General features: G+C 42.0%; 2 protein-coding genes across 4 annotated transcripts; one reads left to right on the forward strand and one right to left on the reverse strand.

Moving 5' to 3' along the window:
* Window positions 1–17093: 17093 nt before the first annotated feature.
* On the forward strand, window positions 17094–82396 carry B4GALT6 (beta-1,4-galactosyltransferase 6). 3 transcript variants are annotated; one of them, XM_082853676.1, is made up of 9 exons: window positions 17094–17236; window positions 35113–35229; window positions 42726–42839; window positions 60315–60439; window positions 67454–67570; window positions 74338–74525; window positions 77704–77826; window positions 78120–78221; window positions 78747–82396. In XM_082853676.1, exons 1-9 carry the CDS (start codon window positions 17122–17124, stop codon window positions 78892–78894), a joined length of 1149 nt encoding a protein of 382 aa, XP_082709802.1. In that variant the 5' UTR covers window positions 17094–17121; the 3' UTR covers window positions 78895–82396. The 3 variants fall into 3 exon arrangements, with proteins under 3 accessions (XP_082709802.1, XP_082709800.1, XP_082709801.1); XM_082853674.1 differs by lacking the exon at window positions 17094–17236 and adding an exon at window positions 25202–25389; XM_082853675.1 differs by lacking the exons at window positions 17094–17236; window positions 35113–35229 and adding an exon at window positions 25202–25389.
* A 7269-nt stretch (window positions 82397–89665) lies between these two features.
* Window positions 89666–95984, reverse strand: TTR (transthyretin; the record flags this gene model as incomplete). The annotated part of the gene is given in 6 exon segments (XM_082852629.1): window positions 89666–89773; window positions 91020–91025; window positions 91029–91084; window positions 91087–91154; window positions 94703–94833; window positions 95846–95984. Coding segments are annotated over 6 exon segments (438 nt in total). The 5' UTR covers window positions 95915–95984.
* Window positions 95985–132610: the final 36626 nt, after the last annotated feature.

The raw sequence follows: 132610 nt of genomic DNA on the forward strand, positions 1-132610 counted from the left end.
ATAATATCTTTTAACACACCCCGTTGTGTAAATACTTTTATTATCCTCATTAATTTGGTAGAGTTAAGAAGATAAGTCAGATTCAAATATGCTAAATCACATCTATTTTATAAGGCAGTAAAACAATCTGTTTTTTGGGGGTTTTTTGACTGTGTTGGGTCTTCGCTGCTGCACGCGGGCTTTCTCTAGTTGCAGCGAGTGGGGGCTACTCTTTGTTGCAGTGCGCAGGCTTCTTCTTGCAGTGGCTTCTTTTGCTGCAGAGCATGGGCTCTAGGTGCGGGCTTCAGTAGTCGTAGCGCGTGGGCTCAGTAGTTGTGGCGTCTGAGCTTAGTTGCTCTGCAGCATGTGGGATCTTCCTGGACCAGGGCTCAAACCCGTGTCCCCTGCATTGGCAAGCGGCTTCTTAACCACTGTGCCACCAGGGAAGCCCACAATCTGAGTCTGAGCAGGTCCGCTCTATTCTATATTCCCATCAATAAATTGAGAATAGCTATAGCCATAGAGTTTCATATTTATTACTTAGCTTTTGTCTTGTTTGACTGATTTTGCATTGTTGTATCTGTGATTTTTTTTAACAGAATTGCTTAAACAATGTCATTTATTTATTTATTCATTCATTCATTTATTTATTTATTTGCTGCACAGCACAGCATGCGGGATCTTAGTTCCCTGACCAGGGATGGAACCCGTGCTCCCTGCAGCAGAAGCCCAGAGTTTTAACCACTGGACCGCCAGAGAAGTCCCTATCTGTGATTTTTAAATGACAGGCCATGCCAAATTTTGGTGGGTAAACAGAATATTAATATAGAGTTATATCTATAAAGATTTAAGTTTGTATGCCTATGTACATTTCTCTAAATATCTCCTTCAAATTGTAAATTAATTACAAATCATGTGGCTCTTTTCACTTCGCCAAAACCCTGGGTCACTTAGCCCAGTTGATTATTTAATGTATTGTATAAATGAGGTCGATATGGATTGCTTGACTTTAACATGAACAAACTCTTCAATGACCACTGCCTGCATCCCTAAACCGATTGGTTAATTCACAAATATGTATTAGTGGTGAGAAGAGAGTAAAAGCCTACATAGAATGTTTTCTAAAGATGCAACCCATCCTCACTCTTAGAAAAACAAATCCAGATACCTCACTTTATCAGATTTTATATATTTGGGATAAGGCATGTCAAAAACTGTACTAAGGATGGATACAGGCCTTTTTTGATAAGAAAAAGCTCTCTTATGACCCTTTATAAAAGATCTTAGTTATGCTAACCCACTTCTATGATTCCCATGTATCTTAAAGACCACAGCGTTCTTCAGACTATTAATTAATTATAAAATTATTATTGATGATGACTATTATTTGTATTTGATGTTCTGATTTACCATTTACTGCAAAACTTGTAGGACTAGATTTTCACATTCAGTTTTTGTTGTCATTAATGTTGTTTTTATTGAAAATAGAGAAATCAAAGAAGGATTAAAGTCCCAGGCCTGGGTACATGATTTATGATGACAGAAAAGTTTGATGGTTAGTTGTCCTGAATCATAAAGCACTGATTCTCAACTCTCAGAATAGTATTTAAATCTCTTAACCCTGCTGATACGCAAAAAAGCCAGTGCAAATTAGTTGCTCAGAGCTTTACATATTTCTCCATATGGATTCTTAGACATTTGCGGAACATACCTGAGTAAGGTCTGTCCTCAAATACATTTATTTGGCTCTTGTCTAATTCTATTTATATAACACTGTTTCCCCAGGTGTCCTCAGAGCTCTAGCTATTTAGACTCCCTCTTTTCTTAATACTGGCGCGATCTCTGACCTCAAATATGGTGAAAATCAGCATTCCTCCTACACTGCTGAAGACTTTCTAGGGGCTTATGCTTTTCAAAGTCAGGGCTTATGCCTTTCAAAGTCAGGTTCTGTCCCAATTTGTGGTTTAGGATGAAATTTGTTTTTTATGTCTGTCCAACTGTAACTCTTCTTTACTCTCAGGCCTAACAGGAAGCAGGAAGCAGAGGTTCCCCTCCTTTAATCTCTCCCACCCACTCTATCCAGTAGCATAAGCACAAGTTTTTCTGAAGGATTGGGGTAACACAGAACTGCGTGTACAGAGCCTGTTCTTCAATTCTGCGTCGTCCTCGTCTTTTTTCTCCTCAAGGCTCAGCTACCCAGCCTTTTCTGGGCCCCTGTATCTCTCCTCAAATTCTTCACTCTTCCCACTTTCTACCCATTCCTGGGTTCCCTCGCCCTCTCCATTATTCTTAGTTTGTTATGAAAACAATTTTTTTCTTTAAATCATTTTTCTTTCTTTTTTCTTTTCCAACCCCCTTTTCTTCCGCCAGGGTGACCTACCAAGAGGCTTTGCTAAACAAGAGTTTTCTGCCTAAATTCTGCCACCAGCTAGTTTTTAAATAATTAAAAAAGAAAAAAAAATATACACACACACACATATAGTTACAAAAATTTCAACAATAAATCAATATAAAAATTTATAAATAAATTTATAAATTTATTTGTAAGTTTATAAAAATAAAAGAATAAATAAAAATTAAAAATAAAATACATAAAAATAAAATAAATAAAAAGAATGCAGAGAAAGTATGATTTCCTTTTATCCCATACTGCAAAGACCCCTATTCTTACATGATTCTCTTTTCCAAAGGCCCCTCATGGCAAATTTTTGGGTGCTTAAGTATGTGTATAACTCCACTTTTCAAAAAATAGAGCACTGTGTATCTTCCATTTTCTCCTCCAGATCTACTCTCTACTTTCGCTCCCTGATCAGAGCTCCGTAATGGATTTATCCTTGGACTCCCTCACTTCTGGCTTCAGGTTGGAAGATCTAAGTGGGAGAAGAGAGAGGTGGGCCTTGGCCTGGCTTCCTAAGGTCCCCCTGGTGTCTCTCTCCAACTACCCTCTCTTTCCAGTTCTGGTAACTGGGCCTTTCCTTCACCTCTTCAGGCCTATTGGTGGTTACTGTGCCTTGCAGTACTATCTCTAGAGGTTTCTCCACACCCCACCCAGAACTTATAAACAGTTTCCTTTGAAAACTCCTTAGATATTCAGTTTGAGTGTTGCCTCCTAGAATCCTAAAGATGTAAATGGGAGCACCAAATGCACAATTTTCTGGAGCTTTAGATGTCAAGCTGTATCAACACATATGAAACTTATCTTAGGCCTTTGCAAGCATAATTTTCAATTGTGCTGATTTGATTTATCTACCCAATCACTTACTGTTGGCAGTTAGGTTGTTTCCAGTCTCCCTATGTTTATAATGTTGCTGCAAACATATAGCCTTGTGTTTATATCTTTGCACATATGTACAAGTAGGACTGCAGGATAATTTTTTAACTTAGTAATTGCTCTACCAAAAACTATATGCATTTAAAACATTAATAAAATGCTGACAATTGCCCCTTTAGAGGTTTGTACAAGTTTATACTGCCACTGATAGTATCTTGCCAATACAGTTTATTCTTTGCCAAACCAGTAAGTGGAATATGGTATCTCATTGCCATTTTAATTCACATTTTTAAAATTTTGAGTAAAAGATAAAAACTTTCTATTTAAAACTATTTTTTGCCATGAGAACTTCCTTTCCCTATATCTCTTATTGATATGTAAGTGCTTTTTTTATACTAATAGAATTAATCCTTTGTTTCTTTTGTGCATTTCAAATATTTGTTTTCAGATTGTCCTTGATTTTTAACTTTGCTTACGGAACATTCCAATGAACAAAATTGAAATTTTGTTTAGCAACATTTCTCAATCATTTCTTTTAATGTCTTAGTTAGAAAGACCTTCCTCATTCTGTGACAATCAAAAATTCACCTTTTTTTCTTCTAGTATTTTTTACCATTTCACTTTTTATATTTAAAAAGTGAAATTTTTTAAAGTGGAAATTTTTAGTGTAAAACATTTTACACTAAAATGTTTTACACTAAAACATTTTAGTGTAAAAATGTTTAGTGTAAAACATTAACGGCTCTAGTTTCTTCCAGATATTAGCATTGTTCCTTCTCCATTTAATGACTAATCTTGTCCATTTTTCATGACTTGAAAAATGCTACTTTTATAGGTATTGAATTTCCACTTTCATTTGAGTCTAATTCCAAATTTCTATTTTGTTCCCTTGTTTTGTTAGCCTAAGTTATTAGTTGTAATAGTTTATGTTATGTTGTAATATAAATTATTCTTGAAATATCAGTTGATTAATAAAACAAAGGTTCATTTCTTGCTCAGACTTCATGTCAGTGTGGTTCGGTAGGTTCAGATAGGTGTGGGGTGGGACTTTGCTCCACATGGTGACTCAGAGATCAAGGCTGATGGATGCACCACCATCTTATGACACCAGAGATAATCTCTGGAGTCTAAAATATGATCAATTTTATAAATGTCCCATAAGCACTTGAAGCAAAACCATATTCTTTATTACAGAGTATGGAGTTTCATATATATACTTTAGTTAAACCTATATTATTAAGTATATCATTTTGTTCCTCTATATTTCTATTCAGGTCTACATGACTATCTTAGGCTTAGAAGAGCAAATTAAAGTATTTTTCTTCTCTTCAATTTTTCTTATTTCTTTAGTTTTGGCTGAATAATTTTTTTTCAATACTTTTTAATTGAAGTATCGTTGATTTACAATGTTGTGTTAACTTCTGCTGTACAGCAAAGTGATTCAGTAAAATAATTTTTTAAACATAACTTCTCTAAATTAAAAAAATTATTGAGTTTTATACATATTGTAAAGCACACACATATTATGTGTAGAGACTGATGATTCTTTTTTTTTTTTTTGCGGTACGCGGGCCTCTCACTGTTGTGGCCTCTCCTGTTGCGGAGCACAGGCTCTGGACGCGCAGGCTCAGCAGCCATGGCTCACGGGCCCAGCCGCTCCGCAGCATGTGGGATCTTCCCAGACCGGGGCATGAACCCGTGTCCCCTGCATCGGCAGGCGGACTCTCAACCACTGCGCCACCAGGGAAGCCCTTGTTTCCTTTTTATGCCTTGTTGTACTAGGTAGAACTTCCAGTATGATGCTGAAAATGTGTGGTGAGAGGGAACACCTTTGCCTTGTTCCTCATCTTAGTGGGAAAGCTTTGAGTTTCTCACCACTAAGTATGATGCAGATGTAGGTTTTTTTGTAGATAGTCTTTATGAAGTTGAGGAAGTTTTCCTCTATTCTTAGTTTACTATGAGGTTTTTTATTTTTTATCATTAATGGGTGTTGGATTTTGTCAAATGCTTTTTCTGTATCTATTGATATCATCAGTAATTTTTATTTTTTAGCCTGTTGATGTGATGGATTACATTAATTTGTTTTAAATATTGAACCAGCCTTGCATACCTGGGATAAATCCCTCTTGGTCATGGTGTATAATTCTCTTTAGACATTGTTGGATTTGATTTGCTAATACTTTGTTGAGGATTTTTGCATCTTTGTATGTGAAAGATATTGGTCTGTAATTTTCTTGTTTTGCAATGTCTTTGGTTTTGGTATTAGTATAATGCTGGCCTCATTGTACGAGTTAAGAAGTATGTCCTCTGCTTCTAACCCTTGGAAGAAATTGTACAAAATTGGTGTCATTTCTCCCTTGAAAGTTTGGTGGAATGCACCAGTGAACATATCTGGGCCTGGTGCTTTTTGTTTTGGAAGGTTATTAATTATTAATTCAATTTATTTAATAGGTATAAGCTTATTCAGATTGTCTATTTCTTCTTGTGTTTGTTTGGTAGCAAGTGTCTTTCAAGAAAATGATCCCTTTAATCTAGGTAATCAAATTTGTGGGCATAAAGTTATTCATAGTATTCTTTTATTATCCTTTTAATGTCCATGTCATTTCTGATATTAGTAATTTGTGTTAACATTTTTTAATGGTTACCTTATAATTTACCATACACATTTACAACTAATCCAAGTTCACTTTCAAATAACAATATACCACTTCACAGGTTGTGTGAGTACCTTACAATAATAAAATAATCCAATTTATCCCTCCTGTCCCTTGTATCATTGTTGTCATTCATTTCACTTATATATAAGCAATGTAACCAAATACATTGTTGCTATTATTATTTTGAACAAATTTTTATGTGTTAGATCAATTAAGGATAAGAAAAATAAAAGTTTTTATTTTACCTTTACTTATTCCTTCTTTGGTGCTCTTCCTTTCTTTACGTATGTATGGGTTTCTGACCTTTATTATTTTTCTTCTTTCTGAAGAACTCCTTTTAACATTTCTTGCAAGGTGGGTCTACTGGAAACTAATTCCCTCAATTTTTGTTTGTCTGAGAAAGTCTATTTATTCTTCACTTTGGAAAGATAATTTCACAGGGTAGAGAATTCTAAGTTGGTGTTTTTTTTTTTTTTCCAACATTTTAAACATATCACTCCGCTCTCTTCTTGCTTGCATGGTTTCTGAGCAGAAATCAAATGTGATTCTTAACTTTGTTCCTCTATAGGAAAGGTATTTTTTTCCTCTGGCTCCTTTCAGGATTTTTTTCTTTATCTTTGATTTTCTGTAGTTTGAAAGTGATATGCCTAGGTGTAGTTTTTTTTGGCATTTATCTTGCTTGGTGTTCTCTGAGCTTCCTGGATCTGTGGTTTGGTGTCTGACATTAATTTGGGAGATATTCTCAGTCATTATTGTTTCAAATATTTCTTCTTCTCCTTTCTCTTTTACTTTCCCTTCTGGTATTCTCATTATGTGTATGTTGTCCCACGGTCCTTGGATATTCTGTTTTTTTTTTCAGTCTTAGTTTTATTTGCTTTTCAGTTTGGGGGGTTTCTATTGACGTATCTTCAAGTCTAGAGATTCTTTCCTCAGCTGTGGCCATCCTACTAATAAGCCCATTAAAGGCATTCTTCATTTTTGTCAAAGTGTTTTTTATCTCTAGCATTTCCTTTTGCTTCTTTCTTAGGATTTCCATCTCTCTGCTGACATTGCCCATCTGTTCCTGCATGCCATCTACTTTATTCAATAGAGCCCTTAGCATATTAATCATAGTTGTTTTAAATCCTCTGTCTGATCATTCCAACATCCCTGCCATGTCTGGCTCTGACACTTGCTCTGTCTCTTCAAATTGTGTTTCTTACCTTTTAATATGCCTACGAATTTTTTCTTGATAGCTGGACATGATGTACTGCATAAAAGGAACTGCTATAAGTAGGTCTGTAGCAACGTGGTGGTGAGGTGTGGGGGAAGGAGGAGTGTTCTATAGTCCTATGATTAGCTCTCAGTCTTTTAGTGAGCCTGTGCCTCTGGGCTGTGAACTTCACAAGTGTTTCTCAGTTTTTTTTCCTCCCCCTTAGGTGGGACCAGATGACTAGAGCTGACTGGAGTTGGATAGTTCCTTTCCCCAGGTCAGTTAGGCTCTGATAATGCCCCAACCAGAGGCTCTGGTTAACTAGTTTCTCCTGAGGGCAGGCCTTGTTAAGAACAGAATGCTCTCCTGGAATCATGAGGAGATTTTCCTCTGATATTTATTATGAGAACATGTTTGAGCTCCTGGAGATGAAATTCACATAAGTGTGGGGTCCTCCATGACTGGGTCCCCTGAAGTTTTTAACTCTCAGACTTGTTCATACTGAGCCTCCAGCAATTTGTCAGTTATGGTTCAGGTTTTCCTACTCCAGCACTGATTCCCTTGGTGGTTTCTGTTCACCACTTTCTGCTCTGGGAAGCCGTGGCTGTTTCTCCAAACTTGGGGACAGCAGCTTGTCCTGTGTCTTCATCTCTCTTAAGGATCCAATAAGAGTTGTTGACTTTTTCAGTCTGTTCAATGTTTTACTTGTCTTTCGGACAGAGTAGCAATTTCTAAGCTCCTTATGTGGAAACCAGAAGTCCTGTCTCTGATATTTTTGTTTTGTTTTTCTTTCATATTGGTTTTGTGCATTTCCTTTTCAGTTTATTCATGGGTATTATTTACATATATTTGCTGCTGTTCTTGTGATCTTTTTGTTGTGGTTGTTTATTGTATAATCTCACAGGTTAATGTTTGTGCCAGGTAACTTTATCAAATTTTATCAATTTTGTAATATAATCAGGTAATTTATATCTTCCATTTGCTATGTATCTTATATTTTATTTTATATTAATTAATTAATTTTTTTGGCTGCACCACACGGCTTGCGAGATCTTAGTTCCCTGACCAGGGATTGAACCAGGGCCCTGGCAGTGAAAGTGCCAAGTCCTAACCACTGGATAGCCAAGGAATTCCCTATCTTTATATTTTAAAAGAAAGCATACGCTATATGTATAACAATGATTTATATATTGAATATTCTATTGTATTACCCTATTACTAGGGTTTTTCTCTATGCTCTGAGTGCCATCATATGTGCGACCCATGAGGTACCAGTGGAATACACTGCTACCAAACATAAACAGTGAGTAATGTCTTAGCCATCCTGAGATGAGTAATTCTATAATGTGTGTTGTTTTCTCTGCTCTAGCTTCTCCTGGGATTTATTTATTTTATAAATTTATTTATTTATTTATTTACTTTTGGCTGTGTTGGGTCTTCGTTGCTGTGTGCGGGCTTTCTCTAGTTGTGGCGAGTGGGGGCTACTCTTCATTGTGGTGCACAGGTTTCTCATTGTGGTGGCTTCTTTTGTTGCAGAGCACGGGCTCTAGGTGTGCAGGCTTCAGTAGTTGTGGCATGCGGGCTCAGTAGTTGTGGCTCATGGGCTTAGTTGCTCTGCGGCATGTGGGATCTTCCCGGACCAGGGCACGAACCCGTGTCCCCTGCATTGGCAGGCGGACTCTCAACCACTACGCCACCAGCGAAGCCCTGGCAGGTGGATTCTTAACCACTGCGCCACCAGGGAAGTCCATCCTGGGATTTATTTTGAGCTCTGGTAAATAATTCTGACACAAATTGACTTCCAAAGGTATGGTACCATAGCACTCTACCTACTACAAAGGAATAGGGTGAAGGACCAGGCACTAGGTTAGAATAAAAATTTTCTGTCAACTTGTGATGTTTTTAAGGAAATGCTTTAGGAAGCAGATGATAAAGAAGATTAGGAGGTTGGTAGAAATCTTTTGACATTTTAAAGGACATCCTAAACATTGTTAGAAGCTGAGATGATTGGGCAATTGCTTAAGTACAATGCTTAAAATACTTCTCCATAGGAACTATAGGACTCTGTATAATTAAGTCCAGTTAGAGCTCTAATTTCTAGGAATGTACCCCCATGCTGAACTATGTGTGTATATATATATTTTTGAGTGGCTCTTTATTAATCTCTCCTATTAGATCTAATGTGTTTTCCAGTTAATGCTCTTTATGGTAATCATAAACTTATAAATAACAATAATTTTTTATCACTTTCTTTCCACTATTTTTACCCTTTAATTTTATTTTCCACATGCACTGGCTAATTCCTTCCAATCCATATCTTTTTCATGATTCTAATGAGTATGATTCTACATTAATCATACCGATGCACTTTGCTTGAGATAGCTCTTTACAAAATAGAACATATCCTCAACACTATTTTATGAAGAGTTTCAACATCAGAAATTTTTTAATTGTACCAAATGCTTTTCCAGCCTCTACAGGAGATACTGTATGCCAATAAATTTATGAAAAATTGCTCAATCCCACTAGCCCTCAGGAAAGTGAAAATTAAAACCAAAATGAGACACCATTATATTCTACCTGAAATGCTAATATTAATAAGGTTGACTATACTAAGTGTTGGTGAGGTGAGCAGCTTGAACTCTCGCTGCTGATGAGGTTGTGAATTGGTATAATCATTTTGGGAAACTGTCTGCCATTATCTCTGAAATCTGATCATGCACATATAAAACTGAGAATTTTGACTACTAGGTATATAACCAAAATGAAATGCATAATAAGTTTATTTTATTCATAATTGAGTCAAACTGAAAAGCCATGTCCTTTAATAAATAATAAGATAGGTAAATAAATTGTCCTATATTTATACATTTACCTACTTAAAAAAAGACACTTGTTTTTTTTCTTTGACCTAATACGTTATGCTAATAATTTGCCTAATGTTGCCAGGTTCTTGCATTTCTGGGGCATTCCTTGCTGGTCATGGTGAATTGGTATTATTCATACTTTTCAGGCTGAAAATATTTTGGTTTCTTTCTTTCTTTTAGTTAGCTCTGAGGTATCTAAAGTTCTTATGTTTTCACATCTTGCTACAATAACTTACATCAAGCTTGTTACTATGAACTTGTGGATTTTAGCAAGTCAGGACCTTAGTATTCCAAAATTCCCTTTGCAGACACAGAAACACCGAAATCCTTTGTCAAATTTACCTGAAACCTATTTCTCACGTCAACATTTACCCATTTAAGCTCTGAAACCAGTATTTTTCCCAGAGTGATTTAGTCACAGACTGAGAAAATCCTATGAGACTTATGTTAAATATGAAAATAAATGGATAGAAAATGGCCTACCAATGTCCTTCACTAAAAGCTATTCTATGTCATAATTCAATTTCTTAAAATGCTGTTGTCTGCCACAGCTATAGGATTCTTAATGTGATAGAAGAACACTGTCATAGGATACTCCTTTCACCTACATATTTTATCCTCTACTTTTATGAGTCATTCACCTATGGAGATGGCTCTTTTGATAAAATGCTCTGGATGAGATAAGGTGAACTAACTTGTACTCATCGTTACACTAAACCCCAAAGAATATACATAATAGTGTAAAAGTTAAGACTGTGTTAATTAATTCATTCAATAATTATTTACTGCCCTGCTTTTGTACTAAGTTCTGGGAAACTACTATATATCATCAAAATAGAATCGTGTTCAGGAAATGACTTCTTAAAAAATCCAACGACTGAGGGTAGGCTATTTTGACTATAACAAGCAGATTCTTTTAACTGCATCAAGTAACAGGAGTTTTTTTCCCTTCTTTTTATTATGGATATGTGTATTAATAAGGAAGATCTCTCTCAGAGTTACCTAGGACTAACTGCTGTTTAGAATTCAAGGCTGCTCTAGGAATGTGGATATTTGTTTTGTCTGTTCAGTAGCCAAGTTTATGGGCCTTCCCTCTAGGGTTGACTGGTCCAGCTGGTGTGCACAACACCCGAGGTGCCTGTGTATCTGGGTTACATATGTGCAGAGACTTTGATTTCCCTCAGCTTTCAGGCAGGCTGGATACAGAGGAAGCCTCAAGCAAGTCGAGAGGCAGCCTCTATGTTTACCATGGAGAGAGCCTGAATAGCATCCTCTCCATGTAAGGCACAGGGCACTGCCTGGTATGTGAGTCAACTACTCTTTCAATCTCCTATCTCTCCTTTTTATTGTATTTTCCTCTACCTTCCAACTTCATAGTTTTCCGAACAGATTCTCATTCCATCGCCATTGGGCAGGCTTCTTTTTCCAGGGGGCAAGTCAGTGGCTAGTGCCTCGCAGCTCAGATTCCCTTGAAGGGGAAACTAGCAATCTGTTGAATATGCCTAGCATTAAGCTGAGCAAAAGAATGGATGAAGCAAACACAATCTATTCATTTTCTCATTAAACACAATCTATTCATTTTCTCATTTTGACTTAACAACTGATGACAAGCAAGAATGAAGACAGTTGGGTCCTAACTTCATGTACCATGTAGTACAATTTATTTGGTTCCTGATACAGATGTCTGAGACAAAATTGGTAGAGAAAGTTTGAAAAATGGATTGCATATATTTACTTCTGGAAATATTTAAAATATACACTAAATCAAATATTTGCCCTGATAGGCAAAGGAATTCGTGTGAAAATGAGAGCTGGTGCTGTTTGTGGAAAGGGCACTGAATGAAGCTGATAACATCTTGGCTCTCTCCTCAGCTCTGTTACTGATCACCATGTGACCTGAGGCCAGATATTGTACCTCACTGTGCTTTAGTTTCCTCATGCCCAAATGATATAATAATACTTGCCATACCTCCCCCAAAGGGATGTTATGAAACGATAGGAAAAGTGGTTTGAATACTTGAAAATGCTACAGGGCATTCTTAGGATGTGGAAGAATGATCTTGGATTCAGGATGAAAGGATTAAGGCAATTTAAGATGAGTATGAAATTTGGGTCAACTGCTGAACTGAGGATTGTTGGCACTACAGTGGTTTTCTTTTTCAAATTTAACTATAATAGAGTATTATTAAGTTCTGGATTATTTCATATATGTAAGATTATTAAAATCTAGCTTTAAGGTGATTATGTTTGATCTCAAATGTAAGAAATTTAAGATTTCTTTAATATAACTTAAATAAGAGATAGGGACTATTATTTTTCTCTCAGCAGAACTCTATATTTATGGTGGAAATCAGTGGGAAAATGGGCTTTATTTAAGTGAAGTTTCCGTACCACAACAATATTTTGGAATACATATTCCATTTTATGAATCATGCCAATGTCTAACTCATACAATCTATGTTCCAATTATGTAAGTAAAAAAATTCAACTGTCTAAGCACAATCTATCAGCCTAACAATTTTCTTTAACTGAAGCTCAGATGCTGAGACCATGTATTTAAAAATATAAAATTACTATATTTAATCAGTGATTATAATATGGAGGTCGGAGCCCTAAGCAATCATAAAACTGAGATCCACGTGCTCTTTCATTCTTTTTTCTCCAATTCACAAGAAAAACAAACTTACTGATTTTTATTTTACCAAGGTTACGAGCAAGTCCAAAACACTTAATGGATATTGTTTATCCTAGCCCAGACCAAGTAAAATGTCATCCATCTCATTAAACAAGTACATTTCTCTTTTTTGTGGTAATTACAATCTCAGTAATGTATTTTTTTGTTTGTTTGTTTGTTTGCGGTATGCGGGCCTCTCACTGTTGGGGCCTCTCCCGCTGCGGAGCACAGGCTCCGGACGCGCAGGCTCAGAGGCCATGGCTCACGGGCCCAGCCACTCCGCGGCATGTGGGATCTTCCCGGACCGGGGCACGAACCCGTGTCCCTTGCATCGGCAGGTGGTCTCTCAACCACTGCGCCACCAGGGAAGCCCAATGTATTTCTTTTTTAAAAATATTATTTATCTATCTATTTTTAAAATTTTTTGCTGCATTGGGTCTTTGTTGCTGCACGCGGGCTTTCTCTAGTTGCGGCGAGCGGGGGCTACTCTTCATTGCCGTGCGCGGGGCTTCTCATTGCAGTGGCTTCTCTTGTTGCAGAGCACGGGCTCTAGGCGCGTGGGTTTCAATAGTTGTGGCGCACGGGCTTAGATGCTCCGCGGCCTGTGGGATCTTCCTGGAACAGGGCTCAAACATGTGTCCCCTGTATTGGCAGGTGGATTCTTAACTACTGTGCCACCAGGGAAGATCCTCAATAATATATTTCTGATTAACATAAATAGAAAACCATTAGTTGTCACTTATTCAGTTTGATACCCAAATATTTAAGAGCACAGGGTCTCCAGTGGACAGAAAATAGCAAAAGGAATAGTTGGTGGTACTAAATGTAGAACAAAGCAGGTACGTGAAATTTACTGTATCTTGCTACTGTAAGTAGTATGTCTTATGATTTTATGTTTAAGGTCTCTTTGTTATAAAATGAAACTTAGTAGATTTTTGTAAGGTCACTCCTCTGCTGTGGGCCTTACCTGGCTCCTAAGGAAGTATCAGGTGATAATCTGGGCTTGAAAAGGTTTGGCTCTGAGTATTTCATTGACCTTTGCTTTACAAATGAACTGAGACCCTGAGGCATCCTTCAGACCATTAGAGACTGAAACTTCATGGCTGAATCAGTAGGAAATTTGGTTTTTAAATAGGAAGAGACCAGCATAACTTGTTAGCTGGCAGAGAGTAATCTAAAGGAGAGATTAAAAAAAAAAAATTAACAAATATTCAAATTGTGCTTACTAGGTACCAGGCTCTCCCAAGCTTTTTAGAAGAATTAACTCATTCAGTTTAATCCTCACAACAGCCCTAACAGGCACTATGGTTATCTTCTTTTTTTTTTTTTTTTTTTTTGCGGTACGCGGGCCTCTCACTGTTGTGGCTTCTCCCGTTGTGGAGCACAGGCTCCGGACGCGCAGGCTCAGCGGCCATGGCTCACGGGCCCAGCCGCTCCGCGGCATGTGGGATCCTCCCGGACCGGGGCACGAACTCGTGTCCCCTGCATCGGCAGGCGGACTCTCAACCACTGCGCCACCAGGGAAGCCCTGGTTATCTTCTTTAGCTGATGAGAAAGTGGAGGCACAGGGAGCTTTAAGTAACTTTTGAGGTCACTTGACCTGAGTAACTGGGATCCAACCGTAGGCTGCCTGGCACTAGAGGCCTGGCTACCTCCTTCTGTGGCTGGTGAACAACAATGCTAAAGGGTGCACCGACTAACCTGGTTTTCTGGTACTTGCTTAACTCCAGGGGAGAACTAATCATTTTTAAGAAGTACCATGTTAAGAGATACCAATGGCAGTCATCTATGCTAGCCAAGCACATCTGTACACAGACTTCATATTTCTTAAAATAAGATTAATCATCAATTTCTAAGATGTTAATACTTCCCACTTAGTTTCATAGTAAACTTTCTTTTCAAAAAGCCAATTTTTCCTTAGAAGAATTATCCATTGCCAAGACAGCACAGTGGTATTAGCATTATAAACAACAGTTGAACTGGTGCAAATAAAGAGAGATAAAAGTCAGCAGGGTCAGAGGGGGAAGTACTACAACTTTGCTTCCTCACCACTCATGGATTTCTTTCTCTTGCATACGTATTTTTTTACAAGTGAGTTTTATCTACATATTTTTTTACAAGTGAGTTTTATCTCTTATTTAATATGTTGCTCCATTTTGTATTTCAGATTTCCCTCAAGCATCTAAAAATGTTACAAAACAGTGTCATTTCCTTTCACATTAAATATCAAATTAGCCAGAGAAGTTCAGTAACTTGTAAGTACTCCAAAAAGCAAAATATTAAGAAATGAAGTTGAACTGGTGATTCCATCCAGTCAACTGTCTAAAGGGAGGTAAGGAAACATCTTAGGTGCCAGACATCATGTTTAGCATTTTACACAGTAACCCGGTTTAATCCCATAGACTTGAAAGCTGGTATCACACCCACCATTTGAAGGCTGAGAAGAGAGGCTTGCAGAGGGTAGTGGCTTGGCGTGAGTTTCAGTTAATAAAAGCCCTTGGTGGAATTATAAACTCAGGTGTTACAGGCTCCACAAAGCATAGTACTATCTCAGAGACGATGGAAGGCATGGGTCTCTTGCTAAGAAGGTACCATATTTGCTGGCAGTCAAGTGGTGTTCAATACTGCTGCATCTGTAAATAGCAAATAATGGCAGTAGGGGGCATCCAGCCACTTTCTACATGATTAGACTGCAAAAGAAACAACTACAAACACACGTTGGAAAAATGCGATATAGCTAAGGACCAGCTAGTAGGAAAAAGTAGCTTTTGAACAAAGGGTAGACCACGATCTAGGAGGTGCATTAAAGCAATTTGCCCATTGAAGCTGGTTGGTGCTGCAGCGCTCAAGGGCCTATTGGCTGCACAGAAGTCTTTTCCTCCCCGTCTGAACGGATACAGCTGAAGTAGGGCTATTCAGTGCTCACCTTCAGATGGGAAGGCAAGTCCTATTTTAAGAGATATACATAGATCCGTATCACATCCAGACAGTATGTTTCTATAGAAAGTGCGGGATGGGAGGTTCCATTAATCTAGTACTGGAAAACACCTTGCTCGCGGAGCGCGTATTTTGGGAGGAACGCACACTACACCACAGAAGCTTCCTCCTCGAGATAAAGACACAGCATCTTTCATTATCGATCCCCAGAGTGGAACGTATCCAAGGCTCAAGACGCGTCCCTCAGCCCCCTGCAGCACTGGGAGCGCCGGGGTCCCCGCGCGGGCGGGGACGGCGGTGACGCAGGAGGCGGTCGGGGCGCCGGTCCCGGCGCGGGGAGGAGGGGGCAGGTTGTTCGGCGCGGTGCGGCGCAGGCCAATCAGGAGGCGCGGTGTTTCGGACGAGGGGAGGGGAAGGGTGGGCGGGAGCCTCCAGGTTTCCTCAGGGCCGGCGCAGCGCCGCCTGCAGTTCCGAGCTAGCGCGTGGGGCCGCCGGGGGTCTCCGGTCCCGCCCGCGTGCCCGGTGTTCCTCCGCGGCACCCCCGCCCTCGCAGGCCCGCCTCTTCTGCGACTCAGACGCGGCTCCGACGGCGTCTGGCCTCCCCCTAGGAGCCTTCGGACTCCTAGGCTCTGCCGGCCGCGCGAGTCACCCCGCGGCTCTTCGCCTGGTGTCCGCGGGCCGTGCGGGGGCGGCGCCGGCGGGGGCGCCTCACCCCGGGCCGGCGGCGGTAATGCTGCTGCGGTTGCCGCCCTTGCGGCCGGGCGGACAGCTGGCGGAGGCAGGAGCCGGAACCGGAGCGCCCTCGCCGCGGGCCGGGACGCCGCCCTCGCCTGCGCTCGGCTCCCGCGGCCGCCGCGGGACGCCGGGGCCCGGCGCGGCATGAGGAGGAGGCTGCGCGCTGGCGAGCGCCCAGCTCCTCTGCCCCTAGGGCCCCCGCGGGCCCCGGCGCGTTGCGCGCGCCGGCTGCGGCCCCGGCGCCCACGCTAGCCCCGCGCAGGCACGAGACGCCGCGGCCCCGAGGAGGAGGCGGCGCAGGCCTGCCAAGCGCGGGCTGCCCGGACCCTGAGCGCAGGGGCTTCGCGACCTGGACCCCGGCGGGCGCGGGCAGCCGGAGCCGCGGGGGAGCCCGGCTTGCTGCAGTCGGCCGGCCCTCTCCGCAGGGGCGCCGCGGCGCGCAGCCCGCACCTCTCCCCACTTAAAGCCCCTCCTCCCGCCGCTACCTGGAGTATCGAGCGCGGGTCCTCGCCCTTTCACGGCCTCCTCGGGTTATTTGGTCCCCGGGGCTCCCTGCCCTGCGTCCCCTCCCCCCTTCCCGCGCGTCCTCCCACTCTTCCCCTCCCCCGGCTCTCCCGCCTCTCATTCATTCCGTCGGCTCCCTCCTCGCTCCTCCTTCCCGCTCTGGCCCCTCTATCCCAGATCCTCCCTGCGCGGACCCCGCTGCAGTCCTGTGGTTTTTAGCACATTCATGGAAGTTTAGGGCCTGGACGGTGCCCCCCAAGTCCGCCTTGAGAGCGCAGCCCGAGCTGCCGGCCAGGAAGAGGAAGATGTCTGTGCTCAGGCGGATGATGCGGGTCTCCAATCGCTCCCTCCTCGCCTTCATCTTCTTCTTCTCCCTCTCCTCGTCTTGCCTCTACTTCATCTATGTGGCTCCGGGCATCGGTAAGCACCGAGACACACCCTCACTTCCCACGGTCACAGTGAAGGAAACGCAGCATGTTACTTACGGGATTTGGAAGCTGTATAAACAGGGGCCCGGCAGAAAGCATTTTATTTGAAATGCGATTTCAGACCTGTCACATAAACTGCTTCGGGGCATGGCTTTGGCATGTGAGTTTTGTCAATGCACGTTTAAACAACTTAAAGACTGCGTTACGTGGACAGAGCAAAATAAGGTGTGATGGCCCGAGATGCCCTGGTCGCTTTCTTGAGTATTCGTGACAGCTTTATGCATTTAATATTAAGTTTTTAAGTTTAAACTTAGTAATCGTAATTTTATTCAAACACTCTCAGCTATATTAACTAGTTGTAAAAATACGATGGAGAAACCCACAGTAGGGAATGTGATTGAGTTTTCAAGAATGTACTGTTCTAGTGTTCTAGGTCGCTTTTTTAGAATGGGGTCAGTGAACATTTGTGCCACACTTCAGGAATTTTTAGGCGATGAGTTGTCTAGTAAAAACAATGCTCCAATTGTTCAGTGTGCTTGGGTCTGCTTTGCAAGGGTAGGTAGCCTCTGCTACCTGTTAGGATGAATTCTGAGATAAGATGATTAAATTAACAATTATGCAAGATAGTTTACAATTTGAACCTATTTACCATTTTTTCTTTTGGTTTCTAGTCCAAAATACACTTTTGTATAATCGGCTTGAATTAGCCTCTTTAGTAGACATCCTGGTTTCTCAGCCCCTCTGGTTGAAAAGGTGCCAGTGTGGCATTCTCATGACCGAAAAATCTGAACTTCATATGGATATTAGAACACTGTATTTCCAGAACTTTTCTGAGTTCTTCTGGGTTATTATGTATTTAATGTTAAATGAGTTAGTAACATTGTGCATCTCCTATCATTTTTTTTTTAGACATTAGTAGTTTTTTGAACCAGTACCATTTCTCCCCTGAGTGAGCTAAAAATGTATGTATGGCCTCTTACAGAGTGAAAACACCTGCAGAATTTTAAGATGGAATTATTATCAGGGCATTGTCTCACATGGTAGTAGATTATTTCAGTGGATTGCAGGGGGGAGGGAAGAAACAGACCTCACCAAACCTCATCAAGACTGTTGTGTTTCCTAAAAATTATGTGACTTGATTAAATTTTCAGGTTCAAGTAAAACGTATAAGCTCAGAATGATGCTTGAGAAGGCATAAATTGTCGAAACCTTGATATCCCGAAATAGAAGTTTGGGGTTAAAGTTTGAAAAAAATATGAATATTTCAACATATTATTTTCTTTTAATGCAGTTTTTTTCTTTATGCTAAATTGGATACATCTTGAAGCCTGTAGTAGAAATGACAGTGATAGCTCAGTGGCTTTGAGAGTAGTTAGCCAAAATATTCAGCAAGCTTTTTCTTAAAATTCTCTGCCATTTTGGAAGTCTTATCAATTAACTTCTCATTCTACAGCAATTTTTACTTTCTTATGTAGCTCTTTAAAGGTTGGACATCTTTGGGGGATGTTATTTTATGAGATATTTTAACTTTGAGAGATTCTGGAGAAGTTTTTTTTTGCACTTAGATAACAATTTTCTTACTTTCTTGGTATTTTGAGTAACATATTAAAATTACTCCAAAAGCTAACCAAAGGAAATCAGAATTCCAGCTTTCACTTGATAGCCATTTTTTGTTATTGCATTAATATATTATCTGTAGATTCTTAAAATTCAATTGATGTGAGGTAGTAATATATCTTTCTTATTTCTATACTTAATGTTTGCCATAGAACAATCACTGACATGGCATAAAAATTTTGGCAGTTGTCTTCTAGGCAATTAGGTTGACATGATTTAAACTACTCTGTTCTTTTGGGTCTTCTAATTTATAACTTTAAAAAATTGATTGAAGCCAGTAAGAAGAATGAAAACCAAAACTTGTGAAGTGTTAACAGTTTGTTAAACTGAATCTGTTTCTCAAACTAGCATTATTTAGCAGCAAAAAACCCTCCTTACTTTTAATTATTGAGAAGCAGTTTTCCAAAACTCAGATTTTTGCTTGAAAGCTTGAATTTTGTCATTGGTAACACATACTGTCAGTTTTTCTTGAGGCGTCAGGCTCATTTTGCTGTTTTTGGGGGAAATGTAGGTCAAATACAGAAGTCTAAATGAGCATAGTTTTTCAGTTGTACCTTTAAGTAAAAATGGTGTTCCGTGAAAAAAATGTGGCTAGTTCAGCTCACAATGCAATGATCTATTGCACAATTTGATTTTCAAGACAACCACAGTACTTTGGTATACGCAGAAATGCCTTATGCATACTTCTCGTTTCATCACAGATTTCTCTTTTCTTTTTTAAATTAATTTTTATTGGAGTATAGTCGATTTACAATGTTGTTTTACTTCTCAGTTATACGTATACATTTATCCACTCTTTTTTAGATTCTTTTCCCATATAGGTCATTACAGAGTATTGAGTAGAGTTCCCTGTGCTGTACAGTAGGCTCTTGTTATTTGTTTTATATATAGTAGTGTGTATGTGTCCATCCCAGTCTCCCAGTTTATCCCTCTCCCTGCTTCCCGCTTGGTAACCATAAGTTTTATTTTCTACCTCTGCATCACAGATTTCTTATTAATGAGACATACCCCAAACTAATTAGGTTCTTATAACTAGTTTACATTAGATATACATAGAATCTTTTTGAAATAATTCATATTTTAGCCTGGATTACATCTTGGGGCAGAATTTTCTTGTGACTAAAATACATGTTATGTAAGAGAGCATTTTTTAATTGATCTTAAATAAATGTTTCAAATCTCTTATGTTAAAAAATCCATGTTGATCCTATCCGCATCAACCTGTTTAGTAGACATCAATTGTATTTTCCTACGTTTTTTGCCCAGAGACCTATTTTTGTCGTGTGTCTTCCCCCAGGCAGTCAGTCCTGTCATTTTAGTTACTCTTATTAGTCTCCTTCCTCAGTGTTCTCCTCTCCCTCTCTTCCTTCTGAGAAGAGAGTACCACACAGTTGTAGGTAGCAGAATATGTTTAGTTTCCAATGTTTTCTCATGTGGCTCAACAACTTTTTGACTCTTTGGATTTTAATCTGCAATGAATTCCAGCAAACTCAAAGCTCATTATTTTAAGAATAATTTGAAACACTTTCCTTGAAATTTCTAATTCATGCAAGAAACACAGGAACTTTCTTTATATTAGGAACTTTAGTACTAATGGAAATTGGTCTGCAGACCACCCTCCACCCTGGAAATCCATGGACACATGGCTCTAGCCCACCCAGTAGAGGCTGGTGCCCTGAATTTTTTCTCATTCTCTTTCTACTTTTGTGCATGGTTGCAAAAAGGTGAGTGCAGTCTTCCCCTAAGGTCTTGCCTTGGCTGAATTGAAAATGGAGTTCCATTTAGTGTGAAACTGTTTTCAATATAACACAACATAGTCATTTACCTGCTATATTGTATCAAAGCAGTAGGTGAACTGACTTATAGATTCATTCAGCAAACACGAATAGAGCACCTCAGACAGGCTAGACATTGAGGAAAAAAGATGACCAAGACAGAGTTCCTTCCCTCATACAGTGAGATGAGCGCCGTGAAAGGGCTGCATCAGGTCCTCAGAAAGCATGCCGTGGGGAGTGAGGTCTGGTTAAGGATTTCCAGAGGAGGTGATGGATAGGATTTATCTGGACTGAGCAAAGGGACTCTAGTCAGAGGGAACAGCATGAGCAAAGGTAGGTTCGAGAAAATAGGAGTATTTCCATCTGGCTACCATCCAGGGCGTGGGTTGGTAGATGGGCCAGATTGGGAAGAGTCTCGGGTCTCCCCTGCCTAGCCTCGTGTTCTGGCACTTGGGGTCCCTGAACTTCCTGGCCGAGAGAAACTGGCCTTGGTTCACACAGCTTTATTAAAGCTGTCTGTGGTTAAGAAAGAAGTTGATGAGCCTTTAATCAGCGGGGCAGTATTGTGGGGGAGATTGCACAGCTCCCCTGGGGGTGTCAGACTTGCTTTCAGGCTGTCTTATTCTTTGCGTAGAGTTGGAGTCCGGTTGGGCCACTTTGGTGTGAATTCCTGTGGGCCCGTTGAGGAATCACCTGGCCATGTGCTTTGCTTTTTTGGGTCTCAAGGAGGTTGGTGCCCTGCTGGGTCAGGTGGAGCTGGGGATGGGTGGGCAGGGCATGGGGGTGTGTTGTGGGAGCGGGTGGCTTAGTAGGTCCTTGCTCAGAGTCCCCCCGACGTTCTGGCTGGGTTTCTCTCAGTTTGCTCAGAGAGTAGCTTGTTAGTTGCCTGTAGCTTTCTTATGGCAGCCCTTTAGCCTCCTGGCGGGGTGAGTCTGGTTGTGCACTTCTGAGCTGTTACAGTTTGCTTTGTGTTTCAAAGGTCCTTCTGGTTTCTTTCCTCACCAAGTTCTCTGGTCACCATGGCTCTTTTGGGGGATTCTTTTGGTTTGGACCACCGTGTTGGGTATTTCTTTTTTCTGGGCCTCTCTTACTGGTCAGGCTTCCTTCCCATGGTAATATTTTTGTCTTGTGAGTAGCAGGAAACATCAGAAGTTCTGAAAAGGGGGATGCTGGAATCCTTTGTTGTAGAGCAGTTCTTCTGCATGGAGTGTGGGTTACAGAGGGCAGAGCCAGTGGCTGGGAGACCAGGTGGGAAGTTTTTTCAGTAGCTCAGGTGATAGAAGATTCGAACCTGATCAAGGTTGTAGTTGGGCCAGGGCAGAGTGGAGAGGATGTGAATAGTGGGATTGAAGGAAAGGGAGAAGGTTGAAGACAATGCTTGTATTCTGGCTTAGACAACCAGGCTGTGGGTCGTAGGGACTATAGAAAGGCACGTGCCTTGAGGGGGCGATTTTGGTTTTAGAGATATAGAGCTGGGACGCTTATAGGATAGTCAGGAAGAACTTGTCAGTAGGTAGGCAGATGGACATAAGGGCTTAGAGCCCAGGAGAAATGTCTAACTGGAGAGAGATTTGGGTGTCTTCGGCATATAGGTGAATGATACATATCTATTTTTCCCCTGACACACCTGAGTTAATAAAACTAACTTGTGCAAGCAGGAGTGACTCACTAAGTTAGTTACTCTTAAATGTGGAATGATAGGGGTTAAATTGGAATATGAAGGAAGCCCAAGTGCAGTTTGAAGGGTTTCCCATGAGGCTCTTTTACCTTTTTCACTCCCCAGCCCTAAATGGGAAGCAGTGTGATTGACACTGTGGAAAGTTTAGATGGCTACCCAAGGACAGCTGGTGGAGGCTGAAGGCAAGGTAACGACAGATGAAATCCATCAGCCTAGGGCACGTGGAGAAATAGGAATAGGAAAATGAAGGAAGAGAGAGATCATGAAAGTGAAGACAGACCTTCGCAAAAATAAGTAAATAAATAAAAATGATGATCAGCAAAACAAGCATTGCAGGGGGATATATAGTTCAGTGGGGTAAAGTCTGGAAGGAGAATCATGGATTTGGTAAGTAGGAGCTCTGTGACAGCCACTGCAAGAGCTGTTTTTGTGGTGTCATAGGGCACCAGCCAGATTGCCTAGCCTTGGATTGGATTGCCTTGGGTTGGATTGTAAATCAGAGGTCAGATGAAAGTAGATCAAAGGAGCCTTATAAGATGGGAAGACCTGAGCTTATGTGGATGCTTGGGGAGTGAGGGCACGGTTTGAACATTTGAGGAAGGGAACAAATTACAACGTATGATCTAGGAAGACTTAATTCATTTACTTATTCATACATGTTTGTCTATGGTTCTGCACTGGGCAGAATCCACACGGTCGCTGCCTTCATAGAGCTCGTAGCCAGTGGGAAATTCGCATAGTTGCAGAGCAACTATTCTGGAAGAGAGTGTGGAGCGCAGTTTGCTATGGGGCACCGGATGGGTGGATGGGGGCACTAGACTAGGCGTCAGGGAGAAGAGGGAGGTTAAGCTGAGGCCAGAAGCTTAAGTTAGGTGATTAAAGGGTGGGCCTGGGGAGAAGTGCTTCAGGTAGGAATGGGATATTTGAAGGCTAAGAGATGAGAGAGAAATGGAAAGTTTTTTTAGAAAAGAAAAAGGGTAGGGGGCTAAAGAATAGAAATCAGAGAGGAGTGTGGGCCGAAGCCAGAGAGAGAAATACGGGTCCAGCCATAGAGGACCTTGTAAGCTGGGTTTGAGAACTTGGACTTCAGCCTGAGGACAATGTCAGACCACTGAGCTTAAATTTTAAGTAGGAGAGTGACATGATCAGGTTTGCATTTTAGAAGTACTTAGGCTGTACTGGTGTGGATGGATTAAAGTCAGCAATTCTGGAATCAGGGAGACCAGGTAGAGGGAGTGGGATCAAATATATGGGTAGATTAATTTTGGAGATGGGAGAGGAGATAAGACGTTCATGATAGCAAAAATTAGATGCATATGGAGAGGGAGATTGAGGACATGCATACCTAATAAGGTGGGTGACTGAGCTCTTAGAGTGAGTGGCTCTGTTTACGTGAACAAATGTTAGTATAAACTGTTTCCTAGACTAGGTTAAGAGATTTGGTTTCTACCTTGGCACATACTAGAGGCTTAGTGAAGGGTTGTTGAGTGACTGTTTCCGATTAAATCACTGCTTTTGGTGTGGCAGCTCCAGTTCGTTCTCTTCCCTGCCCACTCATCAATACCATTCTAGTGTTGGATGTTAGACACCTTGGAAGAACACGGAGGGGCTGTCAGGGGATGAGGAACAGTGGAGAAAATGCCAGGATTGGTCAGTGTATTACTTATCTATTAGTTTCTAACAAATTACCTCCAAATTGAGGGTCTTAAACCAACAAACATGTATTATCTCATCGTTTCAGTGGCCTGGAATCTGGACACGGTTTGGCTGGATGCCTCTGGTTCAAGGTATCTTACTCGGCTACAGCGTGTAGCTCAGGGCTGTGGTTGGAGGCTCCACTGGGGGAGGATCCGCTTCCAAGTTCACCCACATGCATCTGGGCAGGATTCTGTTCCCTGAGGGTTGTTGGACTGAGGACTTTGCTTCTTCGCAGGTTATCGGCTGGAGGCCTCACTCAGTTCCTTGCCCTGGCACCTCTCCATTGGGCAGCTCCCAGCCCCATTGCTTTCGCCATATTTTCTTTGTCAGAAAAGAGTCTCTAGGTCCAGAGCACACTCAAGGGGCAGGGGAACCTTCTCAGAGGCTGCTTACCGCCGTCAGGTTGCCATTCTTTTATTTTTATTATTTTATTCTCTGGTTGCCATTCTTGAGCGTATCTGTTAACTCAGCTATATTGTTTCAGCATGAGTGAATCTAAATCCTATGACCTTGTGGGAAATTAGGTATTTTTGAAGGGGATATTGATTGATTGAAATCTGACAATGCTAAATACCATTCTCCTTGTTACCATTTTATAAGTAAATTTGACGTCTATTAAACAACGTGGCAGAATGAGGTAGTGACGCATTTATTCTGCAGCAGTGTTTATCATTACTACTTTTTAATGTTTATTAAAGGTAAAAATAGCCGTGTCTGTGGATACCTTAAAAAGAGAAACGCCTAATCTAGGTTTGTCGTCTCTGTATTGGTAGGTATTCCAAATACTATTTGGAATTTTGTTGGGAACAGAATGCATTTTCTTCTCGGGGCAGTGTTACATGTGTAGAGGGTGAGTAATTTCCTTACCCATCTTGTGACCAGCCTGTTTATCACAGGATGTACTGCGAAGCTTCTCAGGACACATACGCTTGTGCGCATGGCGTTAGGCTCTGGTGGTTGCAGCTGTGGCTAAGCCTCTCCCCACCGGAGCCCCTCTGTCTGAGGGCCCCGGGCCATGGGAACTTTGGACACAGAGGCCTTGGCTCTGGAGCCAGAGCTGTGTGCAGAGAAGCCCCAGGAGCAAGATTCCAGAGATCTGCTATTGGAGCTCCACACCCCCTGCCCCATGCTAGGAGAATGGCCTTGTTGTAAAGGAAGAGAAGGAAAGGCCCCTAAAGATCACCACTTGCCCAGAGTCTCACGCGTTGTTGTTGGAAGAACTAAGTGGATGATTTTTGGAAAAGCTGAACTGTGCCCCTTGGGATTTCTGTGCCTGAGTTGCCCTGGAACATTGAAGATTTGGGGAACATATGACCTGTGTCTTCTTCAGCTTTAAGGAATACCCCACGGAGAAGAGAGGAGACTCTTCTGGATAGTGTGAGAGCAGTGAGCGTAATTACGGGGCAGGTTTTCTGCTCTTTGTAAAGAAGCCAAACCAGACCATTCTAACTGAGCTGTAAACAACAAAATAAGCGGCCTGCTAAGCGTTCCTTTCGTAACCTGTTCTCCAGCCTAGAGTAGATGACCACAGGTTAAGGCTGGAGAAGGTGCTTTGCTTGGGGGACCGGACAGGCTTCTCAGCCCCTTGCCCTCGTTTCCTCGGCGCTGTGTTCATCTCTGCAGCCCTCTCCCTCTTCCACCTGTGCCCACTTCTACCCACCTGCCTTTGTGACTCCTTTTCCCTTTCCAGCCTGCCCCTCATGTTTGTCTTAACCTGAGTGAAAATGTGGAGGTGATGAGAAGGAGGTACGTTGTGGAGAGATTTTTCTAGAACTTGGATTTCCTAGGTCCTATTTGGGAGTTCTGGAGAATGGAGAGCCCCTCCGGCTTTGTGTGTTTACAGTTTTCTCCTTCCGGTCCATTTTCCTGGCCGCCTTAGACCATGCTAGCTCTTGTCACCACTGCTTGGACAGCACTTTTTTTTTTACCAGTTTAATCAGAGCAGCCTGCCCCCAGCTCTTTCTCCCTTGTCTTCTCTTTTTTCTCCTTTTCCATCTGAATCTCTTTCTTTTTCTTTTTTTGATTCCCAGAGGCTCCGGTGATTGAATATTTATAAAGTCTTTTCTTTCCACTTCTGCCTGTTGTCAGGATGATAACAAAGAGAATAATATACGAGTAATATTGTGATTCGAGTTGAAGATTGGCTCCATTGAAGGTTAAAAGGTTTTCTGAGGATACCTACAATGCCATGGAAAATGGTTTACTCTAGTTATTACTAGGTATTTTTACTCATGTCTTGGGCCCACTGGAGAGTTTCAGGTAGCACCCCAATTTTATTTCTCTCTAGCACGTATATCCTATACTCGGCCGACTTAATTTGTTCTGTTTCATGGGCATACTTGTTTTCCGTCATGGCAGAACTTGACAGAGTTCAGTTTAAACCACAGCAAAAACCCTCCTCAGTTAAAATAGGAAAGATAGCTTAAAAAAGATAGCTTTGTCAGTTTTATTTTTGGCCATGTGGCACAGCAAAATGTTTAGGAAAACATAAATCTCAAATTTGTAATTAACTTTTTTTCTCCAGAGGCATAATAAGTATGACTTCCTGTTCGTATCTTTGTTTTCATGATTAATTTTCTCGAGTTAGTAAAAGTCTTTGGCTCTACGAGGTCTTTGTGTTGTATGTTCGTTAGGGATGAAACATAGATTCTTCGTTGTCTGAATGAATTGTTCGTAAATTAGAAAGCTGTATAAAAGAGGATGTATTTGGTTTAAGTTAAACTAATTATGAAAGCTTCTACTTTTTTGCTTGTTAACAAATGTTAATGATGTTTAGAGAATGGTTTTTCGATTTTCAAACATGAAGGTGCTTCAGCCTTACCTAAGGCAACCCAGGTCTTATCACCAGATATTCTGATTGTGATCCTGGTTGATTTTTAATTAATACTTCAGGTAATTCTGGACCCTGGGAACTTATTTCTTTTCTTTTTAAATTTATTTATTTTATTTTTGGCTGCATTGGGTCTTCATTGCTGCACGCGCGCTTTCTCTATTTGAAGTGAGCAGGGGCTACTCTTCCTTGCGGTGCACGGGCTTCTCGTTGCAGTGGCTTCTCTTGTTGTGGAGCACGGGCTCTAGGCACGTGGACTTCAGTAGTTGTGGCACATGGACTCAGTAGTTGTGGCTCGCAGGCTCTAGAGCACAGGCTCAGTAGTTGTGGTGCACGGGCTTAGTTGCTCCACAGCATGTGGGATCTTCCTGGACCAGGGCTCGAAGCTGTGTCCCCTGCATTGGCAGGCGAATTCTCAACCACTGCACCACCAGGGAAGCCCCTGGGAACTTATTTCTGACAAATACCCCAAATGGTTGGGGTAATTTAGTGCTAAATAGTTTTACTTTTTTGACTGGTTATCTCATATCATTTGATCTTTCATAGAACTGATCTTACCTGTTAAAAAACGGATTAATTTGTTTATAGCATCATGTTTTACTGGAGACAGAAATGGCTATCATGGTGAAGAATTTTTTTCCTCCAGAATGGAAATGGACAGAATGGAGAGACAGGTTGTTTAAGACAACCAGGATCATGTGTTTCTTTATCAGTCTGCACTGACTATGTGATTGAGTTATAGGTTGATCCTAAATTTGTTATTTAGTATTTTTAATTATTAGAAATATATACTGTAATTCACTTAACAAGGTCAGTAAAAGTTATTAAAGCATGTGGCATTACATGTTAGCCAATGGAAGTAATTTCAAAACAAAAAACTTATAAAAGTCTTTATAATATTTTCATAGCTAAGCAGCTCTATGAGGTTTGTTACTCTACCATGATATCTTAATTGAAATATTATCTTTCTTTAGTTTTAAATATTTGGAGCTTGCTAGTGTTAATAATTCTTTACTGAAATCATTTATATATATTGCCTTGTTGGTAATTAAGTTAATCGCTCAGATATTGTGACTTCTAATTATAGTACAATTTCCAGTTTGACTTGGAGGAAGAGAACTTGGACTTTATTTTCATTTGAATCAAGAGACCAGTGGTAGGGACTTACCTGGCAGTCCAGTGGGTAAGACTCTGCACTCCCAACGCAGGGGGCCTGTGTTCGATCCCCGGTCGGGGAGCTAGATCCTGAATGCCACAACTAAGAAGTCTGCATGCAGTGACTAAAAGATCCCGCGTGCTGCAGCTAAGCCCCGGCGCAGCCAAAAAAATAAAATAAAATAAATAAATAAAAATAAATCTTTGAAAAGAGACCAGTGGTAGAGAATGAGAAGATGCCTTGTTTTTAGATTTGAAAATATGCTCTAGCTTTGGAAATCTTTGAAATTCATTTCCCATGCTGTGTCCCCTTTCTCCTGCCTGTTATACTTACTTTCATGATTAAGTAAGTTGAAATTATGAAAGATATTTTAATTGTGAAAACACAGGGAAATTGGGGATGGTTGTAAAACATAGTTCAAATAGGTCTCCCTTTTATTTTTTCTCAAGATAGCGTTCTTAAGCGGGTAGAGGTTCATTTCGCATTCACTTTAAATGTCTTCTGAAATCATTCATTTTCAGCAGATTTATAATGTTTCCTGGATGTGTTTATTTATGGTTTCATCTTTTAATCGGTAGTTTCATTAGGTAAGTTTCCTTACTGATTAGATTAAAAATGTAATTGTCTGCATTTTTCCTTCCCTGATTCCCTCATTTCCTCCTGATTCTACTTTTCTCTAATGTGGTTTATAGCTCAACTCTTCAGGCTTCTGTCATGCTTTAAAGAGGCTATGTGTTTAAGTGAATAACAGTGAATTAACAAATGACAGTGCTGAGAGCTATCGTGTGTTAGATCATGTGTTCAGAGTCTATAGTTTTTGAATTTTCAGCTGAGTTTAAACTAGGCTGAACTGATGGTCTGGTTGTTGTAGAAGTAATTCCGATGTTTTAGGCAGTTTATTCTTTTTCAGGATTTTGGTTTTTACAGAGGAACCCCCATGGCTTCTTAGTTTCTGGTACTGCTTGGCAGTTGGTAGTTATTCAACAAATATTTATTGAATAAACACGTCTCTACCCTGAACGTCTTTAATAAGACTGTTGGAAAAGTCAAATTTTATTCAAAAATATTTAACTTTGATCAGTATTCAAACACAAGTAATACCCTCAAATAACTCAAAACTGTTGAAATGCAGAGTGGAAGTGGTAAAAGTACCTGTTGGAAGGAATTTTTTGTTAACTTTTGGTGTCTACATCAGCAAAGCTTGAGCTGTTGGCTAAGATCTGAAATAGATCTGTACTGTATGTGATCACTGTATTCATTATTGCTTGATAAAATGAGATTCTGACCACAGAATTATTTCATTCTGTTTATTAGTCAGCCTGTGACTTACTGGAAAGATAGGGAGGGGGATATTATAGGCTAGTAATTATTTGCTCTGCAGATTTTCTTGAGCCCATACCTGACTTTGAATTATTATCACCATGGTAAGATAGTGTTTAAATAGTGAGATCTGTTTAAATAGTGCTTTGACATAAAGGGAATCATTTGTTTTACAGCCTGGCACAGCCTGGAAGTCTGTTACTTTTTGTTTTTAACTCAAGCAATACTTTGGTCCTAGGCAAAGTATGAACTATATTTCACATGTCATGTGGCCTCATCCTGGGGTTTACAGCATTATTATTAGAGATAATATATTTAGCTTTTACAAACTTGCATGAGTAATGTCTGGAAACTTGTTGCACAAGGGGCTAGATGTGGAAAGAAGAAAACTTACAAGCATGTGAAATAGATTATTGTGAGTTCTTAGAAATTCAGAGAATACCTGATTCAGATATCTGTGGTTACTGTCAAGGGATGTCTACATGCAGTGTTTTGCCTTTTTCCATATTGTTTATTTCCTTACGTGTTCTGTGGATTATATGGGAAACCGTTTTCTCTCCTGTGACTTTGAAGTGCCCCTTCTGACTTCCTCCTCGCATTAGTTGAAATCTGTTTATCCCTCCTGTTGTCACTTCCCTCATAACTTTTTACGTTGAAGATTTTTCTTTTTCTTAGCCCCTCTCTCTCCTCTAGAAGAAGCCATTGCTTCTTCCAAATAGCTGCCCCTCAGGGTCATTCAGACCAGTGCTTGAATCTTGATTTTTAAAAATTCCAGCTGTGTAACTTCTGAGTTTGTTTTCTGATCTCATAATGGGGAAAGCTGTACCTGTATCCTGGGGTGGTGTATTCGTTTCCTAGGGCTGCCGTACACGTTACCACACTCTATTCCAGTTGGCCAGAAATTTGAAATCAAGGAGTTGGCAGGGCTGTGCACCCTCTGGAGGCTCTAGGGGAGAATCCTTCCTTGTCTCCAGCTTTGGGTGCCTGTTGGCATTCCTTGGCTTCCTAGGCTGGTGGCCAGGTCACTCCAATCTCTGCCTCCATCCTCACATTGCTTTCTTGTGTGTGTATGTGTGTGTGTGTAAAAACCTCCCTCTGCCTTTCTCTTGTATGTGCACTTGCCGTTGGATTTAGGGCTAACCCAGATAATCCAGGGTGATCTCCTCATCTCGAGATCCTTAACTTAATTACCTCTGCAAAGACTCCTTTTCCAAATAAGATAACATTGACAGGTTCTGGGAATTAGGATGTGCACACATCTTTGGGGGCCTCCATTCAACCTGTTACATAAGAATTAAGTGAAATGTAATTATATGTGTGTTTAAGTATATTTATATATGGCATTTAGCTCAGTGCCTGCCGAATGTAGTTACTCAATGTTAATTCCTTTCCCTTCCCTTCAGAAATCTGTGCTCTCGAACATTCTGCCCCCCTGGGATGCTTTCGGCGGTTATGCTCAATTCAGAGCGTTTCTGCTCCGCTTTGCCCCTGCTGGCGTCCTGTGGTGACCATCAGGTAGTCTGCTTCTCGTCTTCCATCTTTCCTTGCTTGACCATGCCTGGGTGTCCCCATGTCTGTGGTGTGCTCTCTCTCCCGACCCCAGTCTTTCTAACCTTCCACGTCTGGCACTTTCTCACCTTCATTAATGTTACTTCTCATCTTCACAATGAGCTCTAGTCCCCTCTTCTTTCTGTTTTTTCACCCCATTCGTCCATTTGGACCTTTACAACTTATTTTCCATTGCTGCCAACACTATTCAAGTTGGATCGCTTATCCCTGTATATCCTTTGCAGCTGTGCACCTCACAGCCTCTGCTTATACTGTCCTATCGACGGAAATGTGCTTCTCCCTCCTTCCTCTTACTTCTCTTAGTGCCTTCGCTTTAAAATTCATCTTTCCTCCTTCCACTCAGGCCACAGTCATGCTCAGGTCCCTCCTGTTACAAGAAAACTTCCCTTGACCTTGCTCTCACTTACCTGTTCTAAAACTGGACTGCTTCCACTTTATCCACTCAACTCCTTATTAGTTTCCTTTTGTTTCCATTATTTGGGTGAAACTGCTCTCTTGAAGGTTGACTGTGATCTAATAGCTTTTTTCAAGGCTAACTGGGATGGTGGTGAAGAGCTGGGTTGCTGGAGCTGAGGTGGGTGAATTCTAGCTCCACTACTTGCCAATAACTGTGTGACCTTGAGCAAGTCCCTTAACTCCATGCTTCAATTTCCTTATCTGTAAAATGGGAATATTAGTACCTAGCTTATAGGGTTGCTTGTAAGGGTTACATAGATTAGTTTATGTAAAGAACTTCTAAGGATGCCCAGTAGAGTATGCACTAGGTATTAGTTTTTTTTATTTTCTAAGCTATTGTGTTTTAGTCTTTCTTGTTAGCCTGTGTGGTGACATTTGACGTGGTTGACCGTTCCCTTTTCTTTTGTCCAGTGACTTCTTCACCATGTTCAAGCTCAGATTAATTCATCTCGGGGTCTTTTATCTTTGTGTCTCCTATTTGTGGTCTGAACTTCACCTTCTTATCTCCTTTCTAGATAATTTTTCCTGTGGTAATTCACCACCATGGTTCCTACTTTTACTTTTGTGTGAGTGTCTCCCCAAATTGTATTTGTACCTTGTCTTTCTTAGCTCCAGCACTGCGTTTATAGCTGCGTGTGAGAATGCCTAACCAACACAGTCTCCCTCACAGTCAGCTCTGTAGTTGACTTCTGGTTTTGTTAAAGGACCTGGAGATTGTGACGATTAGAAACATGGATGTCGGGATCAGAGGGATGTTGTATTTGAGTCCTTCAGTGCTCAGGAAGTCTTTCCAGATCACTGCAGACGGCACAGTCTCCTTGGCTTGAATACACAGCGTGCTTTCAATGAGCAAAGCTGCGTGTGGAAAGAGGTAGAGAGACACAGCTTTATGGCAAATGTACTCCTTAGTTTTATTAAGTTGAGAATGAGGCATGTTCATAAATCTTTCCACACAAACCCAGGGTAGGATGCCTAGAAGCTGTTGTAAACTGTTGATTTTTGAAAGTTTTTTTCCTTTAAGTTGTAGTTGTTCCCCCCTGGAAAACAGACTAGGTAAAGAAGTTAAATTTATGTCTCACAATGCAGAGGCAAATAGCAAATGAACTAAATTAGAGAACATGGCATCATTTTAATTAACCAGTGGTATTTTTTAGTGTGTTTCTGAGTTGTCTTGAGACCAAAGGGCAAGGATGGGAAAGATTTCCCTCTTTGTTTTCTGAAATGTAGTCTCTTGTAAGTTGGAATAGAAATTTTAGACCAGGATTTCCAGGCTTGCCAATAAGATATTATATTTTATAGTAATGATAATTAGCAGGCAAGTATAGTTATTTGAGTGTGGATTACTGGACTTTCATGATGTTTGGTAATCAGACAGTCTGGACCATTCAGTGCTGGTTTCTTGGGCTTTGAAACTCTGACACATGGCCTTGCTCCTGTTAACAATGCCTCTGTTTAAACACAGCTTCATTCCTTAATGGGTTTTGATCTTTAGGGATTAAACCCGTGAGGACTATTAACCTAAGGAATGTAACTCAGTTAGCTGTGAATGATTTAAAATAAACTAATAGATTTCCATTTGGAGAGCTTGGTGTCTCACTTTATTTCTTCTCCATCCATCTAATGAACGGTAAATGCAGTCTTTTGGTAAATGATTCACCTTTGTCACAGGTGCCATCAGTGATAAATTTTCGTAACGGTTTTGTTACCTGATATTTTGAAAGTTTTTAGGAAAATTTGACTTTGATTATCCTTTTCTGTACTGGATGTTTTCCTTGTTTCTTAAATTTGACTTGGTTTCAAGATTCAAACCATTTTCTTTATAAGAGTAGGTGTGTTAATTAAAAGTAAAAGCTACATAGTTTTTAAAAGTTCTGTTTCCAGGACAGACAGTGAGGCACATGTGTTCTCACCTAGCATATCCTTGCTTAGGCCAGTACTGTTTCTTCCAAGGCTGGGAATCAGTACTGGTCTTCACTTAATAACCCTTGGCTCAGTCCTGCTTCTCCATGACAGGTCTTTTTTTTTTTTTTCAGTTTGGTGCATAACAAATATTTAGGATATTTACACCACTGATAACAGATTGCGTGTATAACTTTAGGATTAAATGATCCGAGAGATTGTAAATCAATTGACATTCATTTTCTTTTCCTGCATCATTTCAGTTGAACTTGAGATCTTGGTTTAGGTAGAGCTGCTAATGTTACTTTGGCTTTTCTTGAACATTTTCCCACATTTTTGGTTGGCTGTTCTCTTTGTTTTCATTCTTCACTTTGTCTCGTTTGTCTTTTAAAGTCCATTAGAAAGCAAAAATGTAATAAAAACTTGTGGGGCTTGTAACCCTGGTATAATAAATTCAAGCCTAAACAAGTTAAATCTAATTATAGGACTGCTTTCTAGAGAGGATGTGGACAGTCTACTAAAAATGATTGAGGTAAAGCTTATGTGGAACCTGGATTTCTGTTTCTCTCTCCTTTATGGCTTGAAGGTGAGAGAAAGAGTGTTAATACACTCTGCTGCTCTACTCTCGTTATCTATTTTCTGTTCATTTGTACTTTGAGCAAGTTCAAATTTCAAAAAAATGGGAAAGGAGGTAGCAAACGTTTTGCTCATTTCTCTGTACCATGTCGAAGAAGCAGAACTGGGCCCAGAAAATGAGTCGGCACTTTTGATTTTTTCATTCAGCATTCAGTTTTCGAGAGTGTCATTACTGTGTTGGGAGACAGCTTACCTTAAAATTGAAAGAGCCATTAACCGAGCCTTGCAGTTTCGTGGTTTTGCCATGAAAGTGAGCTTCCTCCTCTTGTCTGAATGGAGTTCATGATTTTTAGCTTCATGCTTGGAGAAGTTAGAGTAGAAGGGGCTTTAGAGAAACCTAGTGCAGTACTGCCAGTTTTAGTTGAGGAAACTGAGATCCAGTGAGCTGCCCATGGTAGCAGAATCAGGACCAAAAAAGAAAAGGTCTTTTGACTTGACTTCTGTGCCTGTCTGAGGAGGCTTGCCATCTCAAAAGACAGGGATTTTTGTAATCTTTGTCAAATTACCAGTTTCTCCCGAAGGAGGAGATTAGAAATTATTTTTGAAGCACTTACTCTGGAGAATTAGATTAACAGCTTGAAATTGCCACATTGATTTTGATTTTATCTCCTTTTACAGTCCTGGTAGGTAGATTTGTGATTGAAAGGGGGTGTAAAAGTTCAAGTATTTAAGAAAAATTACAAAAAGTGATACTGATTCTAGATCATTCTACACTATGCCCCTCCAACGGCTTGAGAATTTGCAAGATCCACACCCATACTAGAGATATTGATTTATGATCTATTTATGATTCAAGATGGAATCCTCACCTTTGTGGAGTCTTTGGTTTGAGGGAATTAATATAGAATTAGAGAAAGTGAATTTTAGGAGTATATGGTTGAATACTTATAAAACAATGCCTCTTCGAAATTTCTAAGTATATTTTATAGTAGAAAATCATCTGTGGATAAAGGAATTACGATATTTCAGTTTGTTCATTTAGTCTCATTCTGTTTGATGGATGGATGTTACTACTTTAATTTTTTCATTTTGTTGTTTTTTTAAAAAGAGTTTGTTTTTGTAAGTTTTTGATAATGGGAAATAGTCATTTTATATTTCTCTTTTCCCTTTGGATGTACTAATTGAGTCAGTTTGGGTCTATTGGGCAGTTCCTCAATTCTGAATATTATTTTTAAAAATTTTTTAAAAGTTTATTGAGTCATGACATTCTCTCTTTTTTTTTTTTCCTTTATAGCCAACACATATCTCTTTATGGTACAAGCTCGAGGAATAATGTTGAGAGAGAATGTAAAAACAATAGGACATATGATCAGGCTGTACACAAATAAAAACACTACACTCAATGGTACAGGTAAGACTGCTTCCTGTTTAATTTTGCTTTGCTTCCACTTCTTACCCTTAGAGTCATAAATCAGTAAACCAAATCTCTTCAGCTCTGGTTCTGCCTCCAAGTACCTTCCTGTTAAAGATGAAGGTCTCCTACTAAGTGCACTGCGAGGGTCTTTCACTGCTTGAGTCGGGACTGTCATGTATTCTAGGATATATATAAGGGTATGATCACCAAGGTGATGAGGGTTTTGTATAAAGATACTTAAGTTAATTCTTGCAAACATAACTTAAAATATGAAAAACAGCTTGTACTTTTTCAGTTTGCCTACTGTGTTGAAAAGAAATTACCCACAAAGAGAGTAATTTATCTTAGCCATACTGCCATCTTCTTTATGCCCATTCTAATTCCTAAGATGCTTTCCCAGCTATGTCTAGAAAGTACTTGCTTTTAGTTATAGAAGAGTCTTAATAATTGTATGGCCTTTTTAGGGGCTAATGAGAGAAATCATATAAAATTGGAAATCAGTAGCTGCTCTTGTCTTTTTAAAATATAATCTGGAAGAAGAATCTCCATCAGAATCACATGAGGTTAAAACCTGTGTAATAGGCCAAACTAGTGATTTAATGATGTAAATAGATTCAACTGCTGTGGGAGGATGCTTGTGCTCTTCTCTGGCAGTGTTTCCACATTGTCTTCCTGAAGTAGAATTGGCTGTTATTTTAAAGGGTTCAGTGGCTGATGATCAGTTGTTGCATCCACTGTATTCTCATTTTAAACAGTTAAAGTGAAAGACTTATGTCAACAGTTCTTCATTCATTGTGCCACTGTAAATCACACACACATATCGCCACACCCTAATAGGAAGTCCCTATCTCCCAACCATAGGTATATTTTCTTAAAATGGGCGTTAAGATGGGTAATACTTTTAGACCCTTCTAAAAATTCAAGACTGTGACATTGATTCTTAATTTAATGTCACACATGCTTCTGCAAAATCTGTCCTAGTCATTTGCCTGATTTGTATTATGATGCCGCCAATCAAACACTCTTAATTTTCTTCTTCCTTTTAACTTTAAAGAAATTTCCTTTAGAAAGACTGTCTCATCTGAGCTGATATTTTAATAGTACGGTATAAGTCTCATGAACTGGTCTTCTGCATTAATTGGTCCTCTGAACAGTAGGTCAATTTTAGGAGAAGTTTAAACATTTTAAAAGCTTCGCTAAGACTTGTCCTGGTTGAATAAGTTGATGTGAAGGTATTCGCTAAAAGTTCATTCACCTGAAGTATTAAGCATCTTTAAGTTACTGTATTTGTATAAGTGAGTGCTAATAAAATCTGTGCCTAATCAGGTTATTTTCCTGGAGTATGAATAAGTTATATGCATGAATGTTGCATTTTTGATTAGGAGAACTGGTTACTTGGGCAAGACAACCCTGCCCTCAACCCCACTGCAGCATCCCACAGCTGAAAAAAAGGAAATCCTCTCTTCCCCTCACCAAGTCGTAGTTGCAGTGAAGACCGAACAACCAGTGCATCCTTTGATGAAAGTGTGCTTTTTATGAACCTTTGGAAAATTTTCACATGGTTCCTTTACTGATGGTGCAGCTCTTCTCAGGAGACCGTCAGTTATTGTATCAGTTAGGAATTAGGTTTGGTTGTAAGAGAAACCTGCCTGCAGTGGTTTAAACCCATGAGGCTTGTACAAAAGAAGTCTGGATGGAGGACTGTTTCTGTTGTGGAGAAAGTCTTCACACACTTTCCCACTTCTGCTCTGTCATGTAGCTTCACAGGCTAAGATGGCTGTGGGTCTCCAGTCTCTATGTTTGCCCTTGGGTCATTAGAAGGAGCGATGGAAGGGAGGGAAGAAGAAGAAATAGAGTGCCCCCTTTGTAAGGAGCCTTCCCGGAAGTCCCATGTAGTAGTTCCGCTTACGTCTCACTAGCCAGAACTTAGTTGTAAGGACACCTGGGAATGATAGTCTTTGAGCTGGGCTCCCTGCTGCCCTGAATGAAATTGGGGTTCTGTTACCAAGGAAGAAAGGGAAAATGGAGTTTGAATAGGCAACTGTGAGGTTCTGCCGTGTTCATTTATCTTGAGTAGTTAGTGTAGGTATGCTTAGCTAGATATTAGAGATACAAGATGAAGAAAAACATCCTCCTGAAACTGTGCCTTTAAACAGCATAGTCTTTCTTCCACGTTGTCACATTACCTTTTTTAGGGAAAATAATCTTGGAGCTTTAGAACTAGAAGGACCATTAGAGATCACCTACTTCAACCCCATTATTATACAGCTGGGAAAACTGAGGCCCCAGACGAAGTGATTGACCCACGGCTGCACAGCTAGTAACTAGTCAACCAGGACTAGAGCTTGTCTTTCAGACTTCTGATGTTCTCTGGTTTAGGGATCAGAAGACTCTGGATCTAGCACTTGTTCTTATGCCAACTAGCTATCGTATATTTAAAAGATTCAGCAAGCTCTTTATGCCCAGCTTTTTCATCTACGCTGTTTCATAGAACTATTAGAATAAAATGAAGATCTGGCATTTAGCATTCATTGTAAAAGGCAAATAGTACTATTCAAAAATAAAGGATTCCTACCAAAAGAAAAAAAAATCCTCCCTTTACATGAAGATCTCTAGGTTTCTGAGAGAGATGGAAATGTAAATAGCTACTTATAATGCAGTGATTTATTTCTGCACAGACTTGTACAGATGAAATCTGCCAAAAAGGAGATAATGGACACTAAGGTTTACAAAGAGCTAATTGAGCTCCAGGGGAGAGTTGATGAACATGTATTGACTCATTTAAAATTTATCACTTGGACTTCCCTGGCGGTCCAGTGGTTGAGACTCTGTACTTCCAGTGCAGATGGGTTCGATCCCTTGTCGGGGAACTAGGATCCCAGATGCCCCTCGGCATGGCCAATAAAAAAGAAAATTATCACTTAGATTAGATCTTAAAAATTCTCATCACAAGAAAAAAAACTCTAACCGTGTGAAGTGATGGATGTTAATTAGCCTTGTGGTAATCATTTCACAATATATACATGTATCAAATCATTATGTTGTACACCTTAAACTAACAGTGTTATATGCCAATGAAAATAGTTTGCAAAAAACATAATATTTAACACTTAGTGGCAAATTGTGATATTTCTAAGTACATTTGATTCCAAAAAGGAGTTTTTAACCCTGTGCCTGAACGTTCTGAAGCACCAAGTGTAAAGAGATGTATGTAAAATTTTTGTAAAGAAACCATGTTCTTTTATAATCAAATGGTGCCTTGCCTTGTAGCCCACGGAGTCAGTCAAATTAAGAAAACAAAATGTATTCAGTGAGCAGTTATCAAAACAGATGACAAGGGTCACGCAGTGTTAGAGCTGGTAGGTTTGTTAGAAATAACCCAGCACACTTCCTCATTTGGTGGATGCATGGTCAGAGGCCCACAGACATCGCCAGACTGACATGACAGGCTAGCAGTAAATAGACTGGAATGCTCACTGAGTTTCTGTTACCTGCTTTAAGCTGCCTTTTGCAGGGAAACCAAAGCCCTGGAGAGGTCTCCTTTGGTCTTGTTCTCCTAAGGTCCAGTGAGAGCTGAAGAGGGGACTTGTCCAGCAGTTTTCATTGTGTTTCCTTTTCGTTTGGTGTGGCTCTGGAAGGAAGAAGGCAGGGGCCAGGTCTCAGTGTGGTTTCATCCATTCATTAGATGAAATAATGTCTACATTTTACAGCAGTTGTGGTGGATCAGCCTTCAGTGCATTGTCATGCATCACCTTTTAAAACTCCTGATTTGGGGGCTTCCCTGGTGGTGCAGTGGTTGAGAGTCCGCCTGCTGATGCAGGGGACACGGGTTCGTGCCCCTGTCCGGGAAGATCCCACATGCCACGGAGCGGCTGGGCCCGTGAGCCATGGCCGCTGAGCCTGCGCGTCCGGAGCCTGTGCTCCGCAACGGGAGAGGCCACAACAGTGAGAGGCCCGCGTACTGAAAAAAAAAAAACAACAAAAAAAACCCTCCTGAGTTTGAAAGCAGTGGGTTATACTCCATGGGCCTCACCACTTTTGTAGGAATAACGATTTTGTGGGTTTATTACATCAGAGTCTCCAAAAGTTTAAATCATTGTTGGCTATATTATCAGTTGTGAAGTGTTTGTTTGCAGTAAGTTTCTACTATGTTGTAGGTCCTTTATTAGATGCTAGAAATCAAAGGCAATTTGATTTCAGTTAAAAGAAGTTTATAGACTAATGGCAAGGGGGTGGATAGCCTTACATACAAAATACTTTGGGATGACGTAACTACCACTGGACACAGTACTTAAGGGATACAGATGTTTTTATTAGTCTGGCAATAAGTTGAGATCCTTATGATCATTTGTAATGATGTAGCCAAGAATAACATGTTTAGCTCCAAAACTTCATATTTAAAGGACATGAATATACTGATACTGCATGTCTTTAAGGTTCTTTTTGTTTTTTTTTTTTAACATTAGTTCTTTGAAAACTGATGAAAGTGATCCATGGGTTCTTTTGTAAAAAAAAATTCAATCATTTTGGCATGAGAATAAAAAGTGAAACAGTCCTCCAGCCCTCCTGTTGCCATGAGACTCCCCGAAGGGAGCTGCTGTTAACAGTTTGTGTTGCAGAGATGTCTGGAGAGCTTAAAATCTCTGTGAGTTAGGTGTGGATTAATAGAGTCTATAAATTATGTGTGACTAAGAAAAGGGGCCCAAGCTTTAATGACAAGAATTAATAAATTATTTACAGTAAGAAAATACCCTTATTTAAATTTAACTACGTGACATTAAGAAATTAGGAATGCGTGAGTGTTAATGTTTATCTTCTTCAGGATTATATGAAAATGAGCACACACACTGCCTTTGGAACACATAAAGGCAGTGCACTCCCAGGGACAAGCTTATCTATCTTCTGTTTTCAGCTCCTACAAATGCATTGTGTAGAGTAGATGCTTGGCTAACATAGTGGGAGTCCCCATAAAAGCAGAACTTTTATTTTTTGTTACTATAACTTGAAATTTGATATATATCTAGATATATATTTTTAAAGGGATTTAAAAAAAAAGAATCAGAACTTTATTGGACTTCCTTACACTTATTTTATGTTTAGTATCTTTAAATCTTTCAGATACCTATGGGTGAGATATAGAGTATGGGCTCCTAGAGGGGTTTCCGTGGTGTTAGTCCGTCCCTGTGTGTCTTGGCGTACAAAACAGCTAATGTCCACTGAATCCCTCCCCCTCCTTTGTCTTAGAGGATTTTCCTTATCAAATGCTTTCCAGGGCTCCTCTGGAGAAAGGCATTGGGGAGGATTCTGTTACTGGGGCTTTCTCACTTCCTGGTGGAATAGGCCTTAGCCATTGTACCATCATTGGTCCCTATTTATCATGTTGGGGTTTTCTGGTAACACACTTACCTTAAAGCCTCCTTACTGATGCCTTTCCAAGTTCGTAAGGTGTTTCCACTTATTCATAAGGGGTTCCGCTCTGCAAGGCCCCTTCCAGAAGGTGGGCCTGAAGGTGGGGTGTGTCTCTTTGCTCCAAAGTGCCATCCTGGCTCCCAGGCTGCATCCCCATCTACGGTATATATTTTTTTTAAAGAATTTCTTCAGTTTACTTTATTATTTATTTATTTATTTGTCACACCACGTGGCTCGCAGGATCTTAGTTCCCCGACCAGGGACTGAACCCAGGCCCTTGGCAGTGAAAGTGTGGAGACCTAACCACTGGACTGCTAGGGAATTCCTGTCATCTACTGTATTCTGATGATGAGTGAATATTTATGTTAGGCCAAGCCATGGACGGGAGGTGTTTAGTTTTCTTTGACTCTTCTCACATGCTTCATATTCAATTTCCAGGATTCTGCGGTGAGAGGGTTTAGCTTTTACAGTCCAGTAAGGCTGTGATTTTGACCTTCAGCCTTTTGCTTGCTGGTCTCTGGCTGACAGGCCTCTCTTCTAAGTCATATGCCCGTTCTCCCCCTTTCTCACTCTGCATGCAGGCCAGTTCTGATAGGAATACCTCTGTTATCAGAGCAGATTACTGAAGACTGAAAGTCTTCACATTTTCCTAAAGTGTCTGCTAGAACTTCATTTCCTGTGGGTACAGGGTTTGTGATCCAGAAGACAGATGGTAGTTTAATCAGCGGTTTCCATTTCTCATCTCTTACTCACCACATGTTGGTCTCATTCTCTCAGACCAACTTCCTCTTACATAGCAGGAAGCTGGCAGGTCATGGTTCCCAGATTTGCATCTCAGAACTTTGTTCCAGAAAGGGACTGAAATGGGAGCTCCTTGGTTCCAAGTTTAAAATTCCCAAGGCTCTGACTGTTCCAGGTTGAGTCAGGGGCTCATTTCTAAAGCAGTCACTCCTAGCTGAAGTTCCTGAATATGCATATGGGCTAGGGATTGTTCTGGGCACTTTGTACACTTATCTTTCTGAAATCTGAAAACGACAGCATGAGGTAGGTGCAGATGAGAAACTCTGTTCTCTTGCTTTGTACCACAAAGCTAGTGCGTGTTGGGGCAGGATTTGAACTCAGCACTTGACTTTGGTGCTCTAAACCGTACCCTCGGTGTTCCATAATTTGCTGACTCTAAAGATAATGGACCTAATGTAATAACAGCTCCAGGGCTCTCTAGAAACTGCAGCCCACGGGTTGGGAATGACTAATTTAAGGACTTTAAATGGGCTGTATTACAAAAGTCAGTTGAGTGGGTAAATCGCAGTTTCTCAAGTGTGAGGCGATGAGAAAACATTACTCCCACCCTCTGCTCTGTGGATGTGGAAGCAGTGTGCTGTGGCTGTGTGGCTGTCCAGAACACCCTGGGCTGTTTGATACTGGAGAGGATCCCCTGGTGTACTTTCACTCCCTCTTTTTTTTTTAACATCTTTATTGGAGTATAATTGCTTTACAATGGTGTGTCAGTTTCTGCTTTATAACAAAGTGAATCAGTTATACATATACATATGTTCCCATATCTCTTCCCTCTTGCGTCTCCCTCCCTCCCATCCTCCCTATCCCACCCCTCTAGGTGGTCACAAAGCACCGAGCTGATCTCCCTGTGCTCTGCGGCTGCTTCCCACTAGCTATCTATTTTACGTTTGGTAGTGTATATATGTCCATGCCACTCTCTCACTTTGTCACTCCCTCTTTCGAAGTGGCTCAGCTGGGGGAAGGGTGGAAACACCTGTTCTCTTACAGTTGCAAATGGGCCTGCTCTGTGTGTACGCATGGATCGGGCCTTGTTGCTCCCCAGACTTGTCCCAGCTTCCCCCGGGGAAATCGTGCTGAGAGGTTCCGTCTGGCAGTGGTGAAGGGTGAATGGGAGAGTAGTCACGGCAGCTGTATTTTGCTTTTCTCTAGTTCTTTATAGATAATTGCTTTTACGTACTGCTGCAGATTGCAGATTGTAGTCTTTACACAGTGACGGTGACACATTTCATACTAGGAGCAAAGCAAAAGACAATTTTTGGGTTGTAACTTTTCTCTCTCTCTCTAAGATTATCCTGAAGGCAATAATTCAAGTGATTATCTTGTTCAAGCAACAACGTATCTTCCGGGAAACTTCACATATTCGCCATACCTCCCCTGCCCGGAAAAGCTGCCTTACATGCGTAAGTTTCATCTACTTTTGACTTAACTATTTGCTTGTATTATAATAAAATGAAATCGCATGGTTTGAGCATACCACCCTCAGGCCATTATTGGGGGTGCTCGTATTCATATCACGTAGCATGTTATTTGACTTTCTTTTGAGAGGGGTGCAAAGCAATTTTTTGGGAGGGGGAGGAGGATTGAAAAGCTAAAGAAGAAGCTTATGCCTTACCCAGAAGTAACCTCACCTCTGTTGTGAGTTTGATGTGTGTTCTTAAAATTATCCTTAAAATGATTTTAACACTATCTTTTACATAGATAGGAAATTAGAACGTTTCAAAGGTTTTAAGAAATTATATAAATGATTTTAAAATTACATTTCCTTCTGTAACTTGCTTTCTTAATTATTTTTTGAGAACTGTCCATGCTGATACATAGAGATCAGTTTATTTCCCTTCACTGTTCTATAGTGTATCTTTGAATAATTGAATACATGTACCACATTTCATTTACCTTTTTCTCTGCTGATGGAAATTTAGGTTGTTTCTACTATTTTGCTACCACAAAGCAGTGCTGTAAGGAACAACATCATACAGATTTCCCTGTGCATGTGTGCTTGAGGGTTCATGCCTAAAAGTGGAATTGCTAGGTAGGCTGGTGTGGTTGCACTCCACAGCCGCGGTACCAGTTTATATCCCCAGGGGCAAAGCGTGAATGCACCACTTTGATATTGATGGACTTTAAAAATTTTGCTATTCTTATAGATAAAACACTTTTTGCTATTATGACAAATCAAAAAAGGTATCTTGTTTCAATTCTTACTTTCTTCATTACTGGTGGGTTTGAGTGACTTTTCCTGTGTTTGTGAGTAGTTTTGAGTTTTCTCTCCTGTGACTCAGTTACCATTTTATCGGTTCCTTATTGGTTAATTAGATTTTTGTATTGATCAGTGGGAGTTCTTTATATATATTCCAGCAGTGACCTATTGTCTGCTATATGTGTTGCAATTGGCTTGTCTTTTCATTTTGTTTATGGAGTCTTTTATTTTATAGATGTTTAAAATTATGTTTCTAAGTGTATCAATCACATTATTTAAGGTTTTTGCTTGTTTTGGTCTTAAGAAAGCTTTCCTTATTACCCGAAAGCCATACGAATACTCTTTTATTTCCTTCCAATAATTTTACAATTTTGTTTTGAATTTTCGTGTATAATATGAGGTAGGGATCAAGATAACTGTATTTTAAACATTTTTTTCAAAATTATGAAGATAATACATTATCGTTTAAAAAAACCTCTATAATCAGTCAGAAGCCACATGGCTGTTATTTTGCAGCTTTTATTGTTTGTGTCTCCCTCCTCTGATTTTAAGCATACTTTGTACATATAAGTTAGTATCTTGATTTTTATGTAATTAAAATTCAAATAAACGTTATTTTGAATTGCTTATTTATCCACGTGTCTTAATGTCCTCAGTATCTAAGGTGTGTTTTTTATGTCTTTATGTTACTTTTCTTTATTGAGGAAGTTAGTCTTTGCCTGTCATGTTTGTAGGATTTTTTTCAGTATGTTGTTGATAGAGATATCTGTAATAAAAAGTATGATTCACCTTTTATTATCATCTAAGGCCATGGTTCTCACGCTTCAGGGTACATCGGAATCACTGGACAGCCCTATAAAACACACATTGCGGGGCCCACCTTCAGAGTTTCCAAGTCAGTAGATGTGGAGTGGGGTCTGAGAATTTTCATTTCTGACAGGTTCCCAGGTCATGCTGATGTTGGTGATCCTTGGGCCACAGACCCACTGATCTAGAATTGATCCTGGCTGCACCATAGCTTTCATAATTCTGGGACCCAACCCCTAAGTTTCTCATTTTATTAATTAGCTGCAGGGCCTGAGTATTTAAGAAAAAGTTCTCAGCTGATTCTAATATTGTTACCTCCTTGCTGTCCCGTAATAGAGAATGAAGCTATGGTTTTTGTGGCTATGTATTTGTCGTTACTTTGTCACTGCAGCCTTGGCTTTCTAAAAACGAATGTTTTTGTCTGTGTAGTACTGAGACCACTGGGTGTAATATTCTGTTGAAATATTGATTACAGTAATTTCATTTTCATAATTTGCATATTCAAGGATTTATAGTTTTAGGAAATCTTTCTGTTCTTGGTTTAGTTGCCATTTTCTTAATTAGTGCTTTCTGGGTACTAATTGAAGTCTGTTTCAGAGAGTCTGCCTGCCAGGCCTTGCCCTCCTCTCCCCTGGCCCCGTAACTCATAAATGCTCCTGTCACGTGCTTGAAAGATTGTGTCGCGGCTGTTCTCACTGCCTTTCGCTGACTGTCTTGGTGACCTGCTCCTCCCCTCTGCTCCCATCAGTCTTGCATTCTTCTGCAAGAGAGGATCACACCCGTTTGGCCAGCTACCTTTTCACAGAAGGCCTCCTCATGGCTCTGCTGGCTTTGGGTCCAGCACCAATTCCTTGTCCAATTAGCTGTGGCCAGCCTGATGGGATGATGGTTTAGTAGAAAATATGCCCTCATACAGATAACTCCTTGGGAAGGGGCCTGACACGAGCCATCCTGGAGAGCCCCCTCACTAGTCCTGTGACCACTGCAAAGTAGAGCCTCAGTTTGCCTATCTGTAAAATCTGGGATTATATGCCCACTTCACAGTGTTGTGAGGATAAAGAGAAGCACAGTGCTTGAAGCTTGGTAGACGTTAATTTGCTGTTCCCTTTCCTTTTCCTCATTTCTTTGAATGATGGAGCCAGATTTTACGATGATCAAGGGAGTGAGAAACCTAGGAGAAATGTGTGGAGTTAAGGCATTTTTTACTTAGCTACGCATCCTTAATTTGTTTTTAATTAACAGAATTGTTTCCCATTGATGAAAGAGAACAGCATAATAAAATACCTATGTATAAAAATCTTATTGTCATATCACACAAAATAATTGAATACCATACCTCCCCAAATAATAGTCAAGGAGAGTCTGTGTAAGAAGGTGATCTACTTAGATGAAAACCATTCAAGTATGTATGATACTGAATTCCTGTAATCACCAGAAGGGAAGTTAAGGCTTAAAGTTGTTGTTTGATTATCTAGCTGTAACTTGTTTTTGATTTTTGTTGGCACTGGATTACCATAAAGATGAAGTTTGAACTTCTCCAGTTGGAATTCACATAAAGTTGATTTCATGGATTTCAGCATTATTTCACAATCAATTACAGTGTAAAATCTATTTTAAATGTTATTTGTACAATATGAGTGAATACTTCTTTGTTATTGTTAGTATTTATAGGTTCTCCAGAGGGTGAATCCACTTTCAGTTTTATTTTATTTATGTGACACTCTCCGTGCTAACAATTCACTTTATCTAGAGCTGAAAAATAATAAGTGCTTAGCATGGATGTTTTGATTTTCTGGATGAGGTTAGAGATGGAAAATGTCAGTTGTGCACTTTGCATTAAAATGAAGATGGACTTACGTGTAGATTTCCTATCTTTTAATTCCTATTCAAATAGAGTGCATTTGTAATGACTTTTATATATTTTGTCCTTAGCATTTTTGGAGTAGTTGCCTTTGTGGTTTAACCCTGATAGTTTCTATAGTTGCTAGCCTTAGGAACATAACAGAAGCTACAAGGACTTTTTGAGATGAATTTATAAACTTCAGAGAAGCTCAGGTAATGCTTAATGTAACAAACCATCATGCCCACGTTTACTGTAGAAAAGAGTGATGGGGGCCACTGCAGAGGAACGGAGCAGTCGTGACCCGCCTGCAGCCGCCCCTGTGTTGTTCGCAGGGGCAGGCGGGGAGAAACACAGCTGAGTATGTGCCTGCCGGCTGGAGTGGGTTACACATTCGGAGGAAGGGTTGTTATGTGATGAAAGGGAGACAGCAGTTTCCTTCTGGAAGGAAAGAGAGACTTCAGAGAGAGGGGACATTGGAAGTGGGTCTTGCAGGATGGTTCAGCAGGTAGCTGAGGGGGCAGTGTCCGAGCACAGGAGGCCCTGTGTTCTGAGAATGGGGAGTGGTCCGCTGGGACCGGGGTGGGTGTGTGGGTGTGTAGTGGGATGTGTGCTGCATAGGGAGGTGAAGGGCCCTGTGTAAAGGACTGACCAGTCCGAGGGCTGCCTGTGTTCCATGAAGCTGTCGGCATCTGTGAGGTGGGCATCAGAGGGAACGGAGCCCCTGAGAGTGTGTGCAGAGGGTTGATTTACAGCCTGGTGTGTATCTCTCTAAGATAAGGGCACATGGTTTTCCAAGGGCCTAGGGACAAAATAGGGTAAAAACAGAAAACACTGCTTTTTTAAAAAAAATTAATTTATTTATTTTGGGCTGCATTGGGTCTTCGTTGCTGCGCACGGGCTTTCTCTAGTTGCGAGCGGGGGCTACTCTTCGTTGCGGTGCTCGTGCTTCTCATTGCGGTGACTTCTTTTGTTGTAGAGCACGGGCTCTAGGTACGCGAGCTTCAGTAGTTGTGGCACATGGGCTCAGTAGTTGTGGCTCGTGGGCTCTAGAGCGCAGGCTCAGTAGTTGTGGCACACAGGCTTAGTTGCTCCGCGGCACGTGGGATCTTCCCGGACCAGGGCTCGAACCCACGTCCCCTGCATTGGCAGGCGGATTCTTAACCGCTGCACCACCAGGGAAACCCCAGAAAACACTGCTTTAGGGAATGTAACCTTCATCTGCTTTAGGTAGGTACATGGTGTAACTAGGACGGTAGTTTGGAAAGATGATTCTGATGAGAAGTTGAAAATGGATGAGCATGGGGAAGTGCCGGGATCTGGAGGGGCCGTGAGGAGCTTCCTGCAAGGGCCCCAGAGGAACAACGGGCACATGCCGGGGCTGTGGCGCCGAAGAGACGTGGTGACCAGCTGAGGGATCAGGGCTGCTTTCCAGGTTTCTGTCTCGGTGGCCGTTAACTGAAACATATAATACGGGATAAACCTCACATTTGGAGAACGGGGAAGTGAATGAGTTCAGTGTTGGGCCTGTTCTGTTTAAAGCTCAGGAGAGTTCTTTTGGGGTCTGAATTTCTTCAGAGGGATCTGGGCTGGAGATGAGAGGAGGGGAGGTCCTACGAGTGGACCCCTGGAGAACATCCATGTCTGAGGGGCAAGGGGAGGTCAGCAAAGAAGGGACGGCAGCCAGGGACATAGGGGAGTCAGGGGACAGTGTTCCAGAGGACGGCAAGGAGAGGGCTCCACCTTGTCACATACCTCAGAGCAGGTAGAATGAGGGACTGTGAAAGGCCATTGAATTGGGCACGAAGAACACTCACGGAATCACAGTCGGCACAATTCCAGTGGGGCGGCAGCGTGAGAAGCAAGATACACTGTCCTGAGAAGTGACTCAGAAGTCTGTAAAAACTAGTTGGTTTAAAACAAGGACGTTTGGGACTTCCCTGGTTGTCCAGTGGTTAGGACTCCGCCTTCCACTGCAGGGGGCCCAGGTTCCATTCCTGGTCGGGGAACTAAGATCCCTGCAAGCTGCATGGCGTGGCCAAATAATAATTATAAATGAATAAAACAAAGAAGTTTGGTGGGAAAGGGAAGGAGACTGGGGGGAAGGAATCTATGGAGGAGGTGGGGTCAAGGGGACAACGTTTTAGGAAGAGATGGACTTAAGTGAACCTTAAGCGCTGCGGGCGTGGAGGGGAAGACTCTGGACAGATGGGGAGTGAAGGGAGGAGAAGGGAAGCATCCAGAGAGCCTGGATCTTGGAGAAAGTGACAGGACACAGAATGTGCTCAGGTTGAAGAACTGGCCTTGGAAAGTAGTAGGGGGACACCTCCTGCCCTGAGGCGGGAGTGACGTTCATTTGGAGGTGAGGGGGGGAAAGTAAAGGGGGTTCAGGCCTGTTGCTTCTGTGTTCCTAATAAAGCAGGGGAGGCCAAGAAGGATGAGGGGGATACGTGTGAAGGATACGTGTGAGGGGGTGGCCAAGAAGGATGGAGCAGCTTGTGAAGGAGGAGTAGATATTTTGAACGTTGTAGGGCATGCAAAGTGGAGTCAAGCAATCATAAAGGAAAAGGTGCTCACTAACCGGTTAGCCAAGAGAGCCCTCCCTACCCCGTGGGGGTCAAAATGTACAAAGAATATAACGCTTGTTTCTGCTGAAAGCTTACTATGTTTAAGGCAGTAAATTAGGTACTGTCACCTCAGTGGTGGGATTATGTGCTTACGTGATTTTCTTCAGTGGTATTTCTTGGGTGCAGAATTTGAGCATGGAAAATTGTTGATCAGGTGTGGCAGGTCAGGAAGGGAGGGAAAATAACAGTGTTTGTGAGTATATGGGTGTGTCTTAGTCTGTTCGGGCTGCTATAGCAAAAATACCATATACTGGGTGGCTTAAACAGCAAATATTTATTTCTCACAGTTCTGGTGGTTGGACGTCTAAGGTTAAGGTGTCAGCAGATTCGGTATTTGGTGAGGGCCTGATTCCTGCTTCATAGATGGCTGTCTTCTTGCTGTATCCTCACATGGTGGAAGGGGTGAGGGATCTCTCTGGGGTCTGTTTTATAATGGCACTAATGCCATTCATGAGGGCTTCATCCTCATGATGTAATCAGTCCCCAAAGGGCCCACCTCCTAAAACCATCACATTTGGGGTTAGGATTTCAAAATATGAATTTGGGGGGTGGGGAGAACAAACATGCAGTCCATTGCTGTGATTGGGTGAAACTCGTGGAGCTGGGTTTCTCTACGTGTGGTCCAGAGATGATCTACACCAGAAGCCATGGGGATGCTGGTTAAAAAAAACCTGGGTGGCCACAGAGGTCAGTTCAGAGGCTGAGCCACCAGAGCAAGGCCCAGACCACTCTGGGCAGCATCTCCTGTTGCCACTTGGCAGAGATCACAGCTCCAATCAGACGTGCCCAGAGGTGCCACTCCTGGGGTCCTTAATGCCAGAAGCTTCTGCCAGCACTTTTACTGAAAGACAGTTTTGCAGAGTGCCCACGTCCTCATGTTCACTTCTGTTTCAGAGTCACCTTCGGGTGCATCTTGTCACTTGACTGCTTCTCTTTGCTGGAGAGGTTGGGAGAGTGGAGAGGTAGCTTCTTCCTCTGGGAGGCAGGACTCAGTGGCGGGCAGTTCAGGCCCCTGAAATGTGTTCAGGTAAAGCTGGGTGTCCACAAACATGACCCACGCATGTCTACTGACACAGGGGCTTTGAGAATGGGCCCGGGACTTCCATTTTCAACAGGCAGGCCTGGTGATTCTTAGCCACTCCACCAAAATTAATCAGCTGCTTTATTAGGAGACCATAGAGACAGGAAAAATGTGGAGACAGCAGAGAGAAGCTGAAGCCAGAACTGACTGGCTTTCAACTCTGACACTGCCAGTCATTCTAGGTTACAGTGGTGCTCAGGGTATGAATGTGGAGCTGGGTGTTACATGCAGGATGTCCAGGGAGAGGAGGGCACCTCTCAGTGAATGTGGCTGCATATTGGAAGGTGGTTTGGCTGAAAGTCGTAAACTTCAAAGGAGGTAAATTTATGAAAGAAGGAAGTAATTAATTTTTGTGAGGTGTAGGTATAATCTGCAGATTATATACCTTCTTATATGCCTCACCCCCAAGATTGTGGACCTCGGGAAGTAAGCACTGAGCACAGTTTGAAAGGAAGAATAGTGTTTCACTTAAGATGAGGAGTGGAGGTGCTATTCTAGAAAAGACATTGAGATGCAGTGTATGGAAGCTTCTTGGCAACTGAATGGTTTGAGAAAACACATTGGAAAAGGCCAGAGCGGTGTGTGATATACCATATTTTCTTGACAAACCACATCATTAATTTTTTTTTTTTTTTTTTTTTGTGGTACGCGGGCCTCTCACTGTTGTGGCCTCTCCCGTTGTGGAGCACAGGCTCCGGACGTGCAGGCTCAGCGGCCGTGGCTCACGGGCCCAGCCGCTCAGCGGCATGTGGGATCTTCCTGGACCAGGGCACGAACCCATGTCCCCTGCATCGGCAGGTGGACGGACTCTCAACCACTGCACCACCAGGGAAGCCCCTGTGGGACATCTTTTGTACAAATGTCTTAAAGGCATATTTTAGCACCTGATGGAGCCAAGGTTTGGAAATGCAGGAAGGAAGGAAGCAGAGGGAGGTGAGACGGGATTCGACATGGCCAGCTCTGTCATTCCTGCTCATCTGTTCATGCACCCATTCGTTCATCCATCCATCCATTTATTCATTCACCCATCCTGTGTCGAGGCATTGCCCTTGTTATTGGAGATGTGTGACTAAAAAACCACTCTGTTTAGAATACTAGGATTTGGTCACTTCAAGAATAATTGAGTAAGAAGTTGTTTGTGTAGGTAGACGTTATACAATTGCAGAAGTTGAGAAGCCAAAGGAAAGCATTGGACGTGGGCAGTTTCTAGTGGTGGCTTCAAAGGCGGCTGTGTGTGACTGGGGGCAAGATGACTCATGGAACCTTTCAGCCTCTGAGCTGCCCTCGGTCAGCCGCCCAGAGGGTGGGGGAAGGGATGTGCCACCTTATCGTAAAAATCGTTTTCTGACTTTGGAAGAGAATTCACCTGAAGGGATATTTCTAGAGGAAATTCAGGGGTTTCTCTGACAACGCCATCGGGTCTTTGGGCAGTGCACACTGGGAACCCTGAGGGTAAAATACTGACAAGAGCCAGAGTATGCAGAATTAGGCTTTAGATACCAAAAAATACAGGTAGGCCCCAAACTGAGTGAAGTGGTCACTGAAACCTGTTGATTTATGGAGAAAACAGCTCTTTGGCTAGAGATGATATGCCTTACATTTTTTTCTTACATTTCAAGTAAAATTTAAATGCAGGTAATTCATATGTATTGAATATTTGCTATTTTAAGAATTATACTTTAATAGAAAAAATAATATCCTAAACCATGTCATGTGATATGTTGTAATCTACACAACCATAAACTTTTGATTGGGGCCTGTGCTGTTCCAAACGGATCCCAGGCCACTCAGGTCCCACTTCCCAAAGCAGGAGGCATCGCTGCACGTCTTGCCAGTTCATGCTGAATTGGCATTAGAGTGAATGTGCCGTGTAACCAGTGGTACAACCAAGTTATTCCCTCCCACACAACACAGAAGAGGTTGGCACTTAGGCTTTGTTGCGCAGCCTGAGAGGCAGCTCACCACTGACTGTCTTCTTCCACTTTCCTTCTCGGTAAGTGGCAGCCTCTCGTCTCTTAGGCGTCCAGTTTTCCTGCTCTTGCCTTTCTAACCCTGGTCCCACCTTCCAAAGGGTGAAAATCACTATTTACATTGTTTATATTTGTGTGCTGAATGATTGCACTGCTGGGTAAATAGATTTCAGCCAATAGATATGTTTTTCGACCTTTTAATTTCTAACTGGGGAGAGAGAGCGTGTGTCCCCACTGGAAAACCTCAGGTGCAGCACAGAGTGGAGGTGGGGATCTGTCCCTGGAGCTCACTGGGTCCTTCCTCTTCAGTTGCCCTTGAAATCTCAGCAGGTGAAGTAAAGGGGGCGGGTCTGGCTGATTGCTTACTTCTTTGAAAGTAAAGCGGGATGCCTTCTCTCCCGGCTTTAGAGCACTGGAATGCTTCCTTTTTTTTTTTTTCTTTTTTAAATTTTTATTTTATATTGGAGTATAGTCGATTTACAATGTTGTGTTAGTTTCAGGTGTACAGCAAAGTGATTCAGTTATAAATATACATATATCCATTATTTTTCAGATTCTTTTCCCATGTATGTTATTATAGAATATTGAGCAGAGTTCCCTGTGCTATACAGTGGGTCCTTGTTGATTTCCTATTTTATATATAGTAGTGTGTAAATGTTAATCCCAAACTTCTCATTTATCCTTTCCCCCACCTTTCCCCTTTGGTAACCATAAGTTTGTTTTCTAAGACTGTGTATCTGTTTCTGTTTTGTAAATAAGTTCATTTGTATCTTTTTCTTTTTTTGTTTAGATTTCACATATAAGTGATATCATATGATAGTTGTCTTTCTCTGTCTGACTTATTTCACTTAGTATGATAATCTCTAGGTCCATCCATGTTGCTGCAAATGGCATTATTTCATTCTTTTTTATGGCTGAGTAGTATTCCATTGTGTATAAATACCACATCTTCTTTATCCATTCCTCTATCAATGGGCAATAAGATTGTTTCCATGTCTTGGCTGTTGTAAATAGTACTGCAATAAACATTGGGGTGCATAAGTATCTTTTCTCTGGATACATGCCCAGGAGTGGGATTGCTGGATCATATGATAGCTCTATGTTTAGTTTTTTAAGGAACCTCCATACTGTCCTCCATAATGGTTGTTTACATTCCCACCAACAGTGTGGGAAGGTGAAACACTTTCTTGAGTGAAACCTGGAGGGGACACCTGGTAGGTAAAGGAGATGAGAGTAGCCTTAGTGGGTGCAGTAGGGAGGAAGGACTTGAGGTCCTGACCACAGGCTCTCGAGAGGTTCTTTCCACTGAGGGTAGTTTGGAAACTGTGTCACCACTAGCTCAAGGACTACCTCAAGGACTTGAGGTCCTGACCACAGGCTCTCGAGAGGTTTTTTCCACTGAGGGTAGTTTGGAAACTGTGTCACCACTAGCTCATTTTCTCCGTGCCTCTTCCTGGCCACTCTCTATGATATGCCCCTTTCCCTTCACTTTCTATGCACAGGAAATAAGTATTCTAATACCATGTGTTGACTAGCTAGCTGGAGCTGGTATATTAAATTAAGAATTTGCAGATTATGACCTGTTTGAATAAAGGGGCATGAGCCTGCCACACGTGGTTGGCAGGTAGCTCCCTCAGCATCTGAGCTCCCGCTTTGGGGAAGTGGAACCCACAGGGTTGTTTTGATGGAAGGTGCAGTTTCAATACACCCACACCAAGGAAGTAGAGTCATAAGCTTTCTTACTTAAGGATCCTGGGAGCTGCGGAGGAGGGTGCAAAGAGCTGGTGGGAAGGATAGTCTTCCGTCCCAGGAGATGAGAGCAGGGTACCAAGCACCTGTTTCTTATAAGGTGGTTGGGGCAGAGGTCACAAAGTTCTCTTGGCCTTAATTCTAAGCGGTTGTTTTTTGTTTGTTTGTTTGTTTTTTTGTGGTACGCGGGCCCCTCACTGCCGCAGCCCCTCCCACCGCGGAGCACAGGCTCCGGACGCGCAGCCATGGGCCCAGCCGCTCCGCAGCACATGGGATCCTCCCGGACCGGGGCACGAACCTGCACCCTCCGCATCGGCAGGCGGACCCCCAACCACTGCGCCACCAGGGAAGCCCCTAAGTGGTTGTTTTAAAAGGTGCCCCTGGAAAAGCAAAGTGGGAACTTACGGCGGGAATCCTAAACTCAAGCCCTTATCTAGATGTCCAGACACTGGATGTGAGCAGGGTTATCGCACTGTGAAATGCCTAGGCAGCAACTCAGAAAAACAAAAGTTGTTTTTCTCATCACAATTGATCCCGTGATGCCTCACCGTTAATCTTTAGGGAAGATCATAGGCACTCTCTGGACGGTGGAGATAGTAAAAGCCTCTGGCAGGGTTTTGATCTCCCAGCACACGAAACATTTGAGCAAAGCAAAAATGCCATCAGCAATATCACTAGACAAATGACAATTTGAAATCCTGTCTGTAACCACTCTCCCCCCATTAGTTGGGGTCTAGCCAAGAAGATAAATCAAAGCCCTTGGATAAGGTTAAGATAGGTATTTGATTTAAAACTTAGGTGACATTGTGGAATACTAGTACCACATCTCGGGCCATCTTTTGTAAATTTGTCTGAGTTTGTCCAGAGTTATTAATATACACACAGCAGGTGGTGCCCCTTACAGCACATACACCTCCTTCCTGGGCGGGTGAGTAATCCAGAGCTAAACGGTTACCCAAGCTGTCTGTGCTAAAGAGTCACACTGCTGCTGCTGCGCTAAGGCTGGCCTTTGGTCTAACAGCCCAGAGCGCTCGGCCGGCTTGGCTCCCAGGGTGGGGTTTGCTGTAATGACGTGTTGTTTTATGCTCAGTGCAGGGTCACCTTGAGGCGTCTCAGTCCTGTTGAGGGTAGTAGCAGACCTACTCCCAGTGTAATGGGGGTGAATGTGGCAGGCTTTGACATGAGGGGGCAGAGAGCTGAATTGGGGGTGTCTGTTCAGTGATGTGACTGTTCTCAGAGAGACTGAAGTGCCCTGGAGTGAGCAGACAGGACTCCGGGGTGCGGGGAGGTGGAGGGAAGGAGAAACGCGTGGAGAACCACGTGTGTGACGACACCGGGGCCCGGGACCCACAGTGGGCACAGGCTGCGGGATCAGGGAAGCCAGAGGAGTCAGGGTTCCCCCCCGGGTGGCAGAGCTGCAAGGCCCAAGATGGTGGGGATTATACTCCATGGGACCAGGTGTGGGTCCTGATCCTCCATGTATGTGGTCAGGGCATCCATACCCATGTCAGGAAAAGGTAGGGTTAAGGGGCCACCACTAAAAGATTTTTAAGAAAGGTTGTTCCAGTAGTGACTTCTGCTGTCCTACTTGCTGTGCCTTGTAATTTACAGGGTGCCCTTCATTTCTGTTCGGAGGGGTTCGGGGAAGCAACGTAATTTGGGCTCCAGTGTCAATGAGAGCATCCCAGTGGATAATTAGAGAAGTGAACAGGTGATTGTCCCCGAGAGGAGGGACAAGCTCGGGGAACTGCAGGGTCCCTAGGACAGGGGCCTTGGTGGCTGTCACTCTCACAGATCAGGGTGTGGGATCCTGGGTTCTGCTGCTGGGGCGGGAACATTCTGAGAGGTGACAGCATCATCCTTTGGGATGGGACCACAGTCTCCTGAGGAGCCGGCAGCACCTGAACAAAGGCTTCTAATTTGCGTTCAGCTGTCCCGAGATTAAGTCAGCAGGGACCCTGATCTCTGCAGCTGCCAGTGTGGAGAGCTTGTTGCTCATCTTGCGAGGGAGGCCGAGCTTCTTCCTTCTGTCTCTGGGCTCAGAGGCTTGGAGGGGTCTCTTTCTCTGTAAACAACGCTCGGAACCAGTTCCAAAGACCCCTAAGAGCCAATCAGTGCCCTTCTCCCTCTTCTTTTGAACGAATTTTTCTAAAAAACCTTGCATTTCTATCATGGTATAGTTAGGTGTCTCTGTTCCTCATTCACACTGGCCATCGTTGGATGTTTTGGTATGATGGATTGTAACAGGGAATGCCTGGGACAGAGGTCGCCTCTTCCCTAACTCCTCTGCTGCCACCTCCCATTCTAGGGGGTCCCAGTCAACTGCTGAGGGTCAGGGTCCACCTCCACCTCCAGCTGTGCAACATTAGCAGATGTATTGGGGCAAGCTCCAGGCCCCGAGAACGTAGTAACCTTCACGACTTGGTATGTAGATATGCCACTGTGCTCCATAACGCCCAAGCCATGGGGGTCTCACAGGCTTCTGGTAGTTTTTTAACATCCTCTGGGGACGTGGGAGGAGCTGGTACCAAGCACTTGGGGCCCCACTTTTAGCAGCATGTGATGCGCTTGCCTTGCAGCGTTTTGCCTCCCGGGTGCCACGATGGCCCTGATAGCGCTGCCTCCTCAGGGGTTAGGCCGGCTCCCCAGGCTCAGCACCCAGTCCTGACACGACACAGTGGGCCCAGCAGCCGGCCTGCCCCTCCGGCTCCAGGGCCCTGGGGAGCTCTCCTTGGCTCCCAGTACATCATAGCCTGTCCCCCAGCCCTGTCCCTGCGTGGGGGAAAGAGGCAGAACCTGACAGTCCAGGTTAGCTCGCCTTGGCCCAGTGCCCAGACTTGGCATATGTGATGGTCGCCAATCACCTCCACACCTGACCCCGAGTGGGGTCTCCTTTGGAGGATAATGGGAGACAGAGCTGCTTCAGACTGGGGCTGCTGGCTCGTCTCTGCAGCGGAGTCTGACCTTTTACAGCACCAACAGTTTAGGGTGGGGATTCTCAGCAGAGCCTGGCGGCACAACACACAACAGTGCAGCGCAGCGGCACTGACTGCCGGCCAGCAATGGATCCTCCCAGGGAGACTGAGCGGTCTGGAGGGGGAAGAGAGCCACCCGCAGCGCCAAGGCATCGGATGGGTGTACAGACTGCGCCCACGACCCCGTCCTCTTCTTCAGCTGTATTCAGCAGCTGGAGCTGCTGTACTGAATTAAGAACATGAGGATTATGACCTGCCGTGTGAGGGGGCACCAGCCAGCCTTACTGGTTGGCAGGTAGCTCCCTGGGCATCCGAGCTCCCACTTTGGGGAAGTGGAGCCCAGGGGGTCATTCTGATGCAAGGTGCAGTTTCAGTACACCCACACAAAGGAAGTAGAGTCTCAGGATTTAGTCACGGATCCCAGAGGGGGCCAGGGCACAGTGAGGCGGGGGAGTGCCATCCTCTATCCCAGGCCACCAGCCAGCAGGAGATGGAGAGCAGGACAGCAAGCACCTAGGACTTAAAAGGTTGCCGGGGTAGAGGTCACTAACTTTTTGCGGGCTTAACTCTGAGTGTTTATTTTAAAAGGTTCCCCGGGAGAAGCAGAGCAGGCACTTAAATGGTGGAAATCCTAAACTCAAGTTCTTTCTTTTTTAATAAATACATTTATTTATTTATTTATTTTTGGCTGCGTTGGGTCTTTGTTGCTGCGCGCGGGCTTTCTCTAGTTGTGGTGAGCAGGGGCTGCTCCTCACTGAGGTGCCTGAGCCTCTCACTGCGGCAGCCTCTCCTGCTGCGGAGCACGGGCTCTAGGTGCACAGGCTTCAGTAGCTGTGGCTTGCGGGCTCTAGAGCGCAGGCTCAGTAGTTATGGCTCACAGGCTCTAGAGCGCAGGCTCAGTACTTGTGGCGCACAGGCTTAGTTGCTCCGCAGCATGTGGGATCTTCCCGGACCAGGGCTCGAACCTGCATCCCCTGCATTGGCAGGCGGACTCCCAACCACTGCGCCCCAAGGAAGTCCCTAAACTCAAGTTCTTATCTAAATATCCAGACCCTGGGTGTGAGCAGGGGTATCACACTGTGAAACGCACAGGCAGCAACTCAGAAATAAGTGGTTGTTTTTTCAGAGAAACAAAAGTTGTTTTTCTCATCACACCCTGCTGCCCCCCCACCCCACCTCCACTAATTAGTGTTTATTTTCCTTTCTCTCTCTTTCTGATCACACACTTGCTGTTTCCAGCGGTGGCGCTGCCTGTCCTGGAGCCTGTCCCCCATCCCTTCATACCCACTCCCAATAGTGATGTTGCTATTACTCCTGGCATGACAGCCTCATGCCACTGGGTCATCTTTGGCCTTCAGCCAGTAAGATATTAAGATTTCAGATCAAAGAGCAATAAGCACATAGAAAAGCTGCTAAGGGTCTCTGAGGAATGTGAATGGGGGGCCGATGGAGAGGGAGGTGAACTTCGGGTGCCTTGGGCATCAGGGATTGTAAGTGATGGACCCCAGAGGCCCTGTCTACTGAGGAGAAAGATATAAGGCCTGTCTCTTAATTTGCTGGCACATGTGCGTTCAAGATGAAAATTAAACGCAAATGATACTGGAGAAAACTACTGACAATAATGTTGGTTACAGCTGTTGAAGCTATAAAGCTGGAAAAAGGCAAAAAAATTGGTTTAAAAGTGCATAAGGAATACCAACTTCAGTTCCTTATATGAACAGCTTATTATTTAGCCTAATTACTATCATTTTAGGAATTATGCATACCGTTAAATGCATCAGATTTCTTTGTGTGACTTTTGTCTTATTACAGTGCCACAGTCTGTTTTGTCAGCTGAGTCATGGTAGTCTGTACTCACATTGACCGATGGATCTTACATTTGATCTGTCCTTTCTGTGTAAGTTCCTAGGTTACTCTTTAGGTAAATCTGACCTTTCTAAGATTAGCTACTTTGCATATCTTGTCACACTAAAGGATGGGTATTTGGTTATAAAAGACAGCAAACATTGTCAGGAGAACAGGCAGACATTAGAAGATCGCAGATTTTTTCCTCGCTTACTCTGTGGAACCTAGGCATTTACATTTTGAAATACTTCTCTCTAGTATGCCTAAGTGCTTAGTGGAAGCCACTGACGGATGTTCCTTCCTACTTAGGATGAAGAGTGCGGATGGGAAGACGAGTGGCTGTGAAACCTTATAGAATATAGAATAGCAGGAAGAGAGGAAAGGAAAGAGGCTCCCTCGAAGAGGAACTGAGTGCTTTACAGTCATCCCTCAGTATCCAAGGGGGATTGGTTCAAGGACCCCCAGGGTACCAAAATCTGAGGATACTCAGATCCCTTTCAGTCAGCCCTCCATGTGTGGGCTCTGCATCCACAGATTTCAACCAACCTTGTGGATATGGAGGGCTGACTGTATGTGTGGAATCATGGCCACTGAGCTCGGAAGACTTGAAATGGGAAACCTCAATAGTTGTTGGTTTGTATTTCATGAGACAAGGAGGTGAAAGAACTTAGTTTTGTTAGTCCTTAGTTCTCTTAATTCTTAGTTGGTTTTTTTGTTTGTTTGTTTTTGTTTTTGCGGTACGCGGGCCTCTCACTGTTGTGGCCTCTCCCGTTGCGGAGCACAGGCTCCGGACGTGCAGGCTCAGCGGCCATGGCTCACGGACCCAGCTGCTCCGCGGCATGTGGGATCTTCCCGGACCAGGGCACGAACCCGTGTCCCCTGCATTGGCAGGCGGACTCTCAACCACTGTGCCACCAGGGAAGCCCCCTTAGTTGGTTTTGATTGAGGTAATGGAAATGGTTTTCCATCCAAGAGTCATTCCTGTTTCCATGGTATATGTTAGAAAAACTGTTAGTAAAAACATTTCTAGGAATATCATATATTTGTTAATTTGGAGAGTGAGTGCTTAGTAGACCAGGAGCATCTTAGAAGTTTATAGTTTTTCCGTTTTGCCGTCAAGGGGATGCATGGTAGGTGCTCAAAATAAATTTGTTGAATTGTGTTTGTGAATTCTCTCTCTGAAGAAATGTCAGTAAAGTAGATGATAATAATAGTAGCTAAATTTACTGAATGTGTACCTTTGTGCCTGGCATTGTTTCATCTAATGGATACAACCACAGCGGGAGGCAGGTATTACCATCTCTTTTTACAGATAAGGAAACTGAGGCACAGAGAAGTTAGATAATTTCCCCAGTACATAGAAGCTAAGATTGAGCTCCCTGTCAAACTTAACTGCTTAATTAACTCTTACGTACTGTGTGTTCATTGTCTCCTGTGTTGATTATGTTGAAATTAAAAACTAGTTTTTAAATACTTGAATAAATTGGAATGATAAGCTACATTGTAATGACATGCAAACATTTCGCAAAGAATATTATAATATTCACCATATTACTCAAAAGCAAAAAGTTTAAGTGCTTTGATTTTCTTTGGCTGATTTACCAAAGATAGTAGGATGACCATATAATTTATCATCCAAACCAAAACTGAAAGGTGATATTAACAATTATATGGTGATAATAATAAATGGTACCATCTCAGCAACTACATTATGCCATCACCCTACTGATTGTTGTTTGTCTGACTTCGTATTAAAACAATTCTTCACATTTTTGACCTTTTAGGGGGATTCCTCAATGTCAATGTAAGTGAAGTCAGTTTTGATGAAATTCATCACCTCTTCTCCAAGGATTTAGATATTGAGCCAGGAGGTCACTGGAGGCCTAAAGACTGTAAACCCAGGTGGAAGGTGAGGTCCATTTTTTCATAAGTAGTGTGACTGTTACTATGCATTTGAGGAAAAGTGTGTTTGATTCAGAATATACAGTCAGATCCCTTTGTCTTGATAAATTTAAGACATCAAAATGTTTGTGTTTAATGTGTAAGTATTCACAGTCCAAATGTGAGTTAATCGTGTTACCTGTGAAGCTGAATGGCACCTGTGCGTATACAGATACATGCTCCTGTGTTCAGTCTCTTGGAGATCCTGGTGATAAGTACCTTGCTTGAGATTGGCTTGGAAAACAGATGATTTTTCCTGTTCTGTTTGGAAGAGAGGCTGTGATTTCTTTGCTTCCTGCTGCTGTCCCTAGTGGTTACTGACACCTACAGGCATAGCCCCACCAAGGCCTGGAAACAGTGGTTTCCAGTTGGGCCCAGCATTGGGGTTCCTGAGTCCCAGCATTCTAAAGACGCTGCTCGGCGGTCACTGCAGGACACAAAAAGAACTTCGGGCTCTTCTTTGCCTCTGTTTCAGAAGACAGAGCACAGGCTTTTAATCTTTTTGATATATCAGAATCCTACTTTTAATGTTTTGTTTGAAAAACTCTAAGGAAGTGGGCCTGCCCCTGCTGCTTAAAAAAATTGAAAACCATGGTTTAAATCAGTTGTTCTCAGTACTGTGAAATTGGTTAATAAGCACGTGTTCATGTAATGTTATGTTTGAATAGGAAACAGCATTTATGTAATTCAAGTGAAAACTACATATGATTAAATCAGATACTACATCCTAAAGAATTGTGCTTTAGCCTGAATCTGGAAACAGTTTCCAGTTCCTCTTTTAAATATCAGTATTTTGCTTAAATGTTTTGTCTTTTGGTACCAAAAAAAGTCACTCCTGGGAAGGAGAATTGTATGCTGTTAAGCTTATGATAAAAGCCCTCTGACTTAAATGGCCTTGAACTCTTTGTGTTTGGGGGTGTTGGGGATGTGTATTATTTACGTCTGCATCCCTAACGTAGAGCTTACCCTCTCTTGTATAAAGGGGAAGCGCTAAACCCAGTTTTGTTGAGTTTATGAGACAGATACATGTCTTGTTACAAATTATTAACTAAATGTTTGGGGTTTTTTCCCTCAAACAAGTTGTAAAGCTGCTGAAATGGATTCCAGTACAGATTTTGGCAACACATTCTATATTACAGTTGTTTTATACTATTTCCCAGATCAGATTCGGATAATAAATGAATTTTTTCCTATTTCATGATTGAGTTTCGTCACATTTGTATATAAAATATGGCCCAATTTACATAATGTTACTTTAAAAAATGTCCTGGGCAAAATAAATTCTTTTTCTTACTTGGGTGATGAGTATGTACGTTGAATGCTAACAGAAGAAAAAGCATACTCAATCACAAAGGCTGTGGGGTAGAATGGAGGTTGGTTCTCAGATGTATATTAATACACGTGATGTATACCTCTCACGTGTGCACTGTGTGGTATAGCAGTAGGATAAGTTGGGATCAGGAAAATTAAGTCTTCTTGTCCTTTCTTCAGTGGTCTACATCAGATGTTGGATTTTAAATTTTAGCGTTTGTTTTCGTCTCATTTTCTAGAGGAGAGGTATATCACACATAAGTAGTTTCTACTTAGAGATTTTAGTAGACTGTAAACTCCAGCGAATCAGTAGGTAACAGTTTTGAAAGTGAAGTTTCAGGAGCCAGCTAATTCAGGGATCTAAAAATTGGCTTATTTTATTTGGGAACTATATGGTACTGTTGCTCTTATTTCAGTTATGCACAAACCCTTCTCAGAATATAGTCTCTAGTTCTGAGCTACGCAGCTCAAGGTATGAGAGGGAATTTGGAGATCGTTCAGAGGTGACCTATACCTGGTATACTTAATCAAACTGAGTTGAGAGAGAAGGAAACAAGAAGTAACTAGATTTATGTGAAACATCTGCTATCAACTTGATTGTTAATATTTGAGGATCTTTTTCTTTTTAAAAAAATACCAACTAAGTTCATCAAAGACCAATCAAGTGGAATTAATCTTCTAAAATTAGTGATTTCACCAATTCCTAGGTATTTTGAACATCGCAGGTCGCAGTGGAAGATTGAGCACAGGTCGGGTGCCTTGTAGAGGCAAGATTATTTCTAAAAGGGAGGTTGGCAGAGGAGCAAGGTGATGCTTTTCAGGTCATTAAAGTGAAGTGTTTACCTGTGATGTTGCCTGTGTTCCATTCAGGGTTCAGGTGGAGGCCTGAACCACTTTGGTCTAAAACCTAAGCCTTTAAAGAATCAGGCAACTGCTTGATGGGGTTATCTGCTCGGAGGCCTGGAGTTGTGTTTCTAGTCCAAGGTTCCTCTAAGATGGGTCTTAGCCACGTGTTTCAGAGCTACCTGGGGTGTTTGGTAAAAAAGAAGATTCTTGAACTCAGTCCTCAGACATCCTGATTCTGTTGGTGGAAAGGGACTCGAACCTGCAATTTTTATCGCGTGCCTCCTGTTTAAGAAGCTCCCGTAGGCACTGGAAGTGAGGGGGAGGGGAGGAGGGACCTGAAACACTGCAGGAGAATGAAGGCTTGGCAGCTTCTACTCTGTTCTGTCTTAGTCAGTGGCAGACAGCTAGTGCGCCCTGAAAGGTAGGCAAGTCAGAAGCCGTGTCATTTGGGGACATCGTAGCGGTAGTGTGCTTGAAGTTTGAAACTAGGGCAAAATCTTGGTGGGGAAAATTTATGTAGTCAACATTCTTCTTGCTCATCTCTTCATGGTGAGTGTAGGAGAAGATGAGCAAGGATGAAAAATAGGTGCATACATTCCGTAAGATTAGTGGTTTTAAAGTGGGAGCGAAGTGCGTGTGGATAAGTTTGCTTGACCAAGAGGTGGTGAGGAGAGATTCATGAAGATGACTCTTGTTTTTCCGAAGGTAATGACCAGATGTTTAGTTCTATCTCCAGCGGAGATGCTTCAACAGGAGAGTGGCTCCAACAGCAGATTAGGGCACATGTAAGAAAGAATGTCCTGAAACAAAGGCTATTAAACCTGGAGATAAATTACCACAGAATACCGAGATCTTCTCTTCCTAGACAATAAATTGTAAACTGTTGACAGTGACATTCCACAGCCAAAGGAAGGGACGTGCCAAATGAATTTTTAGATGCTATTTAGCTTTGTTTTAATAAAAAATTTACTTTAGGCATATTCAAAACCTTTGATAACTGTCTCATTAATATGTGGACATGCATTTGTTGTAAAAACAACAGTTTAGCTTCTTTGAACTTGCCATGACACTGGTCATTTTCTTTCTCTTATAATACTCTCAGTTTCCATATAATATTAAGGAAAAATCAACTCAATATTTTAAATGTTTTATTGAAGAAATTACTGTATTAGGGGCCATGACAACCTTTGTTTATTCTTAGATGTTCAACTGATTACTCAGCCTCATTGTATTTAATCTGGGCTGTCTTTAATATGGACTCTGCAGCTTTTTAATAGCGTCTTTCCTTAAATATCTACAATGCGTCTTAACTGCTTTTATAGCCCATTTACATCATAGGCAGCCAACTTGTGGCCAAATTCAAAACCAAGAAGAGTAATTTCGACCCTAATTTTGCTAGAAGTTATCACACTGATATATTTCAGATAAGGTCAGTGGTAGGGATTTGTACTTGCCATCTAACTCCTTTTTCTCCTTTCACTTTCACAGCAGTTTCCTATCCTAAGAGTAAACTTAGGGGTTCCTGAACTGCTTTGGGAGTTGTATAGATTTGGGAATTCTGTGGAGATGCCAACAATGGATACTGAGGCCTGTCAGCAAGTCTCCTCAGTCAGAAGGGAGTGCTCAGCACCAACCGTGGCCATTGTGTGGGGTACAGGAGGGACTCTTTTTTTGCAGTACGCGGGCCTCTCACTGTTGTGGCCTCTCCCGTTGCGGAGCACAGGCTCCGGACGCGCAGGCTCAGCGGCCATGGCTCACGGGCCCAGCCGCTCCGCGGCATGTGGGATCTTCCTGGACAGGGGCACGAACCCGTGTCCCCTGCATTGGCAGGCGGACCCCCAACCACCGCGCCACCAGGGAAGCCCAGGAGGGACTCTTAGATGTGGGTTCCGTATTGTTCTGTAGCCTCGTGGTCCTCAGGCTCATAAGCCAAGAGCCACGTTATGGAGCAAACCAAAGAAGAATGGGACCCAGAGTGGGGCTGGCCGAGGCACCAGAGCCCCTTTGGTTCCTACCACTTACCAAATGTGAATCAATGTAGACATGAAAGTATCAGCCTCAGAACAGCCATTGTCTCTTTCTCTTTTCCACTATCTCATCATCATTAAGGGAAAATTAGTGGTGGAGTTTTTAGTTTAGATGTCTTCAATTTTATGAAACCATGTGTTGTTCTCTTTTAAAATAAAACTATTTTAATAATTTAAAATTTTCTCTCATGTATGATCCTGGTAATGTAAAATACACAGGTAAATGTTACTATTTTCTATTGACTACATCTAATGTCATGTCCTGATTTTACAAGTAGGATCAGATCCTAAAGCTATGCATTGTCAATTATTTACATTTATTCATTCATCAGTAAAATTTATTTGGTATAGTTGAAATTTTAATAAGTCCCATGTTTAATGTTTTTACATAATTTTCTGTTTAACCAGTTTATTAGGCTGTATTTAAAAATCCAAAATATAGAATGACACATAGACATTGTTTTTAGACATATTTTGATTCTTATGTTCTTTGAAAATCTAATGATTTTGGAATTTATAATTTTTTTGGCATTTTTTAATTGGACTATAGTTGATTTACAGCGTTATGTTAGTTTCAGGTATACAGCAAAGTGATTCATTCAGGTGTACAGCAAAGTGCATATATATATATATATATTTCTTTTCAGATTCTTCTCCATTATAGGTTATTAAAAGATACTGAATATAGTGCCCTGCACTATACAGTAAATCCTTGTTGCTTGTCTATTTTATATATAGTAGTGTGAATCTGTTAATCCCATACTCCCTAATTTCTCCCTCTCCTCCCGTTTCCCCTTTGGTAACCATGAGTTTCTTTTCTACATCTGTGAGCCTGTTTCTATTTTGTATATAGATTCATTTATATCATTTTTTAGATTCCACATATAAGTAATATCATATAATGTCTGTTTTTGTCTGTATGATTTACTTCACTTAGTATGATAATCTCTAGGTCCATCCATGTTGCTGCAAATGGCAAATATTTCATTCTTTTCTATGGCTAATATTCAATTGTGTATATATGCCACATCTTCTTTATCCATTCATCTGTTGACAGACACTTAGGTTGCTTCCATGTCTTGGTTATTGTAAATAGTGCTGCTGTGAACATTGGGGTGCATGTATCTTTTTGAATTAGAGTTTTCATCTTTTCCAGATATATACCCAGGAATGGAATTGCAGGATCATGTGGTAGCTCATTTTTAGTGTTTTAAGGAACCTCCATACTGTTTTCCATAGTGGCTGCACCAATTTCCATTCCCACCAACAGTGTAGGAGGGGCCCCTTTTCTCCATACCCTCTCAAGCATTTGTTATTTGTAAACTTTTTGATCATGGCTCTTCTGACTGGTGTGAGGTGATACCTCACTGTAGTTTTGATTTTGCATTTCTCTAATAATTAGTGATGTTGAGCATCTTTTTATGTGCCTGTTGGCCATCTGTATGTCTTCTTTAGAGAAATGCCTATTTAGGTCTTCTGATTTTAGAATTTATAATCTGTAGAAAACTTATTTGTTTTAATTTCAGTTTTTAGAAAATTCACAATTATCATAAGGCTAGCTTAGCTCAGAAATTGCTAAGAAAAGCAATGGTTAGAAAACATTTTAGCTTTTTCAAGGGCAAAATCTGAATTGTAGGGTCACTTGACTTGTATATGATGAAGTTTGGATCCAGGAAAGAGGACTTGAGTAAGTGATGATTGATCATTATTCATTTATTCCCATATTATAGTAGCACACTTTGTAAACAGTGATTTTTAGTCTTGATTTTGAGAGTCTTGATCATTTTTTTTCTTATTAGAAGAAGGATTGGTCTACTGAGAAACCATTTTAATTCCTGTAAACGTGTTTTTTTTTTTTTTGATTACATAAGATACACATTTCTTTGGTTTATTTAAGGGATGAATTTCTCTGATGCTCGTGCTTGTTTACCTTATCTTTTTTGTTGAGCTTAACATTTTAACATAATTTTATTATCATTTTTAAACTGAATATTATCCTACCACTGAAATAAACATGCAGTGTATCAAAAATTTAATTGTGCATTTTGATTAGATGAAAAATATTATATTAATATAATTATCAAACTTCATTTATATTCCATGATATATCTGTTATATTTTTCAAAAATATCTCTAGACCAGGTGAGCCATGTTCGATACTAGATATTCAGGTGGAATCTCTTTTAAATTCAATTTAAACCCATAAACTTATTATTTATGATCTACTTTAAAACCTAGAAATCAGTCTGGACACATCCCTCTCCCTCACTCCTTGTATCCATTCCAGGAACAAATCCTGTTCATTTACCTCTTCAGTGTTTTCAAAAATTCATGCACTTCTCTTCTTGTCCTCTACCCGGCCTCTGTTCAAGCTACCATTACCTCTTGTCTTGACTTTGCATTAATCTCTAACCAGCTCCCTGAGCCCACTTTTGGTTTTCTCCAGTCTGCTTTACACTGCTCTTCATAGTAGTGTTTGCCATCACCAAAGCTGATTTTTTTTTTTTTTTTTAACCAAAGCTGATTTTATCACTCTTTTAAAATCTTTCCACGACGTTCATGGTTTTCATAGGATAAGGACCACAATCCCTAGAACGGCCTTCAGAGCCCATTTATACCTCTCCAGGTTCACAAGAGCTTAAATGGCACAAAGGCAAGGGCCTTGTCTGTTTTTGCCCATTGTTGGATCTCTGGTGAGAAAATTCATGAGTAAGAGAATCTCAAGGGTCAGTTTTTATCTTTTACCTCTAGGGCTTGCTGCTGTATTTATTTACATATGTGATTCTTTTGTTTTAAAGGTGGCAGTTCTCATTCCTTTCCGTAATCGCCATGAACATCTTCCAATTTTTTTCTTGCATCTGATTCCAATGCTCCAAAAACAGCGGCTGGAATTTGCCTTTTATGTCATTGAACAGGTGAGAATATTTTTCAAAATGGTAACTGGGTATACTAGAACATAGTAAACTCTTAGATACTGTGTGATTAAAAGTGTGTAGTTTAAGGTTAATCCTTGGTTTTATATTTGGGTAAAATTCCATTTTGGATTGAGCCTGTTAATTGTGTATATCACATTTTGTTAATCCTTTTATCAGTTGATGTATTCCTATCATTTAAAATCATCTAATGTCTTACCTATTAAACTGAAATATATATATAATTATTCATATTATCAGCTAATTTTTTCTCTGTAAATACTTTAATATCAGTATTCCGTATGTACAGTTTCTTTCAGACTTATTTAAACCCTTTGTAGATATTTTCTGTACTTCTGTGTTTTTCTACTTCTGTCATCACCTGCTTTTGTACTTAAGGTGTCATCTTGGATTTCTTCCTTGGTCTCTCCCCAACCCCACTTCCCAAACACTAGGGTCTTTGCTGAATTTTGTCACTGATTGCTATATAGTATTTCTAAAGTGCATTTTGTTCATGTTTAGAATACATTGTAATTTGGATACTTTTGGTTTTGACATTGATGACCTCATTTTATCCTGATCGGTCATTCTTTTTACTAAATCTGACTAAAAATGTATTTCTTTATCAGTAGACAAAAAGTGACCTAGCTTATATTAGATGCCTCTGGGATTTTTTTTTTGAAATATTAGAAAATATTCAGATTATCTTCCTAAGATTGTTACAGTTAGTGTGTTTTCCCATGTCCTTTGTGGCTGATTCTACCTTTTCTTTTTTTTTTTTTAATTTTATTTTCTCGCTCTTAGCTTTTTTGCCTCTATTTTTCCCCCTGGAAGTACTGGGTATTTAATGTAACTTATGGTTCTCTGTGTGTAAATCACCCTTTTAAGCTCTGTTTCCTGTTCATATAATGATGTATATAGAGCATATGTGCTTTTTAATGCAATCACCTATATTATGAAAATTAACTTTTGTTAACCTGATAGTAAATTAAAAATTTTAGCTACTTTCATGATAGCCATAGTTATAAACTTCTAGATCCGTTTTACCAACTGCTAGTTTCCTTTTTTGAAACTTCAGTCTTCATAATGAGTTGGGGGATGAGATATCTGCCTCTGTGGTTTTTTGTTTTTTGGGGTTTTCTTTTTTTGCGGTACGCGGGCCTCTCACTGTTGTGGCCTCTCCCGTTGCGGAGCACAGGCTCTGGATGTGCAGGCTTAGCGGCCATGGGTCACGGGCCCAGCCGCTCCGCGGCATGTGGGATCCTCCTGGACCGGGGCACGAACCCGTGTCCCCTGCATCGGCAGGCGGACTCTCAACCACTGCGCCACCGGGGAAGCCCTGCCTCTGTTTTTAAAGGCGTTTTCTTCTGCAAGTCCACACCATTGAATTATTTTGTGTATGTGATGAAGAAGTCTGCAGAGCAGCTAAGGTCCATATTTTATAAATGTCTTAAGTCTGAATCTTAGCTTTGATCAATATTAATTCAGGCCTGTATGTTTGATAGTGTGTTGTGGTTTTGAGCTAGTAACATCTTTACCACATATGAAATAGAAGAATCATTTTCCTGCTGGACTGGTGCCAGAAGGGCTAAGCCTTTGACGAGCAGCTCAGAACTCCCAGTTAAATATAGAAGGGGGTACAACATATTTCCCTCTTTTCCTTTCCAGACTCCTAAAATGAATGAAAGAAAAAACTTTTAATGAGTTATTAAACTATAAAGACAAAGAGATGGAAGTAGTTGAGCGATTTCAGCCCACTTCTGGGAGTCAAGAGGCAGGTGGAGCACAGACACGCCCTCCCTTAGCCCAGCACAGGAGGCTCAGACCCACGTGCTGTCAAGGGGGATGGTGACAAGGATTGAGTTAGTCTGCTGGACAAAGCCCCCCTGCACATCTCAGCCCTTGAAAGACGAACTGAAGCACTGGGCTAAACTAAGGGATTGTTTAAAAGTTTGATTGCAGAACAGTCAGATCCCTAGTTTCTTAAGTTGGCTTTTGCTGCCAGGTGATTACTCTGTTGTATCTTGTAGAAAATGAAAAGTTTCTCCTCGGAGAAACCAGCGCGGGTCCTGCCGGTGCTGATGCAGCCGAACTCTGGCACCTCAGAGCAGAGGCTTGAGTCGGGTTGCCTGCGGACCCCAAGCGCCCTCTGTCCTTCTCCTTGTCTGACTGTTTGAAGCCAGTCGTTCGGTGTGAATCCCCCCAACCCCTTCAACTGAGGCAGGGCATGAGTGGCCTCTTCACTAGAGAAGTAGCTTAGCCCCAGGGAGACGATGCCTGGTCTAATGTTGGGAAGTCTCCAGAGGAAGAGGCCAGTTCCTCACTTTATCACCTCCATAAAGCCCGCTTTCATTCATTCAACAAAGGGGAGACAGCAGGGGACAAGCCAGGTGAGGCCTCTTGTTCTTGTGAGGGAAGGAGGGCAGTAAATAATCATGTGGTATGTCAGGTGGTGCCCGGAGCTAAGAGTCGGGGCAGAGAGAGCGGTAGGGGCAGGGAGATGTGCTCTTTCCTTCAGAGTCTTTACGGAAGGCTCTCGGAGGAGGTGAGGTGGGAGCGGCCCTGAACAAAGGAGCAGCCCATGCTGACGTTCGGGGATGTGTGTTCCAGGCAGGGCAGGAGAGCGCATGGTGTGTTTGTGCAAAGTGGTCAGTGTTGCTGGAGCGACAAGTGAAGAAAGACGTGAGGCAGGAAATCATAGGCGGGATAGACGCAGGTAATGAAGAACCTGGGGGAGGGGCTTCCCTGGGGGCGCAGTGGTTGAGAGTCCCGCCTGCCGATGCAGGGGACACGGGCTCGTGTCCCGGTCTGGGATGATCCCACATGCCGCGGAGCGGCTGGGCCCGTGAGCCATGGCCACTGAGTCTGCGCGTCCGGACCCTGTCCCACAACAGTGAGAGGCCCGCGTACCGGAAAAAAAAAAAAAAAAAGATCCTGGGGGAGGCCTTGGGTTGTCCCGCGGAAGGTGAGAAGGTGCTGGAGGCTTCTGAGTAGAGGAATGGCGTGATCTAATGGTCTTTGGAGAAGATGACGGTGCGGAGAGTAGACTGAGCGGGAGCTTCTGCCGCGGGCCAGGCAGCAGAAGATGCTGACGCGGGCTACGGTGGTGTTGGAGGGGGGTGAGCAGTGGCTGGGTTTGGGCTACATTGGGTTTAGAAGTCAGATTATTTGCTGTTGAAGTGGACGTACGTTGTGAGCAACGGAGAATGGTCAACCAGGATGCAGGGTTTTTGTCTTGAAGGAGGGTGTTGCCGTTTTCTGAGCTATGGCACACAGAGCGCTGGCGAGGAGGGTTGGGGCTTCTGTTTCTGTTTCACTTTGGCTTAGGGATTTGCTCGTGCACATGCGTGTGCATGTGTGGTGTGTGTGCAGCCAAGAGTACTGTGCCACAACCTCACATACGTACGTGGAGGTTCCCCTCAGCTTTTTAGTGCCTTGCTCTCAACCGTGAATGGGCGGCGAAAGGTTCCCACAAAAGGAGACAAAACCAATCCAACAAAAGGGATTATAGAAAATATAGACAGTGGAGGGAACAGAGAACATTTTTTAAAAAAATGAACAGTAATAAAAACTCATAATCACTATCCACAGAGAGTGAAGGAAAGATAATGCATCTGTGAAATGAAAACACCATAAAGGGCAATCAGAATAAGAAAGTTATCATAAAAGAAAATGTGATAAGTAAAACAAAACTTTCAATAGAATGGCTGGAAGATGAACTTAAGAAGATAACTCTTAAACTATAACCAAAGTAGGAGAAATTAAGAAGTATCAATGCCTCACAGGGGTAACCACCTCCAAGGTGGTCCCCAAGGATCCTTGCCTCTTTGTATGGTCTCCTGCCACAACGAATAAGGGCTGACTTGTGTGGACAACCACACTGCAGAGTGACAGTGTGTGATTTTTGAAGCTAGGTCATAAAAGACATTGCCGCTTCTGCTTTGTTCTGTTGGATCACTTGCTCTTGGGGAAGCCAGCTGCCATGTCATGAGGACACTCAAGCAACCCTGTGGAGAAGGACTGACTTGCCAGCGTCATCTTGCTGGCTGTGTGACTGAGTCCTCTTGGAAGTGGATCTGCCAGCTGACGCCCAGACATCATGGAGCAGTGATCAGGGATCTTTGCTGTGCTGTCAGAATTTCCTATCACAGGTGCTTTGAGCATAATAAATGACTGTGGTTTTATTAGCCACTAGTTTTGCTGTGATTTGTTACACATCAGTAGATAACAAATACACTTGGTAATCAGAGTTCTGAAAAAATATAGAAGGAAAAAAACGGGGTTGGGGTGGAGTAAAATGACCAAAGAAATAATATAAGAATATTTTCCAGAAGCAAAGACATGAGTCTTCAGATTAAAGGGGTCCACATGTACACATGAATAAAATATAGAGCTTTAAAGCATATTATTTTGAAACTTTAGAATGCAAATTAAAAAGGGAAGGTATCAAAAAGGTTCTGTAGGAAAAATTACCAGTGATTATGTATCAGAATCATATGAACCTTCTCAGCAGTGCTGATACCTAGAAGATTGTGGAACCACATGCCGTTAAATTTTAGGGGAAAGTAATTCTTCTTTTTTTTTCCCGGTACGCGGGCCTTTCACTGTTGTGGCCTCTCCCGCCGCGGAGCACAGGCTCCAGACGTGCAGGCCCAGCGGCCATGGCTCACGGGCCCAGCTGCTCCGCGGCATGTGGGACCCTCCCGGACTGGGGCACGAACCCGCATTGGCAGGTGGGCTCCCAACCACTGCGCCATCAGGGAAGCCCTGGGGAAAGTAATTCTTACGTAGAATTTTTTACCCAGTCGGAATATCAATCAAGTGTGAGGGTAGATTGATGGCATTTTCAGTCATTCATTGGCTAAAATATATATATATATATATATATATATATATATATATATATATATATAAAATATCCGTGTGTGTGTATATATGTAGAGATATATATATATATATATATATATTTTTTTTTTTTTTTTTCTCCCGTGGATCCTGAGATAGGAAGCTGCTGAAGGATGTTCCTCAGCAAATTGAGAGAGCCAAGTAAAGGACACATGTAGGGAATGAAAGAGGAGGCCCAGGATGATAGTTGCACATGGTCAGACCAGTCAAGACTGGAGCAAGACGCGAGGGCCGTGGCAGCCTGAGTTGGGCTTGGGGGGCGGGTGGAGGAGGAATCGATAAATGGTTTGATGTGTTTCAATGATTGCATCAGTTATTAAAAAATACAGGGCATGCCTGCTGGGGCTTTTGTACAAAGTAATACTAGTTATATAGAAAAGTAAGAAAACAGAAGACAGTTATGAATCTCAGTTTGAGAAAGAAAACAGAATCATAATTTACTCAACAGTCATATATATACAGTCATAATAATGCAAATACCGTTGACTTAACAAAAAATTATGACATAACTCTGTTGGGAGAATGGATGGAGGGGCAGTGAATGGGGGGGTATAAATCCTCAATGACCATGGTAAGAAATCAGTAGTGTCTAAAAAGTTAATGAGGCAAGGGGATATCAAAACTTTCATTACCTTGAAATGAGGAGATAAGTACCAGAATAAACTGCTAGAGGTGTGTAAATGTATTGCTTTTGGAAGATGAAGGTGGGTTAGACATAAAACTTCTTATTTTTATTATAAGCCATTAAGTATTATGTCCACATTTAATGAAAACAGTTTTTTAAATCTTAAAGGAAAGTCATTTGTTCAAACTGGTGATGTACCAGTAATAATATTATAATTTAACTGCCTTTCCTTTTTATTCTCTCCACTTCATTGGTGAGGAAAAGCTGTAGAAAGTAAAGTGATTTCTATTACCTCAAGTTAGTGCAGGACCCGGGACTGGAAATTAGTTATTTTTCACATTTGAGGGCTCACTCTGGTGATGGCTGCATTGTGCATCTCATTCACTTCTTTCATAATCATGTTTTGTTTTATGGTTTGGAAATGATTTTGAGAAATATTGCCAAGGCATAGGTAAATTGCTCTTTAATTTTCTTTAGCTGTAGCATGAAACCTTTTATTGCCAATGCACCTTAATATAATTTTCCTCATAAGTAAAGGGAAGTGGTCATTATATAGGAAGTTGGGTTCTGTGTAATAAGTTCCCACTTTTTTTTGTCCCTTCAGATGCTCTTGGTCTTTACCATAAACAAGCATAATAAGAATAGAAACTGTTGTCTGGACACTTTATTTTCCCTAGTAATAAAGGAAAATGGTTATAATAAAGGAAATTGGGTTTTGTGTAATAAGTTCCAATTGTTTTTGTCTCTGAGAATGCCTTTGTCTCTATTACAAGCATTAGTAATGCAAAGTTAGCCCTCCCTGGCCTTGTTATGTAAGAGAAGGGTTACTGCTTCTTGAGTCACTTTGTTTCCTGCTTCTTTTAGTCTGGACACCATATGGAAAGCTTTGCTAAAAAATACAAGCTATATTATTTTCAGTGGCTTTATTTTTTTTCCTGGTCATAAATAATCTATATCCTGATACATTTGAAGTAAAACAGAAACATGAATTATATCATTATATAAAGTTGATCTACCAGTGGCCCTTAAAATAACAGTGTTTTCTTGTGTGTTACCAAAGTATAAAATTATGTAATAATTTAAATAGTATATTTGAAAATCCTGAAACATGTTTATTATTTTATCCATTTAGTTTGTGTGCATTTATTATTAGTATTTGACCATGATTCAACAAGTTATAAAGGTATAGAAAAAAGTCATGGCGAAGCCTGAGTACATTTCTGTTTTTCTCTTTGTGAAGACTGGCACACAGCCTTTTAACCGTGCAATGCTCTTCAATGTGGGCTTCAAAGAGGCCATGAAAGACAGTGTCTGGGACTGTGTAATCTTCCACGATGTGGATCATCTACCTGAAAATGACCGAAACTATTACGGATGTGGAGAAATGCCACGTCACTTTGCAGCCAAGCTGGATAAATACATGTATATGTAAGTAATGTACACTCTTCTTTTGCAGCACACCTGCAAAATCGTATCATTGAAATGGTAGCAGCGTTATGTGCCTGGATCTGAGAGGGCTCAAGAGCCTAGAGAGTATCTTTAACTCCAGCCCTTCCTCGCAGGGAGTCGGGGTGTAGGGTCGCTTGTGGTCCATCCAGTCGCTTCCTCACACACAGGTTTCAGCGTGGGGTGGTGGGAAATAGAGCCTGGTTTCTACGGTCAAGGAAATGTGGACCTAACTTCTGATTTTCACGCTTAGCAGTTAGAGGGCTTGGGTTTGCATCTTAGGACTTGGATCTCTGAACATTGGTTTCCTTGTTCAGGGAGCACTAGAGCCCATCCACGGGTTCTGCGAGATCCCAGGCGCTGGGCTGCCCCAGGTAGGAGCACAGCACAGGTTGGCTCCCCTCTCTTCCCTCGCCCAGGGTTGTTCCTGTGCAGTGAAGGCCCGCTCTTCTGCAGTATGTTTTCTTCTTCCTAAGCTATGGATTCTTGACCTACCTTTAATAAGAAGAAACATTTTTTCGTTCTCTGACTGGAGATGCCTTGAAATGATACTGTCATCGGAGCTGTGACAGTGACTTAAATTGACATTAAACGTCTAATTTGGGAAAGAGATCACAGTTTTCATTGACTCATGGAAGTGGAGAGGAGAGAAAATAGCCTGGAGCAGGGGAGGTGTTGCCTTCATCACTGTTTTGCCTGCTGCCTCACCTGTGGAGTTAGAGAAGCAAAAAGTCTCAGTGATGAGACCAGGTGAATTAGCACTGAAACAGGAAGAGTGCCTTTTTTTTGTTTTTTGTCTTTTTTTAGACTTGTTATCATTAGAAAACCTTTTCCTTATTACCATAGTATCTGAAAGCCTAGTCTGGCGTTACCTTGGGAAGGTCATCCAGGTTCAGGATCTGATTCTTAGCACTTCTAGAAACTCAATTTTAGTCAGCCCACTAGAGTCAAATTAAATTTAGCATAATTAATTTTTACTAAAAGATATCATAAATGTCATATAAACTAGGGATTCTAAATTAATTTTTTATTTGAAAATATTAATTTCTAATCAGTAAAATACTCATATCTACCTAGACTAATCCCAGGGTGCATAGGGTATCTTGGAAGTTGGAATAGAAATTAGAGAGAACGGCAGCAGAGCAGGGAACGGGCCGGACAGTGCATGGGCTGAAGTGTGATGAGGTGTCCCTGCCCACAGTGGTGCCCACGCCGTGAAGGCTGCTGACCAGAAAGCTCAGGTCCCCAGAGCAGTGTCTCTCTCCCTTTGGACAGTGTCAGGTAAACACTACTAGATTTGTGTTTGTCAAGCTTCCGTTTTCTGTTCTTTATCTATTACACCTTCATTTTATCTAATCTTTTTCTATTCTGGGTATAGTGCAGTTGATTGTTTCTGCTTTTAAGCAGAACACTAAATGGAATTAACGTGCTTGGCAATTTATAAATGTCAGTGAACACACACACGCACTTATCCATCTTTACCTATCTACTGATTTCAGGTTTCTCCCAAACCCCTAGCCTGGGCAAGCATAATGCAACTGATGTGGGAAACACAGTGCTGCCATGAGCGCTTATTGGCCCTATTGGACCCCAACTGGTATCATAACTAGAATCTAACTTCCCCAGTGCAAGCCTCGTGAGGTACCCTGGGACACCGTGGTAGACTTTGGGGTCAGCATTGCTGTTACTGTCTTGGGGTGCCTTTGGCCCAGTGTGGGACCAGGATTGCTTTGTCCCGCAGCCTGGAGTTCTCTGTGGGAGCTGCCTCTCTCATCTTCTGTGGCCACACAAGGTCCCCGCTGGCACACAGCACTTCCTCCCTGCAGAGAGTGAATCCAGAGTCCTTCCAACAAAAAAGTGAAATCTGCCCCCTCTCTTCCTCTGAGGCAGCTTTGCTTTAGTCCTGGCCAGACTTCCCTCAGCGTGATTTTCAGAGGCTGCGTGTGGTCGTGTTTTCTCTGCTGTTCCTCCACATTGGCCTCGTCCATTCAGGGGCTCTGGCACGTGGCTCCCCAGTAGCACATTTAGGGCCACAGGAATTTATTCAGGACTGCAAGTCTAGGGATGCTGCCTCAACATCAGAAAACCTGTCTGTTTCTAAACAAACAACTTCGACAAATTCCATGGAGGATGAGTTAGAGAAAGGTAAGGAAAATAAAATCCAGATTTAAAAATATAGTCATTTCTCAGAGAAAGGCAAGTACTGTATGATCTCACTTATATGCAGAATCGAAAAAAAAAAAACCCGAACTTGTAGATAAAGAGAACAGATTTTGGTTGCCAGAGGCAGGGGTTGGGGGTGGATGAAGGGGATCAACAGGTACAAAATTCTAGTTATAAGACAAGTCCTGGGATGTAATGTATAACGAGGTGACTCTAGGTAACAAATACTGTACTGTATACTTGAGAGTTGCTAAGAGAATAGCTCTTGAAAGCTCTCATCATGAGGAAAAAGTAGCTATGCATGGTGATGGATGTTAACCAGACATATTGTGGTAATCGTTTTGCAATATACACATATATCAAATCATTATGTTGTACACCTGAAACTAATACAGGGTCAGTTACATCTCAAAAAATTGTCATTCTTCTAACTATTAGTGCATTAAAAATAAATATATTTGTAAATATCCATGAATATTTTGGGAGTGTAGTCCAAATAGAGAAGATCATTACAGGAATACGCAGCTAGTTTTTCCAAAATTAAATGCTAGACTTGTTTTTACTAATTTATATTTATCCTAGTCTGTATGATAAATAATGTATTTAATAAATTAATATCAATTAATTTAGGAAATTAGCTTAGTAACATCTAACATTGCCTTAGCAGCTATTGATCAAGTCTACTTTTGGTGTGAAAGTAGACCATTTTTGAACACTAGGTTTTGAGTCTTATAAAGTAACAATACTCAATATTAAATTTCAGGTACCACAAGTGTTTTGCATAACACAGTTAGATGTACTTGTTTCACTAGAGTGTAAAGATGTTTTGTTTCTTGATGTACTTTACTTTTCCCAGAATATGATTTAATCAACATAATTGTTTATATGGAAGTAGGGGTATGTTTTGCAAAGCATGTAAAAGACTGAAAACTCGATTTCATATGGCAAACAGTTTTGATTTCATTTTTAGAATGCTATATTCTGCTTTCTTTTTTAGTCTTCCTTATAAAGAGTTTTTTGGCGGTGTAAGTGGACTGACAGTGGAACAGTTCAGAAAGATCAATGGTTTTCCTAATGCCTTCTGGGGATGGGGAGGAGAAGACGATGACCTCTGGAATAGGTATGTTGAGGTACAAATTGCTTAATAATGGAATTTCTATAAATTTCCTTTCTTTAAGTAAACTATACTTTTCTATTCCAGGAAAGGATTCTTTGGGGTGGAAAATTTTTGAGGTTCCTAAATCCTGCGTTGTGTTTCTCCCTTTTTTATTGATAGTAGTAGTACCCTTTTGAAATTACTGACAGCGTGTACATTAGAGCATTCTTTTGCATTTTAAATTGAACTCACATAATCTATTTTTATGTTAGATTTTATTTCTTAATGTATTTTCATTTCTGTATGTTGTGTTGTAGGGTTCACTATGCTGGATATAATGTAACAAGACCAGAGGGGGACCTGGGAAAATACAAGTCTATTCCTCATCACCATCGAGGTGAAGTCCAGTTCTTAGGACGGTAAGTTTAATATCATCTTTAGATATCAAGGTTTCAAAATTATTTAATTATGAAAGATTTTTAAAAAATGCATTGCACTCCCCACAAAAAACTTCTGAAGGGGATTTTCTGTCGATATCATTTTTGTTTATAAAAGTAGAGCATTTTGTGCTTGTTTTGAAGAGTTATACATATACATATACCTACATACACACACACATATATGTATTCATGTAATATTAAAGAGCCCAGTTAATTATTTATGTAAAAATGTTTCCTTAACATAAAGCGTAATGCATTTTATTTCTTAAGGATATCTAATGTGTAAGAGTGCAAAATAACTTATTTTCAGGTAGCATTTTAAGACTAGTAAAAATGTTAATTTAGAATAATGGTCTAGAAAGATTTTTAATTATGCGTAAGAACCAAAAATTGTAAAGAGCTTTAAGTGCTTTAATGATAAGAATGACCTTGAGCGTATTCCTCATCAATTTTTCTTTTCAAACATGTTTCTGTTACTTTTAATTTTTTTCTCTAATGCTATAGGTATAAATTACTAAGATACTCAAAAGAGCGCCAGTACATCGATGGGTTGAACAATTTAGTATATACGCCAAAAATACTGGTTGATAGGTTGTACACAAATATATCTGTAAACCTCATGCCAGAGTTAGCTCCAATTGAAGACTATTAAAAGAAGTAGCTCTCATGGCAAGATAGACCACAATGCTGGATCGGGAACTTGGAATGCACTCTTAATGGAGGTCAGTGAATGGATGTGTCACAGTGCCCTGGGTGGTGAGAAGAAGAGCCTGTGTTCTCAGTGTTTACTTGTGGGATTGTATACAGTCACCCTTCTTCCACCCACCCATCCTCTCTCCTGAGACACACCCCATGGCGAGCACTGCAGAGACCAGATGCTGTTGCTTAAGTCTGGCAGTCAAGAGAGCTCCCTACAAAGAGAAAATTTTTATACTAAAATCTATAGTTTAATTCAAGAGAATGCTTTATTTCCATTTAAACATATTTTGTACATATGTGATATAAATTAATGTGTTCAAATTGTTGAGAAACAAGATGTGTTGGCAGTTTTGCATGTAATGGGTTATGCCTTTATGGGACTTTTATAAACATTTTTTTATTTGCATGGAATAAAACAATGTAAATTTATGTCACTAAACAAAGGTTAACCTTGTGTGAAATGAAGGAACTGTCAATAATTGACAGCCAACTAATACAGTACACTGTTATACTAGTTTTGAGCTTTATACCGTCAGCTTTTTGTGTGGACGAAGTCACAGCTTCCTTAGGGTTTTAAAGGGTAAGAAGAAGGGACTTAGCTTTTCTTCCTACGGAGGATTACCTCTTTTTTTCCCCTTGCTTGCAATCTCATCGGATTTTGCTAAATCACAACCATATTGTTTGTGTATATTGCATGAGTATTACCAAGAAAATCTTAAAAGTTATGATGTGACATGATATAAAAGACCTCTTTATGTTAAACGTCTCTCATGTACCTCTGGTGTAAGTGTCAGGGATTTTGTGCCTCAAAAAGTGTTCCCAAGGTTGCGTGTGGTTGTACACTGTATTTTTTTGAATTCATAGTGAGCAGCGCTTTTATTATTTCTAGTTCAGAAGAGCCAAAAAAAAAAAATCTTCATTTAAAAAAAGCAAAACAGTTTTGTAAAAGATTGAGTTATGGAAAACCCAGTAGTACTTAAAATATACAAATGAATTATACTATTAGGTAAGAAATTAAATGTTCTATTTTTATGAAGATAAATGCTTAGTAGATAAAAACAAATTTTAAGTTTGATTATTAGACTCATAGGATTTCAAGTTTGGAAGGGATCCTTTTTAATGTTGGCCAGTTTCATTCAAACTACATGTATTTTTTTCACTTTTAAGATATCACATCTCTGGTATTAATTTCCTCACAAAAGCATAAATTAATAGAATTATATTAAAATACATTATCAGTTATTTAAATGCATTGGTGTTAATAAGACACTTCTCTAAAAACAGGTTTCTCTACCTGACATCACGTATATTACTTACTCTTAAATTTGGATGGCATTTTCATAGCGAAACCAAACAGTATCTTTACTTTGAAAATTATCAACTATGGTTAACCAAAGATTCTTTAAAATATCTTAAGATATTTTCACAAATTTAAAACAAAAAATTAAATATCTATAAAGTGAATCTTCAACAACATGAGGAACAACAGAAATGGATTATTCATCTAACACAGAAATATGGTTATTTATCTCTCAGGTTGTAAATTTAATTTTGAAGTTGTCATTTTCTATGCAAATATTAGTAACACAAATGACCACAAACCAAATCATAAAATAACTGAAATTCTTACACTTTGAGAAAACTGCTAGCTCTCGGTTATGATACCAAGCAGAATTTTTCTGCATTTATTTCTTAGAAATATTTCCAAAATATTTGTTTTTCATTTCTTTGCTGGTAACTCAGAATAATGAAAAATCAAACCTTCTGAAAAGCAAGGTATTTGTTCTTAAATTGTGTATCTATTCACTTTCTGTCTCTCATAGCCAATGTAATTTTTTAATTTGATGAAATGAAAGAAAGTAGGTTGGGAAAGTTAACATTTGTTGATCACTAACAAGATACTAGGGGCATAGGAGCATAATTAACCCAATAATACTTAAATATTTTAGTCATGGGGGAAATTAGGGCTGTTTCTGAGTCTTATTAGGAAAACATTTTTCTCTTTAATATGGAGCTGCCCACATTTTGGTATCTTCTCGTTTTGATACACATTTTTATAGTTTCAAGAGAACTCCGTTCTACTAGTATTTGTCTTATTTTCTTGGATTAAGTCTAGTAGTAATTTTTGTTTTAGGAGTGGGCCATGAATATTCCGCTATTTTCCGTTTTGAATACGGTGTGTCATCCTTTGAAAGCCATCTCAGTAGTTTGCTTTTTGTCTTTTGTTTGTTTTTATTTTCTTTTTAAGTGCAGACCTCAAATTGATTGTTGCCTATAAATAGTAACTTTTATATGTTTGCATACAAGTGACATAGCTTTGCCCAGTTATCTTCATTGTATAAAAATAACTGTATTCCATAAAAATTAACAAATAGATTGCAAATGCAAACTATCTTTATAGTTTGGTTGATTTATTAGTGAACATGTATTGATTACCTACTCTATCAGTTGCAATGCTAGGTATGTCTACAGAAAAAATATTTCATTTCTAAACAAACCAAGTCAAGCAAGTTGAAACCTTTCTAAAATTATGAAAACATCCTCTGATAACTTATGTGTTGTATTTCTTAGTCTCAAAGTCAAGAAACTTATATATGTGGACATAGTTATGAGCTCCTTATGGCCCTCCTGGGAAACTTATATAGTGCCTTTCAACTAGAGAAAGTAGTAATGATTAATGGCCCTGTTTGTAGAAAAGAAAAGGAAAAAGTGTACACATTTGCTGTAACATTATATCTCATTCACAGTGGAGATGGTCATTTAAGTCTTTGCCAAAACTGGGGTTTAATGAATATTTTTTTAAGTCTAATTATAAATTTCTGTTTGTATTTTGTGAAAAGGTGTTCAGTAAGAAAACCTTATTTGCAATATTATGTAAATACAAAAGTATGTATTAAAGCTTGCTTATTCTCCTTTCCCAGCCAAGATGTTGATATCCATTTTAAAACAAAATGGGAAAATACCCAATACAATATCCTCCTTCTTTTGGAAGCTCTGTACACGTGAAAGCAGACTTTGTGTCATTTTATTTGGCCTTTGCTTATCTCTGTTGTATTTCGTTGTGTACTTTTCAGACAAATACTGGTACTCTAGATTTATTATCTTTTATTTGCAAATATGCCAATGAGAGAACTAAAATGGTCATAGTGTTTATCAGAAAAAGGAAGTGTACTTAAGATTATTTTATTTATTAAAATCTGAAAGGCCTCTATATAAATGCACTGAAATAAATGCTAGTAATTTCTTGTACTCTCATTTTTTTTCTTTTTTTTTTTTGCTTCTCATGGAAATGTTTGTACTTTTTTATCATTGTCTTTTATGAAATATAATGTTCTAAAGACCTGGTGTGATGATGTAATTATTTTCTCTCGGGAACTTTTTTTGGATTATCTGGGGTTTTGTTGTGTTTGTGTTCCTGAATTCCAGGTGAATTGCTGGTGAATACCTTGGTTGCACTAGGATTACACCATGAGTATAAGGTGATCACATATGCCTTTGCAACAGTGTCTGTTAAATACATTTAGAGATCACCTCATAGCTTGGACCTCAGAGGAGACACCATGACACTTAAATATTTTCATCAATGCAGTTAGTAATCTACTGTATCAAAATGAATATTTAAGAAGTCATTTTTAGCATAACTTTATTCTCCCTGCACAACTTCAGTAAACTAAGCTGGTGTGTTGTGGGCAATTCCCTTCTTGTTTTTCAGGTATTAGGAGTCTGAATATCTTTAAGGCAAACAGTCACATCTCAAAAATACCTCAAGACTAGATTTGCGTTTGGGACTAGATGGTGAGATTATGACTTTTATCAACTTTAATTATTTGTGTGATGAATTCTCAGTATTATTAATCTGTATGCGTAGTACGAGCTACCAGAATATTGTCCACTATATATCACAAATAAAGCCAATCATTAAGTCATAATCATGTAGTCATGCAAAGCCATAAAATGGAGTTCTCTTAGTCTGCCCCAGGTTCCTACCTATGGTATTAATGTATCTTCTGATGAATCATGCCAACTTAATTTAATGGTTTTATAATTTTTTTGTTGTCTTTATTTTTTTCTTTCAGTTTTATTGAGATATAATTGACATACAGCACTGTCTGAGTTTAAGGTGTACAGCATAATGATATGATTAAACACCCATCATTTCGTAAAGATGCAAAAGAAAAAAGTTTTTCCTTGTATGGATTTAAGGCTGTGGAGATAACCTGGACCAAAATTGTTTTATTTAGAAAAGGCGTTTATTAAGGAGTACTCTACTGCTATTGATTTAAGTGACTTCAGAAAAGATAGTGCTGTATCACTCAAAATTATACTACAATTAAAAGAAAAATATATGGGTTGAAAAATAAAACTTGTATTTTTCTCAGCACATTCCTACAACATATTTTGGTGGGCCTGAATTCCATTGCTAATTTAATCTTCCCAACTCCATTAGTTGAAGTCTGTGCTCTGGAGGATCTCCAAGAAGCATCAGACATTACCTACCCTCAAGGAGTTTACTGTCCTCTGTGTGTAAAACTGAGAGTGGAAACACCTGAAAACCCACATCCTATCAAATGAGGTGCTCCTTTGTGCCCTCTGCAAACTCAGTTTTATATTTCATTCATGCAATATTAAAGAACCAACAGAGCATCTTGAAGGAGCAGATTTTCTCCACGTGCAGAATATTTCTCAGCTGGAAACACTACACTTCAGAAGGATAGTTGAGATCAGTGCTTTTCTGCAACAGACCTTGAGTATTTGCAGTTAATTCTTAGTAGAACTGTGTGGAAGGTGGCAGTTATAAGGAAAGATTCTGGAGTCAGACTGATCTGAGTTTGAATTCACAGATTCCCTATTATTGGCTGTGAAATTATAGCAAAATTTTAAACCTCTGTGGTCCTCAATTTCTTGGTCTCTCAATGGAGGACGATAGGAACTACCTGAGGATTGTTCAGATGATTAAAGCAGCTAATTCTAATAGAGCACTTAGCACAGTGCTGGACTCTTGAGCAGAAGCTTGGCTTATATTAAGTCAGTTTTCAGCTTTAGAGTGACAGGTTTTTCTTTCATGCCAATTGTCTTGCGTCATATTTTAAGAATGATACCACAAAATAAATGTTGTCACAAGGCACAGATACTGTGATGAAAGAGTTTGAGAGCAGATCCTGAAAACACCTGCTTGATTTATCAAGGAGAAGGTGTTAATTTACCTCTGGGACATCATTTCCATCTGAGGTGGAATATTTTAAAGCATGTTTAGTTAATTTCCAAGGATTCAACTTCTTTTACACAGTCCTTCCTCCCCTTCTTCCATTCCTTCACCTGCTCTTCTCCTTTCTTCTTCTACCACCACCATTGTTAGAATCAGGAAACATCATGGTGGCTGTTAGTTTCCCTGGAGTCTTAGCGAAATCCCATGAGTGCTTTCGTTCAGGCAGAACAGGGTCACTATGGGTAACCGGATTTGCGCCACATTATTCCATTATCCCTTGACCTTGTATAAATGTCATTTTGTATAGGATAATTATGCAGTCTTTCAGCCTGTCTAGCAGCTTCTGGCTGGTCTCTAGTCTCTCCAACCCCAATATTTTAGGGCATTTATTAAGCACCTGCTGTGTCTCAGGCACTGGGCTGTTCTGGTGGCATGAGAGTGACTTAAGACCCGATTCCTTCCCCCAAGGAGGCTACAGCCAAGTAAGGGAGATGCTCGCCAAGGGCTTCTCATGGAAGCCAACCTCACCTCTTTTCCTCTGTCTATCTTATAACCTACTTGGAAACCCAACAGAAAAAGGGGCAAAAGTCTCAGGCCACATAAACGAGGGGAGTTCCCAGAGTTCCACCCACAGGCTCAACACCACGGAGGAGATGGGGGCGGGGAGTGGGTGGGGCGATAGGGTTTGGCCACCACTGCTCCTGAGTGGGAAAGGCCCTGGCTATTCTTAGGGTGCCCTTCTGGAGAATAGACAGTATGGTTGAACGGTGCCTGCTGGTCTGCACCCTTCTAGGTTCTCAGGATGTGGAGAGCAGGCATTTCTTGAGGGGCTTTTTCTCTTTGGGTCAGTTATGGACATTTCTGGTTGCTGACCTCTCTAGCACCCAGGCTGGGATATCAAAGAGGCAAGAAAAGAACTCCCGGGACTCATGGCTGGGTTGTTCCTCGAGTCTCTGTGTCCTTGGGCAGTTGGTCTGCCTTACCCCACCTTTCGGAATCTTCTGGTAGGCTTCTGGTATTTGCATCTGCACAGAGGAAGTCCAGACCGGAAGGGTCTTGACTCCTGTCAAGGCCCCAACTTCCATGCAGGGCTCCGACCCCCCTGCAGTGTCGGCCCCAGGCAGGACCCCCATCCCATGCTGCTACTCTGTGGGGAGGCCTGGAATAGCAGAGCGTCTCTGCCTTTCAAGACAATGAGGCAAAATCCACTCAGTAGGCTTTAGTTGTAGTTTTGAGTAAAGGAACCCTTTTTTCTTTTGGCCCTGGGCCTAGGCAGTGGCAACTTGAAGAGTCTCACGCTATACCAACTGAGCTAGCCAGGCCCCCAATGGGACATTTGGAATCGACTGATTTTATGGTAGACATTCTCGGTGACTGAGTTCTTGAAATCAGTCCAAGCATGCAGATCCTGAAACTGAATATTTGAACGAGGTTACTTCCGGGAGCTGGTAGTCTTAGTGTTTCCCAGCGAACTGGTCCATTCCATGGTGCCATTTCTCACACGTCTATATGAGAGGGAAAAACACCCTGGTAGAACCCCAGGGACTTTAAGGGCTCAGATGAGAACTGTTTGCCTACCCGGATCCACCCTTTCCATTCATTCCTTTGGCAAATATTCACTGAGCACTGACTATGTGCTAGGGACTGTCCTCCACATACTTGGAAATATTTTCCAGGGTATTTTCCAGATCACTCTCCTGAGGAAGGCTGTCGAGTCGTGTCCACTCAGCTCAGCGTGAGTCCTCATTTGGGCAGCTGCCAGGGCTTGTTCCAGCCCCAGTGTTCTCTCCCAAGCCCACCGTTGCATTCCTGCTGTATACGCAGTTTCCCAACCTTCAGCCTCCCGGGGAGTGACATCAGTGGCAGCGGCAGTGGGTGGGTGACTGCTGAGCCCCTGGGGAAGCTCCACATCTCAGTGTTTGTTTAAGCAGCTGCAGGTAACCCCTCTCTCCTTGCTGGCTGACAGTGACTCTGGAACAGACCTTCAGCATTTGCACTGATTGCCAAAGATGAATTACCATCTGCTTTGGCTTTAAATTAACTGGGGCAGTCCTAACCCACAGAGAATGGGAAGCTAGGAAAATGGAATTGATTCTGAGCTTATTTCCATTTTGAAAGGCAGGAAAAAGTCGTGGGGCTGAAGCAGGGACGGGAGTGTTGTGTTCTCTGAAATGAGAAGTAAAAGGAAGGAATGGTCATAAGACTGAGGGTTTGGGTGAGAAATAAAAGTTCTTAGAAGTGTCACCTTTGTGAACAAAATACAGGTTAAGGCATAAACACCCTAAATTTCCTTGTTTGGCAGGTGCTATCCAAATGTTTCAGGAGGTATTTTAATATTAGTGAGTTCTGTTCTCTGCCTGTATGTGTACACACAATGCTGACTTCCAAGGTATGAGATTGAAAACTGGCTTGATGCCTTCAAGCTCACTGTGGCTAAAATTGAACTCACCCATCGCTGACTACAAATCTGCCCTCTGCCCGCATTCCCGAGCTCAGTGACTGGGTGGTCCGTTCAGTCTGCTGGCCAGGACCGATTGATGCCTAAAACTTCATTGACTCCTCTAATTCTCTCCCCATTCACAGCAAAGCTATCACCACTATTTTCTGATTTTTTGTTCTCAACAGCTCTATAGACATTGAGGAAGAGGGTGGGAAAGCAGCTGCTGGCATTCGGGAACTGGCCTCAAGTTTATTACAAGCTAGTTTGGGCCATCGTCGCTCTGTTGGATACAACAGTCTCACAGAACATCAAACAATGTCGGTCTAAGACCATGACAAAGCAAGAAAAAAAAGAAATCGCTGAAACCCACAAAATCCCAAACCTCCCTTTTCACTAAAAGGAGTAACTATTTCTGCTTTACCAGTCACAGCTTTGTGTCTGCTCTGGTCTGCCTTCCCTACAGATGAACTGTTGAGATCTCAGTCATAGAATTGTCCCCACTTTCTGATGGCGTCCAGTCTAGAGAGTGGAGTCCCACTTTCTTAGACTCTCCCCCAAGCCACCCAAGCAAAGCCCAAACCCTGTGATAGGGTCTTTCTAATACTGTCTTAGTGAGAGTGTTGTGTGTTCTCTCTTGCCGGGATGAGTAGTAAGTCCAACTGGTTCAGCTACACACGTGTTCCTGGTGGATTTGGGCTGGAGAGTACTGACACACTGTCTTCTCTCCATTTGTTGAATCTTGTTTTCATCACCGGCCTATAAAGCTACAACAACAACGTCATGGCTGTGTTTCCAGGTTCCAGGGTTCTTCCTCTCTGTCTCCTCTTTCTTGCTGCTATGAGATATTTCCTTCCCACCCACACCAGCACAATACGTGAGACTTTCTGTTGATCAAAAACGGGACATAGAATATGACATATTGACAACATCAACTCCTAACTATAACGCACTCAGATGAACACTGATATCACTTCTGTGGTATTCTTACCAAAAACAATAATTTCAGTCCAATCCTGAAAACATGCCAGGTGAGTCCAGACTGAGGGTGGTTCTCCAAAATAATGGATATCAGTACAGTTCAAAAGTGTCAATGTCATGAAAGACAAGTGTTATGAGTTAAATTGTGTCCCCCTCAAAATATATGTTTAAGTCCTAACCTCCAGTACCTCAGAATGTGATTTTATTTTGAAATGGGGTCATGGGAGATGTAATTGGTTAAAATGAGGTCAAACTTGTCACAAAAAGACAAATACTGTTTGATTCTACTTATATGAGGATCTAAAGTAGTCAAATTCATAGACACAGAAGACAGAATGGTAGTCCCCAGGGGGCCATGTGGAGGGGGCAAAGGGGAGTTGTTGTTTGATGGGTATAGAGTTTCAGATTTGCAAGATGAAAAAGTTCTGGAGATCTGTTTCACAATAATGTGAAAATACTTAGCACTACAAACTGAACACTTAAAAATGGTTAAGATGATAAATTTTATGTGTTTTTTTACCACAATAAAATGTATATTTAAAAAATAAAAGATGAGATTATAATCCAGTAAGAAGGCAGCCATAGGAAGGCAGAGACACATGGTTCTCTCTCTCATTTCTGGAGGGTAGAAGCCCCAAATCAAGGTGATATCAGGGCCATCAGCCTCCACTCCAGCCTCATTTCCCGCCACTGCCAGCCCTACTGTGACAGAGATGGTTGTTGACCAACACAGATTAGTGCTTTTTTCCAGACTGTAGAGTTGTTCTGGGAAATGACTCTCAGCTGGGGACCATATTGCTCAGTGCATCTGAATGGGACCGTGTAACTAGTTCTGGCCTGTGAAATGTCAGGGAGAATCATGTGTGACACTTCAGTGCAGAGGTAGCTAATACCATAATTTCTTCCTCCAGCCTGCTGACTAGGTGTCCCTTGAAGCCACAAAATAAATCAAACTGGGGCCCTGAGTCACCATGTGGAGGAAAGCCACCTCCATGTGGAGGGTCACCAGAACATGAACTTCTGCACTGGACTTCGCACTCATGAGAAATAAACTTTGTGTTCAGGCACAGAGATTTGGGGTTGTTTGTTACAGTAGCACAACCTAGTGCACCTCAATACCCACTACGATCCAATATTCTAATCCCCCATCTGTTCTCTCAATTTATCAAGCTCTTTCCCTTGGCCTGCTCTTGCAATCTCTGCTCTCCTTACTTAGAATACCTCCTCCTTTTCTACCCGATAAATGGCTAAGAGTCAAATTTCAAACAAGTGCAACTTATTCTGAGTCCCTCTCTGACTTCTCCAGGCTGTTTGCTACTCCCTCTTTCCCACCCTCCTGCCAAGGTATGGTGCCTTGGGCCATAGCCCTTGTCAAATCACGTTGACATAGTTATCTTCTTAAAAGAATGTGAGCGCTTTGTACGCAGGCACTGGATCTTATTTAGGTTCAAAGCATCTAAAGGAATGCTTGGCATACAGCAATCTCTCAGTACATGAATTTCGGGTTAGTCCAAGTGAGTTGGGGGTGCGAGGGTTCTCTGATCACATCCCCCAGTCAGCTGCCTGTGGGCTCTGGTTATTCTGAACCGGATTAGAGGGCTTGAGTCACTGTAAGTCTGTCCCGGTGGAGCTGGGCTACTCTTGAAATCAGCGAAGCACTTAAAGGAAATGCACATAATAAAGAAGAGGACCCTTAGAATTTGCCTTTTGCTATTCACCAAAGGTGAGAAGAAAAGAAAGCTCTCTCATTTGCAGAATGTGTGTTTTTAATAGCTGCGGACGAGGTCGAATATGTGCTTAGCTTGGAAAACATTGGAAATTTGGATTTCCCCCAGAGTTCAGCCGGAGATGTTCTTTGAGTTCCTTTGCATTTCTGTCAAATTTGGTTTCTTTTTTTTATTTGAGAGGACAACAGGGGAATAAAAAAAAGCAAGATCAAATGGTGAGATGGGAAGTGCTTTAATAGGAATGTTTTATTGTCTCTGCCCGAGTTTCTAACATAGCCTATAAAGTGAAAGCCCTGCTTTAATAAAAATGGAATGCTGTTGGTTACACGAAGTCCTGTCCCTCATCCTGCAGGTCCACCGAAGCAGGTGCCCCTCACTCCTTGGGGCCGCTGATGAGGGCCGTGGTGGAGTAGGTGCAGGGGCTGAGCAGGGCCATGATGGTATAGTGGCGGTGGCCAGACTCGTTGGCTGTGAACACCACCTAGGAGGGAACACAGACCGGATTGCTTTTCAGCAGAGCCTCCAAATGTGAGTCACAGACAGACCACTCCAAGTCCAAAGACATTAGTTTTACTTTCTTATTTTGTTTTCTGGAGCAGTGTGAGCAAAAGGCAAAACTCCAAATATGCTGGCCAGCTAAGCCGCTGGAGCCTTGCGCAGCCCTTTCCACCAGATTCTTTACTCCCACCTGTATGATCAGGTCTCTCTCTTTTTTTGGGAGATTCACACTAAAAATCAGGGTGGCCCTAACCTGACCGAGGGAAATCACAGAGCTCCTAATTGCTCATGTAATTAGTTGATCTTTAACGCTGACCGACATGTCTGGATTCTATTTCCACGGCAGCCATCTGTTTAACACGACTTAAGGAATTATTACAGACAAGGAGATTGGACCCATGGATAACTTTGAGGTTCCCACTACCTCACAGGCAGAGGAATAGAGTGTGAAACAAGGGTTACAAATGTGGCTTTATTTTTATTATTATTTTTTCTAGCGTGACTTCTCACAGGAAGAAAGCTGAGGCACACCTTGAGGCTAAACCCAGCCCGGGCCCTGGTGGTAAATATTACTGCTCTTCCCCTTACTGGCCCCGTGACCTTGGCAAGTTATTTAACTTCCCTGTGCCTTACTTTCTTCACCTGTAAAATAAGGATAATAATAGGAATGGCTCCAAGGGGTTGTTTACAAAGATTACATAGGTTAAATATAGAAAACAGTGGTAGTATATGCTTGAGAACTGTTATCTATTGTGTTGCTATTATTATTATGAATTTACAGTCTCTGTATGCATTGTCCGAAATCACTTATCCAAACCTCTGGAAGCCAGATGTGTTTTGGAATGAAAAAATTGTCAGATTTTAGAGAAGTAAAATGATGCACTTATTTTTTGCTGTGTAACACCCTAAGTGGGGTCTGGAGGGTTGCCTAATAATCCAACATATTAATATTTCTTCAGCAGACAATAGGATTCAGTGGAAGGAATGAAATCTCTAAAGAGCGTCTTGTAAGTTCAGGTCATGTTACTAAATGAGTTATCATCAAAGAGAGAAAAAGTTTGCTTTTCAGAGTTTTGTGGATTTTTGATTGTAGAAATGGGAAAGGGAAGCTGTGCTAGTACAGTACGTTCCTTCCGACTTTTCCAAGGGGTGCAAAGTGCAAACGGTGCATTTTCTGGGATTGAAAACAAACAAAAAATTAAAAACAACACAAGCATCCATCCACTCACCTCTGCCTATTCATGGAAAGGGGAAAAGCCAAGTGACTTCCAGTAGGATTTGGTGTCTAATTCTACTTGTATATTCCTTCTACAAGTCTTTCATCTGTTGTGAGCCCATGGAGCTCCCCAGATTCACTGGTTTTCCTAGAAGGTGCAAAAGTCCACGTTAAGTTAGGCATTGAGGGAATAAATGCCATTTTGAGGTGACACCACACACACACACACACACACACACATGCACACACATAAGTGCAGTTTGTGTATGTGATTATATATATGTGTGTATATATATATATATTTTTTTTTTCTCAACTAGGTCAGGACAGGGAAAATTCTAGTAACTGTAAAATTAACTGACAGGAAATTTGTCAGGAATATTTCAAAACGCTCATTGTAGATTTTTTCTCTTGTGAGGTTTCACTTCAAAAAAGTCATTACGCATAAATACACTACCTTGTGTCATAAATACGCTACCATGTGTAAAATAGATAGCTGGTGGGAACCTGCTGTATAGCACAGGGAGCTCAGCTCGGTGCTCTGTGGTGACCTAGATGCTGGGATGGGGGGTGGGAGGGAGGTCCAAGAGGCAGGCGATATATATATACGTATAGCTGGTTCACTTCATTGTACAGCAGAAACTAACACAACATTGTAAACCAATTTTACTCCAATAAAACAAAAGAAAAAAAAAAGAACCACACTGACGTTTTCTAGAGAGGTACACTTCTAACGTGGGATCCTTCATTGCATTCATTATCATCTATTTACACTCCTGTAAACTGATGCTCCCAGAGTAACCAAACTTTAAAGCATTAATATAAACACGATACCTCTTTTAATTGCAATAGACACATTCTTAAGTCATTCAATCCAACAGGACCCATTACTAATAAACAAAAAACACATTTTTGGCCGCTTCCCCGTACAGTACAAAGTAAGGAGGAAAGTAAACAGCTTCCCCAGCAAGGGGCCTTGTCCCCTCAGTGTTTTGAGGGGGAAATTGTAGATGAAAACCCTGGTTCCAGGCCAATGGCAGGAGATAGAGGAACATCTAGAAACTCAGGGAAGCGTTTGAACTGGGCTAACTTGGGGCTTGTGGGTGAGGCGTGGGAAGGTCAAAGAAGCTCTAACCACCATGGTGGGGGAGGAGGGACAGCCCAGGCCACTCAGGAAGGCAGTTACTGAAGCTGTGACTTCCCTGGGGCCCACCTGGCACCCAGGTAGCCTGCAGCAGAACCAGCCTGACTGATGGGTCCATAGTCCCCAGGGAACCACCAAGGGCAGATTGAGCTGACTACCGCTAATTTGGAGGACTTAAATGATGTGCAGTTTCAGGAAAATTTGTTTTTATTAACTTGTTGGATAATTTGATGTGATGGGATTTTGTTCATACGTAGAAAACTGAGAGGAGTTCTTGCTGTCAGTTGAAAAGACTGTTTGACGTTTTATTGCAATGGGTTTCCTTTCCCGAAAGCTAAAAATCTTTTCAACGTACTTCTGTGTCTACATGTTCCAATTTAGGTTTTAGCAGACTAATTGCCAGAGAGTTAACATTAAAAAAAATAATAATAAGTCATTACGATTCAGGGTTGGTGTTTGGGCGAAGGTTCGTAACTACCCCTGGAAGTGGCCATAAGCTTCTCTGACTGCGGTTCCCTTGGGGAACCTGGGGGCCTCACTTCTCTCCCCTGTTGTGTGAGGGTATCTTCCAGAGGCGGTATCATCTGTACACATGATGGGAACCCCAAAATACAAGGAGAAACCTATATCTGACTTTTTCATTGTTTATATGATTAAGCTCCTTGGTAACTCTTTGCCGTCAACAAATACTAGGTAACTCCTTTTTGTTTTTAAACTAGGCAATTTCTGTTTCCATGTAAGTACCTGCTCAATGGCTGGTGTTAGAAATCACTCTCCATTAGACAGCAAAAACTAAGACAGGTAAAAATGGAAGTTGTCTTTATTGACGCTGTTCGTTAGCCTCCCACCTTTCTTCCTTGCCAGGAAGAAAATATTGGGTTTCCCTTTTTTGTCTTATCATCAGAAAAAAAATTCCCACAAACATCTGAATGTTGTGGTTTTTTTTTTCCTTTTTATTTATTTATTTATTTATTTTCATCTGAATGTTTTTGGCATCCGTTCTGTCTCATGCTTAGAATATTCTCTTAACTTGGCATTTCCACAGTGTTCTTGGCATCTTATAGAAACATAAGTGAACTAACAAATAAAAACTGAGTGGAAACCACACTAAAGAAAATGACCTTCCCAATGATGGATGACGAATCATCATGTGTAAAAAAAAAAAAAAGAAAAAATTCTATTTCAAGAATCATCATGTGATTCTTGGGATTCATTGAAAACCCACAGAAACTCTCTTCTCAGGGGACAGAAACACTTAGCAGTATCGCTTGGTACTGAGTGTTTCTTCGTTGTTCATTCTTTTAGTTGGTTGGTTTAGATTTTACTAATGTGCATGTTCTCTGAAACTCTTGCTAGTGGAGGTGGAAGAACTCTGTGAAAGTTACAGAGCATCTGGTGAAGGTGAGAAGTCATTTGGGCTCCCAGCGGTGGGGCATGGTGACGCTGATCTGTGGCTGTGCTTGCTATCACGTGTCTTTCTCTTCTGTGTCTTTTCTTATGGAGCTCGATAGCCCCAGCCTCACAGAGTAGATGCTCCACCAGGGTTTGCTAGACAACAGCCCTGGACTCTGGATGATCCAGATACACTACAGACAGTCACCTCCTCCATGCAGCCCCTCGATTCCATTCCTTTCATTAATAAATCAACACAAATTCTACATCTTTCCTAACATTCCAAGACAAGGAGTGTTAGGCAAGGGCATCAAGGAATCTGGAATTCCTGAAATTATATACACGTTTTTGTATGTGTGTATGTGTGTATTTTTCTGGGCATGGAGTTCATAGTTTTCATCACCCTTTTCATGTGGTTCAGGACCCCAAAATGTGGTGAAGTGTAGGGGGGAGTAGGAAGCTGCCCGGAATGCTGTTCAGGATCCTGGTCACTTGCAGCTGAACAAGGCAAGAGGGCATCCTTCTCAGAATCCACCTTCCCTCTGCCCACATTTTCAGTTTACTTGGTGGACCTTTAGTGAATGATGTTGTTAGGGACCCTTTGACCGAAACCGCCCGCCTTGGCCAGGTACGACAATAACTGCTTGCATGAGTTGTCTCACAACAGGAGGTCCCGATAAGGAACACGGCACTGCCTCAGAAAACTAATCGGGAGAACCCGAGAGGGGCCAAAAGGAGGGAGGAGAAGCCAGCCCATAGGTCCTGCCGACCGCCCAGAAACCCTCGAGCTAGAATCCATCTTGGCAGAGAGATGTGCCTGCCACCAGGAAGGATCCTGAGTCAGACCAAATATGGGCACAAGCAAGATGATTGGCCAGAGACAGCCGGAAACTAACCCCATCACCATAAGCCCTGAGACTGCGAGCCACGTGGCAGAGCAGTGCTCCTGGGTTCCCTTACCCTGCTGCTCTCTGCCCGGGTGCCCCTTCCCGGTAAAGTCTCCTCGGACAATTCATTTCCGAGTGTTAGATGAGAGCCCACTCTCGGGCCCTGGAAGGGGCCCCCCTTCTGGTAACAATGTGAGCCCCTCTCTCTAACAAGTGGCGGGGGAATGGGAAGGTATAACCAAGTCCTCCATCTGGGTTCCCCGGGCAGCTCACCCCGAGGCAAACGGCTCCCAGGTCTCGTCAGCAGCCTTTTTGAACACTTGCACGCCCACATTCACAGCAGGAATGCCCTGGACCACATCTAGGACTTTGACCATCAGAGGACACTTGGATTCACCAGAGCCCTGGGCAGAGAGAAAACAAGTGACAAGTCAACAAAGTTGGTCAAAGTGACAGGATGCGTCCTTTGTGACCTTCGATTTGGAGCGAGGCAGAAAGGACACGCGAATCCCATTTCCAGCTACGGAAGTGTTGATGGTTAATGAGCTTCCCTCACTCAGTGTAGCAAAGACGTGATTGTCTCCGAAGAAGGAATGGTTTCTGCCTCTGGACATGCTGTGCTCCAGCGGGGGGCGTGTATAATGAACTTGAAGGGAGCAAATAGGCCCTCTGAGAACAGTTGCTTCAGTAAGCCTCGTCATCTGAGTGGAATTACTGCAAAGATGTACTGTGCCATGGGACTAAATAGTTTTTCCTGAGAGCATTTTACTCAGTTGTTGCTGTAGTGATTCCCTCTTACTAGTCGCTGTAAAATAATGTCAGATGATTTCATGACCCTTTTTAGAGTTTTAGTTAATTCTCCTAGGGGATTTAAGAATTTTTTTTCTTTTTCTTTTTGGCTGTACTGCATAGCTTGGGGGATCTTAGTTCCCCAACCAGGGGTCAACCCGGGGCCCGCAGCAGTGAAAGGGCTGGGGCCTAACCACTGGGCCACCAGGGAATTCTCAGGATTTAAGAGTTAGATATCTGACTAGAAGGTTGTCTGCCAAGCCTTTCAGAGGTTAATCACTACATACTTTTTGATTAGCTAAAGGGAAATCAACTTTACCAAATGTCAAGCTTCTGAAAACTCAATAGTAACAGCTTCTGGAATATCGGATCTTTATTTCTACCATTTATCTGAGGAAATTGAGGTACCACTGCAAAGCCATAAAGGAGAGCGCCCAGGATCCAAGCCCCAGTTCAGTGAGCTCTGCAGAATTTCATTGTTTTTGAAGTTTGAATCAATGATGTTTAAAAATAGATGCTGGGTGCCCTGGCCCTACTAACAAAAGCTGGTTGGCAAAGCAGGAAGGAGTCCCTTCTACTTCGTCCACAGGAGACACATGAAAGGATTTCAAAGAGTCGAACACTCACCACAGGGCTAACCTCAGACACAAATACCAGTCCAGCGAGGCAAAGGAGGAACAGACGGGAAGAAGCCATTCTGCCGAGGACTGGTGGGTCTCTGAGAAGGGCTGCTCCCAGCTTCGGGCTTTTATACTCACTTCTCCCCAGCCAGCCTCCTGAGCCCTGCCAACCTGACTCCAAACCTGTTGATTCTGACTACTGACTTAGTCAACAAAGGGAGAATAAGTAACCCACACAAATATGAAACTTGCCTAGACAGATTAGAGCGTCAGAACATTAGCTCTATGAAATATTCTTAACAGGTCATTTGACCAGCTAGATCACCAAAACAAAACAATCAAAACCAACAAAAATACCCTCCTCCATGCATGGCTGGATGCAGCAACATTCTTGGAGATTTTATTCCTCCCTACCTATTATTTCTATGCATGTTTTCCATTTTCTATACATTTTATCATTCATTTTAAACGATAGATGCAAACTGTAATAACTTATTTCACATGGAATGACATTTGGCTACACAGGCTTAAATATAGTGCACCAGAAAGCAACATTGCACTCGAGCTATATCCCATGAGTCAACGAGGAGAAACCTTTGGCAGTGCTTACATTTGAAAAACCTATGTTTCAGTCAAACTAAGTCATTTGGAAGCTTAACTTAGCAATTTCTCCATGATTTTTGTGTTCTTCTGAGACAAGGTTCTCGACCCAAGGAATAATGACACATTTCAAACTGGCATCCACGAGCCTGAAATACAAAGAACCAGATATTGTTTATGGCCTCTCCTGCACTGAATGTGCAGAAACAAGGCTACCCAGCTGGCTTTTGTCAGAATCAAAGTTTCTGGAAGGAAGTAGAAATGGCTGTGAGAATTAGAAGCCATGGTTGACAAAAGGTTCTCTTTCTCCTGACCAGTTTACAAGTCCAGCAATTATAATCATTTGATGATTCATTGATCAAGTACCAGCTCTTGTGTGTATGTGTGTGCACATAAGTGCATGTGGCTTTGTTATGGGTTAAGACAGGTTTTGTCCTGATAAAGACGTATATGTAGAAGATGCAAAGAAGATAGACAAAAATTTTGGACAATCACATGTCAAGGGTGAGTCCAGTTTGGAGCACAGAGAGTTGGGGGAGCATTCCTTTAGGTGACAGCTTGGAAGAAACTGGACAAGAGGTGGTGAAGGATAAGAGCTTTCAGGGAGTAGTGTAAGGGACAGGAAGACATTCCAGGAATACGGAAATGTGCAGGGGAGGAAACTGACCACAGAAAAACAACAAAGGAGCAAATCCAGTTCAGAGCATAGCTAGGAATGGTATCTCATAGCCTTAGAGTCTGACTCTGAAGTAGCACTGGAAAGAGTTTTGAATTTGAAGTTCGATGACCTGAGTCCTAATTCTCTTGCCCGGTTTCCAGGGTGACCTTCTGTGAATTATGTAATATCTCAGATACCCAGCTCATGCATTTGTAAAATGGAAATACGTACTTTTCTACTTCAAAGAACTATTCTAATAACTTTTTACATGAGATAATACAAAAGCGCTTGATAACCTGTAAGCCACTATTCTGGTATAAAGTATAATTATAATTTAGTTCAACATCTCTGCTAAGGAGAAAATCCTTTCTCATCTCTTTCATATATTGTCATCTACTATTCTCTGGACTATTTCCCAATGCTCAGAGCTTGGGTGGAGAGTCTGTTTTCTGACTGTGAATTCTAAACATTCGAACGTGCTCTCATGTCCCAAGTCAATCTTCCATCTATGCATCTTTGCTCTACTTTCTGTTAAAACCAAGAAATGTGTCCCATGGACATCATGACCTGGCAACCCTGGGCTGCCACCAGCCCATAGACATGTTATGTTTGGCCTGAGGAATCTGTCTTTAAAGTTTTTTTGAAATAGTTGTTAAAATTAAAAATTGAGACATATTGCATGAAAATGTGATTTCTGGCTTCTCTTGAGAAAGCAGAAAAGAAGGTAGCATTAGGCCTATTCTCACATGTGACGGTAATCTTCAGGCTGTCATTCTCAGACATCACAACAACCAGGCCTCTCCTTCCACTCTGAGGCCAGGTAGCATCTCTAGTGGCACTCTCACGCTTGAGCTCGTTTCTCTCCTTATACATGTCTTGTTTCTCTCATCTATGTTCCTGCCTGGCCGCCTGGAAATTTGAGTTTGAAATTGCGGGTCTCCTGACAGCCATTTGAGTGATGAGTGACAGCTTATTTCCTATTTGCCAAATAGACATTCCAACTTCTTTGAATGATTCCTTTTCAGACACGTTTCCCAGAGTCCTTATCACCCAGAACTTCCTCCTCTGATACACTCCCATCGGTGGTCAGTGCTTCTTTTCAAATGTGATGCTGTGAACTGGATACGTGCTCCAGGTAGAATCAGGCCAGTACACGGGACTTTGAGACAGTAACCTTCTTTGGAAGACGCTCTACTGCAAATGATGCATCCTGAACGCATTTGTAACCGTAATAGCTGCGACCACGTTCCCCGCAACATAACACTACCCGTCATGACCTCTTGGTCGCAATGATCAAAAATCAGCATATATTATCCATCATCTCTGCTTTTTTCATTTATGAATCTTATTTTCAACTTTACTGAGGTATAATTGACAAACGAAATTTTAAGATATTTAAAGTGTGTACACTTTTTTTTTTAAAGTGTGATATATGTATACATTGTGAAAGGATTCCCACCATCTAGTTAATGAACACACCCATCACTTCACATATTTATCTTTTCTTTTTTCAGTGAGAACATTTAAGTTCTACTCTCTTAGCAGACTTCAATTATATAAGACAGTGTTATCAACTATAGTCACCATGTTTTACGTTAGGTCTTCAGACCTTATTTATCTTATAGCTGTGAGTTTGTACTCTTTTACCAAACTCTCCTATTTCTTCCACCCCTCAGCCCCTGGCAACCACTTTTTATTCTCTGTTTCTATGAGTTTAACTTTTTTAGATTCTACATATGAGTGAGGTCATACAATATTTGTCTTTCTCTGTCTGGCTTATCTCACTTAACATCATGCCCTCGAGGTCCATCCATGTTGTTGTAAATGGCAGGATTCCCTTCTTTCTCATGGCTGAATAATAGTCCATTGTGTACATACATACCACAGATTCTTTATCCATTCACCCCTAGACAGAGACTGAGGCTGTTTCCATATCTAGGCTGTTGTGAATAATGCTGAACACGGGAGTGCAGGTATCTCTTCGAGATCCATTTCTCATGTCCTTTGGATTTATAGCCAGAATTGGGATTGCTGGATTGTACGCTAGGTCTATGTTAAATTTTTTGAGGAAACTCCATACTGTTTCCATAGTTGCTGTACCAATTTACATTCCATCCGCAGTGCGACAGTGCACAAAGATTCCCTTTTCTTTACATCCTTGCAAGCATTTATTATCTCTTTTCTTCTTTATGATAGCCATTCTAACAGGTGTGAGGTGATATCTTCCCGCAGTTACCATTTATGAATTTTCACCTAAATACAGGAACTTATATTTATGCCTGATCTATCTCCTCATGTTAGTTACACCCCCACTCCATCCATTTACACCCCCTAATAGTAGATTCCGTTATTCACTGCAGTAGCACACCCTCCAAGCCTCATGCCCTTGGCCACTTTGACTTGCTTGTCTTCTGAACTATCATTGACCTGGAAATCATTAGCAGAATTTGAACTTGAACAAGATAAGGAGGTAGAGGGAAAGTGAGAGTACAGGGAGCATCCCGAATCTGATTGTGGGATCATCAATAACTTACAGAGATAGAGATGATTTTTAATATAAAAAGAAGAGAAAATTCTGCCAGAGACCTGAAGAGCAAATGTAGATAAATGTGAAGTAAAAGTAAGAGAGCCTCAGGAGAAGAAGCTTATGGTGCTTTAGGTGAGAGAAGAGCAAAGCTGAGGAGGAAGGAAGAAATGAAGAGAGTGGGAATGCATTCTTGATCAAAGGAATGCTGGTATGGAACAAATGGCAGTGACAAATACAAGAAAAGTCCAATGTTTCTTACCTGACAAGCAATTTGTGATGAAAGAGGGTTATAAGGATAAACATAAACTCCCAAAGATAAGAGGGCCTGCCTTTCCGTGTTTATCTGAGTTTGTGAAAGCTCTTTTAGAAAGATGGTTACATGAGGTCCACCAAGAGGGATGAATTAAGGTCAAGGGTCACCACATTCCTGGAGCCTTAAGTGGTTGCTGTAGAAACAGTGTTCTGTAGGGCGGATATCAACAGCAGTAGGATCAAGCGCCAGAAAACAAAGGTGCAGTAGTGAAACATTTCTGCTATAAATGTATGTCTTTTCTTAGCCATGTACTGTTTTTCTTCACATTCTGAGCATGGGGCTGAAGCCTAGATGTTTAGCTGAGGTAAAAAAGAGACAAATTTGATGATGCTATTCCTCCTTTTACTACAGAAATATGTGGTAGTTAACGAACAGCTCAGGACTGCTCTCTGTTGAAGGTTCTTCTGCCGTCTCCCTTCTAAGGGACAAGTTTATCTATTAATTTTTTAAAATATCATAGATAAATTCTTTCTTCTTCATTTATTTTCTGAGGGTGCATGTCAACTGCTAGCCAGTGATCTGTTGACCCTGAAATGCCCACTAATATTCTTGTGAGTAAGCTGATTAGCCAGAGTGGAGAGTTGGTTGACCAGGAGTTTGGACTGGGTCTCATGAAGGAGGGGGATGGGTAGACAGTGTTTTGGGGCCCTGGATCTTTGCAGGCTGAAGAATTCAATTTCGTCAGCTCCCCTTGAGGTGACTAAGCCCTGAGGATTCCATTAATAGTAAGATAATCGTAAAAGCTTCATTTTAAAACCATAATACCAATTTAATTAATAGTCAGATGGTTGCTGAGTAAGCAAGGAATTAGAGCAAAGGGACTTGACTAATTTTTTGAGACTATTCCTACGGGAGAGCCTAGAAAATTTCCTTACTTCACAACAGACTACACTTTTCTTGTGCTCGGAATGCTTGTTTCTGTCTTATCTAGTGTGTCTTTCCTCCGGGGATGGCTGAATAAATATGGAAAAAACCTTTTCCTTTGTTTCCCATTCTTTCATTGCCCATGCAGGCAACCATATAAATGGAATCATACAGTATGTAGCCTTTTGATTAACCTTTTGTAGCCTTCTTTGTGTTAATATAATTCTTTTTCTTCATCCATGTTGCTGCATGTTTCATTAATTTTCCTGTTAATTTATGAGTAGTACTCATTTGAATGGATATACCACAATGTGTTTATCCATTCAGCATTTGGTGGATACTTCAGTTGTTTCCAGTTTTTGATGATTATCTCATACTTTTTACATGTAAGAAACAATGTTCTTAAAAAGATGGAGGATGTATCTGAGAACTGTAGGTAGTATATATAGACTGGAATGAATTGCCTAAAGAACTTAGAAACTGTGATGTGAGAAACACATTATAAAACCAGCATGTAATGTAGAAAAGCAGAGACATGCCAAGTCATCTTAATAGGGATTCTTAACCTGGGGTCCACAAACTGTTGGTGTCTGTGGGTAAAATTCGGAAAACCTGTGATATTGGATGGGAAAAAATTACATCTTTATTTATACAAATCCCTGACTGAAATTCAGCATTTCCTTACATTATAAATGTAGACAACAAACCAAAAGTAGTTATTAGCAGTACCTGTGACTTTGTCACCAATAGAAATCACATATATTTTCATATACATCTACTGGGTGGATATCTTTTAAAATATTCTTTATGCTCATCACTACTTTGAAGTTATGGTAGTTATTAGACCCAGTGCTAGATTTTGTAATTAATAAAGATGCACACATATTATATCACAATTTGAAAAATATTTTAAAGTGTCATTTCAGTGTTATTGAGTTCCTTTGTACTGTATTTAATTTTACATACAATGAGGTTAAGAACTCTGAGGAAAGAGATGGAATGGACCCGAGGCCAGCATGGCATGGCTGTAATCTAATGGAATCTACTAGCATATACAAAGTGAGAAAATGGAAGTTATCCCTGAGATTCGTTAGCAGTTGAAGGAAGTAAAAGGGAAGTTGTGGGCTTCTCTGGTGACACAGTGGTTGAGAGTCTGCCTGCCGATGCAGGGGACACGGGTTCGTGCCCCGGTCTGGGAAGATCCCACATGCCGCAGAGCGGCTGGGCCCCTGAGCCATGGCCGCTGAGCCTGCGCATCCAGAGCCTGTGCTCCGCAAAGTGAGAGGCCCGCGTACCACAAAAAAAAAAAAAAAAAAAAAAAGGAAGTTGTAATATTTGTTGTTTAGCATGAAGATTTATAGTTTTACAAACAGGATTTTCCCTGGTGTAGGGAAGAGTGTCACAAAGACTTCCCACAGAAGTACAGAAATTATCCGTCATTCTGGCCTGTGGGGCTGATAAGTTTTTTATGGGATGTCACTACACTGAATTCTTATTTATATTTCAGTCTTTGTGAGCTTGGTCGCGAGAGTCCATCTCTGAGATTTCAGATGAAACGGTGGTTCTGAGCCTGCACAGTTGACTTTGGACATTGGTCAGCCCATGTGAATTGGCAAATTCACCCAGGAAATGCCCCCTAGGGAGATGGCCAGCTGGGGTCCACCAGGAGACACCGATCTTAGCAAAAGCCCCTCTTACAATGTCAACAATAGTAGTCGGGCTGGTGTGGTGTCACCTAGAAGGAAGGGACGGATACAACAGATAGTGCTAAGCAGGCAGAGACCAGAGGGACAGGGTGTTGAAGATGTAGTGGTAGATGATTCTCCAGTATTTAGAACCTGAGAAGATTAGACAGGTGCTCCTCAACAGAAAGACAGAAGGCAGTGAACTAAAACAACAGCCAAGTAAACCGAAGTTCTCATTTATGGAAAGAGCAGTCATTTGAATGTTTAAAGGCAGAGGCCAGGGAGAAATGCAAGTTTAACACAAGTCAGATGTCCTAGCAGCAGCCATGTTTTCCCAAAACAAGGTCCTTAGTGTCCTGGAAGAGGCCATCCTGGACCACTGGGCCATGAGAATGTAACAATGGGGGAATTCTTAGGTCGATCTGCTTCATCACTTAAAGATGCAGAAGTATGATTGATTTTTCCAGTTGACTTGACCTCGAGACCTACTACACGAGCAAAAGGGGTTAACCTACAAATCATCTTGCTCTCCTGCATCCCCACAGGTGCAAACTCCTCTCTCTTCTCTTCCTTTTCAGCTTTTCTGTTCACTCGTGCTCACTGCCACTTAGATCACACCCCTGCCCGTTCCTTCCACTGAGTTCCAGAAAACTTCAATCCTCCTGTGCCCAAACTCCCCTTAGCTGGTGTCCCAAGTGCTCTGTCTACCTCTTCATCTTAACTGAAATCTGGTCTCTCCAGTGAGTGCATTTCCCTTGAGCTTTCTTTAGTGGTACCAAATTTCCCATCTACCGAGAAACCCTGGAGCCCTCATCACTCCCATTGGGGATGTGTTTCCTTCCCTCCCAGCCTGTGTCCCATGGTCAGTCTTCAGTGTCTCTCTCACCAGGCACCCTAGATACCTCTTTTCCTTAATCTTCTGCCATTTCTCCATTCGACTGTCCCCTCACCATCTGATTGGAGGACACCTATGGAAGGTGGCAATGTGCTAAGCTTGCTTCAGGGAAAAGTGACAGAATTATCTTGATCATGTCCTCAAAAAATTCATTTAATTCTTGTGTAACCCTCATTTCAGCTCTATTATTCTTATATCCATATCCAAATCTTACTGATTCCTTGTTTCCATTTCTAGGTATTTTTAATTTAGTGTTAAACTTTTAACCTTCATTTCTACTATGAGCTATTCCGTGACCCTCCTGCTTTCATCCCCCCATTCAGGAGAGAGTTCATGATTTTTTCTAAATCACCCCCCCCCCCCCATTTTTCACCTTTCTAGACTAACGTTCCCACTTTGATCTTGATCTTATCAATTTGTCTTCTTCTAAGATTATCCATTACCTACTCTTCTCCCCACCTCTTTCCTTCCTTTATGCCTGAAAACTAACTCACGTCACCCAATGTGACACCTCCCTCCCATCCTTCCGTTCCCATCACCACTAAAGAGTAGTCACTTCTCCCTTCTTATCACGCACGGCAGTGATGACAGTCTGGTTTCCCTGCTACTTCCCTCTTACAAGATAGTTTTTACTCCAAAGGTTCTTGTCATCTCTAAACCCAGAGGTATCCTAGCAGCCTTTCATCTTGATCCTTTCCTCCACAGCTGCTCTATATCCTCTGAGTAAGAACATCCAACTCCATTTTCTGGCCTGACTCATCTGTCCCCTGATCTCCTGCCTCTCTGGGCATCCCAATAAGGCCTCCAACAACATGACTAAATGTGAGCCCCATATCGCCTATCACCTCCCTCCTTCTCCCCTCCCCCATCACTCTTTCTCCAAGTGACATTACTCTGCTCGGTTGGTTGGGGCTAAAACCTCAGGAGTTACTTTTGAATTCTCCCCCTCTTTGGCACCAAACTTCAAAAAGTAATAGCACTTCTATGTCCAAAATATTTCCTCCATTTCTTACTTTCTGTTTCCACAGCTGCCAACTGAATTCAAACCTTCATTGCTCATCACGTAGTCTTTTGCAAGTATGTCTTCATTAGTCTCCTTCCTGCTAATCTATTTTCCATATAATCTTTTCTATAAGCTACTGCCAAATTAATCTTCTTAATGCATACCTCTGATTACATCACATCTCTCTTCAAAAGCTTTCTCTCACTTCCCATGGCCAGCTAAATAAAGTCGAATATCCTTTGCCTGACATTCAGAGATGCCCAAGACTCGGTTCTACTCCATCTCTGTTGACAGCAATGGTCCTTCAAACACTAGCTGGACCTTGGACAGATCCTGTGACATTCTACCCCTGGGCCCTCACCCCTTTCTCATCCTGTTAACTGCCCAAAGGAGCAAACAGAGCTGCCCGGAGTCTTCTTAGTGTGTGAAAGGCAACCCGCTAGGAAGAGGTGAGACTTGAGGCAGAGGTTTCAGAGAGGAGGTGGTCTCAGTAACCCAGGGAAGTGATGATGAAGATAATGGCAATGGAGAGAAAAGGCCAGGTGAGCAATAGTGATGGAGGTAGAAATAAGAGATTCTGCTGACATCACGAACGGAAAATGGATGAGAGGAAAGAGCCAAGGTCTACTCAAGTACTTTAGCTTGGGAGGCTGTTTAGAAGATAAACTCATTGGCTTATTCAGTTAGAAATATGAAAGAAAGTGAATCTAGCTTTGGACGTGTTGAGGTTGAAGGGTTGATATCCAGGCATCCAAGCCCTGATAACAGTTGGAAATGATACCCTGGGAGATGGAGCTTGGGAGAAATCAGGTTGGAGATGGAGTTTCAGGGTCACGAGCCTGAGGGGTGGATCCAGCATTTGGAAGTCACCGATAGACTTTAACAGTAAGAAGTCTGAGGCTAGAACTCTGAGGTAAAGTAACGTTTAGTTGATGATAAGAACAAGAGAAGCCTGAAACCTAGATTTTTCCAAGGCAGAAGTTACCTCTCTTCTTTCTGTTACTCCCTCAAACATGTATGCCATTTGTCAGAGCTGTGTATTCACAACTTCTCTTTCCTGGAGCGTTAGTGCCTTGAGAACAGAGGTAATGCCTTCTGATTTTTTTGTGTGTCCTAGTCTTTAGTTATGGTAGGGCCTGGTACACAGGAAACACCCCAAAAATGCTGACCAAATAATTCAGTAAATGAAGGAAGAGTCACCTCCAGTTGCAGGTAGGTTTTGCTTTCTCTCTCAGTGAACCAAAACTTGCATTGCCCTTCACACCCAACTTTTGGCATTTCTGATGGCAGATCAACAAGCTAACTGTCATTTTCCTATGTTCTTTTTTAAAAACATGTTTTAAATTGAAGTATACTTGCTGTACAATATTATATGTTACAGCTGTATAATATGTTACAGGTGAATTCACAATTTTTAAAGGTTAGACTCCATTTATAGTTATTGTAAAATATTGGCTATATTCCCCATATTGTACAATATACCCTTGTAGCCTATTTTATACCTCATAGTGTGTACCTCTTAATCCCGTTCTCCTGTATTGCCCCTCTCCCCTTCCCTCTCCCCACTGGTAACCACTAGTTTGTTCTCTGTATCTGTGAGTCTGCTTCTTTTTTGTTATATTCACTAGTTTGTTGTATTTTTTAGATTCCACATATAAATGGTATCATACAGTAATTGTCTTTCTCTGTCTGACTTATTTCACTTAGCATAATACCTTCCAAGTCCATCCATGTTGCTGCAAATGGCAAAATTCCGTTCCTTTTTAAGGCTGAGTAATATTCCATTGTATGTAGGTATCACATCTTCTTCATCTGTTGATTGACACTTAGGTTACTTCTATTATCTTGGTGATTGTAAACAATGCTGCTATGAACATTGGGGTGCATGTATCTTTTTGAATTAATGTTTCTGTTTTTTTTCAGATAGATACCCAGGAGTGGAATTGCTGGGTCATATGGTAGTTCTCTTTTCAGTTTTTGGAGAAACCTCCATACTGTTTTCCACAGGGGCTGCACCAACATTGTTCCATGTTTTGACTGCACATGCCAGATGGAGCCAGACTGAGCCTGAGCTTCAGTGCTCCTCGTTTTAGCCCCTGACCAGTACCTTTGTTTTCCTGCCCACTCACCTGTGCTCACCTGCCGTCTTCATCCTGATTATTTTCCATGGGCCTCTATCTGTCTTCTGCATTTGTCTGAGGATTCATTTCTTCATTCATTGATTCCAGACTCAAATCCCAAACTCCTTACTATGGTTCAGCAGGATGGGCAGAAGGCTTTTGCCCTGACATTTCATTGCTTCCAAAATGTGCATTCTAGAAGACAGTTTCACCTAACTTACTTGGCCCAGAACAGATCTGGAAACTGGAACAAACACTTTATTCTGAGTTTTTGAATGAATCTGTTGTGTCTTTGGGGTCCAAGGAGCAATTTCTCCTTCTTATCACACATCTTAGATCAGTGGTTCTTAAAGTGTTGGCTCCAGACCAACAGTATCAACATTCCCTAAGAACTTAGTAGGAAGTGTAAATTCTAGAGTTCCACCCCAGAAATACTGAATCTGAAACTCTGGGGGTGGGGCCCAACAATCTGTGTTTTAACAACGCCTCCAGGGGATTCTGATGTGCCCGAAAGTCTGAAAACCATTGTCTTGGATCAACTCATGCACAGGAGTGAGGTTGGGCCATGGAGTCCAGAGTCTGGTTTCTTTAACAGCTCCACCACCTCCTAGCTGGGTAACCTTGGCCAAGTTACTTAACCTCCTGGATCCTTAGTTTTATTTTATTTATTTTTAAAATAGTAATCTTTTATTTATTTTTATATTTATTTTTGGCTGTGTTGGGTCTTCGTTTCTGTGCAAGGGCTTTCTCTAGTTGTGGCAAGCGGGGGCCACTCTTCATTGCGGTGCGCGGGCCTCTTCACTATCGTGGCCTCTCTTGTTGCGGAGCACAGGCTCCAGATGCGCAGGCTCAGTAGCTGTGGCTCGCGGGCCTAGTTGCTCCGCGGCATGTGGGATCCTCCCAGATCAGGGCTCGAACCCGTGTCCCCTGCATTAGCAGGCAGATTCTCAACCACTGCACCACCAGGGAAGCCCCTTAGTTTTATTTTTAATAAGAGTCAAATTTGGGGGTCAGTTGGTCACAAATTTGAGTCATAGTATTCTTGGGCTCTGTGAACACCTACAAAGACAATACAAATCCTCAATGGGTTCAGTTAACCAGAGTTCAGGGCTGGCTAGACACGTTAAAAGGGCTAGGCTGGCTAGTGACCAGGTACATGGCTACCTTCCCCTAACCTTGCTCAGAAACAAATCCATTTGACCAGGTGTCTATGAAGCAAATGAGAACTTCCTTGCCTCCATACCCAAGCTCTCTGTTGAGAGTGGCTAAGCAAATGATCTCTGACATGTGGCTACTATTGAATTAGGGAGTCTCCAACCTGTAAAGAAAGAACTATTTGCAGATATTAGTAGCTTGGGAGGGCTGATGCATGAACAGTGACCAACCCAGATTTCGACAGGCAAAAGGGTTACCCAGATAGTGGTTCAGTGCTGCCGTGTGTTATTTACTTATGAATTCAGGAGAGGAGGTTGCTCATCGTGTTCTCCATTTCAAGAGTTTAAACTACAAGGTCACTCTGAAAATGAGCTGATTCTTCTAGAGAAAGAAACCATGTCATCAGCTGCCTGTATAGTCAATGCAACTCCCTTGGAACACACTCAGCTTCTATTCTTTTAATGCATATTCATGCCAACACTGTAATTCTTCAGTTGGGACTAATGTTCTCATAAAAGACAAAATAAATTTATCCATAGCTTTATCTGAGTCATGTTTAACCCCACTTAGCCTTCTCCCCACTGCTTAGTTCTGAGAACAGCTCCAAAGTCATCATGAAGACAAGGGCTGCTGCTGGCTGGTTAGAATAGAGCAGTGTTCCTAGTTGCACGGTGGCAGTCAGCTCACAGCGTTCCCAATCTCTTATCCCCATTCTTGGGGGCCTTGTGCGGCTCAAGGCAGCTCCCGAGACAGGTAAGCGCCCGCCTGGCTCCATGCCCATCCATCCCCAGAGTCCTCCTCTGACTTGGCCTCCACCTAGAGACCTCAAGGGCTATAGACATGGCACCTGTACTTAGAACCCCAAACTGAGGACTCTGTCCATTTTTTAAGAAGGTCACAAATTTGAGTAAGTGGGACACGTCTGCTCATATTTGGTTTTTGAAATCTCTTTGTTATCAGGACCAGTTGAGGGCATACGGATTTAAAAACGTGGCTGGGGCATGTGTGAAGGAGACGGTTTGAATTCTTGTGCCACCGCTTTTTTAAAGCCTTCTAAGCATCTCCCCACTTTCTTATACTGGGGCCATCTCCAAATCTGCCCACACCCACCCTGGCTGTGAGGGCTGCTCGGCAAAGAAATACTATTTTATTTGAGAGGCAACGTAGCATAGTAGACAATGCATGAACTTTGGAGTCCGAAAATCTTGGTTTGAGTCCGACTTTGCTGCCTACGAGGTGATTTACCCGGGTTTTCTTACCCTTGAGGCTTAATGTCTTTATCTGCTAAACAGTGATAAGAATAGCATAATCTGCCTGTTAGGGAGGGTTGAATGCAATAATGGGTAAGAAGCACAGCATGGTGACTGACACATAGTAATTCAGAAATGCTGGTCTAGTCGGTAGAGGTGGATGGGGTCTGGGGTTGGCTGGCCTGCCTTGATTTTGTTTAAGCAATTTAAACTTTGGCTCTGTTTGTTGCAAGTCCATGGCTGTCCGTTTCCAGTTCCCCTCTTTTAGGCTACGAATCACTATATCATACCTCAACTGAAAACCTGTTGCCTTTTTGCCCAAATGCAAACGTTGACATCATAAAATATGGAAGTCCTGTCAGAATTTGGATATTTATTAACTTAGTAGTTGCCTCTTGGATTATGAATCATGTAGAAATGTGAATAATAATCATGACATTCGAGTGATGTCCATTTATTTCAGTGGGCTTCACTATGTGACGTGGATATCATGCCAGATAGTTTGTAAAAGTCAAGGTCGTAAATTAGGTCAAAGGAATGGGAGGAGCTCTGCTGCCTCTGTGGTTGCTGGGAAATATGAGGAAGCTTTGTGGTCCCCTCCTCCTGGCCATGCAAGAATGGGGCTCTGTTTTTTTTTATTTTTTTTATTTTTTTATTTTAATCTTTATTTATTTATTTTTTTCGGTACGTGGGCCTCTCACTGTTGTGGCCTCTCCCGTTGCGGAGCACAGGCTCCGGACGCACAGGCTCAGCGGCCATGGCTCACGGGCCCAGCCTCTCCGCGGCATGTGGAATCTTCCCAGACCGGGGCACAAACACGTGTCCCCTGCATCGGCAGGCGGACTCTCAACCACTGCGCCACCAGGGAAGCCCTATTTTTTTTTTTTAATTTTTAAACTTTTAATTTTTTGGCCGAGCGGCACGTGGCATCTTAGTTCCCCAATCAGGGATTGAACCTGTGCCCTCTGCAGTGGAAACACGGAGTCCTAACCGCTGGACCGCCAGGGAATTCCAGGACGGGGCTCTAAATTATCTGCCCTCGGGAGGGGGATGGGTTGGAGCTGGACCTTGTTGTTGGTTGTCAGCTAAAATAGAAGTGTTTCAATCACGTTTCTAGATTGTGTATGATTGCAGCTCCCTGCAAACAGGTCAAGGGTGATAACTGCATCAGTAATATTTAAATTTTGCCCTGAGCTTTGGGCTTCTGTGCATTCAGAAGTGCTTCTTTGGCAGGTTCAAAAAATATTCATTCAGAGGCACTAACTGCAGCAGGTTGAGATCATAAATGGGGACTCGGGACCCTGGGCTCCGGTGAGCAGCATGTTGCCTGACTGAACTGGGGGAGGCGTCAGCGTTTGGTGTGTGGCTCAGGTGTTCCAACCCCTTCTAATATGATGTAGAAGTTCTTTTTCTAAGGTAAAAAAATGTCTTGGACCTGAACTTCTAATATCTACCTATTCAGGAAAAAAACCCTATGACATGAAGTTAATAAGAGGTCAGCAGTGCCTTGAAATGACTTTGTATTTTATAAATCAAGTGTGTGTGTGTGTGTGTGTGTGTGTGTGTGTGTGTGTGTGTTTGAAAAATAGCCATCTATTTCTGGATGAAATATCAACGTCAATCCCCTTTAATGGTTGGGCTGGCAGGCCCTATCTATTGTCATTACCTATGAGGCCCCTGAATCTGCAGATGGTCCTGCAGGGGGCACTCTCGAGCATCCTTCTGCCAAAGCCTTCATCTAGGACAGGTGCTGGCGGGAGCCAGTGCAATTAGTGAGTCAACACACGTCTTGCGGAGAGGGTCTTTACCTGCAGTACTAGCTCTTAGCTGCAAGGGACGTTTCAAGCATAATCTTGTCCTCAAGCAACTGAAACCTCTTGCTAGGAGAGAGAGGAAACAGATTTATACGCTTGAAATCATGTAATCAAGGGCTTGGCTGGCAATGCTGACTGAAATTGCCCATAAGCTTGGGGGAAAGACAGGTGCCATTGTGGGGTTGTGGCTGTGACGAAGACTGTGGAGGGGAGTATTTTTTTGTGGGGGGGAGGAGAGAAGAAAGACAGGCTTTCGATCCTGACGTTTCCATGAATCTTTGCCGATCTAGACCCCATCTTCACTATCTCGGCTTTCCTTCCTCTCCCTCCTCACTTTCCCCCTCCTCTCTCACACCCACCTCTTGTCCATCCTGCTAGCTCAGTGTCTCTGTTTTGTGGCTGGCTACTACCTCTAGCAGAGAGTCAGGGCAGGTAACTCTCCCACACAAGGGTATATTGAGTCAGCCACCATGTGCTTCCGGCTTTAGCTGGGGACCAGATTAAGGTGGGATCCTGGGGAGAGGGACATGGGGGACCATCCTGGCCCAAAGTCCCCAGGCTGTCTGCTCAGTGTTTAGGACCCTCAGGCATAATTGCTCTGGAAACCACTCTGGTTCTTTCTTATTAGTTATTTCCTGGTTTTGCCCTACAGTTATTGCACTGGATGCTTTTAAATCAGAGATTAAGATCCAAACTTCGGAGGCAGCCAGCCTGTGTTCTGACCTGGACTCATGGGAGGGGGCTGCACTGCACCTGCTTCCTCCAGCTTGGCCTCCTTGCTTCTTCTGGGGCTGTAAGCACAGGTCTGTGACTTTCTGAAGAGGAGTGGGCTTGAGAGTTGGGAGCTCTTGGGGAATATGGGAACTCCTTGGGGCCCTGGTACCACGTTTGGTTGGCTTCTTGGCTTAGACTTGACATTCAAAGCCATCAACCTCTCTTTGCTTGTTCTTTCAATTTAGAACTTGGGCTTTCTGGGAAAGCAGTATAAAAAAATGGTGCAAATGAGGTTGGGGGATTACCTGGGGATTTCAACAATGGTTGATTCCCTTTAAGAAGGATAATCTGGACTTGAATGTATAAGGGTTGCAATTTCAGGGCTTACACAGGCTGCGGGGGCCAAATTGGGCCAGTGAAAGCCAGTAACTACGAGGGAAATGATGTCTACACAAGGGAGACATGTCTCGCCATTAGGACTCAGGAAAATTGGTCTTCTCATCGCTGTTTCCTCTTAGCTCTAGGGCTGGAGCCGCTGGATCAGCAGGAAAGCAGGGCTGAGAGGCACTCAGAACATACACCTCTTCTCAAAAAAGACAGGACAGACTCTCATTCAGTGCTGTCTTGCTGGGGTGACATTGTGGCTGTGAACCTTCTTAGGTATTCATATCTCTACTTCCCTCTGGGATTTCTCTCATTTGTTAGCAGGAGTCATTATGCTTTGTTCTTGCAGAGAAAATCTCCTTAGGCAATCACACTGTATTGTTAAGTTGTTCCCAGCATTTTGATGTCTCCTTCTGTCCCAAGTAGAAGATGAGGTGGGGAAGCATTTACATAAGGGTAGCATGGAGTCGAGGAAAGAACATGGGTTGTGGGTCAGACAGACCTGTGTTCAAATCCTGCCTTTACCACCCTCTGGGTGAGTGGAGGGGATTGAGCGGGCTTGGGGAGGATCGAAGGAAACTAGGTATGGAAAGCACTGGCTTAACCAAGAACCTGCTCTCAGTGCATGTCTGTTGTTTTCCTTTTTTCCTCTTGAACAGCTTCTGGTAACACCTAGTTTCACTGTATTGTCTTCCTTCAGCCAGACCTTAATTGTAGAAACCTAGACTTCCTGGACTGGAAGGCACCTTTGTAGTCCCCAGTACAAATTCCCACTTTACAGATTAAACAATGGAGGTTCAATGAGATGCTTGTGGTAGGGTGCATAGAGTAACATCCAGCAGGCATCTATGGAGGGCTTGTGGTGAGCTAGGCAATGTGCAGCATATCCTTATGACAGCCTTGTGAGAGAGTTACTTTTTTTAATCTACATTTTATAGATGAGAAATGGAGAAAAATGTGGGCAGTTGACCTATACCAGATCACTCAAGGCCATACAAATCTTCAGTGAGGAAACTAGAGCTGATACTAAAATAGGCTCCACCTTTTTCCTGCACAAGGATTCTTTCCAACACCCTGAATGGGACAGTCTACCTCAAGGTTACGATGTGTTCTCTGAGATCAAGAAAGGCTTTTAACTAAATCCACAAGAGCATTATCTATAGGGAAACACCTAGGAATGTTTTTTAAATGTTTTTTTAAAAATAGAGTATTTTTAGAGCAGTTTTAGGTTTACAAAAAAATGAGTACAGAGAATGAGCACAGAGTACAGAGAATCCCACACATGCCCCGCAAACTCCCCACCCCACAATTTCCCCTATTAGTAACATCTTGCATTAGCAGGGCACATTTGTTACAATTGATGGGTAAAATCTGATACATTATTATGAACTAATTGTTTACGTTAGGAGTCACTCTTTGTGTTGTACGTTCTATGGTTTTGACAAATGCAGCGACATGTATCCACCACTGCAGTGTCACACAGAATAGTTTCACTGCCCTAAAAATCCTCCGTGCTCTGCCTATTCATCCCTCTTCCCCCCAGGCCTGAGTAACCCCTGATCTTTTAACTGTCTCCATAGTTTTGCCTTCTCCTGAATGCCATATAGCGGGAACCATACGATACACAGCTTTTCAGATTGGCTTCTTTCACTTGGTAATATGTGTTTACATTTCCTCCATGTCTTTTCGTGACTTGACAGTTCATTTCGCTTTATGGCTGAATGACGTTCCTTTGTCTGGATGTACCACAGTTGGTTTAGCCATTCACCTACTGGAGGACATCTTGGTTGCTTCCGCATTTTGGCAATTATGAATAAAGCTGCTATTCACATCCGTGTGCAGGATTTTGTGTGGTAGAAATGGTTTCTGATTGGCAGCTAGAATGATTGGCTGAGCTTTAAGAATAATCTCAACTTCTCCAATTACACTTATTTATTTTCATCTGGTTTCCTTCATCTAATACACACAGGGATTCCTCGGTTCCCCAAGCACGTGTTTTCTTATTTAAAGAGGAACAATCCATATCATATAACTAACAGAACTCTGAAGCCTGGGAACCTCTCACACCCTAAGTTCACACAATGTCCCCGGGGCCCCCAGATTTGATTAGACTTAGGGGAACTTATCACTCTCAGAAGCAATCAGCAACCATAGAGTCTTAACCAATACAAGGTTCACATAGACGATTCTGGAATGTTGCAGTCAATTCATGACTAAACTGGGGTCTAAGCTTGGTCACAGGCATGATTCTTCGGGACTTAACAACCCTATTGTTCCTTCTTCTAAAGTTGACTCAGGAAAGAACAGTTTCTCAACAGCTAATGCTCTCCGGAGTATAACTCAGGTTTAGGAGAGCAGATGTGAGAACCATTAGACCACACGTAGACCAAGGGGGAAGTACCCGAATTTTAATGTTGTCCTGTTACTATTTAGGCAAAGGGGCTGTGGAGACTGTCACACGTTTCCCAATCACCCTGCTGACTCAGCCCCGTCCCTTCCTTCTACTTGTGGACTGAGACTCGCAAAATTCTCGTGTTCTGTTTGCTTCTATTTTTACACACCCATTTCTTTCCCTCTCACCTTTATTTGCTTCTGTAAAAAAGAGCCCTGCAGAAAATTCTCTGGATAGCCATGCTAGTGACGGCACTACGCTTTGTTTCAAGACATCAGGCTTTTCATTTTATTATTACTTTCCATTCTTTTTGGTAACCTTAGTCAAAACTTTAAATGAAAATAAAAATATGTTCCTGCAGTCATTTGGGAATGAATTTTTTGGGTGATGGAATTAAAATACCCCTTTCTTTAGTTGCTAACGTTGGAAATAAGGAAGGGATTGAGGTGAGAGGAGGGAAAAATAAATGAGGTAGACTCTGTTTTTTCATATCAAAGATGCCTTTATATTTCTTTATTTTTTATTTTATTTTATTTTTTCGGTACGCGGGCCTCTCACTGTTGTGGCCTCTCCCGTTGCGGAGCACAAGCTCCGGACGCGCAGGCTCAGCGGCCATGGCTCACGGGCCCAGCCGCTCCGCGGCATGTGGAATCCTCCCGGACTGGGGCACGAACCCGTGTCCCCTGCATCGGCAGGCAGACTCTCAACCACTGCGCCATCAGGGAAGCCCTCTTTTTTAAATTTTTATTGGAGTTTAGTTGACTTACAATGTTGTGTTAGTTTCAGGTGTACAGCAGAGTGAATCAGTTATACATATATATATCCATTCTTTTTCAGATTCTTTTCCCATATAGGTTATTACAGAATATTGAGTAACGTTCCCTGTGCTCTACAGTAGGTCCTTATTAGTAATCTACTTTATTTATAGTAGTGTGTACATGTTAATCTCAATCTCCTAATTTATCAGTTCCCCCCACGTTTCTTCTTTGGTAACTGTAAGTTTGATCTTGAGATCTGTGAGACTGTTTCTGTTTCATAAATAAGTTCATTTGTATCATTTTTTAAAAAGATTCCACATATAAGTGATATCATATGATATTTGTCTTTCTCTGTCTGACTTACTTCACTTAGTAGGATAATCTCTAGGTCCATCCCTGTTGTTGCAAATGGCATTATCTCATTCTTTTTCATGGCTGAGTAATATTCCATTGTATATATGTATCACATCTTCTTTATCCATTCCTCTGTCGCTGGACATTTAGGTTTCTTCCGTGTCTTGGCTGTTGTAAACAGCACCGAGGCAGACTCTTTTTAGTGTTACTGATAAAAAGCCCTGGGGACATGCATATTTTCTAATAAACCACATGTGAAAGTGCACTCATATATGTGTCCACATTTATAAGCCTGGGTGTCCAGGTACAGCTTAACACTTGGAAATAAATACATAAAGGACCCCAATTAGAGGTGGAGTAGAGGGAGGGGACGGGGTTGTGGCCAGTGGGAAGTGGGCCCAGGTGAAGGGGCAGCACTCAGAATGGCCTGATACTGATTCCTGGGGCCGAGAGGCCGCATATAACCCTTGGCAAACCTACCTGCCCAAGCTGCCACCCTATGTCAGGAACAGGTTCAATACAGGTGACGGGAAAATGCTTGATGGCCTGGGCCTGTTCTCTGCATAGATAAGGACGTCAGAATAGTGAGTGTCCAAATGTATTTAATGTCAGAGCTGAAGCCAAGACTGAGGTCCTCAACCAAGAAGGGTGATTAACAAAATTCAGGCCTCAAGATCCTGTTTACTTTGTATTGTGAAGTACATGTATGCACAAACTCAAGGCCAATTGGATGCCTTACTTATAATTTATAAATAATGGCTGAAATTAGTGTTTAGCTTTGCAATAGGTGGCAGTGAAATTCTCACCTGTGCCTACCGTGAAAATTTGATTACATTCTCTATATCGATAATGACAGCCTCTAGCACAAAGTAGGATAAGAATTATTTATTGAATGCAGTATCCATTGATAGGTATCAGTATTGCTGCAATAATTACTGCAGAAGACCGCCATGCAAACAAATACTTGATTAGAGTTGATACAGAAGAATGTCTAAGACTCTAATGAATTTGATATTATTCCTCTCGGGGCATTGATTTCTTCTTGGTACTATACCTGATCTTCAAAGTTCCTTCTTTTCTGGTGGACATACATTCAACTCTAAGGAATCACATAGGGGAAAGTATATTGTAAATCTAGAAAAATCCCACAAGGCTTTCCCACACACAATCCTCTGGGCCAAACCCCATGGTCTCCATTTACCCTTTTGCTGCCTGTGGATGGAGGAGTGAGACAGGTTCAGTGGGTGTGGGGTGGCCCAGCCTGGAAGTATCAGGCCCAGGGCATGAGGTTACCTGGGGTGCAAGGATGCTCTGGGCAAGAGCTGGAAGTATTCAGAAGGAGAACAAAGGTCAACATGTGTTAACACCCCTAAGGCCTATGACCGATGTAAAAGACTAGCTGGCCAGCAAATCTTTGGCAACAGAAAGCAGCAAAGCCAGGAGTCAGCAGAATCTGACCAGAAGAATGAGAGGAAAGCCTGGAGGCCCAGAGCAGGCCACTGGGGCCTTTGTGTGTGGCCCCTTGTAGGCTTGCTTGGATGTCCTAGTTCAGTCTGTGAAGGGCAGTGGATTCCTTGCAAAACTGGGAATGTTCAGATGGTATCAAGCTTGGGGGTGAGTCTGTGTGGAATGGGACACCTGAGCAAGGGTGGCCGGAGCACACATGCTTCTCTGCTCACCTGCAAGGGGTCAGACGTAGGTGAATGCAGGTTGTTTCAACACCGCTCTGGGCCCAGCTTCTCTGCCACTTGCTTGGCTTTCCCTGAGGGCTGTCACCCACCCACTGGCTGTCCCCATCGTGTCTTCAGACAACAGAAACCTGAGCAGAAGAAGGGCATTTCTGCTGATTGGGAGGAAAAGCCTTCCCATGACTTTCCCTCTGAGCCTGTTGGCCAGGATGGAGCCGCAAGCTCAGGACCTGGCCACAAGGCAGGGCAGTAAAGCTGGTGTCTGGCATTTTCGGCTTTTATCAGCCAGGAAAGAAGCCGGTCCAAGGAGTGGCAATTGTAATTCTGCAGACAGTGCTGGCTGCAGCGTTTTCACGCCCTGGGGTCTTTTAGGTCTCTTTCAGAAGATATAAAGTTCAGCCACATGGCTAATTCACATCTCAGCCAACCCATTTGATTGTGCTCCATCCTGGTTGAGAGAGGAGTTATAGATGCACCCAAATTATTCTTGAGAAGCCTAAATGTGAGCCAAACAGGAAGCCGGTGTTTCCTATCCTCTTGTTTCCCATATCCTGCTGCTGTTTGTGGAGTAACTGGAGACAGCAGGACCAGGTCGAGAACTCTCTGCTAAGGAAGAGTGAAGGTTTTTGCGGAAGTGTTGGTATCAGGAATGGAACATGTGTGGGTCATGCACTATATTGCTCGTCAGAGAATCTGTCACACGCCAGCTACCACGTGACAGATATTCCATCTACGACATGATTTTTAGTATCAGATCCGCCCTCCGTGTCAGCTTTTGTCCTGGCTTTCTCTGAATTCCACCGATTTCATTTGACACTGCTCTGTGCGCATGTGTCTAGTAAGCTTCAAGCTATTCCGTAGCAGGATGGAAATGTATACGCAGTGTACTGGATTGTTCAATGGCCACATTTTTGCTTGAGGAACAGAATCCCCTATGTGTTCCAGCGTCCCCTTCCCTCTATGGTCTGAGTGAGAGTTGGCCAACAGAGACACCTGCATGAGATTTGAGAGGCAGCCGGGGAGTCGTGGCTGGTTTGCTCTGAGGCTCTTTGCAGGCTGATATGGTGGCAGACGGATGGGTGGTGTCCAGTGGCTTCAGCCTGTCCTTGTTGCATCCCTCTGGTGTGCAGCTCTTTTTCCTGATTGTTGGCCCAGCTGAACGACAATCTGGCACCAGCCACGTGGCTGGGGATCTGCAGTGCCCCTCTTCACCACACAAGCAACCCTACTGCTGTTCTCCTCACTGACCGACCAGCACTTGGCCAGCTCTGGTCAGCCCACCCAGCCAGCACTTCATGAGGCCTGGACAGGGCGTTTTCTCTGATTGTCTCACTTTTCCTTCCAGTTTCTTGCTTTCCGAGCTCCTCCCACAGTAGGGTCAGGTCCACTCCCTAGACTAAATCTTATCCCACAGCACCTATGGCAACTCTCCTCTCATAACACAGCCTGGATGAGACACATGCTACTCAAACGTGCACAAAGCTGGCCTTCATTTATTTTTCTCTAAGCCATGTTTGGTGCCCCCATCTCTCCCCAGGATAAGAGGATGTGGGATGCTACTTAAACTTGCCAAATTAAGGAAATCCTGTCTCTTATAGTTTAAAACACTCATTTCCTGGGTTAACTTAAACTGTTTTGCATCTCCCTCCCTCCTCTTTCTCCTGGGTGCCCTGTCCCTGGGCACGAGGGAAAACACCCATACTCCTGGTGGGACGGCCCTCTCCCGGCATGTTGATCTCCACGGTGGTATAGCCAGGCTGTCCCTGGAGGCCCTGTACTGCTCTCCCTTGAGATGTGGCTAATTCCATATGGTCCTTCGGGCCAATGTGCTGGAATCTTCTGCTGGATTCCAAGGCCCCTGACATTGTGGGTTTTTTTGGTTTTTTTGGCTGCAACATGTGGCGTGTGGGATGCTAGTTCCCCAGCCAGGGATTGAACCCACGCCCCCTGCATTGGAAGCGTGGAGTCTTAACCACTGGACTGCCAGGGAAGTCCCCCAAGGCCCCTGACATTTGCCTGGTCTCTCTGTCCTTGTCTCCTGACCCCAGCTCTCCACTGGCTCACCCATGCTCTTAGCATCTCCACATGCCCCCACTTGGACACTCCTGGTTTCCTGAATTCCACGCCTAGGCTGTGCGGGAATCAGGGCACTATCAGAACCATTTAGGGAGTGTCTAGAAGTTTAGGGAGAATCCACTAGCAGGGAAGAGGTTTCCAGTCTCCAGAATGTTGAAGAGTAGATGCAGTGGGGATGGAGACATGCCTGGGAAAGCGGAGACTTGAGATACATGTTTCTGAGGTAGGTTCCTGGAGCTGACAGACTCGAGGACATTCCCCAGGAGTGGGGATCGAGTGAAATGACCCTGAAACGGAGCCCACAGGAAACTTACCTCGTGCCCATGCTGGGGAGAGGCTTCAAGGAGAGCAGGCAGGAAGCCCCAGGATTTGGGGGAAGAGCAGAAAGAAACTCAGGAGAGTGGAACAATCGTGGACTTTGTAAGTTAACGTCCTGAGTTTAAATCCTGGGTCTAAGGTCGAGGTAGATTCTTTCTTTGAGCCTCTCTTTCCCCAGGTGTTAAATGGGGGCCATGACGTCCCTTCCGCAGGATGACTAGTGAAATAGTCAGCAGGTACTTGGTGCTCTGCAATCCATCATTAGCTACATTCATGACGCATCATTAACCGGCAACAGCCAGAAAGGAAAACAGTAAAAATGCACCACTGTATCTCCTTGCACTCCCCCTGGGTTTCTAGAATCCAGAGGGTGTATATGTTGTCGTACTCACTCCCATTTCTGGCCTCTTTGTTCTCTTATTAAAGCAAAGGGTCCATCTTATAATTTATGGTACCTTAAATCCAGGAGAGATATTAATTTACGGCCACTCCATACACGTACGACGGAACTGGACACAGTTTGACGTTCATTTTATCTCGTTTTGCCCCTAGAGGGCGTGCCCATCTGCTATGGCGGCCCCGCCCCTCCCTCTCCCAGTGGAAATTAAGAAATAATTGGATTTTAGTGATAAAAATAGAGCTGGGGGGCTTCCCTGGTGGCGCAGTGGTTGAGAGTCCGCCTGCCGATGCAGGGGACACGGGTTCGTGCCCCGGTCCGGGAAGATCCCACGTGCCGCGGAGCGGCTGGGCCCGTGAGCCATGGCCTCTGAGCCTGCGCGTCTGGAGCCTGTGCTCCGCAGCGAGAGAGGCCACAGCAGTGAGAGGCCCGCGTACAGCAAAAAAAAAAAAAAAAAAAATAGAGCTGAAACTTTGACATGGAAAAGTTAAGGTGGTTTTGAATGGTCTCTCATTAAAATGCAAAGTTTCAAAAACAGAACACTCCCGAAGTTCACACAGCAGAGTCTGCTGCCATTATTTCATTAAGTATCTGCGTCACCGCAGGAGACCATAAGCTCCTCGCCAGCGAGGACCGTGTTGTAAGGATCTTTGTATGTCCAGGACTTAGTTTAGTGCCAGGCCCGGTAAATGTCTTTCTAATGAATGATTGAAAAATTGAACCTGGAGAAGAGACAGGTCCATGTGAATTCATGATGCCTGTCAAATTAATAAAAGACTAAGGCAAATCATAAGAAAAATAGATGCTTCCATTATAAAGAGTATAAGAAGGGATTAGCTTGAAACAGTTCCATGAGGGATTCCAGTGAGACTTAGGGAAGAACTTCCTGACACAGAAGCTGTGAATGGGAGTGGATGACAAAGAACAATGGAGCCCACCCACACCCACTTTCCTACTTTCATTCCTCAGGAGGTGCCTCTGAATGGGAGGCTAGGTCTAGCTGACCTTCCAAGCTCATTTCAGCCCTGAGACTGTGAATGTGTTTTCCTCACTTATTGCAAATCATTGCTCTTTTCTTCACTGCTGAAATCGGGTCTTGACAATTTTTTTGGAGGCTTCAGAGCATTTCACCCCTGATCTTAACTATCGTGGGCTGGTGGGGATTTCTGTGGATGTAGAAAGCTGAGACGTTGCAGAGGCTGAGTAATGGGCACAAGACCTCCCAGCGGTTCAGTGACTAAGCGAGCTGGGGACTCTCCCCACAGCCCAGACTCTGGTCTCTTTCAAAGACTATATGCATTTCATAAGCCAAACAAACAAAGAAGACTTATTTTGCAGTGAAGGAAAAAAACTCAAAGCAAACCGACAACAATTTTGCCTGACCTTTAAAACCCCTGTAAGCCTCAGGGTTGTTGGCTGTATTTTGTAATAACTCTGATCTTTTTTGACTAAAAAAAAAAATGCTGATCAGCCTGGGGATGCCAACCTCCATTTGTTACCCTGTTGCTAAGTGATAGCTCAAGAGGATTAACCCTCATAGATCACAGATGCATGGAAATTTCTGCCTTGTGCTTTTGTTTGTAATGATGAAAAATAGAGTATTTGGGGGGAAAAAACCCCTTTCCTGCGTCTTTGGCCCTTGAATTGTTTTTAAAGAGCCCCTCTCTGTCCCAAAAAACCCAAAGATGGGAAGGTGCAATAAACAGATTTCTGAAGTGCCCCTTACTTGACTTTCTCTTCCTCCTGTCATCATTTCTTTAGCTTGGGCTAAACCTCTGATGACGCAGAAGGCATGAAATGGATCATCTAGCTTTATTTACATATTGTGTAACTGCACTAACCATCAGCTTACTCATCCATAAAATGGGAGAAAAAATAGGATGTATCTCTAGAGGATAAAAATAGATTAGTATGAGAGATGCTTAATTAACATCGTGTCTGCCCAAGGAAAGTACCCGGTAAATACTGGATGCTGTTATTACTACCACCGCCATTGTCATGTATCAGTGTCTCTCTGTGGCTTCAGAGTACTATTATTCCGAAGTGAAGTGCGCATGCATTTTCTTCTCTTAAAGACTGACTGCAGTTACAAGTTTTGATCGGAGTGTGGACCACCCAGGGGCGAAGGTCACCGCATGTGAAAGCTTTGCCCAGCAGCCTGTACACGGGGCCACACCCTTTGGTTTGCTCATATGAAAAGTGGGCCATTAAGCCCGCTGTAGCTGACACACACTGTCACGAAGTTTGGATGGAGCCGTGGAAATACCGATTCCGTGTTCCCTTGTATTCTTGCAATTACTGAAAGTAATTTAGAAATATCACCATTTTTTAACTTTAAAGTATCTCATTAATCTACAGGTGGCACTGCACAGAGCTGACTTTTAATTTATAATGTTTGCATGATAAACAACACTGTGATGAACATCCTTCTACACACATCTGGGCCTCATTGTAAGATTATCTCCTGAGGTGAAATCTCAGAAACTTAGCTGCTGAATCTGATTATCTTTTGATGGGTCACTGGCAGTGTCACAGGAAGTGCCTGGTAGCAGAGGTTACTCATCCCCGTTACCAGGGTGTTAGAGCTGGAGGGGGGAAGACCTGGAGAATTTGTTTCCCTCTGCGTTCCTTTTACTTCTTTTATATTTCTCTGCTGCTTTTTTCTAACCCCCTGATTTATTCTTATGACCAAACATTACTGGAGACACACACACACACACACACACACAGAGAGAGAGAGAGAGAGAGAGAGAGAGAGAGAGAAAGAAAGAAAGAGACAGAGACAGAGAGACAGAAGTGAAGACAGAGAATATTCCTCGTGATCATTGCCTTTATTTCCGTTTCAACTGAGCTATTGTCTGTGGCTAGGGTAGGTGGATCCCTAAGCCAGTTTTCCTAATTTTTAAGAATTTAAATCCTGCTTTAGCAATAATGAGGTGGATTATATCAATACTACCCTTTCTGAGAATTCTCTAGATTATTCCTGTTCATTTGCAAGGGAAACTCCCGGATGAAAAAGCTCATATCTTAGAAAAGCAAGAATCCCCATTTATCTCTTTAACCACCGATTTAGCTGCTTTCAAAGAATTGGAAGAGTGCTTTGTTTGTCTCTTTTTCCTTCTGTGTCCACTTTTAACTAAATGCTTCTTTCCAGTGTCTCCATTTCAAATTCGCAGAGAAAGGGATTAACTGGACCAGTTACTCACCATCATGGCTTTGTGAGCAGATCTTTGAATCCATCTTATCTTTTCGGCTTCTAGACACCCTATAGATGGCTACTCTCGGGCGAAGCATCCCTCTGTCATCTAATCAGCTTTCAGTTCTGTGTGTGTGTGTGTGTGTGCGTGTGTGTGTGTGTGTATTGACAGTCTATTTGAGCTGCTATAACAGAACACCATAGACTGGGAGGCTTATAAACAAATTATAAGAACAAGTTAATTTCTCACAGATCTGGAGGCTTGGACGTCCAAGATCAAGGTGCCAGCATATTCAGTGTCTGGTGAGAGCCCCCTTCCTGGTTCACAGACTGAGTCTTCACATGGTGGAAGGGTTGAGGGAGCTCTCTGGGGTCTCAAGGGCACTAATCCCATTCATGAGGGCTTTGTCCTCATGACCTAATCACCTCCCAAAGCCCCCACCTCCTAAAACCATTACATTGGGAGTTAGTTTGAATTTTGGGAGGACACAAACATTTGGTCTATAGCTGGTGTGTATCACGTGGAGTGGAAAGACCCCTCTGATGTTCTGGAGTTTTGAGTGAGGTGTATAGCATTCAGTGAGCTTGTATGGGTGCTCTTACTCAAGGTTTCTCTTAGGTTGTCAAACCAGGGGGGAGAATTGCCAAGCATTTTGTAAAAAGGAGCTCCTGAAAATATCTAAACATTTACCCCGTGACCGGCAATTGCAATCCTAGTTATTTGCCCCAGAGAAATGAAAACATATGGCTGCAAACACCTGAACAAGAATGTTCATAGTAACTTTATTCCTGATAACACAAAATTGGAAAACAGCCCAGGTGTCCATCAAAATGAGAATGGATAACCAACTTTGACATGATTATATGATAGACCACTACTGCCGACGAAAAGAAATGTATTACTGATACACACACACAGGTGAATCTCAAAAACATTATTCTGAATGAAAAAAGACTTATCCCCCAAAGTACAAAATATACGACTCCAATTTACATGAAGTTATAAAGAGGCAAAACTAAAAAAATTTTAAAAATAATAGAAAAAGTTGTTGCCTCTGGGTTGGGAGTGGGGCCTCGGTAGGAAGAGGCATTAGTATTTTTGTTGTGATAATTTCTACATCTTGAAAGGGGTTTGAGTTGCACAGGTGTAGGCATTTGTCAAAACTTAGCAAATACGCACTTAAAATTGGTACATTACATTGTCTGTAATTTTAACTCAGAGGGAAAAAAATGTAAACAAATCTTGAACTCTAAAGATACGCACGCTGAGAAATTTAGGGGGAAGTGTACTTACGGCTATAATTTACTTTGAAATTGATTAAAAAATAAGATGGATTGATGGATGGATAGAGAAATGGGTAGGTAGATAGATATGTGATAAAGAAAGAATTAGTAAAATATTAATGGTGGAATTTGGTGATGGGAATATGGGTATTCTCTGAAAATTCTTTCAAATTTGCTGCCTGTTTGAAGTTTCCCAATAGAATGTTGGCTAAATACCTGGTGAGGCAAGGAATGCCATTCAATTAATTTCAATAGTACTCAGTTTAATTTAAGGTCAATGCAACAACAACAAAAAACAATTGAGTACCTGTAATCTATAAAGCAGTGTGTTATGTACTAAGGATACAAGAATAAACAAAGACAAAGTACCTGGCTCAGGAAGCTTACAGTTTCATAAGGGAGACCAAAGAAAACCCAAACTGTCATGGGGACAAACACAGGTCAATGATTTTCTGGAATAGTCTAACTGCAAGTACTTTCATTATTTTTAAATGTTTACGGATTCATTAGGTAAATAACTCAGTGTTATTTGGATTGCTTAACTTTGTAAGACTTTGTATATGAATATATTCACAAATCAGGAAAGAAAATCTTTTGTTAAGTGCAATCTCCCGATTTTATTTAGGAAAACATTTTTGCTATAATTACATCTGGCCTCTCTGTTGGTTCAGTGGCCTTGTTGACATAACATTTAAACTTTACCCCAAAGAAAGAGGCACAGGAATACATGGAAAAATCAATGAACATCAGAGAAGAAAAGGTTACTGTTTAAGGTTCCCATGGGTTGGAGTTATTTTTAACCTCCCCCCCCCCCCGCCCCGCCCTCTTGCTTTAGTATTTCCCACCTGCAGACCATCCCCCGCTACAACCTGGGGGCTCTTTCTAAACCCTGATCATAAGATTGTCCTGCTCAGAAATGTCACGTGACTCTCGGTTGCATAGAGTCTGGTCCCTTCACCTTCGATCTGTAGGTACCCTCCATCCATACCTTCTGCGGCGTCCTCTGCATGTCATTTCCCAAACACTAGCTACCCGCAGCCCTGTGAGGTGAGCCTCTGATCCAGCTGATCCCTGTTTACTTAATCTTCACTTTTCATGAAAAGCCCGGCTCTCTAAGAAGTCTCCTTGGGTATTCCCATCTCCACAACCTCAAAGGGGAATTAATCTCGCCCAGCAGCCTCGGCGTTTTCTGTCTTTGATGTCTTGTTTAGTACAAGCCGTCTTGGTTTTCGGAATAAGGTGTTTGTGACTACCATCTGCACTATTGTGTGGGCCCCTGAAGGGCAAAGGCTGGGTCTTACTCACCTTTGAATAAACTTTAAGGCACTAAACAGTGCTCTGCCCACAGTGAGAAGACAGCAAATGTTGGTTTAATTAAATCTCGTTTTGCAGAAAAAGTCATCTCTTCTTAAAATTAGCCCACACCGGGCTGAGTCCGTTATTTGTAAATCCATGGGCCAATCCATCCTCCAAAATGCAGCATTTTTTTTTTTTTTTTTTTTGCGGTACGCGGGCCTCTCACTGTTGTGGCCTCTCCGAGACGTTGTGGAGCAACAGGCTCCGGACGCGCAGGCTCAGCGGCCATGGCTCACGGGCGCAGCCGCTCCGCGGCATGTGGAATCTTCCCGGACCGGGGCACGAACCCGTGTCCCCTGCATCGGCAGGCGGACTTTCAACCACTGCGCCACCAGGGAAGCCCCAAAGTGCAGCATTTTTAATAGGACCGAAGCCTCCTGACTTATCTTCGGAAAAGACACTGCGTATTTCGACACCAAAGGAGCCTACAGGTTTCATCAGACTTCCATAATCTGGACCTCGTTTCCCAGGTAATCCTGAAGCAGATCACACTTTATCTGGGAGGAGCACAGTTAGCAAAGGCAGGTATTGGTCTTTGTGAGTTTGCATTGCTAATGAATTTATTAAACTGCTTAATTTTTTCCCTCGTAGTTTTGATACTGATCGACTTTTGATTCCTTTGCTGCATGCATAGTGCCATCTTGTGGCCACAATGCATATAACACTCACTTACTCCGATGGTACTTTGGCAGTGGTTTTTGAGCATGTACTTGCTTAGGTCATTGTGCTTCTGTTATTCCATCTATTTCTGTGGTCCAGAGGATCTCCAAATGGAGAAGCGTGTGAATTACTACTAGGTGAACGTACACATAATTCACTGCTAAGCCAACTCAGCTTGGGCTTCATCTACCAAGAGTATATTTAGAAGCAATTATGATGTTTGTATTTTGTGCGTTTTCTTATTTTTTTCATAGCAGTACTCCAAGGGCTGTTTTTCCCTCCTCACCCCAGTAGTTTTCCTCTGATAAAGAGCCTGTGTAAAACTGGGGCGATGGTAGGCGTGGTCCTTAGAGGGGTTGGGAATGACAAAGCTCGAGATTACTCCAGCAGGGTCCAACTCAAGAGTGTTGTGAAACCAAACTTTCTGCTGGATAGAAGCTGAGAGCAGTAGATGAGGGGAAGTGGGACATCTGGGTTCCATCCCAATGTCAGCCTTGAGTAAAAGGGCAGAACAATAAAACAAGTCTTTAATACAGTGAGTAGAATGTCTTGACAATCTAAGCAACCGGAATATAGAAAGGAACTCTGAAATAAACACATATGTTGAGTCATTGCAAATAATTCCCATTCTCCACTAAAACCTTCATAGTTCTCTTTATATTCTCAGAGTTTATTGATAAGACTACAATGAGAACAAATGGGCTTGGGATGCAGTAAGTTAGAGGTTGCAAGTAAAATGAAGGATGGACAGATGAGACACATCATAGATCACGCGTAGGTTTAGTAAATCTACTTTGAAAATTTTGTTGGATTTTCAAAATTCACAATTGTCCTGTTTGAGCGTATCATGAGAAGACAGATTCCTGCCTTCCGTGATCTGAATTCCTAGTGAGGTTGGGGATAAGATCAATATACACAAAATAGTTTCTTTTTCTTTAATCTGCATTTTGCCTTTTTTTTCCCCAACAAAGTACCCATAATACAATAAAACATTTTGGTAAAATAATACTTTAAAAGTGAGAAAATTGGAGTGACAGAAAGAAGGGGTTGAACCCAGGCAGTACATCTTCTAAGAAAATAAATTAAGTGGACATTCTGGTTAGCAAATGACAACTTTTTAAGATTTAAAATATTGATAATTTCTGCTAGTCAGAGATAGGGGGCTGTACCAATGGTTTGTTACAAAACAAACATTAAACTAAGTCTACAAAATGTACAAATATTTATTAGCAGACAGGTCAAGAAAGTCATACAACCTGATTTTGTAACTTACGGCATTTCTACTCTGCCCTAGTCCCTTCTGACTAGCAGTTGATGAAAGGTAGATGGAATCATGTTCAGATGACAGGACGAGACAGCATTGTGGTTGACCAGATGGCAGGAATCTCCTGGTAGTGGAAGGACACAGGACTGGTGAGACTCCAGTGCTACAGTGGAGCCATCCGACTCTTGGGACCCCCATATTTTCATGCCTCATTCATGGATCTGCATGTTGGGGGGTGGTGTACCCAATGCCTCAACAATCGCCAGTCTCAAAACCACTCATTTCACCAATTAACAAACTTCTATCCCTTATGCTAGTTAGCAAATCTTCCGATGTGGATTTTTTAAAATATATTTTAAAATTGAAGTATAGTTGAGTTACAGTGTTGTGTTAATTACTGTTGTACAGCAAAGTGATTCAGTCATACATATGTATACATTCTTTTTCTGTATTCTTTTCCATTATGGTTTATCATAGGATGGTGAATGTAGTTCCGATGTGGATTTTTTTTGTTGTTGTTGTTGCGGTACTCGGGCCTCTCACTGTTGTGGCCTTTGCTGTTGTGGAGCACAGGCTCCGGACACGCAGGCTCAGCGGCCATGGCTCACGGGCGCAGCCGCTCCGTGGCATGTGGGATCTTCCCGGACCGGGGCACGAACCCGTGTCCCCTGCATCGGCAGGCGGACTCTCAACCACTGCGCCACCAGGGAAGCCCCCGATGTGGATTTTGATAATGATATTTGAAGGGCTAAGTAACCACCCCCGGAGTGTCAATTTCTGATCAGAATCCTTCAAACACTAAGCACACCTCGGAAATAAATTAGAACTAAGTTGTACACGTTTATCACACACCTTACACTGAAGTGAAAATGAAGTGAATTATCTCGTAGATATTATAACAGAAGTCATGATGAAGAAGAAGATCAACATATCTTATTTTAAGGTCTTTGTATCAACATTTTTTTAAACTAGTAGGGAAGATAGGGGGAGAATAATTTGTAGTGACCTAAATTTAGAATACAAAAGAAACCAGGAGGACTTCCCTGGTGGCGCAGTGGTTGAGAGTCCGCCTGCCGATGCAGGCGACACGGGTTCGTGCCCTGGTCCAGGAAGATCCCACATGCCGCAGAGCGGCTGGGCCCGTGAGCCATGGCCGCTGAGCCTGCGCGTCCGGAGCCTGTGCTCCGCAACGGGAGAGGCCACAACAGTGAGAGGCCCACGTACCGCAAAAAAAGAAAAAGAAAAAAAAAAAGAAAACCAGGAAAGGCCACTGAGCTAGGTAGAGAAGCCTCAGAAGCAAGTAAGAAAAAAAAAATTAATCCTTGGAATGAGTTCCACGGGAGAGGACCATTATGCTTCCCCTCGCTTAGCTGAAGAGTCATTTGTGGTGCATGGATTGCAGAAACCTCTGAGGAAGCAGAAAAGCTTATATGTAGCCCGCGTCCAATGCTGCTGAGCTGGGGTATTTGGTGCTGTCAACGATCTTAGGTCTCCGGGTTTGGAATCTGTACAACCAGGTGTGCTTTGCTTTGATTGCCTTTGAGGTTTTCTCTAAAGTTTCAGTAGATACTCTGCAGTGTCTTCGTTCAAGCTACTTTCAAGTCAGGTTTAAATTTTATTACTGTTTCAAGCAATGTGCATTAATTATTAACCAAATAGTTGGATGAAGAAACTCATGGCTTTCATGGGAAAAAATAGTACAGCTCTTCAAGCTAAGTCTGTTTGTTTACTAGGTGTTACGGGCTGAGTCCTGTTCCCTCAAAATTCAGCTGTTGAAACCCTAATCCCTAGTACCTCGGAACGTGACTGTGTTTGGAGCTAAGGTCTTGACAGAGGTGAAGTTAAAACAAGGTCATCAGGGTGGACCCTAATTCAATATGACCAGTGTCCTTATGCAAGGAGGAAATTTGGACATAGAGACTTAGTGACGTAGCAAGATCCACAACGTGTAAGTTCGAGGTTTATGTACATTGTGACGCAGTAGAATATTTGAAGGCAGACTACATAAATTAAAGATGCACCCTGTAATTTCTAGAACTATGGTGCCAAAAACCTTTCCACAATGACACAAATGGTCTATATTTGTGCTGTTCAGTTGGTAGCCACTTGCCACATACAGTGTAGCCCTAGAATCTAAGGGCAAGTAGAAATCTTAAAAAAGAAAAAACGGAATTTTTCCCAATGCGAAAAGGGAAAGAAATTTCCACCCCCACCCCCTCTTTACTTTAGAAAACTGGTAATTGTTAATTCTTTCTCTGCCCTTTCAGATGGTATATCAATCTTTTAAAAACTAAATAAGCCTTTTGCCAGCTTTACAGGCAGGAATGTCTTTCTCAAGGACTTGGGAGCCATCTCTTTGAACATCAAGGAAGAAAGCACCCCTATCTCTCCTTCTCCATGGGTGCCTGTCTCCAAATCGTAACTAGCTACCTGTCATAGATATTAAAAGTTTTATTTCTTTGGATAAGGGCAATCAACAAACACAATGGCCACCTCAATTACCAGGGGAATTTAAGATGAGCTATGTATGAAAATGGTTCTGGCACGCCTTGCTTGAGAACTAGTTACCGTTTATCTTGTGAACAAGTACGTAATCAGTTGTGCGCCTGGTAAGAGATTTTCTTCTGTCTTTGCAATTTCTTTACGGGTTGCCTATGATGCACATCGCATTCTGGCTTAATGTTTATTCAATAATAAATCTGTTTTCTTTCTCTTCTACCTTTGTGAGAGTTTTTCTGGATTGGCGGGAGATTTTGTTTTTAATTAGATTTCCACAAGAGCAACCAGTTAAAAAAATAAACATGAGGAGGTATAGTTAAAAGGTCAGTAGAAGAGCTACAGGGGAATTCTAGAACACACAACACACAAAGAAACGCAGAAAATAAGGAGCAGAGAAATGAAAGAACAGATGGGACCAAGAAAAAAACAAACACCAAGATGGTAGGTTTAAACTCATCCATGTGAATAACTGCTGTAAGTAAATTAAAACTTCCCATGAGAAAGCAAGACCTATCTATACGATAATTACAAGAAACACACATTGGAAATATAAAGGCATAGACAGGTTGAGAATAAAAGGGTCAAAAAAGATATACCATGCAGACTGTAAGCCTAAGAAAGTTGGAGTGGTGAGTGTTAGGCAAAGCAGATTTCAAGACAAAAAATATAACCAGAGATAAAGACATGCTATGATGAGTCATTTCTTTGGAAAGACACAATAATTCTAAATGTATTTGTATCTAATAACACAGATATAACAATTTTCAAGGTACAAGAAGTAAACAGAGGAAGAATTAAAGAAGAAACAGACAAAACCACAATCAATTGGAGATGGTAACTTTCCTCTCTCAGCAATTAATAGAAACAGTAGACCAAAAAATCAACAGTGATATAGAGGATTTGAACTACACTAATAAGGTGAAACCAGGAGATTTCTGTATGTTAAAGAAGTAAGATTTAATTATATGACAGCTATTATGTGAAACACCTCATTTCTAGATGATACTTGATAAGCAATGTCTTACTGTATAAATTTCGATGTAGTGGTGACTGGAATATGTCTGTAGCGATTCAGGAAATCAATCAAGAGTTGCTCCCATGTGCCACTTGGGGTGGGAGCCCTGTGGTCACAGAACAGTCTTCACGCTTTAGGATGTCATGATGCACCCGTGTTGTGAAATACTTATTAATGTCACACTAGAGCATAGGCAGAAACTCTGATCTTTTCTCTTGTAAACTATAATAATAAACTATAACAGCCTCTCCACACTGGTTGAATGATTTCATCTCTTGGGGTCAGATGTGCAAGCCTTCTTCAGCCAAATCCACAGGTTCCTCCAATGTTAATTTCTGGGCAGACAGCAAAACTCAGTCCCTTAGAACAAGGTTACTAGACTGGACAAATAGAAATACAGAACTCCCAGTTAAACCTGAATTTCAGATAATAGATAATTTTTTACTATGGGACATAACTTACACTAAAAAACTACTCATTATTGGTTTGAAGCTCAAATTTAACTGGGCCTTCTGTTTTCTACCGTACTTAGGAAGGGAAATATATTCTTGCAAGGAGGCTGGCTGAGCAGGATATAAGCAGTTCAAATTAAGATGCCAAAGTCCCATAAACACCTGCCTTCAGAGTGCTGTCTCCTCCCTGACGACCAGCTATATTCCTTGTACGCTACGATGGGGGCAATATGAAGATGAGGGCAATAAGAAGATGGGGACAGTAAGAAGATATGGGCAATCCACCAGAGGGCAGACAGCAGAAGCAAGAAGAACTACAATCCTGCAGCCTGTGGAACAAAAACCACATTCACAGAAAGATAGACAAGATGAAAAGACAGAGGGCTATGTACCAGATGAAGGAACAAGATAAAACCCCAGAAAAACAATGAAATGAAGTGGAGATAGGCAACCTTCCAGAAAAAGAATTCAGAATAATGATAGTGAAGATGATCCAGGACCTCGGAAAAAGACTGGAGGTAAAGATCGAGAAGATGCAAGAAATGTTTAACAAAGACCTAGAAGAATTAAAGAGCAAACAAACAGAGATGAACAATACAATAACTGAAATGAAAACTACACTACAAGGAACCAATAGCAGAATAACTGAAGCAGAAGAATGGATAAGTGACCTGGAAGACAGAATGGTGGAATTCACGGCTGAGGAACAGAATAAAGAAAAAAGAATGAAAAGAAATGAAGACAGCCTAAGAGACCTCTGGGACAACATTAAATGCAACAATATTGGCATTATAGGGGCCCCAGAAAGAGAAGAGAGAGAGAAAGGACCCGAGAAAATATTTGAAGAGATTATAGTCAAAAATGTCCCTAACATGGGAAAGGAAATAGCCACCCAAGTCCAGGAAGTGCAGAGAGTCCCATACAGGATAAACCCAAGGAGAAACACACTGAGACACATAGTAATCAAATTGGCAAAAATTAAAGAAAAATTATTGAAAGCAGCAAGGGAAAAATGACAAATAACATACAAGGGAACTCCCATAAGGTTAACAGCTGATTTCTCAGCTGAAATTTTACAAGG

Source organism: Leucopleurus acutus (assembly GCF_964270905.1).
Source record: "Leucopleurus acutus genome assembly, chromosome: 13".
NCBI classification, from domain to species: domain Eukaryota; kingdom Metazoa; phylum Chordata; class Mammalia; order Artiodactyla; family Delphinidae; genus Leucopleurus; species Leucopleurus acutus.

What these genes read in the sequence shown, in the direction of transcription:
- B4GALT6 (XM_082853676.1), top strand. Translation starts at nt 17,122, where the DNA reads ATGTCTGTGCTCAGGCGGATGATGCGGGTCTCCAATCGCTCCCTCCTC. An exon ending in CCTTTTATGTCATTGAACAG is followed by an intron (nt 67,571 to 74,337) that starts GTGAGAATATTT and finishes CTCTTTGTGAAG; the next exon opens with ACTGGCACACAGCCTTTTAA. An exon ending in CTGGATAAATACATGTATAT is followed by an intron (nt 74,526 to 77,703) that starts GTAAGTAATGTA and finishes TTTCTTTTTTAG; the next exon opens with TCTTCCTTATAAAGAGTTTT.